General features: G+C 39.7%; 5 protein-coding genes across 10 annotated transcripts; 1 reads left to right on the top strand and 4 right to left on the bottom strand.

The window, feature by feature from the left end:
- Window positions 1–28,890: 28,890 nt before the first annotated feature.
- map7d1a (MAP7 domain containing 1a) lies at window positions 28,891–69,027 on the bottom strand. Of its 6 annotated transcripts, none has more exons than XM_051407136.1 (19): window positions 68,619–69,027; window positions 54,425–54,631; window positions 50,364–50,432; window positions 49,493–49,513; window positions 46,150–46,313; window positions 45,754–45,865; window positions 43,179–43,283; window positions 41,721–41,843; window positions 41,462–41,607; window positions 40,948–41,078; window positions 39,236–39,474; window positions 37,883–38,165; window positions 36,948–37,128; window positions 35,887–35,991; window positions 33,813–33,863; window positions 33,667–33,727; window positions 32,401–32,482; window positions 31,812–32,047; window positions 28,891–29,870 (listed from the first exon to the last, which is right to left on the bottom strand). In XM_051407136.1, exons 1-19 carry the CDS (start codon window positions 68,686–68,688, stop codon window positions 29,860–29,862), a joined length of 2,397 nt encoding a protein of 798 aa, XP_051263096.1. In that variant the 5' UTR covers window positions 68,689–69,027; the 3' UTR covers window positions 28,891–29,859. The 6 variants fall into 6 exon arrangements, with proteins under 6 accessions (XP_051263096.1, XP_051263101.1, XP_051263095.1 ...); XM_051407141.1 differs by having other exon boundaries at window positions 31,812–32,050; window positions 37,883–38,033; XM_051407135.1 differs by having other exon boundaries at window positions 31,812–32,050; window positions 68,619–69,026.
- A 10,686-nt stretch (window positions 69,028–79,713) lies between these two features.
- Window positions 79,714–96,410, bottom strand: si:ch211-1i11.3 (mitogen-activated protein kinase kinase kinase 5). The gene is given in 29 exon segments (XM_051405828.1): window positions 79,714–80,361; window positions 80,558–80,634; window positions 80,732–80,829; window positions 81,952–82,064; window positions 82,315–82,561; window positions 82,808–82,913; window positions 82,998–83,183; window positions 84,147–84,312; window positions 84,618–84,783; window positions 84,989–85,184; window positions 85,927–86,084; window positions 86,239–86,344; window positions 86,466–86,602; window positions 87,403–87,530; window positions 88,485–88,618; window positions 88,993–89,077; window positions 90,244–90,339; window positions 90,964–91,013; window positions 91,303–91,407; window positions 91,678–91,828; window positions 91,975–92,134; window positions 92,808–92,920; window positions 93,131–93,242; window positions 93,245–93,300; window positions 93,482–93,588; window positions 94,080–94,248; window positions 94,426–94,613; window positions 95,673–95,812; window positions 95,916–96,410. Coding segments are annotated over 29 exon segments (3,984 nt in total). The 5' UTR covers window positions 96,253–96,410; the 3' UTR covers window positions 79,714–80,264.
- Window positions 96,411–96,826: 416 nt separating this feature from the next.
- On the bottom strand, window positions 96,827–99,764 carry snip1 (Smad nuclear interacting protein). Its single transcript, XM_051405830.1, has 4 exons — window positions 99,456–99,764; window positions 99,072–99,195; window positions 97,894–98,435; window positions 96,827–97,773 (listed from the first exon to the last, which is right to left on the bottom strand). Exons 1-4 carry the CDS (start codon window positions 99,614–99,616, stop codon window positions 97,515–97,517), a joined length of 1,086 nt encoding a protein of 361 aa, XP_051261790.1. The 5' UTR covers window positions 99,617–99,764; the 3' UTR covers window positions 96,827–97,514.
- A 279-nt stretch (window positions 99,765–100,043) lies between these two features.
- On the top strand, window positions 100,044–102,991 carry dnali1 (dynein, axonemal, light intermediate chain 1). Its single transcript, XM_051405831.1, has 6 exons — window positions 100,044–100,448; window positions 101,224–101,354; window positions 101,436–101,605; window positions 101,848–102,026; window positions 102,273–102,437; window positions 102,541–102,991. Exons 1-6 carry the CDS (start codon window positions 100,368–100,370, stop codon window positions 102,574–102,576), a joined length of 762 nt encoding a protein of 253 aa, XP_051261791.1. The 5' UTR covers window positions 100,044–100,367; the 3' UTR covers window positions 102,577–102,991.
- gnl2 (guanine nucleotide binding protein-like 2 (nucleolar)) lies at window positions 102,681–112,965 on the bottom strand. Its single transcript, XM_051405829.1, has 16 exons — window positions 112,752–112,965; window positions 112,215–112,299; window positions 111,999–112,093; window positions 110,923–111,062; window positions 109,541–109,725; window positions 109,361–109,427; window positions 109,097–109,255; window positions 108,881–108,994; window positions 107,181–107,309; window positions 105,963–106,067; window positions 105,364–105,522; window positions 104,726–104,833; window positions 104,139–104,617; window positions 103,658–103,743; window positions 103,320–103,399; window positions 102,681–103,157 (listed from the first exon to the last, which is right to left on the bottom strand). The coding sequence occupies exons 1-16, from the start codon at window positions 112,813–112,815 to the stop codon at window positions 103,014–103,016; spliced, it is 2,199 nt and encodes a 732-aa protein (XP_051261789.1). The 5' UTR covers window positions 112,816–112,965; the 3' UTR covers window positions 102,681–103,013.
- Between the last annotated feature and the right edge of the window lie 26,958 nt (window positions 112,966–139,923).

Here is a 139,923-nt window from a genome sequence, read left to right as displayed (position 1 = left end):
ACCATCCTATGTTATCTTAATGGTCCCCGACTTTGAAGTGTAAACCCTTTGAACTCATAGGCGGGCACATTCATGTATGCACGTGCATGTGTACAGTGCCCGCCTAACCCCCCTCTCCCCCAAAAGTCCAACACTGTATCCCACTAACAGAATTCACTGGTATGGGTTTCAGTCGAGGGTTTTAGTGGCTCATGATCTGTATCGGAGGCTTTCCCATCCTGCCAAGAATAGGTTTCTTGGAAAAATGCTAAAACTTTGCAAGTTTGGCATGAAAATGTTCAACTTTCCAGATGCTAATCATTGGTACATATTGGTTGAAATGCTGACGAGGTTACTGAGGCATTGCGGCTTTTCCATCTCTTCATTGAAGGCTGCTTTATATAGCAAAGAATGGTAGATATTGGGACAAATTCAAAAATATCTTCTGAATAACTGAATGATAAATAAAAAAGCATGCAGTTTTGTGAGGGACTTTTCCAAGTTTTGGGGTATGCATGAGGACTCTATAACAAATAATCTGTGTTATTCTATCAAGTATGTCTTTAATATTATTCTAGGATCTCTTATCTTATGTTTTTCCTGGCTTGTTTTCAATATCAATATGTTAAACATTCATGAAATCCAGAGGTCATGTGGCTGCTGTGTAAATTTTATTTTCCTTCCCCTTGGAATGAGCAGCTTAAAAGCACTACTGAAACTATTAAAAATTATTGTTATTATGTCGGCAGTACACAGTAGCCAACAAAAGAGTCTACACTCCGCAGACACTCGTCTTTCACAGTCCCAAAACAAAATTGTTAATCATCCTGATAAGACAAGTAAAATATCATGACATGTTTATATGTATGGATCAAACCTAACATGGATAATATAATTTCAAATATATGGCTGTCCTCTATCATTTCTACCTAGACATAGCCTGCTCACCATCTACAAAAGCAACATACTTTGGGATTTCTGGACTTGAAGTGAGGACATCCTCTTGGATTTGGACCTTGGATCTCTTAATAATCACCATAAATCTTAATGTAGAGCAGACAACATTTACAGGGTGATAATTTTCTTAAAAGCTGCAATAAGAGAGACTTCTATGCAGGAATTACAGAAGCTTAATTTGAGACTTAATGGGGCATTACAGTCATCTGTTCAATTTCTGGTCTGCATGCGGGTGGGTGTGTTTATCTAGAGTGTCCAGAGTGTCCTTTTCAAATAAGAAATAATGTTTTTGTCCTCATACTGTCTCTATCTTATGGTTGTAAAAGGAAATGAAGATATATACACTATGTATACTTTTTGAGCTATATGAGACTATGCCCAGCAGCTTAAGTCCACTCAACTACTACTCCTCACATCATTGTGCTCCTCTGCATTTTTAATTACTTTTTTATATGATTTTTAAAAATATATTTATCAAATAGAATACATGAGTTCCTGTAAATTGGTCAACTGATCCAGTAGTACAAACTATCTATTTGAATACTGCACTTTTTTTTAAAAGGTAAGATATTCCTTTATTGAAACCCTGTGGGAGAAATTCAAATTTGACACAGCAGCATAGAGGGAAATGTAGTGCAGAGTGTACACATACACATGCTTAGTCAAAAATATTATAAAGATATAATAGAAAATAAATATAAAGACTATAAATTAAAAAAATATACACTATGTGCAGTATGCAAGTAAGAAATATGGCGTGCAAACATCTAGATGTCGAGGAAATATGTCTCTTCCCTCTCTGTTCAGGGATAATGTGAACTACAGCAGACAGTGTATATTTGCATTGGAAATATTTTCACCCATAAATGGCTACAATATGTTGTGCACATGCCACTAATGTATCCTGGATAAGCCTCTGAAGTGCTCATTTGATTAATTCAGAATATGACTACCAGGAAATTGACACAGTAGAATACACAAGTTGGCCAATGTAGGCAAAGTGAAGATAAGTGGTTACAGATGCAAGGCAGATTAGACAGGAAGTGGTGTGTTTATACTTTTTTAAAGTCTGTCTCCTTGTTAAGATCTCTAAGTGTTAGCCTTGTTACGTCTTCTTCTTATTAGGCTCCAAGAAAACAAAATTTTCTTACATTACAAATTCCATGCAGTGTGCAGTATGGAATGGCACTATATATTTCTGCATCTGTACAAAATATATATATGTATTTATGGTTAATTACTACTGGAAACCAATACCCCAAGACATTTTTTGTAAAACTAGGAAGGGAATAGAAAGTGAAATTTTTGTGACTTTGTAGTCACACTAGCTCTGGGAATGGCAGTCAGTCTGTTAGTCTGTCCATACTTGTACTTCAACTACTATTCGGTGGATTGCCATGCAATTTGGTGCCGACATTCATGGTCCCCAGAGGATGAACCCTAATGACTTGGGTGATCTCAAACGATTTTCATGAGGTTGACATCAGTGACTTTTCAACGACTATTGGAAGGATTTCCATGAAATTTGGCGAAGACACTCATGTACCCCTCAGAATAAAAAGAAATCTCCATGTAGCGCCATCATTTGGTCAAAACTTGAATTTGTCCAATATTTTCTTATGAGCAAATATCTGTAAAACAAATGACATTTCCATTATCCTCATCTGCAGCAAATGCTATGCTAACACACTAAACGAAGATGGTGAACATTGTAAACATACCTGCAAAACATCAGCATTGTCATTGTGAGCATGTTAGCATGGTGACAGTAGCATTTAGCTCAAACCATCTGTGTACAGCGTCACAGAGCAACATGTGTGGATGTAGGCTCTTTAATTTATAATATGTATATGTCACGTAATACACTCAAATTATGATTATTATTTTGGCAGTTTCTTTGTGAGACAGTCCTTTTAAAATTAAGAGTAATACATGTGTGTCTTTTCTCTGTCATGATTTGGCATTTTCCCACCAAAATTACACCTTCAACATACTGTATTGTGCCACAGTTGCCCAATCTTAATGATTTATAATGTCAACAATTTCAAAAAACTATTTCCTGCCAGTTTATAACCTTCACACTGTCTTTGCTGAAAGTCAGTAGTGGGATGGCCTTGCTTTAGCACGTACAGTTTGCCCTGTGGCCCCTTCCCATCCATCTCTCTCGCCTGTTAGCTCTGCATCATATCGCTACTGTCCAGACACCAGTCAAGTTATTTTGGGCAATCCCTCTGACACCCACTTTCTCCCTCTGTGCCGGGATAAAAGAGTTCATACTCCCCCTACTTTATATCCTTCCCACCTGTTGGAGCTGTCCATCTCCTTGCTGACATGCCTGAACTCACAGAGCTTCAACATTACTTCTAATTACTGCACCAAAAAACCCCCAGAGATGATGGATTGTGGAGGATCTTGAGCGACATGTTACTGCTGCCTTTATATACTGTACATAGACTGTACATAAGATTTCTAAGGCTGTTTAGCTGTTTAGCTTGTTATTTCAGTTGAAGTGTTTAAAACAAGTGTTGTCTTAAACATTTTAACTGAAATAACCCTTCCAATATTCATATCCCATTGTACAATCATGGAAGAATTTATTCATGAAAGAATTAATTATAAAATTATTATTAAATCTTTTGAATCTCAGAAGCAGTTTTAGGTGAACAAAGACACATTGCCCGAAACAAACAACTGGTTGTTAGGCCATTCCTTGCCAGTCCTTTTGCATAACATTACTTTGATATAGTCCATCTGGTTGTGGTTACCTCCTGAAAAGAGCCAAACTCTTCTTAATAATGCTGTTGCTGACTGAATCATTGTGTAATTCATCTTTAGTGGCACTGTGGTAGCAATTTCACAAATTAATTATTTAAAAATAAAGCTTTGATTGTTCGAAAGACAAAAACTCTTTTTGTCTTTTACAATAGCCATTTCCAATAACCAAATCCTTTCCACTCCATGCTGATAAAGCATCACTGCTTGTGAAATGCAATGGCTACATTCAGTATGACTCAACATAATGAGTGTGTGTCAAATCCAGTATTTGTTCCCAGTTTAGGGTTAACTCACTTTCTATGATCTACAACCCTGGCACTTCTTCTTTCATCGCCTTGCTATAAAGCTGATATTTAACCTCTGGTCATTTTTACAGCTTTTCCACAGCCCATAGAGATCCAAAGGTCAACTTGAAGAGAAGAGAAATGCCTGCTTTGAATTTGATGATTTGAGGAAATTCTACTTAGCAGTGTTTCTGACAATCAAAAGCCAATTGCATAAGTTGGGTTTTGTGAAAGCAATCAGATCCATTGTTTAAGTAAAAAGGCAATACAACGATGTAAAAAGTAAAAGCATTCAAAACCTTACTTAGAGTTTCTACGCGGAACTTTCAGTAAAGCCTGTTATTTATCAATGCCACTGGTGGCCATCAACTGAACTGCAGTCAGCATCTTACTGATCGTGCTCATGCTTACACTCTGTACGTGTGAGTGAGAATCATCCTGGTAGTCGACCAAAACATGACAAACACAGGCATGAATACTGAATGCTGGAATATAGATTATAATCATATTTAGAATAATGTTATTATGTGGAATGTCCCTATTATTACATATTATTAGCAAAATGTGCTTACAGTAACAAAAGTAAAATTACTGATAAAAAAAATAAATGCATCACATTATTGTATTGTTACTACTGCAACAATTAGTCAACTCATCGATTAGTTGATTGGAGAAAAATAACTGTCCTTTTGATCATCAAATTTTTTGTTAATCATTTTGATAATTAAGTAATTTTTTTATGCAAAAATGGCTTAAAGTTCTGTTTTGAGCCTCTCAAATATGGAGATTTGCTCTGCTTTCCTCTCTTCTGTTTCTTTGAGTTTCTGACAAAACGAGACATTTAAAGACATCACCTTGGACTTACTATGATGGACGTTTTTTACTATTTTCTTACATCTTATCGACCAAATGATTAATGAATTAATCTAGAGAATAATCATCAGACTAATTGATTAGTTGCAGCCATAAATGTATTATACACTCATTGTATGTTTTTTATTGTAAAATCATAATCTAAAATTTAATTAGTAACTATACAGCACTGTCATGGTAATGTAGTGGTGTAAAAAGTCCAATGTTTGCTTCTGAAATGTAGTTTAAATGTAGTGTAGAAGTGCAAAGGAGCATGAAACGGAAATACTCGAGTAATACCTCAAAACGGTACTTAAGTACAGTAGGCCTACTTGAGTAAATGTACTCATACAACAGTTACATTGCACCACCAATAAAGCAGATCTTCCACTGGCAACCTGTTGAATATAATAATGTGATACACAGAAAAATCAGTTCATGGAACATAAGATCGTTTTTCAACACAACAGCTGTAAATCCTTCAGCGCTTGTATCGCTGTCAGATTCAGCTAGTGTTTACGATCATTATATTTTGGGGTTTAATGTCCAGATCGTTTTGGTAAGTCCATTCAGATTCAGCTTTCCCACCCTATAAATGATCATATTTGGCCAGAAAGTGAAAACTCGCTATACTACCACCATCTGCACTGTCCTTTACCGTCACCATACACGTCAGGTTACCTGACACCTCTCCGGCACAAGATGGATGTCTCCCTTGTCCCCTTTGTTGTCAACGCCGCCGGCACAACTGAGTCTGACAAGATGGACACATAAGCAAGACAGCTGTCAGTGCCTCCTGCCCGTGCCTCCAGAGGGTTCCATGACCCCTGCCCAGAACCTATTATCACCTTCTAGGCGTTTCTGTGGGGCTTGAATCACAGCCTTACCCATCAGACCTAGTGTCAGCGATAGGAGAGAAAAGTGGGAACCCAAGATGGAGCTGCTCGCTCAGGGGTTTTAAAAGAAGCTCCGATTAAGAGCAATGTGATTAGTAGACAAATAAAGGAAGCCAAAAAGTCATAAAAATGGTGCACAGCTTTACAAGTTTGCAGTTGTTTGAAACCAAATAGCAGTAAGCGTCTGTCCCTGCATCCCTAACATGTCTAAGATAACGTAAAAGGAAGACAGGACAAAAATGAGGCGTCTTGTAGAGTAACGATTCATAATGGACTTTACGGCGCAAGACACAAGCACAACAGTTTCACTAACTTTTGACCTATTAATCAGGGACAATAACCAATGTTACCAAATAATTTGTGTAAATATATACATGGCTTATACAGATCGATTATAAGATCATTTCTTGAACTTATTATTTTACAATCAGCACTCGGATTTCTTAGTAGTTTAGTTTTGAAATCATGCTAAAACCACATATCTGCTATCATAAAATCCTGTGTTTGGTTTGTTTGCTATTGACACACAAATGAACCACTACAGAGTCCGCTTGGAAGTTTGTGTTGATTTCTGTGTTCACATATGCCCAAACAAACTGCACCAGACGTTGTGTGAAGGCACCCTAGTCTTGCGCTGTAGTTGAAGGGTAAAAAATTGGGCACGCTTCACAATAGGATCCAAGAATCCTCACCTCACCTCTCCGGCTCCCAAAAATATATGATACTATATATGATCATGAATATTCTGTTCATTTCAGGACTGTTGCATTGGATGCGTTACATTGTACACATCTTGTTTTTATCTGTCTACCCCTTTTTAAATATTTGATCCTTGGGGATGTACTTGCAATGGTAGTTACTAAACATGCCTCCTATTAAATACTGTAATTGAAACGATAGAAGTTGCAGTGGAACAGCAATTCTTATAATTGTTTACTTTATTATTGAGCTTTATTGGACAACATAGCAAAAAAACATTTGGAAAGTATGAAATGGCCTTATGTTTAGAAGGAGAATAAAACAGCCTGTGGCCTTTGATAGTGCTGAAATACAGTAACCTTTAATGTTATTAACGTAGATGAAAAAAAGGTCAAGTTGGGAATTAGGCTTCTGTTTTATATTATGAGATTGAGATCAAGCTACTAGATCTGAAATAAACAAGAGAACATGAAAAAATCTGTTTTGGAACAAAGAGGCCAGTGTGTTTCAAAGATACCATTTTGCATTAAAAGCACATGTCAGGCACAGAATCCAAAGGAAAAAAATAACTTTTAAGAAACTCCAGCTACTCTCACTGGAATTTATTTTGCACCTCCAGACTAAAGTATATACTGTATGTAACTTAAGCATCATGAGTGTGCATCATTATGAATTATTAGACGTATGAAATTACCAAATCAACCAGAGATGAGCTGAAGAAAGTTGGGATTTGTTCAACTTTCCTATTGTGAGTCATTCATAGGTTTTTTTTTTCCCCAGCTACCCATCACAGAATATTGAAAACCACATTGTAAAGACTACTTCTGAACATGTTGTTCGTGTCCAAATTTCAGCTCCAGTAACTTATAATAAAGCATAGAGCTCTGTAAATTCTTTGTTTCAAGAGATAGTTGCATTGGTTTCTGGAGCCAAACCTCTTCTGGCTTCGGATCAAATCTTACCAGAACATTCTCTCCTGTGTCTTCACTGTCTCCTCCCTAGTTTCCCACTGCCCAATACAGAATAACAAAAACACCAAAAGACAAATGGACTGCCCACGCTCCTTTTCTCTAGTGATCAGTTTCCCCAGCAGGGCTTCTTCTTTCAACTAAGTTTGGTTCTTAAGCCCCTACTTAGAATCCATGCCAGACCTGGACCTAAATAGCCTACCCATATGATGCAGCACAGCAGTCTCATAAAAGAGGAACTCTCCCTGTGCATGTTGCTCACACACGCAGCCGAGCAGCTGGGTCAGTTGGAGTTACAGCTTAAAGCCGTCTGCGTCAAGTGGGGGATTGTTGGTGGGGGGCTCAAGGTTTCCATGTATGAGGTTTTGATGAATCAGTACCTGGGGGACGTGGAAAATGTTGTGCTTCAAGTATAAGCCAAATACGTGACCGGTATGAACTACCAACCAGTGATAGAGCAAGTGGAGAGACTGTGGTTGCTCAATTTTCCTATCTAATGCAATTAGGTTTATACAGGATTGTAATTCAACTCAGCAGGAAAGGGGGAGCAGGTGGAAAGGCCGCACAAGCAGCCGCTGATGGCTAATAAATGACCAGAAAGTGAACTAAGTTGGGGTCTAAGGTCACACAACACCTCTTGTGGCATCTCCCCAAATACTTTGCGAACTAAGGAACAGGATCCTATTTGTCAATTGCCCTCTGCTGCTTTACAGCTTCTCAGGTTTGATATTCTATAAGCCTACTGAGGGATTGCGCAGTGAGCCTAGCTGTCTGGGATCGAGGTGCTTATTATCCTCTAGGTGTAGGTGACTATGGCAACACGTTGGCAAGTCTGTGAACATTTTGTCACAGAGATAGTATAAAGCAGATGTTGTGGTGTGATTCAGCCCTTGTAGCAGCTGACACATGAAATTTCCTTCCACGCTCTGCTGAGAAAAGGCATTCAGCAGTGCATCACACTTTGCTATATTGTCCAAGTGATCTTAATTAAACACAGATACAAGTGATCAACTTAAAAGAGGAAGTGTCCTCTAATAAGTGTCAAACTGTTTCTGCATGAACCTTATCGTACAGTTACTCACTTTGCCTCTGGCTAGATACAAGGCAAATATCTGTGAATTAAAACCACTTGAGCTATAACTGCACAGTTCTTCAGCTAGCATTTGTTTGTGTGTGTGAAATGCTCATGAGAATCCATGGTGCACAAGGAAAAACACTTTAGCTTCCATCACAGCTTCAATTTCTCAGACCCACAGGAGGCATCCCTAAGGGCAACTATATGCCCAGAGGATGGTCTTTATGATAGAGAGCAGCTGAGGCTGCCACTCTCCACCATGTCATGCAGGGCTTGGCTCAGTCCCTTAGGCAGTTTGTGATCTGCTACATCAATAAAAAACATTACAAGCTCACCTCTCTCCCCAGCTGCAGTCAACAGGGCTGTTTGTGTATGAGGTGAGAGGATGAGGAGCTGACACTTTTTTTTTTACGAAGATGCTAACACAGGTGCTGCGTACCTTCTATCTGCAGTCTTCCATGGATAAAATTAGTGCCTGTGAAAATCCACCCAACCTTTGCTGCCCTATCTTCCTGAGCTGTCACTCAGTATTACAGGCTGTCATCGGTTTCACTTACAGTTAGCGTTCCACTGGACCAGTGGTAACCTGAGAACATAATCAGAAGACAGGCAGCATAGAAAGAGGCTACAGATTCCATCATAAAACGTGCATATGGTGTCCTGACACCTGAGAGGCTGCTCAGTCTTTTCCCTTTACCTAAACGTTCACCCGGTGGTGGTCCGAGAGCTATACAGCATGCTTAATTTACTTCTGCTATAAAAACACATGCAGTAAAATAATGGGCGGCAATGAAAGCTTAAACAAGGGCTTATGTAATCATAGGGTTGAAGTAAAGTTCAAATAAGCATACCCTAAGCTTATTATATCAATTCAAATGGTAGTTTATTTTCACTTAAGGGCATTTCTAGTGCTAGAAATATTGTTTATACAACTGTGAAATATATCGTGTAGTTGACATCATATAAATTATATTTATTTGTTGATCTTTTCCTGATGGTATTTTTGGGGCTGCATTTTTTTTCAAAGGTCATCTCCTTAGCTGTAACTTAATCACAGGAATGAATGCATGGCATATTTTTTATCCTAGAGGTAGAGGCTCGGGGCGTATCGCCAAACCCTTGTGGTCACTTCTGCCAACTGAGTAACATAGTGAGTTGTGAGACCACAGTTCAAGTTCACAGAGCTGAATCACAGCTTACTAAAACTACCGCTCTCTGCGTGTCTAGAAGCAAACGTAACGAACTGCCCACATGGACCTATTACTATGAAATATACATTTTCATTTGAAGAGATACAAAAATATTTGAAGAAAAATAAGAACTGTTTCATTTTGATTTGGAGTTTTCTTCTGCATCTGAAAATACTTAAGTTGATCACATAATTTAAATCAGAAGTACCTTACCCCCTCTGAATATTACACAATACAGTGTTTGAGGATAAAAACTCTCTTGGAGTGAATTAAACTGACTCTTTGTCATCATTAAGTGGAGGCAGATGCCTACTGCAGGGTTTCATAACTTATCAACTCATGAAAAATATGAACAAACAACACAATTAAAGTAAAAACTCTTACAACCAAACAAAAACAATGAATTTCACATAATTAAATAAGTACAGAAAAATTTTGCTGCATTTTACTGTTTCCAAAAAAGGCATTCAGGAAGTGGAGGGCAAAAGAGGAATGCTTTTGGAAGACCACAATGAGTCACTTTTGGCGAAAAGAAAAACACCCAGCCAATACCACTTGTGCAGAGGCAGAAAAATGTCAGTATGGCATAGATTTCTTCCTCTGGCACAGGCTGCACTTCTGTATACATGTTAAAAATCATTTTAACGTGTACACTTAAGGCACTGGATAGTTGGAATATCAACACCAGAGAGACTCTCACACACTGGCTGTTGTCCTGAGCTGCTATTGTTGAACCGTGTGGATCCATTTAGCTTGTGGCAGAAATGGTCATTATACTTGTGGCCAGAACACGATGACTTTTTGAAGGATCTGTCAGACAAAGCATGCTGTTTTTCTCCTCAACTGTCTGGACACAAGATGCCTATCATTGGCCCCGCGGCTGAAGGCGTGGTGAACTGTAGGCCTTTACTGCTGACAAGGACTAAATTTTTCCCACTCAACATGAAATGGGTGGATGAAAGAAGGTCAGACTGAAAGCCAGCTCATTCATGATTTTGTCAGCTTCACTTAAGCTAGGTCTCGCTTCAAGAAGTCTTCAAATTACTCAGCTAACAGTTACTTTGTTATAGACGGGACTGAACAGCTAATCCGTCAACAGCTATCTAGGAGAATGTGTGCTTATAAGAGGTTCAACCAAATTACAAAAAACATATTTTTATATTTACCACTAGTGGCCATTAGGCTTTGATATATCTTCTCTGCCACAACATGCCATGAATTGAATGGAATAAATCCATTGATTTACAGTTGGTGGTGGTAACATTCAAAGAGGCACAGTGCCAACAAACATGAAGACAAAGACAGCTAAATAGCAAACATAGATATAAACAATGCACAATTTAAGAAATTAAGAAGACCTACATATTCAAACTTTCTCACTGTCGTCTTGTCTTTTTGTGATGTATCACCTTATTGTAATAACCAGAGGAATTTTCTTAAATTTGCACAGCATTAGATACTTTTGATGCAACATTATCACAGCAATTATATAACAGCAGTTTCTTTCTAACTTACTTGTGACGCACTTATTTGTGTTGTTTGGATTATCCAGGAAATAGTGTCATACGTACATGGCATGGCGCTTTTGGTTTTCTTAAGACATTCAATTTTAACATTCAACTTTAAGAAAATCACAAATCAGAGGCTCTCTAGAAAGTTTCTCTTTCTGCACAGTGTCACATTAGAACATGCATTGTAGCTCAAACTCATTTAGACTTTTTCCGCTCTCTTTGACAGTCTTTGGTGTTGCTGTTCCATTTACTTTGGCTATGTGAATGTTGCATGTGGCCGCTCAGTAAGGACAGACTGTGACCTGAAGATATAACGGAGGTTTGTTTGAGCAGTGTTGACCTCAGCAGGTTTTTCACAACCAAAATAAAGTGGAATTTGAGCAGCTTAGCCAGCTTTGTGCTACAAAGTCAACTGAGTGCTTCATAGATTTTACATATATCTATTCAAAAGAGGACAAGTTTGATCTGCACACATGCTCCTTTTAAGTCATGTCCTCCTTTTGAATATACACCAACACAGTCATATTCAGGGATTCTCGAGCAAACAGCCTTTGACTGTTTCCTGCTGACCAGCTCTACTGGTGCAGTAAAGCTCCTTTCTTTATGGTGTGTCAACAGTAGCTGTTGTACAAGCGGAAAATGTTACTTGTTCACGTTTCTGCCCAGACATTTGCAGCCAGTTAAGAGATTAAAACCAGTGACCAGCTGGTCACAAGCCCACTTCTCAAGCTCTGAGGCCCTAATGGGATGCTGAGTGATTTGCAAAGATATGTCAGAGCACAACTTGCAACTGCAACCACAAAGACGTTAGTTTCAGCTGACTGAATTTCTTGACTGTGTTACCCTCAGTTCACATTTAACCAACATGTTAGAACTGACAGTCTCTTGTCTCTGTCCCTGTAAAGCTACAAAATGTTACTGGAAGAATTATGTAATTTTTTAGTAAGTGATCTAAAATAGTTACTACAGCTTGATTGAATTGTAATAGTGGGCAAATAATAAAGGCCTGTTAAACAAGGCAAGTGCCTCCATGACAGACAGCGTAGCAACCTTCTATGGAGAGATGGAGACTGACACAAGCAAACAAAAAGTCATGATCTATAAAGAATCCATTTAGTCAGCAAGGAAATCTGGTATGAATAATCTCCTTGGAAGAGGTACTCCGATACAGCTTCTACTTTGTGAAGGATGGCTTTACAAAATAGCTACATAAGAATGTGAAAACTCCTGTGTTGATTATGTATTTAGTATTTTGTCAATTGGCTCGTATTGAAGATGATATTTGGCTATACAGTACTGGGATTTCTCATGTTTCCTAAAGTAACTGTTGCACTCTAACTCAGCCTTAAATGACCTTTTGTTGGCTGCTGCTGACAGAAATCTCTAATAAGCATTAGCTGTGGTTTGTTAAGACACAAGTTAAGCAGTGACTTTAATGAATGTCACATGGCTGAGTGTTTCGGAGGAAGATCTGGCAGGGTGTATCTATGGCTGAAGCGTCTATCAAATAATCTTCAACATGATTTAGGGTTTCTGAGGAGCCTGGACCCATATTCCCGCTAAGGAGCAGTATTTATCAGTTGGACAGCTTCAAAGGCATAGAACAGTATGGTAATTCTGGCTGTGTTGTACATAATTCTAACTAATGGGGCCTTTTGAAGTAAAAGAAAATTTCAGAGAGCCAAAATACAATTGTGGGTGGAGGTTAAACCTTTCCCTTGTTTTAAAAATGCAATGTTACCATCGCTGTTCACAAACATCAGCTGAGGGGAGTTTCTAAGTATCTGGTGTGTTACCAAAATAAAATGACCAGACTCATAATTGTTTTTCAGTGTGTTTAACCCCAGTGGGGATCGCCACAGTGCTAACAGTTAATGAGTGAAGACTGTGGGGAAATCATTATATCTGCAAACGCCACACTTTCTCTCACACTCGCTCTCGCTCTCTCTCACACACACACACACACACACACACACACACACACACACACACACACTCACACTCACACTCACACTCACACACCCACACACCCCACACACCCCACACTCGCACTCACACTTACAACAACTACAGCCAAATGGAACATTTTTTAATAAGTAATTTGAGTGTGAATGTATTTTGGATGGTGTCTTCTGGCCAGTCAAGTCAAGTCAAGTCAGCTTTATTGTCAAATATGCTATATGCACAACATACAGCACAGATGAAATTTCAGTCCTCTCGGACCAACGGTGCAACAGGCAATAAAAATACATTTCTATAAATAGAAAAGACATAAAATAAACAATCAACAATTTAACATGACATAAAATAAACAATCAACAATCAACAAGACATAAAATAAACAATCAACAATTCAACAGACATAAAATCAACAATCAACAAGACATAAAATAAACAATCAACAAGACAAAATAAACAATCAAACATTTAACAGACATAAAATCAACAAGACATAAAATAAACAATCAACAATCAACAAGACAAAATAAACAATCAAACATTTAACAGACATAAAATAAACAACCAACAAGACATAAAATAAACAATCAACAATTTAACAGACATAAAATAAACAATCAACCATCAACAAAACAAAATAAACAATCAAACATTTAACAGACATAAAATCAACAATCAACAAGACATAAAATAAACAATCAACAATCAACAAGACAAAATAAACAATCAAACATTTAACAGACATAAAATAAACAACCAACAAGACATAAAATAAACAATCAACAATCAACAAGACAAAATAAACAATCAACAATTTAACAGACATAAAATCAACAATCAACAAGACATATAATAAACAATCAAACATTTAACAGACATAAAATAAACAATCAACAAGACATAAAATAAACAATCAGTCAATCAATCAGTCTTCTTGTCATTGTCATTATTAAGCTTTCCTGACCTTTGTCACTTTCATCAGCACATATATACACAGTTCATGAATACTATTGGTTGCTGTCTAATAAACACAAGTAAAAGAGATCCATGCTTTTGTTAGGCTGGTCTGGTATCACTTAATACTCTGTGTTAGTTTATCTTGAGGAAACACATAATCAAAAAGGTTGTATTGGTCACTGCAGGAGCTCCTGAAATAACTGAATATCCAAACTTAAAAGATGTTTTCAGGAATATATTTTTAAAAGATGACTGTGTGCTTTAAAAGTGGTCTTTCTGGTCAAAATTCTTTTAACGTTATGAAATGGAAACATTATCCAAACTTTCAAAATGTGTTTAAATCTTTAAATATCTATGTACTACCGCAAATTTGTTGGAGACAAAAACAATGAAGAGCTGAATATGTGAACCCCCCCTCATCTTGTTCACACAGAGAATGGTCATGACAATTAAACATGCCCTTTAATTTAATAAACAGCACTCATGGAAGCTCTTTTTAATTAAGAGCAGGCAGGGAATCTAAGAGATGTACAAAAGAACCCAATATTCAGTTTGGTGATCAGTTCTTTTGCTGGAGTTGCTTCCATCTACTGTGATGTGCCAGACTCCCATCTGGGTTTCATTCCTTCTCACACTGTTATTTAACTGAAAATAATGGTTTCCCATGTGCGTACAGCCTTCGCTGAAAGTAAATACAAAAAAAAAACAATATAAATTTGCGTTGGATGTAGTGTAATTATGAAACAAAACCTATTACTGGGTTGTAATAAATAGACTAATTAACACCTAATTTGGCAGCTAATAATGGAACACTAAATGATCAACATGCAGTCAGGTTGTCTAGTATGTTTCCTTCTGGTTGTTTTGGTTCTCAACGTTTTAGAGTCACAACCCCCCAGACTAATTAGGTCGGTGTTGGTCTTGGCCCCACTCATGTGTAACACAAGCTACCAAACTCACACAGGAAGACCATTGCTTGGCCTACAGACATAACAACTAATTCATGTTTTTTGGTTTATTGAAATAACAGCACCTTCACAGTCAACATGTCTGCTTAAGGCCTAAAAGCACAATAATACATAGAAATACATTCTCATATTACTGAAGTAACTGGGCCTGTTGACATGTATAAAAACAGAGTATATTGTATACTGTGTTTTTGAGTTCTTGTCCCCTGTGTTGAATGTCATTGTCATTGTTGACGACATCGCCAAGAGCTGCTTCCTGTCTTTCGTTCCATGCTGCTTGCCACAGTGTTATTTTATTTTATTCATCACAACCATTTGGCGTCCAATTCAACTTCAGAACTGACACACCATCTCTCCTGTTACAAAACAGCAAAACATCTATAAATAGTAAAATAAAAAATAAAAAATAAAAATAGAAAATTAGGGATGTCCGATTATATCGCCGATATTCACAAAAAAATTTAATATCAGGAATTATCGGTATCGGGTTTTTATAACCGATGTTTGTTCTGTAGGCTTCAGCATTTCCGAGCCTGCATGAACGCAGCATGGGACGTTTACCAGCGCGCTAGATGACGTATAACAACAACAACAACTACACGCTAGACTGGTTGGTTGCTAACCGTGGCTAACAAGCAAACAATTTAAAGCTGAATGATTTTAATATTAACACAAAATAAGTGCAATAGGCTGTTCCTTAACCAAACTAACAATTGGCTTAGAATTTACATTATCACTCCTTCAGGTGCATAATACAATTAAACACATTAACCAGAGAATGTCTAATAAGGGGAGAACTTCCACTCTTGGTACACTTCCGGCTTCTGAACTATTGCAGTTCCCCTCTGGTTCCATATGAGGGCGCTCACAGGATGAGTGCAGAATGAATGGCGGTCTATGGAGCTATACCCCTCAAAATCCACTTTTCTCAGGATATAATTTTTTGTCTAGTAATTTGAATGTTGCATTCGAAAGGGGATGCAAAGAAATTACACATTGCTGGGTGTTAGATTTTTTAGAGTCACTTATTTGCTTTAAAAAGTCTTTTAAAATGTCAATGATGTCATACACATCGTACGGCCAGAGATACTGCTTTACGGCAAGCCGTGAGTCACTTTGTGCTTCCGCGCTCTGCACTTCCTTTTCTCTCGAGGCATCGACAACACAGACATAACGATAGGCAGATACAAGTGCCAGTAACCCTAAAAACAGTTGCTGTGTTAAAAGAAAAAGAACTTGGGCGAAAAAATCCGCCTTAACATTCTGGTCCCGCTTCGGATGCCACGATGCCATCAAGCGGGATCTCTGGTCGTAATCAGTCCTTCACTGACCAATCAGCGTTCATTAGCAGAATGCTAGCGTGTTATGGGCAACAACAACTCGTCCTGTAAGAAATCGAAAGGACATAAGTACTCGTTCATTCAACTTTCGACCTATAACCCATGTTGAACTTGCAAAAACTACAATCAAATCTGAGATTTCTCAGAGACAAATTTAGCCGTCTAGCTCCATCTGCTCCCATTAATTTTGCACTCATGGGCGATCACCCCCAGTGGAACTCTGGTGGAACTGCAACCAAAATTCGGTACAATGGGACTTAATAGAGTGGCCAGGCTCTCCGTAGACGGGCTCTGCATTAAACAAAGCTAGTGCTTAGCTAGCGATTAGCGTTAGCGCTCTTTTCAGTATTAATACAATGAAAGTATGTTGTTCTCTTATTTTGCACAGACAGTGTTTACATTTGGAAAGCCATGTTGCATTTATGTATGCATCCAGTGCGGCATCACAATAAAATTAGGCATAATGTGTTAATTCCACAATAGGAGATATGTTATGTTGTTATCTAACAGTTTTGGTGTAAAAAGCCTGCATATATCGGTATCGGGTGAAATCGGTATCGGAAATTGAGAGTTGGACAATATTGGAATATTGGATATCGGCAGAAAAGCCAATATCGAGCATCCCTAAAAAAAAATTATATAGTAAAGGTTGTACTGTAGTGACACAGAACAAAATGGAGCATCGTACCATTGTATTAATTTAATTGAAACGAGAAATTACAAACAAATCACGGCAAACCCTTATTTTGTACCTTTACCATCAATCACATAATAACTAACCTCAAACTTACTATTTTATTTATTGCACTTGTTGCAAGCAGTGTCTAGCCTGGGAGCGAGCATTGCCTGATGGGCTTATTCAGGGAAAAATATATTTTGTGAACAGACAGCTATTGAACAACTTTTATTGCACTTAAATTCCCAAGTGTTCACATTTTCCTGCTTTTTTAATCCCTCAGCTAATTATGTGCCTTGCATGCTTTTGTGAATTTCTTAACTTTTCCTTAACTTGGAAGAAGACATACAGATGTTCTTTAATAAGCATGTTTGAGCATCTGATTTAATTCTGGTGCTGAAAGCCCTCTTGAGTTATGATATTACACCATTAGCCTATTGTTTGAGCCTTTGTTATTGTGATTATCTAAATATGAGTTTTACGCAACCTTGCATGTCTCAAAAAATACTACAATATGTTGGAGAATAGTAAACACACACAAACAACAAAATTAAGAAAATATCATGAATGCATTTAAATCTTTAAAAATATTAACCGCTCATTACGCACTCAGCTTTTACTGCTACTATTTTGCCAAGACTGTTACGACAGTTTTGGCTCATCATGCTGTTTTGATCAAGTGCTGTTTGGCACTTCTCCTCCTTCATGTCTCTGAATGTAGCAAACACTTTTGGCCTTGTCGATTGTGAACACTTCAGAGGGAACTATACAATACATCTCTTGTTAGGCTGATGACATTTTGTTGTATTTATGTAATTATGGCAAGCCCAATCCTTATAACTGACAAAGTTTTTGGTATCTTTTTTGGCTTCAAAGTTACCAAACCAAAGAATAGTTCTTGCAGTGTGAGCAGCCTGAAGTATATTCTTATAGGGTGGTATGACACCAACAAGTAAAAACAATGCTTCATGTGACACCTGTTGAATTAGAAGTTCAACTGCTGAAATGGTGCTAAAACAGAATACTAGGCTCCTTGCCATGGGGTTTGTCAAGAACTTTATTTAGGTTGTAGCCATTCACTTAACATAGTAAGTCATAATGTGCCTTCTCAAGTATCCGCTGTACACACTGTGTAGTGGACTGACTGCACAGTATGCACTGTTTATAGGCATAATTACATGTTGTATGTGGTTTATCCATTCAACAACTTATCTATGTTTGCTATTTATTGCTAGGATTTGTTGGCCATATATTTGTTTTCAACATGGGAGAAATTAAATAATTTACACTTCATTCTGGCTCTTCAAACACATCATTATTAGCTTGAATACCTTAAAGGCAGTCCAGCTTGTGACTAAGATCACTGAGTATGTGAAGGTTGTGATGAGCCAGCGCACCTGTTTTCTCTCATAATCAGAAAAATTTGCTTGTTAGGCTCCCCCTGTGGTTGTTTTTTTGTTTCTGAACTGTAAATATGAGTTTTAATTTTAACTGACAGTCCTCCAGTTGGAAAGAAATTTAAAAAAACAGGAGTGACCGAAGAATGGTGGAGTAAAGAGGGTCAAAGTGGAACCATACTATGAATTTATTCTTCTGCTCTTACTCTGGTGAGGGAAACATTTCCAGTCCCCTCCACTTCTGAAAAGAAACAACTGTACCAGGAAAAAATTAGGCTTCATTAGCTTCAACCAAAACATATTTTTGTTCCTTGTCTTATACCTTACATGTAATAGCTATACAATGAAACTTGATTGTATTCAACTACAAGACACATAAGGCTCAGCTGCTGTTTTGGAAAGAGGAAAAATGCTTTCTTTTTTGTTTTCAGTTAATTTTTTCTGACATTTCTCTGATGGCAAAAAAAGAGTGATCTCATTTTATACCCATTCAAATTGCTGCCAGGGAAAAACGGTTTGGTTTGAATAGAACCACTGTTCTCCTCTGTTCTGTCTTGCTAGACGTCTCTGCAGGGCTCAGGGGTGCTGGATCCAGAGCTACTTTTGTGGCTTTTGGTTCTGCTCCAAGGTTCAGTTAAGCGGTATTTCCCCCTTTTCCCCTTCTCTGTCTGATCTGTGCTGCAGACACATGCACAGTCTGTGTACACTCACTTTCACACATAATGCAAAGAGCAGCCATGTTGTCACACATGTTCCATCACTCTGTTGACACACACAACATCTTCGAAACACATTTTCTTTTGCACAACAGGGGCATTCACAGTTTCCTCACTGCTTCAGCTGAGAGGAGTGGCTGTTGGGGGGCAGAGTGAGAGAGAGCAAGCTGTCTGTCAGCATTACATCCAAGGCTGTAGGGCTCAGAAAGCTTTTGGCTTTCAGGAATAGCAACGGCAACATATTGCACCTTTGTAAACTCGCAAGGCACTCTGAAATTGTTCCTCTCATAAACAACTTCAAGCTTTAAATGATGAAATCATATCAGGTTCATTGGAAGGGCAAAAACTTAGCCTCCTCTTAAATTGTCTCACCTTTACACCTATTAAATAACCTGATGACGCAAGATGGTTTGTTACAAAGAACCAAATGGAAGGTCGTTGTTGGAAAGAGCAGGCACTTAAAAAAAATACTTGGCGGGTGATTGGATGAACCATCTGCCTATCACCATTTATAACGGGCGAACATCATCCAGTCGATCAATGAATCACATAATGTAGTCAAACTCGTACCAAAGTCAGTTGGGAGAAGAGCGAAAACATCTTTTCCATTGAGAAGAGCCTTTAGTGCCGTTCTTAGTGAACAGTATCTTCTTGCTGTGTCACACTTAGCGCCCACCCCTGTAGCTGCCAGTACTTCCTCAAAGGACTCTGATTGCTTCGGTACTGCTGTTATTTGATCACAAATGCACAAATGCGCAGATTAAATCAAGCAAGAGGGATTCTTGCTTGATTTTGTGATCTCGTGAGTCCAGCATCCTTGCAAGATTATCTATTAAATACCTCTTTTCTTGGACCTCCAAGCAATGCATAAGCACTCTCAACTGTTGTTCAATGTTTCATAGGTACCATTAGCAAAGCATTTGTGCAATAGTTCTGTAGCAAAAGTCATGAAATCTTTTACATTCATTATATTATGTAACAGTGTATGTGGAGTCACATTTGGCCAAGAGCAGCCAAAACATGCAATGACCATCTGTCCTGTGGAACTTACTATTAATCTATCACTAAAAGATGCAGATCACCATGATTCTGGTATTCCTCCAGTTCTGAAACTTATGTATTTCCCTCGGTCCCAATGAAACCCAAGTTGTTGCACAAGTTGGACATCTTCTCTGTGTCCATACAAGCATTATGCATGACCAGTCTTTGGGAAATGTCTTTTTATGATCATTGTGTGCAGCAATACTTGGCTTTGCAGGGACATTGCTATAATAAAGAAGTACCCTGGCACCGGACCTCCAGATCTCAATTCCCATCAAACTGTTCTCATCAAGTTTTTTCATCCTCCCACTGCTCCCACAGCCTACTGAGATTGTCTGTTTTACAGAACGTTGATTTAGTGCCTTTTTCACACCAGATGAAGAACACATGTAGAGGACTTTTGGTTCCTGTGTTCCTCTTTCCATGGCTTTTTAATGGAAAAGGAAAAACAGAGGACAATTCTTTTTTGTGCAAAAGGGTGCAATAATTTCGTCATCTATTTTGAAAAGGGAATAAATAAACAAAACCAAAGTTATTTGGACTGCTTCCTAAGAAACGCAACTGGGTGCCATATAAAATGCTTGCATCATTTTAAAATCCACTTTGATGTGTGATGCCAGGTGAGTGCGCCAGTAATGGATGACTTGGCTCAAAATAAATAATATTCTTCATATCTGCACATTTCTATCTCTCAACCCAAACTAAAAAAAGCTCTAAACTGGCATAACTTATAATCAGCTTCTTGTTGTACTGTAAGTAATTTGGTGTGGTTTTTTAAAGGAGAATCCTGATTCACATGGGAACCCTGTGCTCCTCCTCTCAATCCACTGAAATGTGCCTTATCAACACAAAAAATGTTTGCTCGCCAAACTGAACTCTTCAGTTCTGCTTAACAAACCCAAACACAATGCTTAATGCAACATGTATGTATGTATGTATGCGTGTGTGTGGGGGGGGCAACTACAAGTACCCGTTCCCTGGCTCACTGCAGCCTATCTTGGCTGCACCAATTGTTTTTGGATCTAAGTTATGCAAGTTCGTGAATTAAATCAAGTCCAAAGCAATTTTAAAGTAACCAGGACCAGCTTACTCTGTTCCATGCCAGCCCCACGGCTTTATTGATGCCAACCATCGGCAACTATTTCCTTGTTTGGCAATATCAGTGGGAGGACAAAAACTTCTACAGCACTCTTTTAAACCAAGCAGTCTGGAGCCTCTTGAAGTGATTAGGTAATATGCAACCTGACACTACTTTACTACGCAAAATGGAGCCTGATGGATTAAATGTGGTGCTGCAGGAGAGGAAGAGTTCTTGTAGACTTAAGGTCAGCTGCCACACTGATAAACACCAAAATGAGAATCTGAGAACACAGGATGAGGGGCAGGGGGTTGTTAGAGCCAGTAAGCAAAAAGATGACTGCAGGTCAGAACCCCATAAAACTTATTGTCTCTATGATGTTTCTATGAAAATACAGCCCTCTACTAGCTTACTTTCAAATATAATGTGATGGTGGACACATTTTGTTTCCTTCATGATGGTAGAAACTGACCCTGGGCCCCTAAGAACCATGAGTCTGGTGGGTGTTTGGCAGACATCTGCTGTTTATTTTTAATTAGTGCTGGTCTAAGAGGATGGAGGAGAAAGGTTACAACAGGTTTCAGTGAGAAGGAGCTTTGTCTGAACTCTAACTGGCTATTTGAGGCATTTTTAGGCATTCTAATGGTATTGCTCTAGGGATCACTGTCAGTCTGTGAATCGATTGGTCGGTACAACACTTAAACCCCTAAACTCCCTGCGTCTGCAGCATGTCTGCATCACAGAATATCTAGCCTTTTATTTTCAGTGCCCATGTTATCAGGTTAGAGCAGCCACACTGCAGCAGCAGAGCTTTACTATAGAGTTGAGGTCTGGCCTATTTTTTGTCCAGCAAAAATAGTAGACAGTGAAAAGGATCAGAAGCTCTAAATCCATCCTTTTATTATTTTATTTTATTTTATTTATCATAATGTATCATTGAGCAAACTGAATGTGGAAATATTGGGCTGGCAGCAGCAGATCCGAAGCAGGAACGGTTTCTGTGTGGACACCATAGGCATGCAAGCCGCAGCAGGTCAGCGAGGCAGCCATCACACACTGAAATTTTGTGCAGACATTCACGGTTCCCAGAACACGAATTATACCGACTTTGGTAAGATCCTGACATTTCTGTAGCGCTACCAGGAGGTTCACATTTGTGGTTTAATACTTTAGCCTTTGACCAAATATTTGCAAAACCATTGACATTCTCATCAGCAAGTGTTATCATGCTGACACATTAAACTAACATGGTGAGCACTGCTATAGCACCATGCCTAAATACAGTCTCACATAGCCACAAGCATGGCTGAAGACCTTTATTCTTGTTTTAAAATTCTACACCAGTGGTCTAAGTGAAGAGTACATGCAGCTGGGGTAAAAATACATGGTAGACAACATTACAGCCTATATGTTTCAGGCATATCACTCTGATCAGCACCATGTGGTTATGGTAACCTTATATATTGTTTCCATCTGTCCTTTATGTTCACAATATGTTTAGGCTGGCTATAGTTTTAATATTTCTGTTGTTTCTCAGTTCAAAGTTTTTCTTAGTCCAGGCTTCAAACATTATATATATTCCGGATTTCCTCCTTTTCCCCCATTCCTGAACCCAAAGACGTGCTGTGAGGGGACTTGCGGCATGATGGTGCACAGGGCATAGGGAATGCCTATTGCATCTGTTTTAAATTAAATTTCAACTCTAATCTGATTTGAAATTATTATCGGTTTACATCTAAGATACATAAACATGATCCTGTTTAACAAACCATTTCACTATTTTCTGTTCTTCTGAGAGAAGTCTTTGACAGTTAAAAGACAATGTGGGTCAGTGGCAGACACCTCCAGAAACCATCAGTCATCTTCAGTTATCAGCGCAGAGACAAATTTGCAGAAAAAGGCCCAGCCACGTCACTCCCAGCAGCATCAAACCCCAGACCCAGACAGCTGACATTGCTGGCAAGAAACTGAAAAAAAGGGATGCACACAATGATGCACAAAAAGGGACTTTCCACCCATCGGAGTGAGAACCAGCTGGGCCTGACGTCCCCACTGGGAAATTGGAGAGACAATGTCCAATAAATCAGGACAATGATTGGTTTCTTCGCAGATTGGTGGAATAAAAAGACAGATGGTCATCATTCTCAGAATCTTGCTAGATAACACATATGATTGTGTGATTATCTGGATCAAACTTGTCATCTTGATATGTTACCATTCACTGGCCGCATTTACATTATACACACAGGTATAAATGCTCATTTTTCATATTAGTCTCACAGCAGCACAGCTGGTAACTGTTTCCTGTGTTGCAGTGCAGAGAGCTTAGTTTGAAGCATGATGAGAATGAGAGAATGAGAACAAATAACCTCCTTCAGGGACCTTCATGAATCTTCTTCCCCAGAAGAGTTCATAAAGCTCATCTCAGAGGTGTTAACCTTCAGAGAAAAATAATTAATATTACCTAAAATTGAACCTAGAAGTGTTTAGCTCGGTACTGTATGTACTTACATTTTTGTTTCATGCACTTGTTCGTGTGTGTGTATGTGGGAAGCAATTTTTTTCCCCTTTACAGTTACAATAATCTGTTTTTGCTAAATAAGCAGTACCCGTTACTGAAAACACAACTGTGCAAGCACACTTTTAATCACACTTTTAATCACATTCAGTGCTTCTACAGAAAGCCATCACTATTTTTGTAACCATGTGAGAACAAACTTTGACAACAAACTAAGTAACTAATAGTCACATCCTGTTAACAGGACATCACAGAGAATGAAAAATGCATGGAAATAATTTGGTTATACTGTCTCATTAAGTAGTGTGTTCTTTGTGTATTTATGTGCATATGTATATGTACAGTGTGGCCTGTGTTGTGTGTATGTATGCATTAAGAATACAATTTTGAAAATAATATTTAAAAAATTGTGTTTTCTTTGTTGGAAAAAAGTAAAATCCAGGTGTTAGTTTTTGTTTCCCTCAATATCAGCAACTGTTCACCTGGTGTTTTATGGCAGTTTATGTAAATTTCTTCTAATTTTCAGTCTCTTTTTTTACCCTTTCATTACTTTCACACAATCTATATGGAGCTGGTCTTTCTCGTTGTGTGGTGTGAAACAGAAATGTGTCACTGTTTTTTTTAAAACTTTCCTTCCACTACCTGAATGCTTTCAGTCTGACAGCGTTGACAACTCAGGGCCACTGTCGCTGGGCGGATGGTAGTTTCAGCCCCCCTTTTTCGCTACTCTCTGCCCTCCAGGGTCCCAGTCGGCTGTTCTCATGTGTCATGCAAACACACACTCCGAGTATGTGCACATACACATAAATCCTGCATACAAACAGAATTGTGGGAATGCAAACACAAATCCACACACATTCTCTCTTTGTATGTTTTTCTCTCACACACAAGCACACAGATAGGCATCTGCATACAACCTATTAACCCCCCTGACAATAAATTCATGCAATCTTAAAATGGTAAGCCCTCCCTGCATTTTTTCCTACATGGAAAATAAAGAACAAGATTTTGTGCTTGCTTAACTAAATTGACTAAAATTTGCTATGGCTTGAGTCATTGTTTTCTAACAATATTTTATGTTCTTGTTATGAGGGTTATAATTTTTGTAGAGAAGAAAATGTGAGAAAACAGTCTAAATTCAAAGCTATTTAAAATTTGAGAAAATTCCCCAACATTAAATCAGACGGACAGAAATTCCCAATGGAAAAAAACAAGTCAGTGCGGCTTCATTTGATTACTCCTGTGGTTGAGATGTTCCACAGTGTCACAGCAACCAAGACACAACATATTAGTGGAGTGAAGATATACTTTTGAGAGACACTAGACACTACAGGTGGGTTCTACTTTACTGAGCCAATACTAACACAGACAGACACCAAGGAGGATCCCCTTTCTACTTTACACAGATTTGGCTTCTGTTTCTCCTCACGAGCCCCCGTTTTAGAGTTTTCCTTCCAAATGGAACAAAAAGAGAAGTGAGCGATCCAAAGGCCCTTACTGTAGCTGGCAGCGAGTGTGCAACAGGGATTAATTCTCAGTTATCCCATGAACTGAAAATAACCAAGCCTGCAAGCTGGCAAAATTGAAGCCGCTTGTCCTGTTTGCTGATTGGCGGTGATGCTGTAAAACTGTCAGCTCCGAGATGGAGAGACAACAGATCTTTGAAATTAAAACTGTATCGCTGTCTAAATGTGAAACCTCTGGGGTGTAATTTGTTATCCCGCTTTTTAGCAACTAGTAGCGGCGTGGCTCTAAGGACGGCGATGCCGGTCAGTTGGTCCACCAGTTTGGTCCAGACCAAAATATCCCTGTGACTAGTGTTTGGATAGCCCTGAAGATTTGTACAGACATTCATGGTCCCCAGAGGATGCGGCCCTCTGACGTCAGCACTTTGGTCAACTTTGGTTGTTTTAAAGTGCTTAACAAATAAAGTTGGATTGGATTGGATTGGTTGGTGATCCCGACAGTTCCTCTAGTGGCTCCATTATGTGCCACTAGACATTTTTGGTTTCATCGGAATGACTTTGGTGATCCCCCGATTGATGAATTGTAATAACTCTAGCGCCATCCTCACATCAACATTTCAATTTGTGTCAATGTTTTGACATACCCTTTAGCCACTGTTGTATTTTGTTTTTAGTGCCGATTAGCAAATGTTAGCATGCTAACATTCTTTCCATATCCATTACACAGTTTGATAACAGGAGGTAGGCCATTAGCCGAGAGCAGTACATCAATCTTGTTATTTGATGTGATCGTAAAGTATTGGTACTAGTCCAGATCCAACATTTGTTAGCAACACAGTAATTCAGGCCTTCATGTTGCTATCACCGTACACAAAGGAATCTCAATAACAATCAACTGCCAAACAGATGCACCCTGCAAAGTAAATGCCTTCTTGTCCAATAAATCTGTTCCCACTTTCTCTGAGCATGCTTTAATTCACATCTACCCAAAGCAACCATTGCATGTCCTCAGCTCACAATAATGTGAATGCAGAGTGTACCACTAAGGTCAGACTCTTTAAATACTTGAAGTTTGTTGGAACATCACTCAGAAAGGACCTCATCAAAGAGCGTCCATATCCGACCAGTTTGTGATAATGATCCAGCAGCTGCCTATTTAGACTCAGCTGCCGCCTGTCCCCGGCGACCACCCCGATGGGATGTGAGGCCTTGGGCTCTCTGTGCAACCTCTGAGGGCAGCCCCGTGGTATCAGGGCCCTGTAAGGGTCTGATGGGGGGGGTCACTCTTAAATCTTGCCATCTCCCGTCTGAATAGCTGAGAGGTTGCCCTGCTCTGACGGGATCAAGAGACAGGCTTGCTGTGAGTGCTGGCCATGCTGTGGCCTTTCATTAATGTACTGCCATCTGAGAGCAGCTGTGTGAAGAGAGCCTGTTGCTGAGCAGATAAAGACAGTTCAACGTGAGAGTGGGAGGGGGTGTGAGAATAAACACTGAACAAAGGTTGGGCTTTTGGCTTTGATGGTTGTGATGTATGAATAACTGTAGCAGTGGTGGTCTTATCTGAAGTGGGACTCTGTGTGTGACACACTGCTGACCCCCCTATCTTGTTTAAAATGGAGGCTGAGCAGGCACACTTGCCATTCTGAAACATTTACAACATTCCTCACTGTCCTCAAGTGCAGAGATTTACGTCTCAAACAACAGTCAGCCCGTGTCCAAAAGTAGCCTGGCTGCATACTCTGCACAGAGCAGCTTTAACACAAAGGTCTGACAACATGCCCGTTAACTCCTCACACATGACAGGATGTGGCTCTTTTATTTTTTTTATATGACCCATAACAAGAAGTTATTCATCTTTGCCCAGTGAGGAGAACAAAAATATAGTCATGGATAGTGACACCTCCAGCGCACCGATCAGCACACTTGAAGGCTGAAGAGATAATGTACCCATCAGTCAAAGTGACACTGCCATCCCAGGAGACAGGTTATTCAAGGACTATCCAAATCACAGACACTATCCTTAACAAACAGAAGTGGCTTTTGGATCACCCTTCCCATCCACGAGTTCTACTCTATTTTTTTCAGTCTTCATTTTGTGTGAATTTATTCAGAGACTTGGCACTACTCAGCCTGTAACTGTGCACTGCCTTGCTGACACCTCCCTAAAAATAGTGCCCACTAATCCTCAAGTCCCCACTGAGAAGTACTACACATTACCAGGGACTGACTAGATCGACTGCGCCCAAAGCTACCAGAAGATTGTAAATTTTGAATAAATCTCTGAAGCTTTATTATATAGACATTTAGATTTGCATGTGAGCAATTTCAATGTTGACACACTGCCAAATCAAACTTAAGAGCAGGAATGAATCCAGATCAGTGTTATATGCTCTTGATCACCCCCATGCTGCAGTGCGGCACCCTCTGGTGGGGTTGATGAATACAGCTTTTAACAGCAGACCCGTGGACAACTGCAGTAGCAACATGTTGAACCAGTGAGATCATGTTGTCCAAACGTACACTTAAGAGTTCGGCAGGAGTTTACATCTTTCTCAAGGAAGTTTGGAAAGCCAACTGGCTGTATATGAGGTGATGTCTTTGTAATTGTTCTGGAAAAGATTTCATAGCAGTGACACAGTCAAAAGACTAAGTTTGCCAGCATTTGGCTGACTGAGGAATAATTGGTGGGAATAATAGAATTGTATGAATAAAACTGCTTAGAATGAAAAGTGGCATTTTCCTCATGTTTGTAGCTTGAAAAATACAGTTCTCACTTACTTTTAAATCTCAGTCACAAGCATGCTGGGTCTCCTTAATGATGAATCTTAGCCATTTCCTTCTTTGGGTTTCTGTTTCATTTTGGTGAAAGCATTAATCCACAAGATAGTTTTTCTTTTTTTTTTTAAATAGAGTTCGGATGCATTGCTCAGAGCTTTCCACTGCATGGTGATCAAATCTTATGTATGTAAGCCCACTGGGAGGTAAGAAGGATATCTGTGCATCACAGGTTCAAGTTAACAAACTGTAGTCCATCCCTGCACTGGGCTCCACCACAGTTACATTTCACAAGTGACTACAAGTCATTTAAATCACGTAAGTTCTACATGGTAATCTCTGTGGCCTGTCTTAGCGTTTGATAGAGTGGGACATAAATCGTGTTTGTAATGTACTTCAGCTGCCTAGAAGGCTGAAAACAGAGTGCCAGGCCTCCCACTGGCCACCTGAATATAGCGTGAGGGGGGCAGCAGATAGAGTGGCATGTACCCCCTGCAGGGATTTTGTAAAAGGAGACCCAAACTGAAATGGACAGCTGAGCCAACTCACATGCCTTGTACATCAACTGCAAGGCCCTCTGGTACCGTCTCTGAATCTGTCTTCCTGTGGTTAGTGTGCGCTCCATCTTTCGCGAATTTCAGTGGGAATTGGTATTTCCCCTCCAAAGTCAAAATACTTTTCAGCCTCAGGAGTAAACAAGCGAAAATCAAGCCCAAATGATGATCAGTTTCTGTGCCTGTTTCTCTTTCCATAAATAATCCCAGAATTAATCAAATCTCAAGTCATTCACAACAAATAGATGAAGAGACCACAGACTGGACAGCATGTCTTTAATAAGACTTAAGATACTCCCACTGACCTTGTAACGCACATCAAAATAATAATAGCATTTACACGCACCAGCATTTCAAATACAGATGAGTTCATGGCATCTCAATGCAAATGAGAGAAAACTGAGTCATGCTCACACGTGAAATAAACAGCTTTAACTGTTAAATAGTGGAGGAAATCCCTAGTTTGTAGGGATCTGACCTTAGATGACTTCTATTTTCTTAATTGTCAAGGTTGCACACTCATTACATCCAGTTCTGCATACAATCATAGCTGAGACAGACAGTATGTTTACACACAGTAAGAAGCTGTTGCATGTGAGCTTACATTTCAAATCTCTTTCCAGATTTCTCAGTTTAACTTTACAAAAACTGTTACAGGTAGCTTTATACAGACCAGGATGTATAATACCTGGGGTTCACTTAGAAGGTCTACTCAGAGCAAAGTAGCATAAAATGACTCCCTTTCATACAACGTTAATCTACAGGCCCATCCCTCCTTTGTCTGTCACACAGTTAATTTACATTATTCACAAAAATGTACCCAGTCTTTTATATTTCTCTTTCAGTTAAATAACTAAAGAACAAAGAAAACAAACACTTCAGCTTATTGTAATAATTACTCAGCCGTACGGTAATGTACAAAGGATGATACTGTCGAGTATTAAGGTGCATGGAATCGGTGCCACAAAGATCTTAACAAATGTTAACACTGATGCATCTGTGTTGCACACAGTAACACCTTCCATCCCGTTTTGTCTTTTGCTTTTGTCCTGATGCTTGGTCGTCATCTTCTGTGGCCCATTTCATCTTCAGAGAGAAGCATGTTTGCTATTAGGGGCTTAGAAAAGGTTGTTGATTGGCACAGGTCACCGGGCTCCCCATGCGAGCCTTGGCAGGGCTGGGAAAGGTCTGTGGGCTAAGGCGACGAGCACTTCAACACTGGAACATGTCACAGGACCTCTGTGAGAGGGGCAGGGGAGCAAAAGGGTTAAGGGTTAAGGGTCAGCAGCCATTGAGGATTAATCAACACATGCGAACAGACAAAACAGGGTCACCCTCTTTAATGTGTAATAATAACATGGTCCGTAAACCTCTGACCCGGTGACAATACTTAAGATGTTGAACTTGTTGCAGAACCCATAAAACTTAACTGTGTTGTGTACACAAGGGGGGGGGAGGGGTGTAACGGAAAGGCCTCGACTCAAGTAGAAGACATTTTATAGTAAAATGCAGCCAACAAGTTGGTAATTGATGTTACACTGAACTACTTGACTGACAACGCCACATGAGAGGCGAAGGAGAGCCAGGCTCTCAACGAACTGGAAAGTTCAAATAAACCCTGGAAGTATGCCTCAAAATAAACTGACCTCCTATGATATTACACTGTAACATTCAATCAGTCTCGCATATCAATATTCCCAATTGTAGCTCTCATCATAAAAGGTCCTGCCAAGTCGAACACGTCTCAAGTATCCAGATTTACAAGAGTAAAAATGAGGAAAGAGAGTGTTTACTTTTTACATGACTACTGAGTTAAAGGCAAGAGGAGTGCGAAGATAAAAGAAGTATTCATTAAAATGTGATTTTGGGGAAATACGTCAGAGCGCTAGCAAAGGTAGTCGTCCTCTGTTTGCTTTACGTAGTATTTATGACCTCTGGCTTGTCTTCAGGCTATCGGGTGAAGGGTGGAAGGTGAAAGTAGGGTGCTGCTGACGTTGATGTGGGGAGAGGACGGAGTGTTTAATTGCTTTCGGGGTCCTGTTCCTAAACTCTGGCAGGAAAGTACTTGTGGATAGGGTCTCCTCATCGCCTTGGCCATTCTAGGAATTCCTCACTGGGTGTAGGCCCAAATCCGTGGGGCTGCTGAATAAAAGCTGTCATCGGTATAAAGATACCCCGCTTCTCTTCACCTTACACTATCTCTGCCATATCCCATCTCCACCCCTTTTATGAGTGTAAGCGTGGAGTCTCCATGCCACACCATCCTCTCCTCAGGGGGTACTCACTCCCACCACGTGATACAGGTTCGGGTTTGTGGTCGGTGCCAAGAACAACAGCACTAACTATGGTACTTTGTACTGCAGTCTTTATTGGGTAATGTGAACTTGGCCAAGTGTAAAACTAGATCAGTTTAAATAAGCACACAAGACCGTTGCAAATTAACTACGGCTCTGTCTGCTGCTACTTTTTATTAGAAACAGACGAGAAAACCAAAGCAATTGGAACATTGACGGTCCTGGCTTAACCATATCCTGGTCAAATGGTTGTTTGGCTACTAATATTTAGGATTCTGTCTGTAATTGGGTGTTATCTTTGAGTTTAATCTTTTCTTTTATCTTTGTTTTTGTGAATTTCCCCCTCAGGGGATTAATAAAGCGATGTCTTCCGTTTTCTCAAACCTTAGGCTAAACCCAAGATTTGGCCCTTTCTAAACTATACCAAACTATAAAAAGGATTTCTTTGAGACTGCTAAAAGCCCTTCATTCACAGCTTAGAAACTAATGTTCCTCAAGTACAGTGAAAATGCTGTTGCAAGACTTTTAACTAATAAGAAACAAGGGCATATTATACCTATATCAGGTAAAGGATAGTTCTGCATTGTATTTTCAAGTAAGTAAATCAGTTAATTTGGGTAGTAAGATAAGAAGATTGATACCAAAAGACTGGTTTCTGTCTGCTTCCAGTCTTTATGCTAAGCTAGGTTTATCACCTGATGGCTATAGCTTCATATTCATTGTCCAGATATGAGAGTGGAGTCTCCACATCCTTCCACCAACTCACATCATTAACCTTCTTAATTCTTATCCTTCCTTTCTACTCCTTTATATTTTTGTTGTTAATTGTTGTTCTTACTTTAGGTCTGAGGCTTTGTGTGCTGTAAAGCAGTTTGTAACTCTGTACCTGCAACATGCTGAGGCTTCATAGGGCCTGCCTTTTTCATGAATGAATCCTCACTCTCAAATGTGAGGATCGGCTCGGTGGCCATGCTGGTCTCAGACTTATCCCGTGCTCCATTGGTAGTGTTGCCGTGATTCGTGAGATGGATGATATCACCGAAGTGGGCAGTGTCTCCTTTAGTGGATAGACCATTTTCATGTCTTGGAGGCTGGACCCCATTGACCACTTGGACTGAGGGGCTGCTAGAGAGGGGAGACACATAGCAGAATATGGATATAATTATGACGGGTCAGAGTGACTCATACAATAAATGAGGCATTCCACCACCGTCCAATTACAGGAGTCTTTTAAAATCTACTCCAAGAAACGTGTTCAAATACAAAGAGTAAACATTTCAAGAAACCAGATCATTCTCCCAGTATGTCAGTTGTTTACTGTGGGCCTGAATTGTGTGGCTCCTTGTGTTTTCCGCTGAGGTTTACAACAGCAACATTCAACTCCTGGCTTATTTTTCTGGCACACAAGTTTTACACTGTTCATGGTGGTCTTGCATCAATATAAGCACAAAGGAACTTTCAAATACATTTTTTACCTTTCTTTGACATTGGTCTGTCCATTTTCTGTAATGTTATTGGGCAGGTTGGCCTCAGGCTTTGGCTGATATTCAGTAGATGCTAGAGGAAACAAAGTATAACAGCCATTTATCCAGTCAGTGTAAACCATGGACACCAACATGATCACACACATTCAACATCCGAACATACCCTCCATGATCAACCACAGGGTGAAAAACACCATTAATGATCAAATAATAATTAATTAATAATATAATTTAATAGGTATCGGGATGGAAAGGGATGCTAAATTTTCAAAGGGCAACTTGCCTAGTCCAGATCCCCCTAACTCAGCTCTGCTGAGGACATTGCTGTGGTTGAGACAGATCTCCACACCCCTGACTAGAATGGAGGCACGCCTGCCAGGCCTCCGACCACATCAGTGGCTGGCTAATGTCTTCCTGCACTGGGGAACTTTGCCACAAACAGCATATCTCCAAGACCACATTGATCTCCTTCATCTACTGTACATGACGTGGAAGCTTAGACAAAGAGGGTGTTCAAGTTATATGCTTCTTAAAATAGTTGTGTTACAACAGAATTTTTCCACAATTAGAAGTTGTGGGAAGAGTGGATAAGAGTAAGGCCTTTGCTACATAACGTGTCCTTAAATTATTACTTGTGTCAAAAGTAAATGTCTGATAACTGTTGCAGGCTGAGCCCACTTTTCCTCTCTAACTCCCTCAGTCCCACAGCTTGGACAACAAGCAAGCACACATGGGTCCTGTTGTACAGAGAAGAAGAACTCAAACTGCAGCTGTACAGGATATGAGACAGAGTTATTATCATATAACCCTTTTACACAAAATGCTCCGATGTGAAGCTGACTCATGGAAAATGAGGACAAACTACAACAAATATCTGTGTTTTGTTTTTTCTACCATATGGAAGAGGTATAAGAAGAAGAGGAGAGATCAGCCTAAAGGTGGTATTAAAAGTAAAATGAGTTAATCTACAATAAAATGAGTCAGACACTGACTAAAATGTACTATGTAGCTCATGTGGATTTGCTAATTAAAGATGTAAGAATCCACTTCTAAGTGGATTCCTGAAGCCAGCTGGGCACAAAGCATCCACTTTGTTTTAAGTGGATAACACAGATAACACATTAATGGTAGGTTAGGTAAGACAGTTACCCCGTCAATGATTCCTAGATTAAAGGCTTGTAGTGTTTAATGATTTTCATCCATCACTTGAGAGTGCTTTGTAAGAGGCAGCCTAGTTCAGACTGATGTTCAGCTTACCTTTACTGCTCTCTGCCTCCTTGTCATTGACGTGTGCAAGAGGGGAGGACTTTGTCTCTTTCTGTGAAGAACAGAGATGTTTTCAGTCATTTTTAATTGTAAAGTTAAAGGTTTGGCATGTTGGTTGGGTTAAAACTGAACAGTACCTTGTCGCCTCCATCTGTTTTGCGTGTCCTCTTCATGATCTCCTCCAGACGCTGAGAAAGAAAGAAAGGAATAAGAACAAGGAGAATGCCACATGTTTGTATACTTTCTATGCCAACACAGTGAAGGATCAGAACAGATGTGTTTATATAGTTAAGAAATAAAGGTTTCGCTTTTCATAACAGCAATCAAATGTGGAAGTCATTAATATGACATCTGCAAGAAAATAGCATTATTAAACTTTAGTTTAAAATGGGTTAGGTTTAGTGGGCTAGACTGAGCCCACACACCTTGTTAGACTTAGGTTTTACATTTTGCTGTTCTTTGCTTCTCTTCACCAGTGAAAAAGGATTTCCTGTCTCTTGTATCTAAGGCTGTTATGCTTGAGGTGAATGCAGAGTCGAGCTGAGGCCCTTATGTCTCCAGGTTGAGTGCTGTGTCAATAGTGATGAAGCAGCACTTGTGTATTCAGCTGGAACACCAGCGTAGGATGGTCGAACAGTGAACAGTAGAATAGAGGAAACACAGCAAGTCTGGACTATACAGCACTAATATGCAAACAATTTTGTGAGGCTAATTTGTATGCATAGAAGGCAGAAAAAACAACCTTCATTTTAAGGACACAGCTAGATGGAGACAGCGGGACGATAACTGCAGCTGCCACTCATAAAAAGTGAAGCCCTTTTAAGATCCAAAATTATTCATGGACAGCTCACACACTCATGGCTTTGGCATCTAGTCTGGCTGCAAAACCTCTGCCTCTAGATTAAAGATTCCTGTGTGTCTTATATGTTGCTTTGTTGCTCTTCATTATACTTTCAACCACCTTTGCTTGCTGATCACAAATTCCACTTTGTTGAGGTTTAACAACAGTGGGCCAGTCAGTTTTGGTAGAAGTCAGTCACTAACAGTGTGTTGTGCAGTGTAACTAAAAAGCAAGACTTTGGGGCAGAGGACATGGTGTTCTTGTGGGCTAATTCGAGGAAGGAGCCAGGCTTGGGTTGGCTGAGCCAGACCTGGCACGCCTAAATAAGAGCCTTTGACACATGGAGAGAAGATGAGGAGAGGGAAAGAAAGGCTTAGCTAGCATACAGAGGCATGAGCTTACTGTAGATGTGGGTGGTGTACTTGTGTAGATGGCCATTGTCACAGAACACAAACACACGCATGTATAAAGATCAGCACAAATCCACACACAGATGACTGGCACAGAAAGGTCTCCATTATTAGTGTTTATATATAGCTTCATGCTCACACACAGTCTAAGCCCTATTGAATCATGGCATGCAGACAGCCAATCCAGGATAAGCCAAAAACATCATTCATCTTGGTTTCAGGGACTCAACTTTCAAGCCTGCTTTTGTCATGTCAAACGGCAAACCACAGTGAACATACCCCAGAACATAATACCTCCAGTGAGGGAGGAGAGCTTATTGTAACCTGACTACAAAATTAAATTTGTGTTACTCTGAGATGTATGCAGTTGATAGGACAGCCAGGACTTTTACTCCTTTCAATCAATCACTTTAGAGCTTTTTAAAAGAGCCAGTGTGGAAGATTTAGTGGCATCTAGTGGTGAAGTTTCAGATTGCAACTAACTGAACACCACTGGCGTCTATATTGGATGACCTGGGAATGAGAACAGGCTGTGAATTGTGTCGGAGAAACTACAACGTCTGGTTTATCCATTCAGGGCTACTGTAGAAAAATAGTGGTTCAACATGGTGGCCTGCACAGAATGCGATCTGCAGAAAAGACGGCTTACTCTAAGGTAATAAAAACACGATTTCTACATACAGGTGATTAAACACTAATGAAAACATACCAATCAATATTATATTGTGACATTTCTGCCATTATATCCTCCTAAATGTTACACACTGGACCTTTTAAGGTTGTTTTCTTTCCAAAAACATCTATGTAAAGATTTTCAACTTTCTTTATGGTCTATCAAGAAAGAACTGTAAATGAAATTTCTACTTCAATTATTTAAAAAATTTGCATTTCCATTGTGAAATTGTGACATTAAAACCTGTCTGAAAGAACAATGATGCAAGGACAGATGTGTTGCCCTACCCTTTTCCTCTCCAGCCTTTCCTGCTCCTCCTTCTGGAAGTGTTTCTCCCTCTCCAGACGCTGCTTCTCCGCCTCCTCCCGGGCTTTAGCTTCAGCCTCTTCTTTCTGAAACACACACAGGCGAGAATCCAACCACAATTTTAATGCAGAAGGGGGAAAAAAACTCAGCCAAAATAACATGCCTTTTACGTAACAAGGGTGTGGTTGCTCACTGCAATTATTGTTTACAGCCACAAAAGGGATATTTTCCTGTACCTTTGAGCCAAATAGATCTATTTTCAACATTTACAGCCTCGTGAGGATCACTCAAAGTGAAATACAATACTTTTCCTTTGCATAATTATATTGGATCGTGTTTAACCACATATTCCACTTTTGTGAAAGACCACAAGGGGGTGGCAAAGCGTATGTGCTGGATAACAGACCTTTCCAGAGATAGGACAGTGCCAGTGCTGATCATGTTACAGGTCTACACGACAAACAAATACTCTATTGAACAGCCACATTTCATGTTTCATTGGATCTGTGTTTCTACTAATAAAGCATCCTTCTCCTCTGCTTCTCCCCAGCAACATCGCCAAATACAGGAGGAGTCAATATTGCTCGTAATGGATGTTTGACCAACTGAAAAGTAAAAAGGGCATATTGACTGTAGCTACCGGCCCACCAGTTCGGATTAATATTTGCTTAAGAACAACAACATCCCACTAATGTAGAAAATACTGGACCTGAAAAAAATACTGAAAAAAAGGTCCGTGTGAGGTGAGCAGCTGAGCTGAAACAATAAACAAGTGGCACTGAAAAACAGAAGATAGGACAGAGTGATAAGTTTGTGGTGTGATGGGCAAAGTGCCTGGGAATGATGTGAGGATACAGTGAGTGTGTCTTGACCTTTACTCGAAAGGCAGTTATAACTGTCACCTGGTGTTTGATGGTGTTTGTCCTTTCATCCTTATCTGACTAACCAGACCAGTCCACTGCACCACATTAACGCCCAACCTCACTAACAACTTCCATTTTAGGTGCTTTCTCTGCACGCTGGGTGATAACAGTGAGTATACCTGTTTTTGCAGGCGGAGGTTCTCCTCCTGCTCGGCTTTGGCTCTCTCCTGAGCCTCCTTCTCCTCCTGCAGGCGCTGGGCTTCGTCCCTCCTCCGCTGTTCCTCAGCCATGGCACGAGCCTCTTCCTCCCTGCATCGCCTCTCCTCCGCCTCCCTCGCTATTCGCTCCTCTCTCAGGATCCTAAAATTAGAGTTTGGGCATAAGGCTGAGGATAAGCGTTTTCTACAAAATCTTATGCCAAAAACTGAATGTGGTAAACAATTTAAAATATAAGTGATTCTATTGATAGGACATTTCCTCTTTAGTTTACGCTATCTCTGTTGAGTTTACATTGAAGCACAAGCAACAAGGAACCAAACTATTCAAGGAAATGGAAACAATAACAACTACGATTGCCAACAAGCGATCACAAGCGACTTGATGTGGTTACAATCAGCCAACAAGACTATCAAATGTGTAATGCTTGCACACACGGGCAGTGTTGAATGAGGTCTCATTCATTCATAATGTATGGAGCCTTCCTGTTTAGTTTTACTCATGTCTTTTTCATTTATTTCATTGGAAATAGCTAAATGTCATTTTGTAACATAAAGCTACAGCAGCATATTCTGCACTAACCTACACTAATTCTTTATATCTGATGGTGACAATGCAAATTTTAATACTGGTTCTTGTCGACTATATGACCTTCTGTACAATTATTGAGATGACTGACGGAGAAAGAAAGTAATAGTATAGTTATTAGTTAAAAGACCAAACCCCTAAGTGGGAGCTCCGCTTGGGAATTACTGTCATTCAGCATGGACACAGACATGTTTAAAACTCCTTTTTTCTCTCGCACAGTGAAAAAACATGACAGATCTTTGACTATGCAAGGTCAACACTGTGCTGACCCTCTGTGGTTGTGTTTTGAGGCATATTAAAACCCACTGACTTCTCCTTTTCCTCCTGTTCGCGGCGCTCCTGCTCATCCTTCTCCCTCTGCTCTCGGGCCTGTCGCCGTTTCTCTGCCAGGATGCGAGCCGCTTCTTCTGGGTCGTTGGTGCCTGCCATGGGCTTGGCTGATGGAGAGGGTGCAGGTGATGCTGCAGGGACAGACGGAGCAGAGTGGACTGGCTCAGGTGAGGGGGAGGCTGCAGTGGTTGTGACTAGCGTGCTCGGTGCATTGGTTGAGGAAGCGGCTGAGGATACTGCGATGGCAGGTACCACGGGGGAACCTAAAATAGTGATAACACGTGTCACAGAAGAGACAATAGTGCACAGATCTTGGGCTGTGTAACTTAATAAAAACCTTTTAATGCAATTATTTATGCTTCCCTGCAAGTAACGACTTTTTAAAGTGGTGCCTATTGATCATTATTAACAACATGTTCAACCACAGCTTTTTCTCTTCACATGCACTGGGAAACATTCTGTCCCCAGCAACTGGATATTGTAAACAGCCATAGCTTCAGCCTAAGAACTTGGTAATTACATAATTAAGGCTGATTGGTACAGCCTCTTAGTGCTCTGTGTAAGCAGGCACAGACAATGCAGCTGTGTGTGGCTCACTAAATACATTCCCTTTGTTTTCATGGCTAATTAAATCTGATGGTAATCTCTGCCTATTGCTTCTTGAAAGAAATACAGACTTTCCAGAGGCTCATTTGTTTTTTCCATTAAATCCATTCTCGTGGCAAGTCACAGGAAAAGACAGAGCCAGACAGTGAAGAACTCATGAATCTCTAAAACATTATTGAAAAAAATACAGTATGACTAAGCCGTGGGGGGAAGCTACCCAAAATCCAGATGTGCTATATCGTAGCATTGTACAAATAAGACAGTCGATCACTGGGATGAGAAATTGCATCAAAATGCTGATTATTGTGCAGTATATAGTATAAAAAGAAGAAAGAAAACTCAAGGTCCACTTACTGTCTTGTTCCACAGTCATCACATGACCTAATTATTGAACTCACTTTTTCACACTTAGTTTATGTCAACTGAGCAAACTCAATCTACTGATGAAGCTTGTGAGGTGCAGTTGAAAGCTCTGGCAAAAGCTTGTAATTAGATCTTGAATTAAGATATTTTTTGTCAAACTACTTTTCCCAAGGTTAAGCAGGAACTTGCTCTTATTTGTACTATTTTTATACCTGGAACAGTTCCTGAGTGTAGGGAGTTTTCTGTGATGGAAACGCCCTATGAAACTATGAACAGACAGTCTAGACTAATGCTCGTTGAGCTTTTCAAGCCAGTACAGTCCAGTCAGGAAAAATCACCATTAAAAACTGTTTTTTGTACTCACTCTTTCTCTCCTCAGGGGTAGCGGGCCTGCGAGGTTCCTTCACTCTTTCAAGTGTAACAGGGGAGGAGGTGCGGTGGTCTATCCTGGCAGGGGTCCTGGCTCTTTTGGGCCGACCTTTAGGAGTCGACGGGCTTCCACGTGCGGATGGAGGCTTGGGGGAGGCAGCAGGGCTGGGAGAGGCTGTCCTGCCCTTAGGCGTGGCTGGGGATGATGGCCGTTGTCTTGATAAAGGACTGGGACTGGAACAAAAGAAATACAGGTGTAAAATATGAGACTAATGTGAAACTATGTATATTTACACCAAGTTGGACATATTATTCTTTCAGACCTGGGCTGGAATGTTTAAAATGGCACATGTCCTAAAGAAACCTTACTTTAGCAAACAGGTTCACGGCAGACAAAGCACTCAAACATTGCATCACCCTTAAAGTGCATTATCAGTCAGCATCCCAGCTACACACAGGCAATGCAACACTTGAAGGGAAACATCCATTATGCTGAGGCAGAAGTTTTCTTTCCTCTAGGCCTCTGGCGCTGACAGCTCTGCCAAGCTCTGTTGCCTTTTTGTTGAGTCAAAATAACTTTTTTTCTCCTATTCCATCCCCTCTGTCATGGATGTCATTTATTTCAGTGGCCTGGGGATAAGAGAGGAAGTGACCACTCATCCTGGGATATTTCTCTCAGTGCCTTCACTCAAACAGAGCCTGACATATGCAGTCATTATAATGCAGACGTTAACATGGTCGCTCTGGCTAACCCATCTGCTGACCAGAAACAAACTGTGGGTCAAGGGGATGTAAGGTTAACCTTGTTTCCAATTCTGTTTTAGTGACCATGTCTGTATAAATATCAAAAACACAGCTATGTATTCAGCCTTGGCCTCCATGATTTAAGACTACAAATAACAATTATTTGCATGATTGATCAACCTTCCCATTAGCTTCACAACTGATCATTTTGTACTGTATAGAAAATGCCCATTATAATTTCCATTAATCTACGATTGATAGAAGATGGAGATCTTCAATCGTCTTGTTTCATATAATCAACATTACAAAATAGAGATATTTGCTTAACAAATAGGTAGAAGAGCAGCAAATCATCACACGTGAGAAGCTGGAACTAGAAATAAATATTTAATTGAAGATTTTGAAATGATTAATTGCTTTTCAAAATAGTTTCTGATTAATTTACTGTCAACAGATTTAGTTAACAGATTAATCAACTAAGTCTTTCAGCTCTACTGTGCTTAAATCTAGAGCTTGTACGACACGATAAACTGATGACTGACAATCATTTGCTTTTTATAATTGACTGCAAAATTCTTGTAAAATGGATAGCCTTTGGTTTTGGACTCTGTTTTTTTACATTTGTACACTAAATTTTTAACTGCTTAACTGAAAAAAACATACTTTCTAAATTAATTAATTGGTTATGAAAATAATTGTATGTTGCAGCCATAAAAATATTAATTGTCCATAGGGTGAAAAATAGGGTGAGTGACTAACAGCAGTAGCTGTAATGGCTCATAGGCTTTGTTAAATGTGTAAACATGACAATTTATCATCATAAATAGAGGTCTGGTAGATGAAATTAGTAACCAGGTTGGTGGTAAATATGACACAAGTAAGGAAAAAGGTAACCAAAATGAACCTACAGATTATAAACCGAACTGAATTGGAAGTAAAAATAAATATGCATGTATGTTTTACCTTGGATCAGCTCTGTGTCTCATGCTTGGTAGAGACTGTCTCTTCTTAAGCACCTTTTCCTTAGTGATGGCACTTTTCTCCTTCTCATTCTCCCGTTCCTTGTCTTTCTTTTCTTTCTTGTTTTTGTCCATCTGTATGACATGAGGATGAAAAAACGTTAACATTTTCAGACAAAATTCAACAAAATATAAATTTTTCATGTGCATTTAAAAAATAACTAATAAAAACTGAAAATAAGAAAAGTGCACTGCAGGTCGTTATACAACGAGCAAAACATGGGCTCTTTTCCTGCACTCTATTTGTGAAAGTTTGTCAATAACAGTACAACAGTCAGGTGAATGGTAAACCCACACAATCAGCTGTTAGGAATTTCAGGGCTGTTTAGTTGTGCTCTTTTTGTGGAAAACGGCTTACTTATTATTACATACGTTTCTTGATGTCTAGCCTTGTTGTAACTGTCTGACGACAGTCAGAGAAGACCGTCAAAGGGCAAAAGCTAATTGGGCAGACTTACAGGTGTGGAGCTCCGTCTGTGTTGGCGTTGGGTGATGTCTGGTGTGCTGGATGTCACTCTCCAGCGATCGGAGCAGCGGTGGTGGGGCTGGTGGGCGCACAAGGTAAGGGGACTAGCAGAAGCCGAACGGGGGCAGAGAGGAGATTCTGAGGAGTAAAGAGACATACAATTAAAGCTTGCCAACATTCATACAGAAGCCTTATTTTAATGGCTTTACTATGAGACAGAAACTGTTGTTAATCCATTTCTTTCAACTTACGGCCATCTTTGCCATTGTTGAGTACACTGGCAGCACTGCGGCTCCTAGCGAGGAAAGACAGCGTTGGCGTCATCAGCCGGTCAACTATACTGCTCTCCCATGGACTCAGTGCAAGGTTACGTGCTGCAGGTGGGAAAAACAGATTGAAATTGATAAGAAAACATACATTCATCAACGATATGTCTTAAATGAATGTCCTCAGTTGAACCAGAACTTTGCTGTAAACACCCATGATCAAACCTGAAATATTAACAGGAACTTTAAGGCCCATTTAAAATCAGTCACTGCAGAATTCTCTCCTTTATTACACACATACTAAAATAAAGTCTAAGATTTATGACCCAAAGAAAATAAAACAAGAAATTTATTCAGGTTATGCCTTACACATAGCAATGTGTCTCTACAAGCTATAAAGATCAAATGCACAAAAGCCCAATAACACACCTCAGTGCCACCCAAACAGAGATTTTAAGAGAAAGAAAATGAGCTCAGTAAATGTGTGTAATAACCCTGGGCTGTAGTGGTACCACCCAAGAGGTAGAGAGAGTTATTTGAAATGCTTGTCTAGACAGTGAGTCAGTTATTTATAACCACAGCCTTGAGCATACAGGCAGAAAAGAAGAATAGTGGAGAGTCATCGATATTTATTTGGGTAAGACACCTTCTTCTTTGCTTTAAGGCGCAGGAGGAGGTGAATGTTCACAGACAGGGTGTGTAATTATCTTGGGGAGGAGAGGAGAGCAACAAGAAGGATAGATAGTTACCCATCTATTTTTTCCAGCAGCACAGAGGAACAGTACCTGCTACAGGGAGTTTTCAGAATACATTATCTCCTGAAAAATGCTGACTCACTCACTAACTTCACCTTTTTTTTTTTTTCAAACTCAGACATTTCTCCCTCATTGCAGAGGTACACCGTGTCCTGGTTAGCTTTCTAGGTGCACTCACCCAAAGCACGAAGAAAGGTTGATTCAAAGAAATATTTGTAATTTATAAACCACACCCATCTCCATGCCAATCAAAGCATTCAAGACCATAAAAAAAAAAACATCTCATATCCATTATGTAATGATGAAAATTGGCACAAAAGGATCAGTTTAACTGGGAAAACACATGAAATGGCCACCACACAATGAACCAACCAAAGGACAGTAAAAAAGACAGCAAAACAAAATATGAACACTGTACATAACCCACATTACAATACGAGCATGCAGAGCATGTCAAACAACCCATGACCCAAATTCTGGAGAGTAAAATTAAAAAAAAGAACTCAGTGGTTTTGGAAGATGGAAATGGATCAGCTGTCAACCATCAAGCACAAGAGAAGGACTGAAATCAGAAAGGGGAAGAACTGAAAAAAAGAGGACAATGATGGACGGGTTCGGAGGTGTTGGCGGTGGCAGAGTGATGGACACAAATCAACGGGAAGGAGGGGCATTCCAGATGTTGCCTTACTTCTGCTGGGGGAGTTCCAGAGCGTGGCGGAGGACTTGGACAGTCGCTTGTTTATAACAGAGTCCACGTGTTTGGGAAGGTTGACCGTTGACACAGAGCATCTGCCTAAGAAGCCAAGAGAGCGCCACACAGATGTTCACACAAGTCACATGGTTGAGAGGAAGAATGGGACCTTCTGTGGCGTCATGCGTTACGGTCGAATGATGCCTTTACAAACACACACCCACACGCTGTTAACTAACGGATCTGTAACATGAGCAATTCCCCATTAAAGCAAATTCCTGTGTGCTGAACGTGTATATAATACGTCCACTTCTTTACAGTCTGCTAGCCTGTAAGTGTGTAGGTGGGCATCTGTGTCTCTTAATGTCTCAAAGGCTACACTTTTTAAAGGGTCAGTTCACCCAAATGACAAAACCACTTATTTTCTCACTTAATCACTTGCAGTATTTAGCATTGCAGGTTTATTTGCCCAGGTTTTGGGATATACTATAAAAAATTATACACTATTTTTATAGTACTTTTAACAATTAAAATAATAAAAACAAGATATTTGTCAATGAGATATTTGCCTAAACCTCAATACAATTGAGGTGAATGGAATTTAGGCGTTTATGAAATGTTCATCAGCAACATTTCTTTACATAAACAGCGTTCCCATTACTCTCCAAAAAGTTTCCACTGGCACTAGTTCTTTGCTATAGAGGTTTGTGGATTATCCAAAGTAACTGGGACATCTTTTGTTGCTAATACATTTTTTAAATGTAATTTTTAATGCTTTGATCACGCCAAACTAAATTCCATTCAACTCCATTCAGGTAAGTGAGAAAGTACATTAGCTGAAATGGTGTAACAGCCCTTATAAAAAGGTTCTTCTTAAAAGGCCACATAAAAGTATAAACAAAGGTTTATGCCTACTTCACAAAAATACAATCCCAAAAAAGCATATCAACCACACCAAAGAAGAACCTTTAAAACATCTTTCAAAGCTACCAACACACGCAATGAACAAGAAAAGATGACTCAAAATAATCTTAACAACCAAACAAGTGTTGGAAAGAGGCTGCGGGGAAACATATACTCCATTACAAGGTTGATGACGTGAACTGGCACTTTATAAAGGCCAAAAACTTGAATCCTTAAGACCATTCATGTGCAATACTTGCATCTATCCCAAGTCTATATCCTTTTTAATACACTGCAATCAACACTGTGCTCTTTTCCCAAATGTCATCAGACATGATGCAGAGAACCTAATGGTAACGGAGGTTCAGTATTAAAGCAGACTGTGTCTTTTTAAGCAGTGGATGAGGCAGTATGCACTTTTGACAGAAGCCAAGACGGGTACTTTGGAACATTTCCTAAGTAACATCCCAAACTCTCAGCTATTCCACTGCAGCCTGTTTAGGCTTGTTTACTTCCATCATCTGACAGACGGCAGGCTGGTGAAGGAGGAAGGAAGTGAGAGATTGATTAAAGAGTCAATAATTCCCCTGGCATATGGCAGAGGCGATTACATGACATAAGACAGAACTAGGAACTCTTCAGATTTAGAGCTTCAAGTCACATATGGCACAAAGGGACAGAAGCGTCCATCAAGCTGCATGGTTAAAACATCATTTCTACAGTGTTATGTAGCCTCTGCAGTCATTGCAGACTCTGGATATATCAGCGGTCAGGACATTTATCAATTCAAATTACGCATTATTTGACAACATGCTGGTCAATAAAACCGAGCTTACTGCAACTGCTGCAATAAAGCAGCTGAACACGTTTTCACTTTGTGCGATCAATACAGTCTGGTCACGATTAGAGACTAATGATGCTGAAGTAATGTTTAAAAAGCAAACAGCCAGCTAGGACAGAGCTACAGTAGCTAAAAAAAAATCTGAGAAAATTGTGTTGATGGAGAAGTGTGACGGATGTAGAAAAGACACATCAGATTAAGATATGACAAAGCAAACCTCCGGTGCTGTCCAAATTTTTTGGGCAGCATTCCTGACTGTGCACCTGCCAACGTCTTATTCTATCCCCAGCAGTGAGCATGAAACACTGTACACCTGACTAAGCCATCTATGTTGCAAAAAAAAGAAAATGAAATTGAGATGCTCACTATCTTCTGACATTTTACAGACAAAATGATTCATTGAAAAACGACATTCAATAATGAAAATAATTAAAAATTCTTCCTTTACAAATCTATGACAGCACAATGATGACAACTGATGGACAAGCCTAATGTCCCTTTAACGCAAAAAGAAACCTCTGCAAAGACATTAGTCAGCTGTAATGATCCTCATTGAAAACTGAGCTGCATGACAGCAAACCTTTGTTAAAATAATTTTCCTCTAATGGACATGAGAGGTTAATGGCAGAGAAACTCAAGAACCAGTAATGACAAATAAAAACCTCAACGGACAGAATGTATAGCCAGTAAAAGTGGTTGTATGTTATCCAGCAGGATAACTTAACCCAACTGCCTCATATTAGCGATATGAATCTTTGGTGATTACAAGGGAGTCTTTCAGGTGTTATTTTAGGAGGATGTTTATCCAGATTGGATCAGTACACTCACTTTCTTTCTGGCTGGAGTTCTGACTTAGAGCGCCAGCCCAGGACCACCTTTGCTGGCGGATTTCTGCCCACGTCTTCTTGGTTGACCTGTGGATGGCTGCCTCATAGCGCTCCTGAAAGGATACAGGAATAGATATCAGGCATTTTCAATATCTCACCCATCAAAGGCATGACACATTGCAGAACTGGGTGGCATCCTGAAAAGCCTGGATTCAAGCACCTAGCCCTGCTTAAGTGACCTTGAGCAAAATCCTAGATTCCCTCATCCGCAATTGACCCTGTTCAGCTGCCATTCCAGTGAGGGAAGGCATTGATTTCACCTCTGGGTATTAATGCAAAAGTACAACACTATCAAACAAACAATTAATGGATTATTTGTGTTCTCATCCAAACGTACTTTATTTTTTTCCAGTTTCTGTTTCTGTCTCTCCTCCAGGGTGGCTCGCCGTTTTTCTGCCTTGATTCGCTGTTGCTCGAGCTTCCTGCGGCGCTCCTCCAGCTGCTGCTCCCTCAGCTGCCGTGCCTTCTCCTCCTTCTCCAGCCACTGGGTCTTTTTAGCAGCTAAGATGTGACAGAAATCACAGTCAAGACAGTAAGATTTTACCTAAAGATGACTGGACAAAGGAGCCATCTCTCTCTCAGAATACTGTAGGTATAGTACGCATTCTGTTTGAAAGGTCTGTATCTGTTTTGAGTTATAGGTTGGAGATTTTCAAGAAAAAAAATCAAGGCTCTTCTGAAGTTTACTTTAAATCTAAAGCGGCCTTTGAAAAAAAATCTTTTGCCCTTTGCCTCAATCGTGCTTTGTGTTTGGAGATATACATTCAATTATTGACTTTTCCACAGAATACTGCATAATGCAGAGTTAGACAGATACAGTACTTCTTAAGTGACACTTTTATACCACACTAATCGCATCAAACCTCCACGTCAGCTTCAATAAACCACACACTTTGATATGGAAATCGTCGCCTTGTCCCTGAGCCATTCAAAGAGGGCGTAAAGAAGCCTTTTGCAGCTGCCTCTCTGTGTACACAACTCACCATATTTCTTTAAACTACAAAGTAAAACCTCCATGAAGAATCAGCCTCTGCAAGGAGGCAAGGCTTAGTTCTCTAAAGCACTTGATGCAACAAAAGCAACTGGTTGTGGATTTCAGATTATGGGGATGGATCATTGCAGAGATGCTGGAGGCTAGAGTAGTTAAAATTTATTGGGAGGCACACAGCTCGGCTTTTATCTCAGAAGGGAACAGAAAGCTGAGTTATGCCAAGGCACTGCTTGCCAGCACCTTGCGGCATAGAAAATATCTGCTGCAGTGCAAATCTCATCAGCTTGATGCCCTCGATTTGAAAGAAGCCACATCTTTACCTTCCAGTGATACAAAATTGTAGAGATGGTACTGCAAGTTAAGGGCAGTGGGAACTGCTTCATAATTCACTTGTTCACTCAGTGATGAGAGGGAGGTCGAAGCTTCAACCCCATACAAATGCAATGCTTAAGGCTTGCTGAGATGGATTACAGTTTTCCCACATCCATAACATTTCCTCCCTCCTCACAAAGGAAACCTTTAGGTCACATACTTACTGTAAAAAGACTCCACCCACTCTTTCCGAGCACATTCACAAGTCTGTGACAATGTCTGACAGTTGCTGATTGAATATGTTGTGTTTTGGTGGTTTTCCAGACTAAAGGTGCTGGTTGCAAGAAGGAAAATTAACTGGAAACTAGCTGGTAGCTTGGTACTGTCACCAAACTATGTAGAGAGTTGGTCTAAATGAGTTCAGCTCATGATTTTAAATACGTTTCTCAGACTGCTGTTCATCATCAGTCATTTCTGCATGTATGCAGGGGCTTGTGATAGTAACGTGATGAACAAATGTGAAATTCTTAATATGACATTGCTTTAAATGCATTCCTCAACTGGCTCCTGACAGTGATCAGTGCTGACAAGTAGCATTGGGACCTAGTATAGTAAGATCATTAAATAGTCATAAACAGAGCGTTGCTCTAACCCTGGTACATGAAGTATTTATACCATCAAGCCAAAGACAGACAAGGCAGGGGAGTAGCTTCTGTGCAGCTGCAGCCAATTCCCTGATGCAAGTCTTTCACATAACAAGGAACCAACCAGACACAAGCTAGGATGTGTAAGGATTTTCTAATTGTGCCCCTTTTTACTACCGACTAGTACTAGTAGTACTACTGCTGATGGTTGACAAGATCTCTTTCAAGCTCGTATTGTAAGCACGGGCTTTGGCAGGATCTCATCTTTTATCCAGGTCTGACTGAGAGTATTAGATCAGCCCTATACCATCTGGCATGCCCTGCTGATCGTCCCAATTAGACTGATCCATGGAGTGTGTCAAAGTCATCTTACTGCTGTCGAACACACAGTGGGATTAGACAACATGGCGTTACTGAAAGTACGAGTACGGTAGTTTAAAAAAAAAAATCAGTGACATGATTACGAATTAATTCTATATTTTATTTAGAAACGTCCAAATGTGGTAAATATATTGTGGCCTCAAGTGTTAATATAGATCTGAGAAAACCAAATGAAACTGGGGTCAAGATAACATATTCACACTATTTTATCAATTTCTCTCTAGCTTTAAAAGGTAATAAAGAACATAAACAGGGTATGTCTAGCACTAAGAACCACCCTGACAGTACCCTGTGAGTTTACCATGGCTGAAATGAAAAAAATTCTACGTCGTGAAAATACCATTCTATTCAGCTCTGTAAGTGAACACTAATTTAAATATTTTTGTACTTCATGAAACTTTGAACTGTGTGATTTTGTGTTTGGCAATATAAAGCTGTTTAGATGTAAATTCGCAGCCAAGATAAATCTGGCTGCAAGCGTCTCTAAAACCTCCAATTTCTCCAGTCAGATGGTAATCATAGTAGTTTTGCGGTATGTGGTTCAAACATGTTATCTTTAAATACAAAATCCTCTGTGGTGTGTGTAGTTGGAAACGTGTGGATGGACAAAGTTCAAAGTCAGGGCATGTTACGTCTCCTTATATGTGAAGTGAAAATCTTGACATCAATAATACTTATTTACAGATAGATGATGAATGAGTGTCTATGCCTACATGATTTCAGCAAAAGACACATTAATGATGTTTAGAGAGAGAAAGCTGAAGTTTCTGTGATGACAAAAAAATACAACAAACACGATTTTAAAACAAAGAACACTATGGGGATTAAATGAATGAAACAGCGCTAGGGTTGGGCAATATGACCAAAACTCAATATTGTTGGCAATCCTATATGCACAGTCTTTCACTTGATAATGATGAAACTGATGGTAACGTTTCAGTTATGTTTTTAAGTCTGCTATATATGTTCTAAAAGCATGTTTTTTATATTTTAAATAATAATAATATCTTCATTTATATAGCGCTTATCAAAACAGGCTGAACTACTGAAGAATTAGCACTGGCGCTAAATATTTTAGATGCTACTTTCTTATAAGGTAAGAGGTGAAATCAAGGAGAGATGAGGCCAAAGAATGTGACTCATTATGATTTTTTAGGGGACATACCAACATGAGCTAGGTTGGTCAATGACTCGTAATATCTGCATATTGATATGTTTTCGGTTTATTGCCCAACTCTAGGTAAAACTACTGAACTTCATTAGGTTGAGACATCCAATTTTAACAGAATGATCGAAAAAGGGACATCATCACCACCACCACCACCACCACCACATACACATAGGTGGCTTACCTTGTAACATGCTGAGCTCTTCTGCAGAGGGAAGGGGTGAGAGAGAAGACAGAGGCAACTGTCAATCATGCAAAGCAGTGTACGACCAGCGTATAGCCAAGAGACAATGTGACAGCCATGTGTTAAAAGAAAAAAAAAAAAAAGGAACCGGGCAAAGCAATGCAATTATCAGCTGAAAAAAAGTACAGCCATGTCAACTGTTATGATGGCCAAGTGAAAAGCACTGAAATTTTGCACCAATTGATCAAAGCGCATAAATTCAAGTTGGGTTCAAATGTAGTAGGCTTACATCTTTTGATGACTCAGTGTTGTTGCATGGAGCACATTTCAAACAACGTTAAGTCACGAGAGATATTCATCACACTGCAAAAAGCTGCAACAAGCTGCATGATTGCCAAAATAGTTAACTTTATTAACTACTAAAAGACATTGTACATATTTGTCACTTGTCCAACACTTATTGTCACTGTGAAGAATATCACTATTAAACTCAAATTTTATTAATGTACATTTTAGTGCAGAGGTGAGCTACTGTGCTAATGAGCCAAACCAACAATAAGATAAACAAACAAAATAAATACAATAAGCAAATGTTTTGACACTGCTCCTTTCAGCATGCATGTGGAAAACGAATGCTTACTTGTCTTTGGTAAAATGGTGGCTTGGCTTTTGCTGATTTCAAACACTTTTGTGCAGAAGCTCAAACTACCCTTTTATCCTCCCTGTGCTACATGTGCATGCCATCTGCAGCCTAGAGCCAACCCAGTAGCAACAAAACTTACTCAGTACGACAGCAACCTCTTTCACCCCAACACTAGGGGGAGCTCTCTTCCTATGTATAGACTGATCCTCCCACCCCTTTTCCACTTACCAAGATATTTGGCCTTTTCTTCTCTCCGCTCCTTGGCAAGTTTCTGCCTCTCCTCTGACTTCATGATGTCTGGGTTGAGATTGAAGGGGGGAGGGAGGAGAGAAATATGAAGAGGAAGTGAGAGGTGTTATTCTGTTCTGCTCCATCAGACACAATCACAAACGTTTTTTTAAAAAAAATCATAAATCTCGACAAAAGTTTCCCTGCAGCTCAAAACAAACAATATCCTTTGATCTGCAAAAAGAAATTTGTTCATTTATATTATTTCCATATAAATGAACAACAAAGGTTAAAAAGGTTCTTCCTAAGAATCTAATTAAAGCTGGTTAGTCAAGCTCACCATAGCTGGAATCATTCCTTGAGAGCTATTATGCTGAGACAACATTATAGTCAGTTTTCACAATGTTACATATCCACTATGGTGAAAAGAGAAAAGTGTGTGTCCTATCATTGTTCACTATATCTAAATAGTATTTTATTAGCAAAGCACTTACTACTACCAGAATTACAAAATATTCAAAATTGTGTAAATGTACAATTATTTGTACAGTTGCCTTTCTATCCTCTCTCAACCCTAAACTGACCAGAGGCAGCAATGATGCAGCTGCCCTCTGATAAACATAAATATATGACTAAATGTTTTCTTGTAAAGTCAGAACAGCAGTGGCTTGTAACTTTAAAAATCTCACCACAAGGAAATACATGCCACAAGACAATGACAGGAAACTGGAAATGTCAACATTTCAACACTGATGCTCAACAAATGGCTAAAGCCAATGTGTACTATAATTTCTGGATGAAGAAAAAACACAAAGAACTAATGTTTAAAGGAACATCTTCCCCACATAAAAGCTGCAGCATGTGGCAGCCTCACTAAATCTCCTATGCCATCTGCATGTGGGTGTATGTTTGACTGTGATATGTTATGACTGCAGGGGAACACTTACATGTAGGTCTTCTCTCTGCGACATGTCTGATGTCTGCAAACAGCCCTTTCAAATACCTCAGTGGAACCATTCAGTGAAAAAAAGCCGAAGGGGACAGCAATGCAAACAAACACTGAACGGAGCCATTTCAAGAATTCAAACTGCATGCTCTCGTGATAGCTGGTTGTACTTCCTGAGAAGTCTGAGAGTCTTCCAAAGAATATTTAATTCATCAGGTAGTTGACACGCAGAAAACTAATAACCAGAAATGGCAATAATGATCGATCAATAATAAATATAAGCCCAATTGTCAACTGCAACACAAATATGATTACAGAAAATGTATGCTTTCTCATTACTGATCATTTCATAATACAGAATTGCAGCTGGACAACAGTGTCAGTGCTTCTTTGATAGTGTTTCCCTAAATACAACTTATTTCTGCAGCCCACACAAAAATAATAGTTTGGAATGTGTATTGATCAAAACAGCTACCATGTGAAATCATATATATACACACACCCATCAGCCATAACATTGAGACAACCTGGGCACCCTGGTGGTCAGAATGTTATGCTGCCCCATACACAACAAACTGTTCTGACACCATCAGAACCAGCATTGACTTTTTTTCGCAATTTGAGCTCGTCTGTTTGTACGGAACACACCGGCCAGCCTTCGCTCTCTATATGTACCAATGAGCCTTGGCTCTGGTTCACTGCTATTCCTTCCCTGGAGCACTTTTGATAGGTGCTGACCACTGCAGACCGGGAACACCCCACAAGAGCTGCAGTTTTGGAGATGCTCTGACCCAGTCGTCTAGCCATCACAATTTGGCCCATGTCAATGTAGCTTCTCACGCTGCCCATTTTTCCTGCTTCTAACACATCAACTTTGAGCACAAAATGTTCACTTGCTGCCTAATATATTGCACCCACTAACAGGTGCAATGATAACCAGATTATCAGTGTTATTCACTTCACCTGTCGGTGGTCACAATGTTATGGGTGATTGGTGTATATGTATACACACATTTGAAGTGTACAACTACCACAAATAACAGACACAAGCTACAGTCTTGATCTTTCTTGAGTCTTCACACTACATCATCCCCTTCAATCTTCACAGACCAGATGTTCAACATCAAACACAAAGGAACTCATCCTTCAGCAATGTGTAATGGGGGGAGGCGTGAATCATAAGCACGAAAACAATCTGCCATACAGCCTCCCCTAAGAACAACTCCTGACCCACTTTGATATTTATAGGACTATGGAAAGCCCATGTGCACGGCCTTGGTCAGTGTGATGTGCTGCTGTTTGCAACTCACCACCATGTTAATCATAACGTCACATGCACAAAGCTTCCGAGACAAAAACAGAATGGCCTAGATTAAATGCTGCTAGGTGCTGTGTTTGGGCTCCACACTGTGAACACACACACACACACACACACACACACACACACACACACACACACACACACACACTCTGGCATCTTCTCAAAATGTCACCTCTGTGCAATTTTTTTCGCCTCCAAATTGGGATAGAACAGGAGCAGGGCAGGGTATACTGCATAGACACACATAAGAAACAATAAAGAAAATTTTTACAAAAAGGTTTTCCTCCAACTCAACATACTCAAAAATAACCGTTGAACAACCCTCGACACCACTTACATTAGGAGGTTCTCTTGGACAGAATAAAATCAGGAAAATGTTTGAGATGTGACTAAATATATCTGAGCAGGCCATTACCAGAAGCGTAGGCTCCCAACTGAACTACAAGCCTCACCATTTCTTTTTACTAATTAAGGATCCACAGAGTGCTTTTCATCTTCATTATACCCCTCTGGGTGGTGCAAAACCTCACAAGTAATGAGCTTTACAAAACTGGTGGAAAAGGAACGTGAAGAACAAAAGGGAAGTGTGGTTCATTTTTTGAATCAGGAGACTAAGGACTTAACTGCATATTTCTCTAAAATAGACCAGACTTTGGCAAATAAACATAGACCAGAAAGTCTTAATATAACTGATTAAAGCCATAACAAGGTATTGAAACAGGAAGCATTGTTACAGTTTTGGGAGCAGTTTGGGGCTTTTGGGGGGGGGGGTGTTTATCCCCATCACCTCACGCTAAGGGAATAAAGACCATGACCACAGTGAATGGATTAATGGATAAAGAATAAAGGGGAGAAAGAAAAGAGGCTTACAGTCCAAAAACCCTCAAACATGTTCCTTAGAGTTTGCATGTACTGTTGGCCAGTGAGTTCAAGTGGTGGCATTGTGGAAATAGCTATGGTGCCAGGAGGTCAAACTAAATGCCTTCTTGGCATCAGAGAAATAGGATTCCTATTCAGGTTCCATTTGCCCTCCTTTCATTAGGCACCAGTGCATGGCAGTGATCAGCATTAGCTATCCACTTACCAGGAAAGCCCATTTGTCCATATTGTAGCGGGATATTTTCTTTACTAATTCAATTCTGCTTAAAATCTTTGAGCCCAAAGCTGAGATGTTCTCACATAGCAGCTTCTGTTCCATGCTTGTTCCACACTTAAAGATAAACTGCAGCAGCCCTATTGGATTTAGCTTTGTGTTTGAAAGCATGTGGTCATTATTACTCAGATACTGAAGCATCACCTTGCCTCAAGAGAGCAGACCCAACTCCCGCAGATTGCAGATGTAATTCTGTCAGGCAAGATTCAGCCTTGATTATAAAGTTTTACCTTTAAAAAAAAGGTCCAGTGTGTAACATTTAGGTGGATCTACTGGAAGAAATTGTATACAATATTCATAGATGTTTTTCATAGTGTATAAATCCCCTGAAAATATTAATTGTTGTGTTTTTGTTTGTATCTCCAGAGGGAGCAGGTCCTTATTAATGGAGTCCGCCATGTTCACCACCATGTTTCTACAGTAGCGCAGAATGCAAACAACACTGGCTCTAGATAGGACCTTTCATGAGTTTCCTCAGCCACCGTAGTTTCTCCTGTATGCTTGGAACGAGTTGGGTGTGTGATACACCACTAGATGCCACTAAATCCTACACACTGGACCTTTATACTATATATAAAGGTCTATATACTATATACATGTAATAAAAGTACTTTACAAGAGAAATTTCTGTCTTCCTTTACCTTCCTTCCTTTTCGACCTGGGGACAGGTGATGCAGGTGACCCAGGTGATCGAGGAAGGGTGTCAGATTTTGTGGGGGTAGTCAATCTCCGGTCGGTCTCTTTCTTAGCTGGAGACTCCATTCTTTCTGTAATGTCCGTCTTCGGGGGGCTGCTCTCCCCCTCCGGGTCAGGCCTTGTTGGGTTTGTGTTCGGATCTGAGTGGAGTGCTGGTCGAAGAGAAAGACACAAAATAAATACAAGTAAATGACAAGGTAAAAGGTAAGACAAGCACAGGGATAGAACTAAACCAGTTGGTTTTCATTCCTCCCACTGCTGGGCCTATGAAGTAGTTTACTGTGGATGACGTAAACTTCCTCAAGAGCTGCAAGTATCGAGTGTAAGGGGTGGAGTCCTGGCTATAAGGAGAAGTTTGTTTTCTTGGAGAAATTGTTTAATTTGATAACTCAAATACCAGCACTGTAACAACACAATGAAACAGAAAACCCCCAAAGAAACAATCTAAATGACCTCAGAAGCACAAGATAATAGGTCTTGCCCCCTTCTAACTCTATGCTTAATACCATCTCTACTCTGCGCAACTGATTTATCGACAGACCGGCCTAAGCAAATGGCCTGACTCCCTGGCAGAACAAAACACAGTAATTGCTTTTTGGCATCCTGATGATTCTATTGAGGTGAAATTAATTGCTTAGGAAAACAGAATCCAAGGGATCATTTTCCCAGAAGTAGTCAAACTCCTTTTTGATGAAAACTACTCGACAGGAGCCAGTTAAGGCTTACGAGTCATTTCTACTTTGGGATTTTAAAGTTTTTTGATAAAAGAATAGCTGGGCTGGTTTGTTGGGACAGCAGCTTCACTCACAGCTCTATGACTCACATTTGGCAGACTGCTACTTGAATCTCCAACTCAAACATTAGTTTGCCCCGGCTTTGACGGCCAAACAAAGACCCTCATGGGAGGGACACTTGGCTTTGTCCACTCAGCACTGTACCCCTGCGTTCCCTGTGGAACCATGTTGGAGCACAGTTTCTTCTGCATAGTCTCTGAAGGTAAACACTGGGGCAACATGCTGTAAATTATTCAGACTTTGGCTAAAAACAACACAGACAGTAGGGGGCTGTCACACTGAGACTGTGAATGCCCTGAAGATTTACTCTACAAATGCTGCGCTATTCAACAGTTTGCATATAAGAGCACCAATGAGCCGCGAGACCAATGCTGTGAAACTTCAAAAGAGAATTGATTATAGCTTTCTATACAGTGTGCTGTATAGTGTGCTTTTTAAGCCATACAAATCTACTCGTAAACAAGACATATAACATTTTTTTTTTCAAACACACTGCTTCCCTCTAAGTAAAACTCTGATTATTATTAAACCTAAGAGGCACAAAGCTGGACAAAGGTCTGTATGAATAGCTGTAGGCCAAATAAAGAGGCTGACTTCTCACTACTGCAGCTACAGATGTTAAGTAGCATTTAGTGAGATATCAGGCCTTGTGGCAAAGATTGTTTGAGCTCAGCTAGGCTCACATAAAGGCTATGTCATTGGTCTGGGAAATGCAGGCAGTTACTAATGATGACCCTGAGTAAGACGAAGCCTGATAGCCTGAGACAACAGCAGTATGAGTCTACGAAAGAGTTCAGCTGGGAGACAAGACATTGTGTTTCCCCTCTCGAAGCATGCCACTATTAAATAAGCATTCCTCGGGCAGTGATGTGCTCTGACAGAGAGGGGCCATTGTTGTGGTCTCTTCACAGCAACGGGACAGCAGCCAAAACACTGCCATGGCAGTGAGAGGAGAAAGGAAGGAGGAAGGAGGGGGAATGGTAGTGAGATAAACTGAAAGTAGAAGATGAACACTAAACAAAATGCAGTTTTGTGGGGAGAAAAGGCTGAGCATGAGCCAGTAATGTATTCAGGGATGAAATGAGAATGAAAATTGTTTACAACAGGCAAAAAGTAATAACATTTTTTAACAACACAGCACCCGGGGCTTGTGACCAACTTCATTTAAACCCGACTAAAATCCAGTAAAACCGCCTGCCCTTGACTTTTACTCCACCATTCGTCTACATTACTGCATAGAGAAGCATCCTTACACCGAAGACTTCATGTGATCAACAATTATTAACCAAATGCCTACAAAATTTTTTGCAAACAAATGATGCAACACACAACCCCAGGTGTTCCATTCTGACTGCTCAGATGATGAATCATACAACCCTTGTCTCTGCATTTAATCTTACACCATTTTCTTACAAATCCCTATGGGCATATATGACAACTAGGCTACCAGAGGTGATAGGAGCAAGTGCAGCCCTGACAGACGGGTATTAGATTACCTCATATCCTGTGAAAGTTCCCCATACACCTGAGAACTGGAGCCACAAAGAATTGGCTGACTGACAGGACTGTGGGCGACTGGACCGAAAATCACACGGATCTATACTGTCAATGATGAGGAGAATGAGAATGTAACACACTCTGGTATGTTGGTGGCACTGACAATGAATACCAATGAAACCTGAAACTCTCTGGAGGAAAATGGGATGGGAGCTGAGGGAGAGGATTGCTGCTGTGTAGCAAGGGACTGAAACAAGGGCTGATTGATGCAGTTCTCTGACTGTCTGGGCTACCAGACAACTGGGAGAACAGAGTGTACGATAGATGACTGAAAGTTAATGGGAAAAAGACATTGTAAAAAAAAATAAAATAAGTTTGAACTATGGCTGCATTTAACAACTATTTTTATACTGGTCAATCTGCTGATTTTTAATTTTTTTTAAATCAGCTGATTAACTGTTTATATAAACTGTAAAACAATGTAAAGTTTAAAATATCCTTCTTAAGTTTCCAGGGTGACTTGATGAGTGTTTTATCTAACCTATGGTCCAACACCTAAAGAAATATATTATGATAAAAAAAAATTGGGAAAAGCAGCAAATCATTCCCTTCTAGATGCTGCAGTGTGTGAATATTTAGCAATTTTGCTTGATAAATGACTAAATGTTAATTCTCAAAATGGTTGTCAAAGTTTTTAGACCAGTAGTAACACTACGGGGGAGTGTTTTTACAAATGGGTCCCCATCACTGACCGAGAGTTGGACAACAGTAAAGTGTAAGTAGCATTACAATGGAAAAAGAAGACTGCAGGTTAGCAAATGTGGGTGTAAACAATGCACAATTTATTTATTTTTATATTTAAAAAAGGGCTGGTGAAGGAGATGCAATACATTTGTCAAGCCTCAAAGATACAAATGATGCATTTTGGTGAGGAGCACTTCAATGTTAATGAATGAAGTCTGAAGATTAATGACTGATTCAGGGACTATTGCCTGTCCTTGGCTGGCAAAGTGATGGGTATGAGTGTATTTAAAAACCGGTTTACACAGTGACCCCTTACAGCAAACAAGATTGGGACATATTCATGCGGGGCTTTGAGGAGAATGCTTAAGTAATATTTGCACAGATGTACTGAATGCAATGACAAAATCTCTGTTCAGCAATCCATGAACTCTGTGTTCTGGGTTTCCTTGTCACTGACAAAAAAAATTAAAATGATATGACTTTAGCCAAGCTAATCAAATTATACAGTGTTTACATAACCAAGTGTTCTCACGCAGCATTTTTATTTGCAAAATCCTTGCATCGCCTAATTCTATCACAACCCATACAATACAGGGGGTCTATCAGTGGAGCACTAGTATCACCTGAGTAACTGCCTCCTTACAATATTTACATTTCAGCTTCCCACAGGAACTGCACCCAGGAGACAACACCAGCCAAAAGCCATTAGACCACCCCCATGGGACATCACTTACATTATTCATATTCATAAATCAATGCACACCAACTTCCTCTGAGATGCATCGTCCTCCATCAAGCCCTGAACACGGAAAAACACTTTGGTGGAGCTTATTATTGGATGGTAGGGAAGAAAAATACACAGGACAAACATTTGGTCAGCATTTCACAAGCTTGATAACATCTCAGATATGTTGAAGGTTTTGGTGTGCACCACCAATCCTCCTGGTCCTGAAAAGCTAGGTTATAACAATATTCGTATAAACAATGGGGTCCAGCATTTTTATTTTACATTAAAGATTTCTGCATGTGTGTTCTGTTTGTGCTCTTCACACTGGTCTGTAGTTGGCAGGGATCCACGTTCCAATCATAACATTACAAAATAATCACCATAATCCTATGATAGCTGTTGGGTATGCTTATGATGCCAGCGATATGCCACTGTCAGATCCACTGAAACCATACCTACATAGAAAATAAAATTACTTTATAGCTTATTTAATCACAAATATAAAAGTTTTAAAGAAATACTTTGGAACCACATTTTTTAAAAAAACATGATAATCCAAAAGCCTGTTTGAGAACACTGTTGGGCACTATTATTGCCACTACACTATTAGCATACCATTTCCTTTATTATCATAATATTTTACTAATCTGGTGAATAGTAAGTAAATCAATCTTTGGAGAATTTAAAAGCACTGATGTCATGGTATGGTGGCTTTGTTTTACCCTCCCACTGAGTATGAAATGGATATTCAACAGCTATGAGACCCTACAAAGTGGGTCAGAGGAGGTTCAAGAATCTGCGGCATGCTGTGCGTGTTCATTGGTTGAACATCACACCGTCACCTTGCACCACAGCTCAGTTGGCCCCCTCAGGTCTCCCTATGGGGGCCTCTCTAGCTGCAGGTGTCAAACAAAGCCTGAGGCACTCAGCTGAACACATTTACATGCAAAAGGGATACAATGGAATAAGATATCTGTAAAAGTCAGCAGAAATAGTAAAGGAACCCCTGCAGAAGTGGGTGTATACATGCATGCATGAGCACAGTGTGGGAGCAGAATGGCAGGTTGGGAATCAGCAGGTAATTAGCACAGACTCAGTGCCTTTTCCCAGTTAGAGGCATGTTAGGTTGGACAAAATACAGTATATGTGCAATTCAAATGTTGGTTTGGAAATATGTAGCAAAGGCGCTGAAAAGCTCACTGTACATTCAGTCCCAAAGTGGAATCACAAAGGAATTTAGTACTTTACAGTTTGGCCGATGACATGAGTAAGGACTCAAGTTAAAACTGGGACAACTGGTAATACTGCCACACGAAATGTGATTTAGCAGAAATCCAATTTCACAGCATATTATTTTATTAGAGCAGGTTATAAATACCCACACTGCAAAGCCTGCTTCTTCATGTAGTGCTTCCCTGGTGCCACTTATATAGACTGTGTCACCTCTAAAACTGCAGGGCACAAGAGGTGAGAGAGGATAGGGCTTTGAAACCTTAAATGGAAGCTCTTTTATCTCCACATAGTAACTGTCACAGTTAGTATACAGGTTATAAGATCTGACTGGCCACTGTACTAAGGACAGGGTTCAGACAATATACCACAGTGCTACTTTTCTACCTGTTTATCAACCTCACAGGGGACTTATGAATCAGGGTAAGAAAAGCTTGTGTTCAAATAAGCAGCAAAACACATGACTCACTGTATGACAGAATCAGCAAACTATGACAGCACATTCTTATGACAGCGTTTGCTTATTAACAGCTTAGGGAGAGATACTTTGGGGAGAAGAACTGTAACATAACTGTCTGATACAATAAAAAGCAGACATTCCCAGTGTGAAACAAATACAACGAAGCAATGGTAAGCTTTAATATTTATAATTAATACAACTTACAACAGCTGCTCATTCCCAATGCGACATCCAGAGCACTGACAATGTCTTGCCAAGATATTGTGCAGAGTAAAAATATAGGGCAAGACATGGAATATTTATGAAGCCAAGAGCTTCACTAAGCACAGCCTTCTCTGTCTCCTGCTAAACAGATAAGAGGAGAAGTGGCCGCACTGTCAGACCACCAACAGGAATAACTGAAGGCTTATAATACAACAATACAGATTAGTTGCAAAATATATGCCTATAATATGCCCAATACCCAGAAAATACCTAGTAAACAGTGTGGAAATGCAGCACATTCTCCTGAAAAATGGAAATGAGGCAAACAAGAGATGAGGAAACAGCATTGAGACCCAGAGTGTGAAATCAAAAGACTGGAAAGGGAAAAGGGCGGCAACACAAAAAAAAGAAAAGAGGAACTCAGGAAACACAGAGAATGGATCTGCATCTCATTTGGGATGGGCCAGGGGACTAATGAACTACCTCATCGCTTACCCCCCTAACCCGTCGCCCCTTCACCCTGTTGTGTCCCTCCTGCACCGAATAGGGTGATGTAAGAGGGCAAGGGGGCCCAGACACACAGGAAGCGCAGTGTAAACAACAAGCACCGACTCCATGCCAAACCAGGCCCTGCGTGTGTGTGTGTGTGTTTAGAGGCCAAAGTTTTCATTAGATGTGCTTACAACTGAGGACTACAATTTTAAATGGGAACTGAGATACACATCATTAGATTCTGCGCACAAACTGCACTTGAATACCACCAGGATACCTTTAACTAGGGCTGCAACAATGATAAATTTAGCTTTCGATTTTTCTATGATTATGTTTAAAATGAAAAAAAGTGTACAAAATGTTAAAAAAAATAGTAAAAGAATTCTCCTAACAATTTCGCAGAACACCAGGTGAGACCGAAACTATTACTAAATAGCTTCAATGATTAAACTAATTTTATTTAGAATGACTAATGGATTATTCAGCTAATCGTTTCAGTTCTACACTGACACAGAAAAGAACAGGTCGAACACATCAGATGCAGACTGATGAACCCACCCATCAGGTTACAGCTGATGTCTGACTAATAACGACAAAAGTGGTTCTGCATACCAATCAGGAAGGCAGCACTCCCTCACGTCAATCGGTCGGTGAATACTAATGTCTCTGTCAGTGACTGCAACAGCTTTCATCCCATCACCTGGTCCAAGCAGAGGACAATGCCCGGTATTTAGCTGCTGCTCTCTCCTGCACCGGCGTATGCGGCAAAGCCACCGCACGGATGAAAGGCTCTGCTTATCCTAACTAGCAGCAGCTCCCTGGGGACCCTGCATCTGCCACTAACATGCTCCAACATAAACGGATAAGTAACCTAGACCATCTGACGAGTGGGGGGGGGGACCGCCAAACTTACATCAGAGGACGAGGAGGGATTTCTGGGCCGCACAAGCTGCCATTCATAACTAGAAGTTGTATGTCGGCATACCAGCCAGTCGCTCCTGGCAACCTGCTCCCCGTCCTTTTTGGGGGGTTGGTAAGTGACAGCGTGATCTAATTCCCACTGGTCTCAAGGACGGGGTTTTCTGGTTCCCTGACACAGTTGAGGACCACTTTTAGTCAGAATCAGATGCAAACTGTTTGGAAACATTTTGAAAGTGTTTAATGATGACTGGAAAAACAATTCTTCACATAGCCTTCAAGTGCAACATAGTCAAGATTTATAACCAGTACTCCTTATAACTAGCTACATGGTTTAGTGAGAAGGAAATGTAGCTATAGAATAATGTGAAGCTTACACTGAAATATTCATATTAGTTTAGAAATACATACAATGGGCTTCAATGGCCTGTGGTTAGCCAGGTAAGTGCTCACAAAGATTGAACACTGGCCATTAATGCCACTGCAAAGATATCAGGTATCAGTAACCCCCGCTATGGATTTCCCATCCCATCTAATTTCCCTTTTTGTACAGAACTGAACATTATGTTTGAACTTCTATAAACAATGACATGAGATTCAGAAATGAGATTGAAGCGATCCCTCTCTGCTCTTGAAGCATCACGAGGATCAATCAGTAGATAAAAGGTAATATAACTAGCGACCTTGCACATCGGCATTGTTGACATTTTGGAGGAGCTGTGACTGTGTGTGTCCTTGTCTGAGGTAGCTCACAGAGCCATTGTTTGTCATTTTCCCCCCAATACGGTTATTTTCATAAACATTACCTAAAGCAAAAATCAGGCCCGGGTAGTAATTTTGCGCCTGTTCAACACACAATTACACCCAACAGTTATCATTAAATGGATTTTTGTCTCCCCACACAAAAACACAGAACTTTTATGGTGGCAACAGGAACCAATCATGGGATTCATAATCACAGGTAAGTAACTACAGCGAGGCCAAATATTCTCTCCCACTCCGCTGGTGACAAGGTTCAAATCCATCAACAAAAACATGAAACTGCAATGATATTATTATTTCCTAGAAAGCAGACACAAAAAAAACCCAAAACCAATATAAAAATGGGTCAAACAATGGTGCCAGATGAGACATGTTACACCTGCCAAGGAATGTGTAGGGAGATTAACATGTGTTTATAGTATAAGAAGCATGCCCTTTAGCTGAAGAGGGACTGGTCTAATATTAGCGGACAGGTCTGGTGACTGGAACTTTCAGACGACCAGAGAGCAAAGAGCAACTCGTCTGGGATATTTTCAGACTTGGTGGAGTTGGAAGGAACAAGCGACACAGTCCAAATCGAGACTTCCCCTCCCCTTGTCCTTCCTCTAGTGTCCCAGGGAGAAGGGTAGTACAGCTGACTGATAATAAATTTAGGCAACAACACTGCAGCATCGGCCTTCTTGCTGCATGTCATAGTCCAGACTAAAAGACGTGGGCTTTAAAAAGTGATAGGGTTAGTAGTAAGAACGGCATGTTTCTTTGGTATTCAGTCGCTTTCTTACTACCCAGCTGCTGCAGCTGTGCAGCATCTAGGACCAAACTTAAGCCTAGATTCTATCTTTTTAATTTTTGTCTTGTTGTCTCAAACTGTATTTTTGTTTTTTAATGCCTTATGTAAAGCACATTCAGTTACCTTTGGGCATTGCTATGTAAACTTGTCTTGCCTTTCTTTGGTCCAGTAATTTGAACGTCATTTGCATCACTGTAATGTTTCTGGTTTCATTATGCTCTGGTGCAGTCAGTGTATTGGTTATTTGCTTGCTGAGAGTTAGACAAGAAGCCAGTTATCTTAGCTTGGCATAAAGACTGTGAAAGAAGTCTTAACAGTTCTGACTAAAGGTTTTGCACCATGTAATTCTCCTGTACACTGTAAAACACACTTCTTTACACACCAACTCATCACTGAATAATTCTGAGTACTACCTGCTTTTAGTCCTTTAGCTTAAAGTAATCTTAGGTGGTCCTTGACAAGTCATAGCTCTCTGAATGATCAACTGTATTCCATATCAAAGGGTCTTGTTATAAGGAAAAGACCAAAGGGGCTAAAGAGGAGAGGACAGGTTATACATCATAAAAGCCATTCTTCAAAAGCATTCTCTAAAAGCCAGACACTTCTAGTATCTTTGGCCCATTTTAAAGGCTAATCTACCAAAACTGTAGCCCCCAGTCATTTTAAGTGCGACAAATAACACACGTAATGGAGCTATGGAAAGTGAGTGAATTGCTCTAATTATCACAATGTATAATGAACAAGGCATAGAAACATTAGCTTGTATCAATTGTCATATATCCGCATTTGAGAGACAAAACTGAACAGATTATTTATAGGGTTAGACTACACAAGCATTTTTTGTCTTATCTGAGCTATTTTGTGGTTTCTGTTGGTTAGACGTGGTTCAAGGGTAGGTAAATTCAACTCTAATCCTATCTAATCCTACCTTAATCCATGTTTTCAGAGTAAACACAGTTTTCTTCTAATACATTTAAAATGGGAGGCCAAAATGATAGGACCTCACACATATTTTTCAGAAGCTCAATGTCTGTCATTCATGTTCCCAAAAACAAACATGAACTGTGCCTGCATGGACGTATTGACCGCTTTCAGTAGCAATTTCCTGGTAGAATACTGCAGAGGCTGACAGGCTACACACTTTGAATGCTGGGTAATGAGAGGGCTTTCAACATTATTTGCCTTTCCAGAGTGCTGGGTTAGAGATCTACATCTATTCCCTTATGAGAGGTGAGTGTCAGTTTGTTATATATATATATATATATATAGTTCTTAATATATGTTGTTTGTATAATATATATATATATATATATATATATATATATATATATATATATATATATGTATGTATGTATTTCCCCCTGGGATTATTAAAGTATTTCTGATACTGATTCTGTATGGGCGGTGTGAATTACACCATCTGGGTCCCACAGAGTGGACCAGCACTGACGTGATTCCTCCTCTATGTGGGGAGTTTAAATCTGGAGAAGGGAGTTCAATCAGTTTTTCACCTTCTTCACATTACTGCATGTCTCGCCTTCCTCTGGCCTGTCTGCCTTTACTTTATAGCTTTGGTCCCCTCTCTTTCTGGACTTCTCATTTATTTGAACTGGACTATATGGCACTAACCAGAAGGTAGGATCTTGCCTTAAGGAAAGCTTCACATCCTGATTCTTGTACACAGACACAAACATATACCTACAAAAGCTTGCAAATGTGCAGATGATCCAACTAGAGCTCATCCAGCACAGGGGGAATATGAGCATTATGCATATTGAGTGCACAACTTGATACATATTGGATTTGAGATAAAACAGTGACAGTGAGTATGAGTGCCAACTTCCATATTAAAACTGAAGGTATTTACATCCATTCTGCGTGGACAGTACAGGAATTGCAGCCCCATCACTGTGAGCTTTTCAAAATGCAGGGGCTATGTCCAGGAAAAAAGGATATGACTACAGTGCTGTTCAAACCAATATGATGTGAACACCCTCAAACACCCTTAAAGCTGTAACTTAGCTCTTGAACCCCAGTCAGGATATCATTTTAAATCCAATGTGCTGGAGTACTGAGGAGCCAAACTGACTGGAAATGTGTCGCTGTCTAAAAACTGCACTGCAGTATCAAAAGCAGACCTCAACACCACAGTCCTGGCAAGACTTCAGTCGGTTCTTTGGGACTCAGATGTTTCTGTTCTTTTCCCTTCACTCTCCAAACTTCACTGAGATAGACAAGGGCTGAGTCCCTTCTATAAAAAAGTGCTGAATGTGGGCTTTGAACATATCTGAACATGTGGGAACTGGGAAGCCCCCATTCTCCTGCACCAATAACATCTAATTCATCTATACACCAAAAGAAAAGTTAGATCTTGTGAAAGAGTGTGGTACAGTATTACATTTCTCAGTTTGCCACTTTAATCCCTTTAGGCATGCCAAAGCCATTTGATTGACAAAGTAATCTGTGATTGCAGCAACATTCACTAAATGAAATGGATTATGCAGGATGGAGCCCACATACAGGTTGGTCCCCTTTGTGTACTCCACCCCCTTCTATAAATTAGATTTAAAAAATGAATAAAACATTATAAATGTAATATTATGCTATTATTTTAGGCCTCTGATACAGAAATTGACTTGACAGGACACAGTTCAAGAGAATACTGGCATGAACAAGCCTGTTACTTGACCTATGCAGTAATATTCCCATCTACATAGAGTTACAGAAGCCAGTATCATTATTGCACTCCCAAAAATACAGTAAGAAGTAAATTACTCTTTCCATATTCACAAATATTAAATCATTACTCTTGATACATGACTGAGCATCTGGATGATACATTTCAAGACATTTCACATGTGGCTAACCTGTCAGAGTCAAATATATCTCCTGCAGAACATGAAAATCGAATTATGAACACACACTTCACCACTGCATTGCTCACAAATAACCCTGTGCAAAAACGATGTCTGTTCTCATTATCAGGCTCCATTATTAGGCAGTGAATCTAGAAGGCCCCATGGGATCTTGCCCACTGCCAATTTACAAAGACACTAAAGCAGCAATCTCTCCCTTAAAAATGGCACGCAGTCGCACGTATTCCCCTGATTACATAACAACTCCTGCGGCTGAAGATGTGTAGCTGACTGATCCTGTTCACTATAGAACAGCCTTGACAGCCAAAGCTGGTGGATTTTCCCATATTACATGATAGACAATGACTACACTATGATCTGTCTCCCTGTCTGAGGCTCTTTATTGTCAATTTGGCTGAGGTGAAGCAGCTTGTCTTTTTTGCTTAAAATAACATTTGCATAATGGCTCATTAACTATTCAAAGCGCCGCCTCAGTATCTTATACACTCACTGTTTACCTACAGTAAAAATTCTAGAGATAGCAGCAGTCACACTCATCTGAAATGTCAGTGAATATGCCATAAAGGCTAATCTTAAAAGGAAAATTAAAGTTTCTTTTCAGCTCAGCTGGTCCCAGCTTAGCTGTTCAGGTACGGAGATTAAAGAGGACAACCAAACAGAGCCGACTGTCAAAGAGTGGCAGAGTTGGGAGCGCGGGGAGAAGAAAGCCTGCATAAAGAAAAGGGGGATTAGAAGATCTTCTCCAAAAGTCCTGACAGCACATTTTCACAATGCTGGGCCAGGCTTTCAACAGCTCTAGTCCAAGGGCTAGTTTTCAAGCAGGACAGATCAAGCTTTCTTTAGCGCCTGCATTTCAACAAAAGGAGACTTTTCCAATTGTCCTACTGCTTCCAGGTGTTGTTTAAATATCTTGCTCAAGAATGTTTTACATGGGCAACACACATTCTTGGGAGCTGATATGGCAAGAAAACATGTCTTAATCAGAGATTTTGACGAACACACTCTCCCCTTCATAAGAGAGTATCATGTCCCGGTATCATCATGGTAAAAACCTCAAAAGCGACATTTTGAGATTAAGTTATATTCAGAACTATTGGATACGGCTCTGAAAAACACATGATCACAGAGTAACATCAAGCTTAAGACAAATGTTGCACACAGAGGTCGAGTTGTGCACAAGGAGTTTTGTTGCTCTGAGGACCATTTGACCACTGATGACTTACTAGAGACAGCTGGAAAAACAACTTTTGATCATTCACATTAAGAATGGGAAGCATAACAGTCTGGCTGACATATACTATATGAAACAAGAGCCCTGATGTCAGTGCGTCTGCCATGAGTCACGACACATATGATCACAGCCCCTACCAGCTTTATATACATTATGTTATTCAGAACATGGCAATTTAAAGACACTCCAGTCTACTGGTCAAGCTTCCCACGATCAGGGTGGAGCACACCTCTCCCCTTGCTTGATGCAGAGCCAAAACAAGCTGACCTCCCTCCAAGAAGCCCCCTGTCAGCAGGAAGGAAGTTTTTTTGTTGTCAGAAGGAGGAGGTCACATTGTGTGTCCCCTTCTATTTCCAGAAACTGGCAACATATGTCAATACACAATGCTCTGGCATGGAGATTCAATCGTTAGGCAAATGCTGGGTGTCTTGCAAGACCAACTTCACACTGGCAGGTTTCCAATGCAGGTATTTCATCTAGTCTCAAAGTGTTATGACCCAGTGAGCAGACATTGGCCTTGAACTGCATGATCATGGGATCCCATAAGTTGTAATTGCACAAATAAAGCAGTAAGTGAGCCGGATCTGGCCGAAGTGTGAGGTGGATTCTTTATCCTGCACTTTGGCCCTGGGCTGAGCTTTTCATGAACATGTTCTTGATTTCAGGAGTTTATTGATGCATCTCTGCACCAGGAAAACATGAGCACGACTGCACCTGTGCACACAACAACCACTGACTCTAGTTCGAAAACATCCTCTGGTAGAGCAGCAGCAAAGAGGAGACAGGAGGGGATGCCAGACCGCCAATGACTACATCATGTTAGTAGTGAGCTAAACATAACATACGGAGGGGGATGGGGCGGTACTAGTCAGATTACCTCATCTAGCGCAAATTGTGTTATCATAACCCCTGTGGGCTGAGCTCTATGCGAAAGAAATGGCAACATATTTTGAAGACACAGCTATCAGCAGTCAGCTGATGATGATGATGATGATGATGATGCCGGTGTTTGGTTTTCATCATCAAGGTCTGCAAATAGGTAAATCATCTTTTTATTGTTACTCAGATCAAATCTGGGTTAGGGTTTAGGTGTTAAGCTTGTGGACAACAACAAGGTTGCGTTAGCCTTATGATTTGAGGACTGTCTGTATCCGCACCTCCTAATGGATTATTCATAATTCATCAAACAAATGCATTCCCAAGCAAGCTCTCTATGGCTTTACCTTAATTTCAACACTGTTTCTCAACCCCTAAAGGTGCCATGCAACTATAAAGTTAACACCAGCGAGACAGCGTTTTAAATGATTTTGTTACAACGTGACAAAGGACATGAATGACAAAGCATTCCTGTAGTTTTTCTTTAAAGACAGACTCAGCTCTAAGGTAGACTGAAGAACCGCTAATAAGGACTTACATGTTGCTCCTGGCAGAGTGTTTTCCTCCATGTCGGCGGTAGTACCCTCGCTTTCTGTTCTTTTGTTCATTCAAACATGCGAGTTTCGGGTCTTCGGCAATCCTCTCATTCCTCAGGCAGAATGGGGGACGGGGGGGTGAAACTTGGTCTAGTCACTCCAGTTGCACCCGATGTCCTGAACGAACCGGGCAGAAAACACTCCCGAGAGCGTCCAGGTAGACCAGAGATAGAACCAAAAATAAAACCCAGCCTGTACCAGCCTGTTGACTGGGGCACCGGTGGCTGCGGCTGCTCCTGTGGGAGAAGTTAAAGAGAAAAAGGTGTCTGAGGGAATTTGGGGAGAGAGAAAGCAGGGGAGGAGGAGTGAGAGAAGTTTCTCACTCTCCGACACACTACAGCTGATGCTGTGCTCGTGCTAATCGTCCCTCGCTGGCCTCCAGATCGGGCGGTACCATTACCAAGAGGGGGGTGGTGCGGCTGCTACCTATAGTTTTGTTCGTTAAATACAAGCTAGATTTTACACGATGGAAGAGAGATGCAGTAGCTGCTAGTGTTACAATATACCTGGATTATAATCATAAAACAAACGTTAGTGATAAAAACGCATTTCTTTATGAGAAGAATATAATTGGTCCCTTCCGTACTGATTGGTTCTTTCACCCACAAAACTACAACGCTCACACAGCCAGGTCACAGTTCACATTCAATATAGACCTTTTCATTGGAGAACCTTTGACCAGCATGCTTGCTATGTTTTCTGGGCTGTTTTTATCATTGCCAATAGTTGCTTAAATCCGGTATGAAGTAAAGATTGATCTGTCTCTCAATATGACAAATTATTATATTCACACCTGAGATCGCTGTAACTTTTCTGGGTGCAGGCAACAAAATACACCAGCATACTAGGATTTCACATATTTTTATTGGATAAATAAAAGACATTCATTTACTCTGAATAATACTCCACGTGGGTAAATCAGCATAACAAGGAAAATCTTTAGAGGCCCTTTACTGAGAATCCTTCTGAATCATTTAAAATTAACCTGATGTTTCCCTGCTTCTACGACATCTGGGAAATTACAAGTGGATGCACTGTGTCAAGAAAAGAAGATGAAGACTCTACTACATGCTTGCTTGCATTTTAAAGGTGTATGTCAACATGCCTTCAAGGTAACGGCAGCCTTGTCAGTGTCTACACCTAAGACACAATATGTACTGTTAATAATTTGTCGGGGTAGATAGGTTGTACATGCATGTCATTTCAGTGTCAAGAGAACACTAGACTTTCCTGTCAGCCTGGTTTTTGTTTTGGATGATGGATGTTTGATTTGTTAAACAAGTTGCTCCACCCAAGACAGAGCTACTGCCACATATTTAGATTTTTTTTTAAGTCAGAGAAAACACAACCCAGTTTAAAACATAAAACGTATTAAATCTTCGCTATGTAACACTTTTAAGTTCTGCAGAGTGTCTTCCCGTCTGCCACCTGTGGATCTCTCACAGCATCTGCCAAGGTGGGGGCTGGGCCAGGGGCTGATCGGCACGCTTGAGAGGGGACACCCCGTCAAAAGGACCCCAGTGGGGCTCTTTTGTGCAGCTGTTGAGTCGTGTTCACCAAAACCCCCAAGAGCCACCTGTCACTGCAACTGGAAAGTGGGGGATGTTGATTAAGGTGGGGGTTGGGTGCTGTAGAGCGTGTGGTTGATAGGTTTTTCAGACATAAAGCAGAAAGAGTGAGGGTTTAATGTGCGTGTCTCAAAGTCTACTTGTACTTGTTATCACATTCTTAATTGTCCTTGATGAATTCATAACATGATTCAAAGAAATGGTTTTGTCAAAGATCCCAGTATCCCTGAAGTCATTACAGTCTGTTGATTCAAGAACTATCTGTAATTAAATCACAGATAAGTATGGTATTTCATTTACTAAAAAAAATAGGAGCAATTAAGAGTTAAGTTTCCCCTCCTTTCAAGTCAAGGAAAGATTAAAGGAGAGCAGTAAAATGTCTTTGAGTGCTAATGAAAGATCAATGGCTTCATACCTCAACCAAAAGTCAAGATTAAGAGAAAATAGAAGCTTTGGTAACAGTAGAAGCTGATTTACTCTTCAGAAAAACCCCAAACAATGGAGCTGGATCTAAGAAGGTTAAAATACAGAGAGCAGTGATGTATTTCTCTCATGAACTGAACATCATTATCTCTTCTTTATGCTGATCTCTGTTATATTGTGCAAATATGAAACAAATGCTGAAATAATTTAATCTGGAGATTAAAATGTTTTCCTGCTTCCTTTTGCACTCAAAATATAATGGGAAAGTAAAGAAAATGCTCAGAAATTGTAAACATTAACTCTACCTTTCAAGTGCTCTGCAGATGGATGTTTTTAGATCTTTTGTGCTACCTCTTTAGCCAATGTATTGAAACCCTCAAATCCTTTCATCCTTTCAGTCTCATCTCTATACCCTGATCTTGAGCCAACACATGCACATGCTTGCACTGCAACACCTGTGCACACACAAAACTGTTTTCCGAAGAAAAAAAGAAGGTATTTTGAATCAACAGCATACGTCAAACTGATGTTGGTGAGCTTGTTGTCTATTTTTGCAGGGACATGTCATTCTGGTGTGTTGGTGTCAAGCTTTGTTGAGAAATTGGAGTATGACTATAAACAGATACAATGACCTGCAAAATTGGATGAGGGACAAATCAATACATTAGCAAGTTGAAAACAAGCACATTTGTTGACTGACATTAAAAGCAACATTACTTTTAAAATAAAACATGTCAACATGGTTTATTATTTTATTTCTGAGCAGTAATATAAAAATGGATTGGATTTAACATCATTGACAGTGGATATGACAAATCCCAAACTGGGTGCATTTTTTAATGTAACTATACTTTATATCTTACCGAAGAACACGGTGACAGTGTTACAAATACACCATTACTATTCAGCCTTGCACACTAAACAGTAGACCAGGTGTTTGAGCCAACAGTCTGATAGGAAAATGAAAGGACTCAGGATAAAAGCATACCTCAAACTCAGGAGGCGTGTGTCCATTTATCACACATCACTGTACCATGCTGTGCTAATGAGCCATTCAAAGTGAGGTGGATGCAGATAGGAGAAAATTGAACAGTTGGTCTCCATTAGCAGCACTTTAGATGTGCTGAAATGTTGCATGTCTTCGTAAAGTTCTGCAGACTGAAACAGTGACTGATGGAGATAATGTGAACATAACTACACTCTGGTGCCCTTATCTGTCTTTCTACTTACACCCCTCTCTCCTTTTATTGTTTTGAGTTCATGCCAAGTTCTGTGTGCAACCTGTGAACCTGTGTCGTCTCCATTTGTGAACCACTTGTGTGACCTCACTGCACACAGGAAGTGGAGGACCCCCTCCTTCCCTATCCATCCCTCAGTGTTCAAGAAAGGACTTGATTTTGGAGCTGCAGCTGCACTCCTCACTTAACACACAGAGACCCCCATACACACACACATCTCATTAAACTGCCACTGATCGCCGTAAGCAGCTCATGCCTTGAAAAAAGGCAGTTAACAGAGAGCAGTGGGAAAAAGAGAGTAAACTAAAATCATTACTACTGAGAGGATGTGATTGCATCTGTAAATACACATCCCGAAAACCAGGGAAACCAACTGGAGAGATGGGAAAGCAGAGGGAAAAAAGCTCAAAAGAAAAGGAAGAAGGACTTGGGATCCAGTAACAGTAACCTCTACAGGACAACTGATACCCCAGAAGAAAAAAGAGCTACTGATGGGGGTTATCTGTGTAAAGATAGCATTTTAAACCCTGATGTGTCCCTTTCTTTGCACCTCTTTGTGTACTGTGCTGTTTGAGCAGGAACCAAGTACAGGAAGGAGGTACAGTCCATACTATGAACTAAACAAAAACCTGTGTGAGGCCCAGGTGTTCAGGAGAGGAAAGAGCACCACATCCTGCTCAAGAGGAACTAATGTTACTTGACTTAAATACCACGTCCAGTCAGTCGATGTCCTTCAACGCAGAGCATCATACCATCTTAACACAAAGTATAGCTGAGGCTAATGGGAATGTCATTAGTTTAACAGATATTTGGTCATAAACCAAAGTACTGGACCAATTATTATTTTGACCTGAAGAAATACATATTAAAGGGGTCACCAAGGTTATTACAATTCATCCTGAGGGTGAAATGAATGGCTGTACCAAATGTTATGGCAACCCATCCAATAGTTGTTGAGACATCCATCCACAAATGTTAACCTCATTGTGGCACAACAGGAAGGTCAGTAGGCGACATCCACAAGGACCATGCGAAAGGACTGCTGGGAAAAAATGTCAGTCCGTCTAGTAATTGTATTTTGTATTGTGTGTTACTTAGTAGACCGCCACTGGCTGTGACCAGATGTGGCTGGCAATGATGCAAGACTGCACCATTGCAGTTAATTAGCAAACCTAGATCTCACCAACAATTAGGTTGATTGAGACAGGCTGTAGCTTTGGTTGTTATGATTATGGCAATGACACATTTGTTTATAATGGGTGTAACACTAACTATATGTTAATGTTGCGTGCAGTGAATTGGTTGTGTTGAGTATTGTATTGAAGCACTAGAAAACAAATATCAAATCTTGTGTAGCTTAACAATGATATCTTGGCTAATGTTGGAGTAGTCGCAGGACAGCTACAGATATTTCCATAGCATCATAGATTCAATCACAAATGCAGCCATAGCCTGACCTAGCAAAACAGTTGAAGAACCTACCAAAATTATTTTTGCATCATCACTTTTGCAAAAGATGAAGCTCCTATATTTCCTATTCCAAGGAACATGGTCACCACCAGCACCGCCAGTCAGTCTAGAGGTCAGCCACTGTGAATGGTAAGGGTAACCCTCGGCCTGGTAATGAAACAACAATAGCAGGAATGTTCAGAATGTCCCTTGAGAACATAGACCCAGCCTATGTTATAGACTACTGAATACACTATCTCTGCCTTTAGCAAATGGTAGGTAGCATGTAAGCAGCAGGGGTGGGGTAGCATAAGGGAAGGGTGGATATGAAGCTAATTAACGATGATGGATTTACTGCTGAAATATGTTAGTTTGCACTTCTAGCTGAGACATTTAGCTAAGACAGTTTTGCACATAACCTGTCCTCAGTAGAGTGTGGGTTACTTGCACAATTGCTGGTTCAGTTCGCTGTCAGGTCTCAGAAAGCAACACTATTTTGGTCACCACTGTCTTGTTTTAGAAGGGTTAAAGGTCACCTGCACCTGCAGGGGGGCTGTAGATTCAAATAATTTACGACCATGTTGTCTTTTGTTTCCTATAGTGTGATTTAATCAGACACTACATCACATGTCACACTGGAAAAATGTGTGTGTATGCACAGACGGGTAGGTAGGGAGAGATAGAGTGTGGGAGAGTTCCCTGTTTCTTTGTGTTTCTCTCTAGGGTGCTGGGAAAAAGAGCACTGTTTAGTCTGAATCATCTGAATTTAGTCTGCCTCTCATTGTGGGCTGAGATTTTGATTTGAGTTGGGAGGTCCTGATGTATTCAAACTTTGACATCCAAATAATTGTAATTTGCATGTTTTACAGTAGATTAAGTAATGGATGTTGAGGCTACAGTGCTTTAAAGCTGAACTAGGCTAAATTTCAGTGCGAAAAAGCAGCTGATGGCTCAGCTAGCTACATATCAGCAAAGTCCTGGGCTTGAATCTGACTTTGGGTCTCTCATCCCACTTCTGTGGTGGGTGGGATCAAACGAATATGGTAAAAATTGAAGCAGCACAGGTTAAGATACCCAGATGTTTAATCCCTATTATGGAGGAAGCTCCACATTCTCTGTAATGCAACCATGATAACCATGGTGACATCATTAAAGCTATTTTTCAAACTTTGAAGAGCTCCCACCAGAGACAAGGAGGAGACATTATACAACTGTTTCCATAGGCTAAATAGCACTGCCAGTGACACGTAGATGTTGGAGTTCCCCTTTGAAAAAAACATCAGTCTCATCATTTAAATAACCAAAATTAAGTTGTGACATCAGGCACAGTGTGTACACTTTTAAAAAATTGAAAACAGCCAACTAGATAGCAACAAGACCTTGGAACCATTTTCTGTGTCCAAGGTCAACCAATAAATAACATAACCAGCCTTTGTTCGTGGATTTGTCAAGTCTATTTTCAAGTTAAATTGCTTTAAACTGTTCTCCATATGGCACACAATACAGGCGGTAGTTAACAACCCCACCACTCCTCATAAACCCCTCTCGCACTGATCTTCCTTAAACAGTTTTTCCTGGCCTCTCCAACAACAGGTGGCATTACCAGGGGCTCATTTCGCCTTCTTCTATGGGGAATGTGATTCCACAGCAGTATGTCTCAAACAGCAGAGAGCCTGGCAGACCATGACGTAATGTACTAAAACGTGCTATCAGTTAGAAGCAGGGCCAAAACACGTGGAGTTGGCTCCTCTCTCCGCTCACCCCCGGGGCCCCTCTCTATTCTCCTTTTCCTCGTCTCTCTCTCCCTCACCCCCAGCCCTTCCACCTCCCTTCTGCTCCACCGCACTCTCTGTTTATGAGTGCATGAATCGCTCCATTTCACTATACCCAACTCCCAGCCCACTACCAATCCCACAACTGCTTCAATAATAGAAGTCTCCTCCCCATACTTTCATTTCCATGACAACCCACAATGAGGAGAGAGAGAGAGAGAGAGAGAGAGAGAGAGAGAGAGAGAGAGAGAGAGAGAGAGAGAGAGAAAAGTAGCAGAGGCAGGAAAAAAACGTGAATGAGAGGGTCGGAGTGCCTTCCCTTGACCCCTGGTTCCATTTCTAAGGAGGGAAACCTTCACTACAACAGCCTGAGTTTCAGTGAGGTTAAACTGGCCAATCAAGAGCACCAGCACTGCTCTGTCATCATGGAAGGTGCCTCTTGGGCAAGCAAGTTAACCTAATTTTGTATAGGTCTTTTCAAAAAGAAGTTCTAGGAGGAATGGAAAAAAATATATACATTAAAAGAGGCAGAAAAGACAACACCAAAGTACCAACCGAAGTATTGAACTGATGATGGTGCTAAATGGAAGATAAGAGAGCGAAAAAAAAACAGATCAAAGTAATCACAATTCACCCTGAAACTCTGTACTAAAGAAATCCACCCAATACTTGAGGCATTTCACTCATCAGCCTGGTGATGGAACAGTAAAAGTCAAGAATCACCAACAAAATTGCAGTATATTGTCTTGATCCATGAACATCTGTCAAATGTTGTAGCTACAAACAAAAGGACAAAGACAATCCACAGATTATAATCAAGAATAAAACAAAGAAAAAAGTGTGAGGTTTTAAATGCTTTTTGTGCATTACATTTTGATTTATTTGTTTTATAACATTTTAGAACAGAGAAAGTTTCATTTCCGAAACATTACAAATTTCATACTTTATTTCATATGCATGCAAGAAAGCGGCCACTTTCAAAACATTAAAGCAAATTCATTTTGTGTCACCTTTGGAACCGTCTCATTAATACTAAAAGGTCATAAGGTCACTCCTCTGTCATAGAAATCATTGATTTAGTGTCATATGAATGGGTGGCCTTCAGCATGACACAAACACAACAGAGATAAACAAAGGGTGAAAGGTCTTGAGGTCAAGCCCCAGCGAAGCTTTGTCGCACACACATTTGCTCTTACACATGCGTGTGCGCACACATGAGATTAGTAGTTTTAATTCAGGTCCCTGGATTACAGCCAGGATTAATTCTATATGCCTCAGAACTGGTGAGGGAATATTTCTGTCCAGCTGTAGCCATCATAGCTGTCCATCAGCTGCATCAGTGTTGTGTCTGTCCTGCTCTAATACTAGCTGCTACTTACAGGCTATTCTTTTTTCCTTTTTCCAAAATGAGCCAGAGTGGAACAGAAGAGATAACATGACACTATTGGCTTCCAGTTAATTGCTTGTAAGATTTCTACTTCCTATTCCTGAGGGTCATAAAGATAAGATAAGATAAATTCCTAACAAGCGCTCCTGAGGGAGACAAATACCACAGCAGCAAATAACAGTTGCATCCTGTGTATGTGGAAACATTTGCTATATCAAATCTGTGAATGACAATCACAGTATGTTAACAAATACTGACAAGTCTTAAGTTTCTGTCAGGTAACCCAAGACTAATTGATACTATTTATACACAAGTCCGAATTCCAACACAGTGAAGTATCATCAACACTCATGGGAGTGACAGCAACGCAAAGAATGTGCTCATAATCTGCTGTCATGTGATCATGCTACACACTGTAAACAAAACTGTATGGTGGGGAGAGAAGTGTGCCACTTTAGCAAGAAAATAATGAGGGGAATGGCCCTGACCTGATCTGTGTGTGCATGTAGTATACGTATGTGAGCACCTGCAGGCATGTAAGCATGTTTCTTTATACAGAGCTCACAGCAGCCAGCTTGTTAGCGAGCTCTGTTGTTAATGATATGTTATAAAACAAATGATGAACTGGTAATTAACAAGCTCTTGAGGTGGTGGTGCACTCAAGGCCAGAGACACGATTTAATCTTCAGAGCAGAAGCAAAAGTCTGATTCATGCTGCTGCACTGCTGCATTTTTAATCAAGGCCTGCAAGAAATGGTTCAAATGTAGCTTTCCACATGCTTGTCCAGGACAGTGGGGTGACCTGTCCTATAGGAGCTGGCGAGGAAGAGGGTGAGCTCGGTAATCCCCTAGGTTCTGGGCCTCTCAGTGTGGCGTCCTCAATCCCCCCCAGACCCTGCCAAGATCCCCCTGACAGCAGTCCTCATTATTTGCCTATCAGTGGCTTAGCCCCAGACAGAACAGAGATGGAGGGATTTACTGTAGACTTGAGAAGGAAGAATAGAGAAACACTGAAGCGAATACAAACACGATTTCCTTAAATTCCCCCGGTTCCTCTGACATATGAGTGAAACTAGAGAATGTGAATAGACATTAAAAATCTATCATGATGATGACAAAAGTATAAATTTGAGCTTGAGGACATTGTGTGAACAATGAGAAACAACCTTGACTGTGCACTCTCTCCGCTGTAAATATATTAAATTTCCTACATGAGCCACTGACACTGCACCATTATGTCTGATCAAAGTTAACAGTTTGCATCCTATTAGCCGGACAATCCTAATGCTATTGTGTTATAAAGCTTATTAGAAGAAGGGAGAGGGTTGCACTCACATTACATTCAATTATCTGTAATAGGAAATGAGTTTGAGGTGACAGCTGCTGCCTGCGTAGTAGCTCTAAGACACTGTGACTCAGTTAACGTAGCATGTTAGTATGTCAAACAGATGAAACATGACAACAGCCACTCACAGTTTGTATTGAAGAAATCTTGTAGTTTTATCTATACATATTTCAAGAAAATACGTCTTCTTTATTTCCAGATGAAGTTATAATTTTGAAAGATTACACGCTAAAAGCACATCAATGAGCTCCAATAGGGAGACATGTTAATACAGGTTTTCATTTCAGCTGAACAGTACTATAGTTGATCTAACTTAGCAGTTTTAAGGAGGATGTAACATTATGTGTGGTAGGTTTAACAGAGGATGTAGCTCTCAGTTAGACATGGGTAGACAGCATAGCTTTATGTATATTATTTGGGGGGTTCCTCTAGTTCAAGATGAATATTAGCACACTGTTCTATGTAAGTTCTGCGAATCATCATCATAGAAACCCCACAGTAGAGCACTGTTTATATTGTCATGTATCCAGAGAATATGTCTGTGCATTTATCACAAAATTAATTTATTACACAAATAACAGGAAAGCGGGCGATTGGAGTGAGGAGATTTTATCAACTAAATTCAATTTGGCTTCATCCTGAGTATTAATTTCTTTTCTGACACCATCCAAGGACATAGGAAGAAGATGCCTGACTTGATTTATTGTCCGTCCACCTTCTGATTTGTTCAGCATTCTGAATTATTGCAGAGGTAAATCAAAGATTGTGATCTTTGTGCTGAGAGGCTTAATCAGTATTTTGGCCAATGGGGATGAAGAGCTTTGTTTGGACCTTGATGCTGAATGAATAAATGATATAATAAATCTGTAAAGACAGGAAAGGCAAAGGGCAGTTTTAGTAGTTGCTGCTGTAGATGGGCTGCAGCCGATTCTAATTACTCGCTTGACAGCATCTGGGTGAGGGACAATGAACATATATAAACATATTTTAAATTATGGTTGGGTTTTTCCAATATTTCAGGTACTTGTTTTGTCTCATTTGATTAGGAATTGATTGCACTCAAATAGGCACGTCAGCTCACACAAGGTCAAGCAAAAGGAACATAAACACATCCTTTAAAACGACTGTTACAGCCAGCGGTTCAAAACTAAATTATGATTAAGACATTACTCATATCTTTAGTGAGTGCCGTGGCTATTAGAGGCCTAGCCCAATCTCACAATGAAGTCATATCCCAATTGACAGAGCATGAGAGCTGACATGCATATGGCATTTAACAAGCCACTGTTGAGCTTATCAAAATAACGAACATCCTCTGATCTCACACAAGACCACTGAGATTACTAGGCAATAATGACACACTGGCTAAAAAAAACCAATCAGATATATACGGAAAAAATCTTTTAATACATGTATGTGAAATGTTTTTGCCTAGTGCTTTATCCCTCAACGTTCTGATCCTAGCCTTTCCCAGCCCCCATTTTACCATTCCTGATATTACTCAAGCCTTATAAAGTCTGAACCCTAAACCCATGTTTTAACTCTATTAAGTACCTTGAAGAAATGAGGAAAAGACAGTCTAAAACTCAAACAGTAGAGCTACACAGAAGCATGGCTACACGATAAAACACACACACACACACACACACACACACACACACACACACACACACACACACACACACACACACAGTCACAGTCACTGTTTCTAAGGAGATGTCAACATTGTGAAAACAGATGAGGGAACACGTGTGGAATTTTAGGACTGTTCATCACTTCATCACTTCTTCCAGCCTACGTCACTCCCAGTTTCAAACAAATGGCTGCATGCAGATAACAAGCCAGTACAGAGAGATTTAAGGTTTCCTGTTTATTACCTGAATGAGTTTTAACAGGATATACAGTACACATAATCCATGTTTTCCCCCACGAATTCAGGTACATTCATCTTAAATACAGTATGCCCTTAATAACTTAGGTCCTGCTAAGTTTTCTGTAAAAGACAGTAAAACAGCATCATCAGAAGGCACCATTAAAAAACCATTAAATGTGTTTTGTGTAGACAAATCAATACTCCACTATGCAGTTTTTTATGAAGGCATAAATATTGTCTCCCTTAGCAAAATCCTGAGAAATATAAAATGCTGGCAAGATCTAACTTTTAAGATTTTTTGCATTGTTTCTCACATGCACAAAAACTGGAAGAAGTGGTCAGTATCTGTAAAAAAGAAAACAAACCAAAAAAAAGAAATACATTCACAGTTCAACAAGGTAACCAGAATCTATCCTGCTTTACAGTAGTTTCCTGCAAAGTCAGTTATGTTCACTTCTGCCTCACTTGCTCCAGATGACACAGGGCCAGCCCGTCAATAAATCTGTCCTTTTGATGTACAACATCAGCAGCCATTAAAGAAGAGTGTCCTCACTGTCCTCATTGTGTGTGCTGAGCTGGGTCTTCCTGCGAGCTGTGATAGCTGCCCAGATTCGACACAACATGCCCCCTCTGAAACAGCAAATGTGGACAGATTTAAATTCAGTGTTACAAACGGGCTATCTCAAACACCACCAGGGTTTGTTTGATGAAACTCAAACTAACAAGGTAGACTGCATCTTTTCTACACCACAGTCTCTTAGGGCAATCCTTTCTTGCGTTTCTGTATGGGTAGATAGTGTGAGGGCGATGTGTGGAGACAGCTTACCTTATTCCACAGTACATCAAGTCATCCCTGGAGGCAATGTAGAGGAGACAGTCCAAGGTGAATTCATGAGAGAGCAACTAGAAAACAGGATCACACAGGTGTGGATTAACAGTGGGTAGATGAGTAACACCAACCAGCCTCAGGTAAAAAAAAAAAAGCTTCACTTGAATTTACCTTATCGATTGTGTCTTGATCCACAGGGACAGACTTTAGCCAGCGCACCAAAGCCTTCACTTCGGGATTAGAGCTTTTCTGTGAAGCCAACCCATCATCTATAATGTGCAGAGATAACAACCATTCAGGCCTGATGCATTACAGACATACTGCATCTCACGGTGTTGATGTTACACACAACATAAACACTTATCGTGTTTCCGCAGGCATACTGTATAATCATTATGCAAACAGACAAGTCGAGTTTGAGCACATTAGCTGATGATCCAATGGTCTACGCCTCCGACACAAACCAGTCAGGCAGAAATCCAGAGCCCGAAGCTGAGGTGTGGTAGGGATTGACTGGTACAAGTTTTAAGAAACAGTAATGAGAATCACTGAGTCTATTGATAATCCAAAGAGGGCTTGGTCCCTTGATGCAATGCTGGTCATGCTGCAGCTTGTGCAGCTAATCATTAGCGGCAGGCTGAGAGCTTACTAACTTTTAGATACTCATGTTATTGGAAAACAACTTCAGATACATGAAAAAGTAATATAATTTAACAATTTGTAATTAATATAAAGTATTTTTATTTGATATGTTTCCTTTACTTAATATTATAAGCAGGGGGAACCACAACAAACACTTACTTTACCTGGATTTAGAGGTTTGATGATGACGCCTGACCCAGATCAAAAAGAATATACAATGTTTGTTTTAACCTACTAGGAGTACTGGATGGGCAGGTTTCCACAGACCAAAGTCAAAACTACTAGAAGAAAGACTATTTGATCCATGAGTGGATATATTCCAAAATAACAATATTTCTAGTCCAAAATTCGTTATTTGTATTTCCGGGGACATGTTTTTTTGCTGAACTACAGTGGCTGGATACATCCAGATACATCCCGACAATAGATGCAAACAGACTGATCAGCCCTCATATTAACTTTGGCTACCTACGACTGTATTTTTGCAAAGAAAGAAAACTGTGTATTTTACCTCCCCTCCTTGATCCATAACTCTCCCAACAACCATATGAAATGTGAGTATTGTATTAACTTTTCATTTAACAATTTATCTAAAACTACAGTATCTGAACTGTTCTGATTCGGCATAAATGGTACTCCAGAAAACCTACCAAGACAATTCTTACTATGAAAACTCACCTGGCACTAATACCAAAGTTCTCGTGCTATCTACATGGATGTAACAAACTGTGTAGTTAAAACAAAATTACCTTCAGTGACTGCTGCTTTCCTCAGTGCATCTATCTGTTGCTGTTTTCTCTGGACAGAGTTCCTCAGTAGCTCCTGGTACTCTTTCTCCTTCTCATTCAGCTGACACAGCAGTCTGAAACACAAACAGCCATGCTAACTCAGCAGAAAGCAGTGCAACTGAAAATTCATATTAATCACTGTGTCCTGCCCAGTGTTAGTGGTCTTTGTATTTTTTCACAGCAAAAAAAACATTTCATTTCAATTCCAAATGTCATTTTATGTAGCCTTAAAAACTAAACAACAATAATGACAATGATGCAAACTGCTGCTCTTCCCAAAATCTCTAAAAAACTTAAATACAACACGGCGAATATGAAAGCTACCCTCTGGTCTCTAGTCGTAGGTCCTTCAGTTTCTCACTGAGGGTACAGTTTATGTTGAGCACGAGGTCTGCAGGGTAGCTGAGGCTGGCTGTAGGCAAGATCTCATTTACTGGTGTTTTTTCTTGCTCGTCTGCTTGCACCACCAGCTGGTCAGGGGTGGGAATTACAGAAGAGTCTGGGTCACCACATTGTTCCTCAGGAGTGCTGTCCTCAATCTCAAATGAGGACTGCAGTTGGAGTTTCAGCTCTGAGAGGCAAAGAGGGGAGTGGTTGGATGGTAGATGGATGGGTGGATAGACAGTGAATAAATAAACAATAGGAATCTCTAAAAAGTAAACAAACAAGCAAATAAACAAAAGAACGTACAAACAAGATACAAAAGGAGAAAAATATAAATGTTACCACATTTTCCCTTTAATATCCACTGGTCTCTGCAAGGATTTAACCCTAACCTTTAACTTCTGAACCTATACAGCATAGGATGAAGCTCTACCTGGTAGGAGCACAGTAATGGCTTCCTGGACTGCCTGTCTCAGCAGATTGTCCAGAGCAAACATCCAGTGAGGTTTCACTTGCTGCTGCCTCAACACCTTCTTCACCTACATACGGAGCAGGTAGGTTAACACAATTATGAGAAGAGTGATGTTCGACCCAGAAATTTCACAACGGCTTAAGTAACTTACTGCATCTTGGAAGCTGAACAGCACCACCTGCAGGCTGTTCAGTGATACTGCGGCAGTGAGCAGTGTGGTTCGAAGGTCCAGCAGGCTACTTGTCAGCTGCTTCCTGTCCGGGGAACGGATGTTGTCTCGCAAGCAGCCAATGAGTTGGGTGATGTGGTCTGCAGTTATTGATGATCCCTCGCCATGCTTTTAATATAACAAAAACATTGAAAAAAAATAAGATACTGTACTTCTATGGTTCTCATTGTGCTGGAAATACATAAGGACTTATTTATCTCACAATAGGGCTCTTTACTTGGATAGTACCAGTCTTTTTTTAGTTTATTGTATTATGGATGGACCAATTCAGAATTTTTAGCTGTGATACTAATAACAATAATTGCAGTAATATTAATTTTCTAATCATCTCAGTTCCTCTACTCTCTGATCAAAACATGTTGTGCAGATATGATATTTAAATTCCTACAATAAAACACAGCTATTATCTCTTAAATTTTCATAAAATCCTACATCATAAAAATGTTTGACCTACAATTAACTGAGTAAAACTGTCAAAGCCTATAAATTTGTTTGCAAGTTTTGGGGAGAAATGCTTTTGTGCACAGACATAACAGTTTATAAGTGTAAAAAAAAGGTAGTTTAAAATAAGATAGCAACAATGCCATTAGTCTCAAAATTATAAACTTGCCAGCCAACACTGGTATTAAAGTTGCACTCACAGCAGACAGAAATGTCATGCGGCTGTTGGATCACATGGAGGTTCATAATTTTGGCTTTTGGCAATGCCAACAGTGCAACAACAAGCCTAATTGTCATTTACACATGATGTCTTTGCCTATTAGGAAAAACTTTGTTGATATTGAAAGACAGCTAAATAAAATAACTGGCCAATAACTGGTGATTCAACACTTTTCCTGCTATTTGTATTCTGAAGCTGTCTTGTGATCTTTATTTATTTAATTGTTTTAACTTGAATTTAAAAGCCTAACCAGGGACAGGGGCCTCAGTTTAGCTTTAGTTAGATGCCGTATATACAATACATCCCTCTTAAATATACAAACAAATAAATAAAATTTCATGTACAAAGCCACACACTTAATAGATTTCACAATGTTTTGACCTGTGTTGTTGTTACTTTTCTTCACCCACCTGAGGCACAGACTCCTGTATATTAAAGACGACAAGACTGATGTAGTCAGTGAGGACTCGGTGCAGTGTGGCTCTCCTTTCACTGTCCTTTCTCAACATAAAAAGACCAATATTTTCCTCTGTTGAGGCTGGACTGCACATTTCTGATGGAGAGTCCTCTGGTATTCTGGACAGTAGAGGGCAATGGGGAGATCAATCGCACCAGATCAACAGATAAAAATGAAAAAACAAGTCATATATGTACTGAAATGAAAAAGCAAAAAAAAAAAAACGTTGTTATCTGTAGACTGTGGCATTTGAAGGTGGCATTTTACCCTCCATTTTATACCTACACAGGATGTAGCTGCACCAGATTATTGGACTGAAACCTCAATGTGGTTTGCCACTGACGTAAGATCCTGTAGACCCATGGCTGATGCAGAGATTATAAGGATTTCCTCTTGTGTTGAGCAATAATCTATTATGACTTACGGCAGGAAGCTGGTGCTTGGTGGGCTCTCTGAGATTTCATCTGCTCTGAGGGTGGACTGAGGCCTCCTGAGGTCCAGGGAACAGGACAGGTCGATTGAACCTGAGAACGAATCAGTGTCCTCCACAAGGATGGAGATAGGTACAGACAGGCTGCGTTGATAGTCAGCTGCAAAAGCCAGAAACATTGTGGTTAGATGTCTGACTGTTCAAAATCTCTGACATTTACAAGGTTTTACAACAACACAGGTATCATGACAGGTGCAATAACAACATAAGATTTTGTGGTGGGAAAAGGAAGCAATTTAGATAAACTGATAACATATATGAGAAAGAAGAGCAGTGTGTGGATATGATGAGTACTGATGCTTCACCAGAAGAGTCTTTAGATTCTATTTCCTGTGGAGCTTTGGTCCTCTTCCTAGGGGACGACCGGAGGAAGGTGTCCATCAGCAGCTCTGCGGCCGTGGCTCTGTCATCTGGGTTCGGCGTGAAGCAGTTCATGATGAAGCCCTTTGCCGCGTCTGACATGCACTCTGGAACCTTGGGGTGGATCTTAAACATGCCCACCTTTACAGGATTGGGGCAATAAAATTGTCAATTGTTTTTGTTAATAAACATTTTTTGCTAATATTTGTTCAACAAGAATCTACAGTGGCTCTGTGACGCTGTACTGATGCCATGTTCTTTAAATGGTAATTACACATTTCTGACTTGTAAATAGTGGTCACATCAACGTCCAGTTCATAATTATGACTGGGAAACTCTGATATATCAAAGTTAGTCCAATAACACTGAAGTGCCTACAAAAACAAATATGTATCAAATATCACATTAGCCAAAGACCGTCATTTAATTTATAACAGATTTTATGAATATGGCGTTATATTGTCAATGAACAGCATTTTTATTCTCATACAACCAACTCGGTGCTGATAGGGATGTCATTAGTTTTGCAGGCATTTGGTAAAAAAAGAAAAAAGAAAAAGGAAAAAGTTTGTTAAAATAAGATTTTGACCACATGATGGCCCTAGATGAGAAGTTAATGGAGAGTCAAGAGTCAATACAATTCAACCTCAGGGCAACATTTTTGAGACATTTCACTCAAAACCACAAATAACAACCTAAAAGTCATTTTTCCTCAAGAGGCTTAAGCCCCACTAATGTCCATTACCCTTACAAAAAATATTAAAGTTTGCCAAATTTATAACTATCCTTTTATGAAAACGCCACTATATTCATGTATTTATCAAAGGTGCATGTATGCATGTCCTGCATGTATATACATAAAATACAGCATTCCCTTATTTACCTTGAACATGGCTGCCTGAGGACTTCCCAGCTCATGGAAGGGTGTTTTGCCTGTTGCCATCTCTATAATAGTGCACCCTAGGGACCAGATATCGGCCGGCTTCCCATAACCCCGAGGCCCTTGGTCTATAATCTCTGGGGCCATGTACTGGAGAGTTCCTATGGAAAAATTATCATATAAGTGATTAAAATGCAAGCACTGATCCCTACAAACATAAAAATACAGCTTATCCTTATAATGTAGTAAAATCTGTAAATGGGAATCACTGAATCAAAGTATGTGAAACAAGATGGAGTCTACACAGCCTCTTACCAGTGAATGTCTCAGTGCAGGGGTTGATCCCTGCTAATCGTTTGGAGGTTCCAAAGTCTGAGATCTTCAGCACTCCACTATATGTGTTGATCAATACATTGTCACCCTGCAGCAAAGACAAATTACCCACACTGAGATGTTTCGCAAACACAACCATCTTATACCATAAAGCTAAGATGAAATGATTCTAGAAAGGGAAATAATAGGTCCCAGGGTGCTCTGCTCACCTTAATATCTCTGTGGACTATCTGATTGTCATGAAGGTATTTGAGCCCCTCCAGGATCTGTTTGGTGTAGAAGATGATGGTGGCTTCGTTGTCCTTCAGAGGACCCCATTTGGAGCGTAGGAGAGATGACAAACTTCCTACAAGCGGGAATGTAAAATTATATAAGCTGATTTGTATTTTTCAGAACAGATCCTGTTGTGAAAATGTTATTTCTGACATATCCATGAAGGCAGAAATGTGAATAAAACATCATTTCACAACGGCAAATACAATTTCCTGTTTTTTATTTCTCAACAGTTGCTCAGCTACATCTGTTAATATCAAATCCAGCTTTGTACTGGAATTGTTCACATATTTTCAGATGTTTATCTGTCAATCTCATCATTGTCTAAAGAGATTTTTCTCTAATGAGCAGGATGTCTTTGGAACCACCCACTTTCTTAAAACTGGCTTCCAGTAGGTATTACACAATCCCACTTACAAATTTAAACACAAGGCAGACGCTGACTTCCTTGATGCTTAGTAAAGGCATTATCCTGTAACAAAGCCACACAGTAACTAGGGAAATGCAGACTTGAAAGCAGGGGCGGGACTTCCTTATGTTGGCCCTTCTGAAAAACCAACTCATGACTTCTTTGCCAGTCCCTCCTGCACCCTCCCTCTGTTTTTATTCCACTGGAAGTTTCAAAAAACATTATTTAATCTGATGATCTATTATTAATATCAATGTTAATAATATTAATGTAGTTTGTAGATTACATGGAAAACAGAGTGCAACACTGATGTATTAGTCCAGGTATCTGTGTGAAATAAAAGTGAAAAGGCATCAGTAACTGTATAAGCAGCAAACATTATCAGAGTTGATCTGTACTGGACATTTATCCTAAACTTATCATTAAAGCTATGTATCGGAAGTTTTATATTTAAGGATTCATACCTCCAGGAACTTCTTCCATGAAGATCTTGATGAAACCATCCTGACTGACAGAGCCCAGGTACTGGACAATATTTCTGTGTTTTAGCCTCTTGTGCAGAGCTATCTCCTCATGGAGGGGCTGGGAGTACCTGGGAGGGGAAAATGTGACTGTGAAGTTTTGGTCAACAGTACAACATCTCATATGATTGTTCAATATCTTAAAACATGCAGGATGGACACACACACAAACACACACACACACACACACACACACACACACACACACACACACACACACACACACACACACACACACACACACACACACACACAAAATATACACACAGAAGTTACAGGACTGTGAATGTCATACCCAGTGTTTCCATACCTCAGAATTCCAGATAAACTAGTTTATAATTAGTCAGTCTGGGAGATGCATGACTAAATTCTCTTTGTCAGCTGTGAATGATGAGCAACATTTCCTCTCTGATACATGCAGTATGTGTTTATCAGAACAGTAGGTTGAAAGGTTTGCATTTCACATGAATAAATTAAATGGTCCAGAGAAGTAACAACTTTAAAAGCGCTTGAAAACGCTTTATACGTTATGTCACATGACAACACCAAACGTTTTTTCCTCTCTCTCTGTCAATTCTATTTTGTTTCTTTACATCTGGATCGTCACTGCACACCGACTAATCAATCACATTCTTTCTCAGTTTGAGTCTTTTTTTGTTGCTGATAAGTGAATCCAGCTTGATAATAACAAAATAAGAAGAGTGATAGATAGAGAAGAAAAATACTCTGAGTGATTTAAATATCATATTTCCTTTGACGGAATCGTCAAATTAAGCCTAAACTTTTTTGTGCAGAGTATAGAGTGACAAACAAAGACTGAAAAGTATAAACATTCATCCATCTCCCCCAAGAGTCCTAAAGAGCATCGGGGATTCAGAGCATGCCAGTGAGTATCATCACTGCCAAATCCTTTCCCGTTATGGGTGTTATGGAAAAAACCTTCTTGTGAGAAACAGTGCAGCTCTGTGTCTCCCACTGAAGGATGACTGAATGTGAAAAACAGTGTGAGTGTTGGTTTCTCATACGTGCTGTCCTTCTCAGGGATTTCCTTGATGGCGATGCGTACTTGGTTGCTCAAGTCCCTCCCAGCGTACACCACACCGTACGTCCCTTTGCCCAGAACCACCTTGTCTCTATTCTCATTGGTCTCATAGATATACTAGAGAAAAAAAAGAAGTGAGCATGAGTGAGAATGCAGTGAGTGAAAGTTGGAGCATCAGAGGAATAGTGAGGAATTTCACAAGCAACCACAAGTAGGATAGGAGATAAATGTAAAGAGTGAGAGAACAGATGTTTCATTCAGGGACTTCTGACATTAAAAAGTATTCCAGTATTCTGAGAATAAATACACAAACAAATGTGAGTTTATGTGAAATACTGTGGAATTAACACAATGTTAAAGGAATGCTTTTGTTTTCTGTTCCTCAGAATTTGACTTCCAGCCAGTTAACAGTTGTTTTCTACTTGTTGAGGCAAGTGAGACCAAATACAGAGCCCACTCTGCCTCAGAGAGAATGGAGGACTGTGACTGACCTCTAGTATTCCCTCAGTTAGATGGTTCAGGTCCTGAGCAGAGTCTTCAGCCTGCTGAAGTAGAGAGTTTACCAGCTCGCAGAATCTAGTGAAAGAAGAGCAATGTTTTTATGAGTGAATCCCCATTTGATTATATAGGGCACACAAAGACCTTTACGCACAATTGTGAGCCATTGTGAGTCATTGAAAATACAACGAAAATACACACTGCATGTCTGTATGCACACAATGAGGTTTCTCATATCAATAACTGCATAGTTTACTTTGCACAGAACAACAACTGTTTTATCTTGTTAGCAACATATTTTTTTGTCTTTTTCTCCATTTTCTTCCTTTATTTTTCTTTGGTCTCATATTTGGCTTATGATATTCTCTGATACAGTACTTTTATGTCATATTTTTGTCACATTTACATTAAGTAAACAGTGAAATAAGGCAGTACAAAAGAGGTTTGCTACAACACAACATGAATGTATACAAGGCAAGATTTAGAATTCTATTTAGAAAAGAAAAGTTGGCTTTATTGGGAGGAAAATGCACTCAACAACATGTTTGTTGGACCTCAATGGCACACAAAATGTGTACGATCAAGGTCACAACTTTTGTTTGTTTACAAGAAACCCTCAATCACAAAAAATATTTCCAACTAAATTTAACTTTCTTCAAATAATATGTAGCTATGCACATAGTTTCAGTTTTACATTGATGTTTTTGGTGGTAAGTTCCAAGGAAAACGGTCTACAGTCCACTAGGAACCAGGACATTGTATCACGAAAAATAATAAGTTAATTCACTTCCGTTGTACTGAAGTGGCATCTCACAATACTTAACCTATCAGCAGTGGTATACCAAAAGAGGTTAGAAGTTTTGATTTGGGTCAAGTCTTTAAGAGTGAACAAATCTGTCCAAAGGGGATTTCCTAAAGATCAATAAACGCAATATGACTCATAGACTGTAATTACATCATACTCATTTATCCAGGCCACCCACTAGTCTGCAAAGCTAGTCTGTCTATTTGTCTGTCGACCTGTGATTATCTCCCCACACCCTGTAATGATGTCTGTTCATCTTTATCTAGCCAGTCAGTTGGTCAGTGAGCAAATCATTCACACTGCCACACACACACACACACACACACACACACACACACACACACACACACACACACACACACACACACACACACACACACACACACACACACACACACAGACACACAGGGCCCCGCTGTATCTTTGCCAACGTACTCACCCTTTACAGTGCAGCTCAGAGGGGAAGCAGAGCTGGAAGTCATCTGAGTTATAGTGGACATACAGGAAGCAGCTCCGCTCATCAATCTTTGAAGCACTTAAGAAGGAAAAAAGCAAATAAATATTTCAACTCTTCAAATAGTCATCATCACTCATTTATTTGTTTAGAAAGGCAGTATCAAATAGCTGTAAGCAAATGGTTTCCACTAAACACAAAGGATGTTGATTAAAATGGACTGTATCTATCAACCCCTTTTCTGCTGCAGGGAACCAATAGTGTGTGTTTGCATTGCAAAGGATATCAGGGAAAAGTGATTAACTCAGTAAGTGTTGATGAAGAGCAAGGCCCTGCACCAAGGAAAAAAATAGTTTCTTATCTTTCCACAAACATAGTACAATCTGATAATGTTATGTGTTTGTGACCCAGCAGCTGACTGTTTTAGGTATTTGCTGTAAATTGCCCATGTGGCAAATCAGGCAGACAAAACGAGGCTAAAGTACACAGCAACCCAGATCGGTAGCCAGAGAGGAGTCAACAAAAAGCTTAACAAACGAAAAAAGAAGCAAAGCCTGAAACCAGAACAAGAATCTCACTGACAGCCAAGGTTTCCCAGACAACCTGTATGTTTTGGGTCCTCAGGCTTTACTTACAGGCCTGACCACACCCAGAACTGAGAGCAGATATTTGAGTGGTGTTAGCACATGCTGTACTCCACTTTACCTCACTCCCCGAATTGCAGAGGCTGGGAAAGTCCACTGGTGTAAGCCTTTCTGTGGAATCAAGGATGAAGTTTAAAACACGGAATTAAGAAAGTATGTTACACATGACATAGCAGCTCTTGTTTGTATATATGTGTGCCTGCAAGAGAAAGAAAGTAAAAAGCCCTGAGCTATGCAGTAAGTCAAAGAGCACACCCTGATTAAACATTCACTGGACCATAAATCAGCATGAGAAAAGTTCTTCCTGTTATGTAATTTAATCTGCATCCTGTATGTACGGCAGACACACGTATTCTGATAAGAAGGTGGCCCAGGGTTGGGGGGCAGACTGTCTACATACCTTTAAGGACGTGACGTGTTTCAACTGGACAGTGCGACTTTCGTCCTCCTCGCTCACACACACAATAGCTGGTTGCAGGAGTTTACTGGGCTCCAGAACGAGCACCTGAGAAACAACAATTCAAAATTAAAATCCTATTAGCAATATTTTATAACAGCCCATAGCTTTCATTTATTTATAATAGGAGGTCAAAACTGTTTTGCTTTCTCCATTCCTGACCAAATCCCACCATACTGTAACAGTCTTACAGTAGTGTGTATTAACCTTAAGGTTAAAATGGACAATGGTGGGTCCCAGTTTATAAATACTTTAATATTATTATTTATTTTATTTTTATTGTTACGGTTACTGTTAAGGATATCAGTGTTGTCTTACTGGGCAGCGGTCTGTAGAGACAGTGGGTTTACAGGCCTGCAGAAGCAGCTCCATCCAGAAATCCACTGTGTCGCGTTTAGGAGATTTCACCTCGGGTGGTTTGGCAAATTGACGGTACAGGATGAACGTCTCCATAATGGATGCCACAAACCTGAAAAAAATACACTAAAGTCATTATTCCACTTAATGAATCTGAGTATAAGACAGAAATCCCTCTAAATGCTTTCTAACAAGCAAATGAAACTGAAATGCCCTTCAAACTGAATCTTAATGATGATTTACTCCCTATAGCCTCACCAGATAGGGGCCTTGAACCTGTAGAGCTTCTCAGAGGCCTCAATGACTTTCCTGTATTCGTTAGCAAGGATGTTTGCTCCGAGGAAGAAGCCGACATCCCAGTAGTCCTTCATCTTCTCCAAACTGCCCTTTCTACCCAGCAGAGAGCTTAGAGTCACACCTTAACGCCAACATAATAGCACAGAGCATAACAATTCATTAACAAATTAATATGAAAACACTTCAACATTTCCTGACTAATAGACTAATATGTGCATCAACATATGATGGCCCTGTGGACAGATATGAACTCAATTACTTCCAGGGTGCTGAGCCAGAGCAGGAACCATGTGGCAATACAAAGCTATTATGTGCATATATACTATGTGCATTGGGGATGTAACCCTACATTTATTCTAATAGATAAATCAGTTATAAAGACAATTATGTGCGTATATTGGTCCAAAGAACATAATGTGTAATCTGAAATGCAAGTGCTGTGTTTAGAAATACATGTACTAGTTTGCACTTAAAGACGAGCAACATGAAATTACTGTAAAATGACTCATTTCCTAATAAGAAGAGTTTATGGTAAATTATGTTAGAAAAATAAAAATGGTTTTCTGGATAATGCATTTCATCTTAAAACATTCTAAACCTCCAGTATTGAAAAATGGAAAATAAAATTCTAATTAAATAATTTCAAAAACAACCAGAATGATGGTGGGCTTACAAATGTAATTGTTGGTTGCATCGTGGCAAAGCCTGCCTGGTTTTTACCTCTACAACATAAAGTGTAATGCATAAGTATTCTTACACATTATGATCTAAAAGAATCTGAAAGCATTAAGCACCAATTTTGCGCAGCTCAATGGAAGTTTCAAATTCATGGCCAGCTGCCATCAGGAGGACCACATTGTTGATGCCAGAGTGAAGAGTTGGCTCTGTCTCAAAAGCTTTCCCATACCTGACAAATAAAAAATTATATATTATTAATTAATTGAGGATTATACTGGAACACTGACAGATAGGGGGAAAATGTAACATCACAAAACCAACAACATAAACTGCAACCATTTACGAGTGGCAACGATCAAAAAATAAGATAATTATCAAGTAGGCTCTGCATGACAAACTGTAGTATTAAGTACAAAACACCACAACACATTGGTTGTACCAATAGCAGGCCTGGTCTCTGCTGCGCTGATCAGTGAACCCAGAGCACATGAACATGTCTTTGTAGATCCGACCACACAGGCAGAAGACATCTGACGCCACCTTGCCCCCGACTCCACGATAGGCAGAATTAACTCCAAAGCCTTAGCGCGATCTCCAGGGTGATTCCTCCTGATACGGAAAAATTTAATAATATCAGCGGATTTTATCAAAGCCCTTTATATCTTGTATACTCTACATACAGGGCAAATAAAGGATGCAGGCTGAGAATGGCACAAAACAAAGGGCTGAACCCATAGAACAGATTGCAATAGTTTAATTATGATTACTACAATAGGAGTAATCTGGGTACCTGTTTAGAGCAAATATATAATGAAACTTGATATTCTGATGCTTTGCTACCAGACACATGGGCAGGTTGTTCAGAGTCTCCACCAGTTTGATTATGGAATCGTAGTCCTGAGAAAAGAAGGTGCAGAATTACAATGTATTATTTGCCATTCTCTCATCTGATACTGACATTTAATACTTTATTATTGCAACATTTATTACTTATAATCATTCAAACCTTAATGGTTGTTTTTCTCATATCTACATCTACACAGAATCCTGATCCAAGGTTCTGGTTCATCATGACTCAGTACTGTACTCCTAGGTCCCCAAATTTGTCTTCTTAATGACGTTAACAGTAATGCTCTCATAATAAAACACAGGCTTTTTCACGTTTCACTATATTAAGTGATAACAAACCCTTAAAAATGTTCCCCTTCTTAAAAAGTGAAGACTTGCTTTTTTCTATAAACTGAAAAGGCTCTGCAACCAATCATTTTCTTCATCTGAAATATAATTGAACGATTAATAAGTAAAGAAAATAAACACTGGTTGTAGCCCTAGACCTTTTACACACTCCATGTCTAGGCATTTACTCACATGCATACATAAACACACACCTGAATGTCCCTGTAGGACAACAGCAGGTTCATGACTATATCAGGAGTGAGCAGCTCTACACTGTCCAGGCGTTTCTGGATGCGGCTCAACTCCTCGCTCAGGTCTTGGCCACTGAACCGTTCCCGTGCCATACGAATCTCATGCCTGATTGACTCCCGGAAGTACTCGCTGTTAGCAGAAAGAGCAGAGGAGTCATAACATCCCACACTTTCATTATCTTCAATGTATCAGCCAAATAAAGCCAAACATGGGGAAAGCTGTGAGTTACAGTATAACCAAATACATGTGTAATCTGAGGTGATAATGTTTTTGGTGAAGCACACTGCACTGCAGTTTATTGCTGACCTGGACTGAACATGCACGTTGTTAAGTAGGTGCACCAGTCTGTCCACCAGCAGGGTCAGCAGGGGCTCCAGCTGGAAACAAGGCTGCATCAACTCTTTCATACCAGTCATCATTGTAGCATCACAGGCAAACACTTTGCCCTGAGGTGACACCACGTAAGGGATGAAGGTGTAACTTCCACACTGCTCCTGAGGGAAGACGATGCATGCATTATATAGGGGTGAATTCACACGGGGAGATCTTGCAGAGGAGTGATTTTGTTTCATTTCATCTCCATCATTTACTTCATCTTATCACATTTATAATAGACATAATACCCTCTTCATTAAATTTATCATATGGAACCTCATGAATGATGTAATTTTGTTTATGATTCCCAATTATGAAGATTTGCAGCTTGTCTTTGTTTTACATAACTGTAAATTGACTTTAGAGTTTGAACTGTTCTGAACTGTTACAGACCAAACCATCAATCGATTAATCAAGAAAATAATCAGCAGAATAATCAGTAATGAAAATATGAATTAGTTGCAGCCATGGCTTATTCACATGCCAGGAAGCCCTTGGAAAAAACAATTATCATGGGCCCCTGTTGGCTGCATTTTATCTCACCTACACTGAGTACAGTGCACACAGAGCAACACACACATCCCGATACTATTTTGCATAGAGCCACAGAGAACAACCACGCTGCTAGCAGAACTTGGTCCAAGGTTTGCTGTGAAATAATGAATGTCTCAAAACTAAATTATGGCCCCTCTTCAAAATAGGGCCCTCAGATTAGTTAATAGTGCAGGACTCACCTCGAGGTCCTTTTTATATCAGTTCAAATTTGACCTAAGTGGTGCATATTCTTTACACAGTGTACCAGGCTTTTCAAGCCCTAAGGCAGTTTGTAATACATGACTGCAGCTCTAGTTCACCATCTCATTTACCCTATAATAATAAACAGGGGTTGTGTTGCTTTTAAAGGCGCAGTAAGTGATTAAGGAGAAAGATAGCTGATTGTGGAGTCTCATTCCCAGGTTGTCAAATGCCCTCATTTTGGGTTGTTTCCACGTCTTTGTGGAGTTCTCTCTCCTGATTGGATAAAGTGGGAACTTTCTCTTTCTCTTATTCTCTGTTTACTGCAAAAGGGTTGGGGGGCTGGGACACCCATGTTTACTGACCAAACACTCCATATGACTGATGGCTGTCAGAGTGCAGAGCTATTTTAACGCAAAATGTCGCTCTCAGCAGTAAGTTACCTTGACAGCCTGCAGATCACTGTCTGGCTTGTAACAGTATAGGATAATGTTATTGATCATGCCGAAACTTTCTCTCACTCCGAGGTGATAGAAAAGGGAAGGCTGGCAGAAAGAGTCACTCATCTCAACCACCGCTACATCTGTAGGAGAAATATAAAAAGGGCGGGTCAGTTTGCGTAATTTGCGTAATACTGGGCGTATGTGTCATCCAAGATACCCAACAGTCAGCATGCCTGCACTTGCCTGCATTGTAGAAACTATCCAGTATGTCGGTGGTGCCCATAGATATCCTCTCAAATGGAATGGTTTTGAAAACGGCGTGTGCGTCCGCGCATGCTTCCTTGAGACATTTCAGTGATAAGTTCTCCTCAGTCTGCGGCACCGACGCGTCCTCGTTGACAATGTATGCCACGGACACCGCTCTGGTCCGACTGCGTGGGGAAACGATCTGTTTACCCGAGCCGCTGGCGCTTAGCTCTATCGCCAGCGGGTCCTGCCACAAACTTCCAGCTGACACCCACACTGGATCTTTCCTCCTCAGTTCGTGCAGGCTCATTCGCCTGCGCTCCGTCGTATACATGTTCTGCTTTATTCTGCAGCTCCGAAGTTTAATGCATGTCCTTCGTCGGGACAGTCTCCATTGAAAAAAAAAAACGTAAGAGGACGGTTGCTTGTTCTTGTAATTCCCCAGGTGCGTCGTCACCGCCTCCGCTCATACCACATATCCACTACATTCCCGGTACTCCTCTCCCCTCGACCCGCCCTCCTCTCCTCCCCTCTCCTCCCCTCCTGCTCCGCCCGCTGACATTTTGAGACTGAAACTGGACGCCACACACACAGCCTCGGCTCTCGCATGACATCTGCCGTGAAAAACTATTATTCAGCTAGATTACATATTAGAAGAGTGATGTGGTGATTGTTGAAAATCGAATGGGGTTGCTGTTTGTGTGCCACCTTGTAAAGCGACTTCATTCCTTCTCCTTCTTGCATAGAATTAATAAACAAATGAACACAAAGATACAAAAAGTAGGTAAACAGAAATTAAGATAAAAATAGGCAACTTTCAATGCATATAATTTGTATTTTTTTTAATCATAAAAAAAAATGCACAAAGCCCTGACGAGGCATTTACATTAAAGACTCTTGAGACAATCCAAATTTTCACTGTCTTTATTTACAGTACATAAATGGAAATTTGCTATGAATGCTGTGGGATTCAGAGCAGACAAAAATAAAAGGGGAAGTCTTTAAATACACACAGCGTTGGTGCAAGGAAACTCACAACAGCACCAACTATTTTCCCTGCACTACAAAGCAAAAAAGGCAATATCATTACAAGTCGTATGTCTGTAACGTTTTACTCTGACAATAAGCGATGCTTATTAAACATAACTCTAGAGTTCACATTCCACGTATCATGTACATTGACACATATAGTCTGGACATAGACAAGACATCAGTCTTCAGCTAAACTTTGTACTCTGTGCTGTGATCCAAAAATATATAATGAACTATTGTACTTCGGCAAGATATCTTTATCTGGCACCAAGCACTTTGTATGGTGAGCACTGTCGGATGTGAGATCAGTCATGCATCACACGGACATTACACAATCAACCTGAGAATAGGAAGTCTTCTGTGAGACAGTTGTGGCAGGTTTAAGCAATAGTTCGGTAATTACAGAATATACAAACCAGCCTTGTTCCATTATTTTAAATGAAGTCCCACATTTACCAGTTCAATTAATTGTTCCATTCCCTGTAGAAACAACTATTTGATTAACACTAATGATGATGTTATCTAACCTGAATGAACTTGGGCAACACAGTCTATGGGAACGATTTACTCATCGAGGCCCTCGTCGTCCTCTTCCTCTTCCTGCTTGGCGTCCACCTCGGCTGTGTCTGAGAACTCGTGCAGGAGGACGTACTCGCGGCTGCTGAAGCCAAACTTGATAACGTCTTTTTCTTTGAGCTCGTAATAGCGCTGGGGATCTATGCGCTGGTTGTTCAGGTAGGTGCCGTTGCCAGAACCCAGGTCAATGATGTATGGCCTTACCCTGCGGCCAGGCGTGCCGTCTGCACGTGTAAACGCCACCAGTCTGTAGAGATGAAGACAGAAAGGTAGACATGTATTAATCATCCAAGTGTAATGCAACATGGAGTTAACGTTGACTAAATTATACAGATTGAGTAAAACACTGTAGCTGTTTTATTCTTACCTATACTGGAATACTGCATGTTGCTTGGAGCAGGATGGGTGGTCAATGGGGATATCAGCGATTTTTCTCTGACGCCCCAACAAATAGGCACTCTGTCTGTGAATGTACATGACTGGAAGAGGTTCATCATTCTTGAAAGGGTACAGTCGCCATCTGCGCTTGGGAATGCGAGCCTCGGGTGGCTCGTTGTACTTGATCACCACCCCCCGGAACGTGTTTGTATCTTCTGTCAGTGCCCCCGACAATTCAAAGTTGGGCTTCTCTTTGTCGGCAGGAGGTTCATTTGTGTCGTCACTCCCTCCTTCAGACCGACCGAAATCCTCTTCCTGGTTTTCTTCACGCCGCTGACGGTTTTCCCTACGCCGCTCATCATGCCGCTGTCTCTCGGCTTGTTGGGGGGCAAACGCGCCTCTTTCTCTCGGTCTGTCTCCGCCACGGTCTCTCTCCCGTGGTCTGTCTGATTCCCACCTGCTCCGCCTCTCCTCTGGCTGGTCATTTCTTCTCCTCCGCTCATCACCACTAGCCCGATGCTCCTCTCGCTCCTGTGTGATATTCGGTAAGACGGCAGTTAAAAAAAAAAAGATTATTAGTCCAGAGCAAATTGGCCATTACAGAGGTTATATTGTTACATTCACATTACATTAGATGCCAATAGCCACTGTAATACCAAATGGGTCTATGCCAGTGGGAAGTGATGTGTGTCAGTGGAACATGTGTGATATACACTATGAGGACCTTATACAAGTCCAGCAAGTGTACAAATAGTAAAAAAAAAGGGCACATGCCTGAAAGAATCAGTGGGAAGTCTGTCTGTCGCTGCATCTCAAAACATATCTTGCAGTTTTATTTCCAGCATGTCTTATCAATTTTTTATTATAATTGTTTGGATCCTATTGTTGGGTATTTTATTCATGAATCTTTGAAAAATATTTGAAAAAAAAAAATGTGTATTGCCTCATTGAGATCCTGAAATGTTTTATTCCAGGTTTAACCATGTGAAGCCCTTTATGATTATTATTATTATTATTATTATTATTATATGCCATAACACATGGAGAAACGACATGTCAGTAAAACAGTGAATCGCCATGTCGCCACTTTTCGGTCTTGGCGCATCTGTTGATTCTTATAAAGCTGCATTTGAATGTCGTTAATAATTTAGCCTAGAGCTTAATCACCCGCTTTATTTTGACATCTGCACCACGATGTGGACTTCTTCTGTTCCTGGGCGATCTGCTGCCTCGTCTGGCGGGAGAGGTCTCTCGTCTACCTGGCGAGCGGTCCCTAGTCCTGGCGGGTGACCTAGCAGTGGCACGAACAACACAAAGCGGGCTCTTACATTACTTTAAAAATACCCCCAAAAACATACAATCTATCTACTGAAAACCAAAACACTGGCTGTGGCTGCGTTTCTTAAACACTAGCAGCCAAAACAACATCTCTAGCTAATAAGTAGCCAACGCTTATGTTATGTCTGTCAAGGTAAAACAAATTAAAAAAAAGAAAAGGAAAAACACGTAAAAAAAATGATATGACGAATAATGAGTATATATCGATCATACCTGCTCGCTCTTCTCCTCTGTGGACTCGAGTTGCCGCTGGATCTCGACCTCGAGCGGCGGGATGTCTGTGGCCTAACCGGGCTCAGTGTCTCCTGCTTTATCTTCACTTTGGACTCCCGCTCCGGAGACTCCCTCCTCCGGTGTCGCTTCTCTTTGGTCATTTTAAAAATACACAAACGAATTCAACCGTCGTTGTGACTAGAGATACATCGTCTTCCCCCGCGATTTAAGTGTACAAAAACAAAAACAAAGGCAAACTCAAAAATTTCGCAATCACAAAGTTCGGCTGTTATGCGCGCTTCCGCTTCCGGTGGTACGCCGAGAATTTATGTCGGCATGGTCGCTGCCCACTTTTTTTTACATTGGTTCCGCCATTACCTCAGCCATAGGTTTGGTTAGGTTTAGGCATCTGTTTAATATACTGTCAATAGTTTAGGCACGATGAGTGAAACTGGTTAGGGTAAGAGTGCTAAGGTAGCCAATCAGAAGCAGAGTGGGACGGGTCATGACTTCACCACCCTGGAAAAAAAAAATGCTTATTTTGAATTAAGATTGAATAGGAACATGTTTCGCTTTTTAAAAAAAAATTTAAAAAAACCAACAGATCTTTCCCTTAAAAACCCATCAACAGTACATCTTGTGTAGTCTCTGTTTTGCTGATTAAAATAATAATTATGATAATAATAATAATAATAATAATAGTGAACCAACATTTGTGAAACGAACGGCTGATTCCAACCGGGCTAAAGTAAAATGGAACGCCGCGACGCTGTTGCCATGACGACGCAAACAGTGAGCCCGGACTTTAAACCAACATTTCGGTAACTGAAGCCCACACCGAGAAAGTTCTGGTGTTGGTGCATAGCTTCATTATTTTCATATATTAAAAAAAAGAAAACCCAAACAACGACAATGATTCCACCAGCCGACTCTCTTCTGAAATACGACAATCCCATTTTGGTCACCAAAAGCACAGACAGAAAATCACCAAAGGTGAGTTAACGTAGCAACGACTTCAGTTAACGTTAGTCGGTTAAACTAACGTCGGGAGGAGGACTGGAGTGATGTCTGGTGGGGAGGAGAAATACAGAAAATCAATATCAAAGGAAATAGAATATAATATTTACTACCTGGTGTGTGCCTATGGAAAGAAACAACAGCGTGGCACTTACCTCTGAAGTCACATGTCCTCCTAAACGTGTTATTGATAATTGGTGGACAAGTAACTTTAATTCTTGGGCTCACTTGTCTAACGTTAAATAACAAGTGCCAGAAAAAGCTTAATGTTAAGCTGAGCCATTGGTGTTTATTAAAGGAAATATATTAACTTACAAAACCTTTAAAATGTGGTGTTTTACAGCAAACTTAATCATATTTATATTATTTATTTTATTGTATGATGATACAGGTGTTGAATGTAAAAGGAACAATACTTACAGAAAGACATTGGCAGCTATAAAATAGGGGAAAAATTTAAGCTGCCTTATCTGCAGATGGTGCAAGCATTGACATTGCAGCAGCTACTTTATTTGCCTCTGTGTGGCAACATCAACATGACAACATATAACATGCCGCAGCTTGGTTGTGGAACAGGTCTGCCAATGTAAGTTATTAAGTGAGTTACCAGACAGCTCCATAAGGTGGGGAAATTATACATGACATATATAGGAAAATGTACTAGCCCTTTTAAAAATATAATTTAATTAGGATAGTTAACATTAAGTAAAGACAGTATATAATGTGTCACAGAAAATACTTTTCACTACAGGGACGCCCTTTGAGAGTGAGCCCTCAGCAGCCTGCTAACTCTACCCCTGTTCCACCACCTCCTAAACAAAAAGCCTCTGAGGCCACCAAGCAGGAAAATGAGGAGATTCTTAACACCATGCTTCCACCCAGGTATAGCTCTTCTCATCTACAATATATTAGTCAATAAAGCTCAAACCTCACCGACATTTATCTCAATTTTTGCTACTGCAGGGAATGGAAGGAGGGAAACCAACTGTGGGTGCAACAAGTGTCAAGTGCACCTTGTACAAGAACTGATGTTATTCACCTGGAGGAGCTGCTGGACACAAAGATACAGCAAAGGCAGGCCAGAGAAACCGGAATCTGTCCCGTCCGCAGGGAGCTCTATTCCCAGTGCTTTGGTAAGGAGGCTGGTGCTCAGAGGCCACTGTGGTTACAATAATAGACGAACACACCAACTTATACACAGAAGATACATAGAGAGAGCTAAAGAACATGTAGTTTTGTGATCAAAATGGCTGAATTTGAATCTTTTATCAGGCTTTCTTCTGTTGAAACAATGTTCCTATATTCCAATGAAGGCACATTTTCACACACACCATAAATTCAACTGTCTGATCTCCCAATTTTTTTTTTCTTTAAGATGAGCTGATCAGACAGGTGACCATCAACTGTGCTGAGAGGGGTCTGCTGCTGTTGCGGGTCAGAAATGAGATTCAGATGACTATTGCTGCCTACCAGACACTGTACGAAAGCAGCGTGGCTTTCGGTATGAGGAAAGCACTGCAGGCTGAACAGGGCAAGGCTGACACAGAGAAAAAAGTAAGGACATTTATGACTTCAGTCTAATCTGAAATTTTAACAATTGGCAATTAATAGATAGAGATTTAGTTTGCCACTCACCCAAAGCCATCAGAGTACAGTTAGGCTGTTTTTCAGCTAGGTATCCAGCAGAGAGCACCATTTCTCTTCAAGTGTTATTGTAAAATAAGGATGGCGGTAGTGCTCTTTATATAATTGATCCTGCATCTGGAACAAATTTACAAGTCTGTCTTATTACATGCCTAGATATCTGATCAAGAAAACGAGATACAAGACCTGAAGAAACAACTGAACGAACAGAAAGCGAAATGCGATGCAATTGAAAAGCGAGAAAATGAAAAGCGACAGGTGGAAGAAAAGAAGCATGCTGAAGAGATACAGTTCCTAAAGAGAACCAACCAGCAGCTCAAGGTGATGTTTCATAATTACATACCAAAAAAAATTAATTTTAATTTAGCACCAATAATAACTGCGTTGCTTGTCTTAACTTTTTACTATTTGTCTTCCTATTCAGAACCAACTGGAAGGGATCATTACACCAAAGAAGTAACTTCGACAAACAAGAACCAAGTGGCCATTTCCCAGTACAGAATGTTACTAAATCTATCTTTGTGTTTCTAAATGATATCAATTCATGTAAACTTTGCAAGAACGTATTTAGCAAATATTTTATTTATTTTTTCTATCAGCAAGGCATGACAAGTACAGTTGAAACAATGACCGTACATTTCTCTTGAACATCAAGAGAACATTACACCTGTATGTAAAAGATGAATGAAATGTCATTCAAAAACAGCTCTGGGTTGAAGAGGAAAAGAAAGTTAAAAAAGGCAAAATACAAACAGTCACGGTCAAGATAAGGCATAAAGTGGCCACTCAATAAAGACCATTTAACAGTTGTTAGCATTCCACCTTTATCAACTCTGTGTCCTTTTTGGCTAATTTAAATAAAGTTTTATTACATATGTTGTGTTTTACGACTCCAGTCTAGTGCTTTGATCTTTTTGCCTTTTGGCCTTCTGTGGTTGATGCTGGGGCCTTTCTGTTCTTATTCTTGTTTTTCACATTGTGTGTTTCATAATAGCGTACACCAACTCTCTTTGCCTTCTTAGCACGGTCCATCGCTCTTCTCTGTAGAGACGGATAAAGAGGAACAGAGAAAAAAGAAAATTATAATCTTCTGTAAAAAATGTTTTTCCATCTCCTGTTACCTCAGTAAGAGGAACAGGCATTTATCTAACATGTCTACTCAGAGAGATCTGTTTGACGTCAGGGAGAACAAACACTGCATACCTGTTTAGACGTCAGTTTGTGCGTCTGAGCAGACTCCTCGTCCTCCTCGGCCTTCCTCTTGTTACTCCTCTGGTTTGCAGCTGAACTCAGAGATAAACAAATGTAATGTCAGTTCCTGGCTGGATCTCAGTGTCAGCCTGACCTACCTAATAAGTATGGCTACAGGTAAATACTGTACAAATCTATATTTATGTATTTTGTGTCAAACCTGAGGTCATACCAGTAAGATACACCTGTGTGCTTTTCATGTTGTTCTTAATGACTGTAAGATTTTTTTCCCAAAATAATTTCTACATTCAACCCCATACAAAGTCATGACAAGCTTGTTGACTGACTACCTTTATTTTGTGCTTGCTTAGTTGCTGCTGCCACTTGTTTAGTCTTGATGTCTGTGAACGCTTTGTCAGAAAGTGCCTTAGGTATCCTGTCCAAAGAAAAAAGAAAGTAAATCATTACCCAGCAAAGCAAACAGTTTACTTCTGTCGGGATCTGCTGAAATGAACAGTAATTATATAGTGCTTAGAGTAACTATACAACTGTTATTTGACCTTTTCCTTCTTTATGTGGGCTGAAATTCAACAAGAGGAGATGCAGATTAAAGAACACAATGACATGCAAAAGTTATGGAAACAGGCCACTGATCAGTCAAACTGATGACTGCTAGTCCTCAGGGGCTTAAAGGCTGGTTAGCACGGACCACGTGGCATGCATGGCATCTCTGCCCAAAAACTTCATGTTGCTTTGCTGGATAAAAGAAGTTAGGGAAGTACACAAAACAAAGAAAATATGCGAGTGAGGTTTGGGTGAGAGAAAACGGACCGGATTGCAGAGAAGCGTTTGGATTTGGCCCGGTCGAGGAACTGCTTGTACTTGGAGATCTTCTCATCCAACGCACGAATCACCTCGCGTGAACTCTTGTTGCCGTTTGCCTTGCCAGTCTGAGCGGTGGTGGGCTCAGCGTCCTCAGTCTCTCCTTCGGCCGGTTCAACATCGGCCCTGTCTTCCTCTCCACCTTCTTCTTCTTCTTCCTCCTCCTCACCGTCTCCCTCGCCCTCAGAGCCGGAGAGGTCAGACATGTCAAGGTCAGGCATCTCCACAGGATCTAAGTCTTCCTCTGTGAACTCAGGTGCCACATTGATCTTGCCGAAGTTCTGTCGCACATTAGCCAGAATCTTCTGGACTTGCTCTTTCTGTCTCTGCTGCCGTTCCTCTGAGATAGCATCCGGATTGTCTGGCTGTTCCTCCTGCACATTCTCAACAGCTTCGGAGGGTCCTTCAACTGCCAATGGTCCCATGTCCTAGAAAAGTGACAGAAACAAAACACAGGTTGACACACAGGCCACAGGTTTGTTTAGGAAAGAGTAGGAAAAAAAAAAACACTGGTAGAAAATTCAGTAAACTCTTACCTCTTGATCTCCCTCAGGTCCAGGGGGTTTCACAAAAAAGGGGATACGTCCTCTCTGCCAATCATTCAACACCATTTTGGAGACCGTGGACAGATCTGGCTCACCACCCTGTACAATACCACAAACACATTCAGGCTTCAGATATAATTTAAAGTCATCAAGAGTACAGCACATAATATATGTGAAAGAACATATTGTATAGACTCATACATAAATAATCCCTCTCAATCATCACTTATGACCTACTAGAAGTGTTTGGCAGTGTCTATTAGACTCTCCCTGTATTTTCTTATTATTTTCCTGTGTTCAGGACAATTCTTGGGCAGCACGTGGGATGTGAGCGTCAAACACTGTCTGTCACTGATGTATAAAGAGCTGCAGGTCTCTGTGTCTGACTGAGACCGTGTGCTTTGGCGCAGTCATACAAAATATGGCAATGTGGCTTTTTCCTGCATTTACAAACAGCATCTGACAAATTCTACTCAATATGCCGTAAGTTTTGTTTGATGACAATATTCTCTGCTTATTAAAACCTTTATGACAGATTTGTATGAAATAAATAAATAGAAAAAAAACTTGTGGCAAAGCAGTTTTAACAGACGGTCAAACTTGGAATCTGAATGTAGGAACATTCAGACCTTTAGAAGTTTCCCAGTGCGAAATGCCAGTTTCTCAAGAAAGTCTTCAGCAGAGTTCCAAGTGGGGATGCGGTAGGTCTTCTGAATGTATTCTGGCTTGGCCCGCTCCAGTACTGCCCCAATGTGCTCTTCTGGGTTCCTGATCTTCTCCACTTGAACCTTTGCGAGGAAGGGGAAGAAAAAGGCGTGCAATTTAAGATACGAACCTGCAACCTTTCAGTTACGGGGACTACATGTTAAACCTAGGAACTGGAAAAAGGATTCGGAGGATTACAATCATAGCTGATCAAGGCATTTTTTAAACGGCGGGGTATTAGCAAAAGGAATCCAATTCCAATTCTATGTTTATTGCACTCCAGATCCTCAAGCTGTCAAAAATGCCACATTAACAGTTGGTGGATTATCCTGAGTAACTGGGATGTTGTTTCTGGAAAGATATAATGCTGTTTCAGATGCTACCGTTTTTCAGTGTGATGAGAAGCAAGAAATGACATTTCATTCACCTCCACTGTACTGACATATTGTACTGGGGTGGACATATGCGAGGCAGATAAGACGAAACATTGGTACACAAAAGTGAAGATTAAAGACGGACTTACCACTCCTTTCAAGACGATATCAGATTCACTGTCTTCTGAAGGGTAGACAACACCAGGACAGTCAATGAGGAAGATGCGCCTCATCAAAGTGATGTACTGCCACACCTAAAAAAGGAAGGAGATCAATGCTGTCTGTATGGTCAAATCATTTCAGTTTCACATGAGCTTATTAAAATTTATATCATCTTGTTTGTACTTAATGATACAAATTTTGGCAGAGCAGAGCAAAGACTGTTTTGAGTCTGGCCAAGAACTGTGGTAACGGCTTCCTTTCTTTTCATGCGAGAAACAACTATTCCCTTCCATGACTGGTTCATCAGACAGAGGGATTGTAATGTAACTTTTCACGCAAACATAAACTCCCCTTCCAGTCCAACAAAGGAGGAATGAGGGTCACAGCAGTGCTGTGGATCATGAACTTGTTTGGATGTCATCAAACAGTGTTGAGTATGTGATGAGAATCAAAGACAAGGTGAAAGATAAAGCAGTGCTGGCGGAAGGCCCATCAGATTCATTTGATAGGTGTGCAAAAAAAAAATATCTCCCCTCTGTTGTGGTCCAAGTTCACAGCTTTGGCAAGCACGGAAAAGGAAAGATATTTTCCCTTTCTTTCCCCTTGACCTTGCTTTGGACAATGGGGTTTTCAGACCCTTGTTCGTTTCCAAACAGGATAAACAGGCCCAGAGAGAGGAAATTAAAGATAAAAATGGTTGTTGCTCTTTCTCTTGGCCTAGTCTCAACTTAGATTTTCAGTTATATAGTTAAGAACATGGAGCAGACTACTTCTGTTGTTGCAGCTATCAACAATTACCAAGTTAAGAAGAACATGTATGGTTTTACCTCACATCACCTCCCCATTGAACCAAACCTCACTATACAATTTTCAAAAATGCTATTTGCGTCTTTGTTCCTATTTTTCACGTTTTATTTGCAGTGTTTCTTTACTACCTGTCAGATCTTATTTGTATTTAGTGTAAATGTAAACCACAATCTGTAGAAACATGGTGGTTCAACATGGAGGACTCCTGTTCAGGTGATTATACACTAATGAAAACATAGTTATGGATATTATATTCCATTAAATTTGACAGACCTTTAAATAAAACATTTACAGGACTGCCCACTGCAGTGATCATAAGACAGACATTGCATGGCTCACTTTGCTCTGTTGCATATCACAGGTTTAAATTTAGTTTGCATGGTTGAGATGAACCTTACCTTTGTTTCCCCAGCAAGAGGTGCCACATTGCAGACCTTCTTAGACCGCAGTGTGTTGATGACTGAGCTTTTTCCCACATTTGGATAGCCAATGAAACCCACACTTATTTGTTTCTTGTCTGTGTGGAGCTGCGGGAGACAAAAAATAAAGTGTTTTGTTTCCTAAACAACAGTCTCAGGCACTCCTCAGTTCATGGAGGTAATTTTAGATGGGGCTTTGGGGCCATTAGCAATAAAAAGCTAACTTGTTACCAGTCCAGAATTTCAGTTTAGTATGTTCAAAACACATAGCAAAGGATATGTTTAGAAGGATTTTTTATGTAAACAAGACAATCACTTACAATCTCAAACCTTTTAAAATGGGAGGTATAACCATATTTTATTTTTGTCCCAGGAGGTAAACTCTAAAGGCTGTTTTGGAACAGGTTTTTTCACCTTGTTATCTCCAGACTTTTTGGTGAATGTGGTCCAACAGAGAAAAACATTTACAAGGAAAAAAAACAGAATTTTTTTTCTGTGTCTTTCTCATAAAAGCCCTTTTAAATCACAATATTAAATCTAACAAGAACATTCCATTTCAATATCAAACCCTTTTCACAACCCTGTCTTTCAGATCTTTTAAGTCTCATGCTTTCACAAACACACATCTATTCCACAGCCACTACGTAACTTTGTATGTTTAGGTCTGGGTGGGTGATACAGAAAAAAACAGTTCATCACAGTAAAAGGTAATGGTTATACGAAGTTAGAGTAGAGTATATAGAGTATATGTAATTTTGGAAATTTGATTAAGGAACTCTTTTAAAATAAAATGTTTGAGAATGTCTTTGACTAATCTGTTGAATTAAATATGTGACAAATCAAGGTACTTCATCATCACACTGATGCATGTATCCTGACTATAATGTTATAAGGCAGTCCTGCTTGAACTGATATAAACTGACTTGTTCAAGTCCAAATGTAATATTCAAATTAATTTTCAACATTCATGACTATAACCATAACCTGTGTTGTGCAACAATAAACAAGAACTCAGTTCTCACACAGGTTAAAATAAACTAGTTCACATAGTTCATGTTCATTTCTTGCTTTACAACGTTTGTACAATTTGACTTGGGTGGAGGAACTTTGTGGCTGTTGGTTCGTGGTCTTACTCTTTGTTAATGATTTCTTGTGATCATCATTCACTTAATGAGCCAGTTTTCCACCGTTTTGTTTTCCTCTCTCAGCGGTGCGTCAATGTAATAGCTCAATTTCCATGGGACCTACTGCGGGTCCTGGAGACTCACTACATCAAAAACCTATCAACATCACTGCACTATAGGGCTTACTTCTGGAATGGGCAAAATAATGAGGACTAAAGAGAATTAAACCCCAAGAACACACACACACACCCTAAATTATAGCTAGTACTTTTGGTTTTCATACATAAATCTATAAATCTTTTACATGAGTAAATAGTACACTCATAAATGCAAGGGCTTGCAATTTGACAAGCCAAAGCCTTAAATTAAAAAGCAAAGAAATAGATATGTTCCACAGAAGATGATGATGAAGATAATAAGCTAAGGGACATAAAGGCAAAAAGCTGTGGTATCTGTGATTGTTATTGGATCAGTCAATGGTTTAGTCTAATGACAAATAATATTTAGAACAATATAACCATGTTTTGATAGTTTGAATTTGAAGCATGTGCTTACCTTGCCAAACTGCCTAAGCAGCTGGATGAGGGAGCCCTTACCAAACGAGTTAGTGAGGCTGGCATGGAAAGCCAGAGTGGGGTACTCTTGGGACAAAACGGCTACCCACCGTTTCTGGTTCATATTTTAGTGGAGACAAAGAGTCAGTCATACAGTAAGAAACATTACTTCAAGCCAAATGGGGAACCAAAGATGAACATTTTGTAAATTTCTTACCGTAACCCAGGTGGGGATGAGGTCACACTTGTTTAAGACAAAGATCAGATGTTTCCAGGGTTTCTCCTTCTTCATATATCCCTCTATGCTCTTGGAGCGTGTTCCCATAGGATCACGAGCATCCAGCACTTGGATGATGACATCAGATGAGTCAATTACCTATTGCAATAAAACAGTCAACAATGCGGAATGAGCCCGTAATATTTCAGTGTACCAACTCTACATCAATATAAAAGGCACACTACTGAGGGGAGGAAATGATACCTTGTAAAGTTCTCCCCAGATCCTCTTGGACTGACCCTTTTTGAAGATTTCCTCACGGACTTCCTCCCTGTTGTAAAATGAGAACAAATGTTTTTCTGTGTTTAAATATGAAAATTCAGCAGCCACAGTAGCCAGTAGAGCCAGTGGAATTCATTGATTATAATCTTCAAATAGTCTTACCGAACCCCAGTGTCCTCGACCACCAGGTCTTTGTCCTTGTCTGCATCATAGCTCTGGGAAGAGGCCTCAGCCTGTTCTATGAGGTCCTTCACATCCCCCACCATGAGACTGGGCTTCTTTCTCTGAGCCTTGGGCCCAAACGTGGTCTCAAAACCCTCTGTGTCTAGAATGTGCACCTTGGAGTTCTGCGGGTGTAGAAACAGAAGGCAAAAAATTTGACTTACAACTCTAACTGTTTTTTTTTAAAAAAAAATCAACAGTAATTGTCAGTGTGGATCTGTTATGACCGGAAGGATTGGTCGTCATTAAAAAAAAAAAAATTAGGCCACATCTTACAGTTGGACTGCAGAAGTGATAACACACAGTACAGCAGTGTTGTATTGACATATATGGTCAACAGAAGGAAAGGTTTTTGTCGGTGTTACAACAGTTCTTCCAGAGGTTTGAGACAGAATCACAGAACACATTCATACAGTAAACAGAAGACTCAAATATGTAACAACTGAGCCAACAAAACAGGCAAGCATGTGCCAGGAATGATTAAGTGTTCCTGTGATCTTAAATCACAAGCCATACCTCTATTGCAACACTGCCACAAAGGGTGTGGGGGGGGCGACGACAAACAGTTTACAGGGTTTGGCAGAAACAATGCTGTTTAAAGCTTCAGGTTGCTAAGATCTTTTCCAGGGCTCCCTAATTATTTGAAAAAGCATTTACCCTACAGAACCTCAAACTCTGGTTGAATTTATCGGAATTTTTGGAATAAAATTATTCCACTGGTCAATCAAAGGTCCTACATCAAAACAAAATGATATTTTTTTTTTCGGTCAGGAATTAGCTATAACCCTGTTAGTAATTGAGTCTTCCCTAACATTAACTATTTAGGTGCTTTAAACTCTGAAAGGCGAGAGACTACAGCGTATATATAAAATTAAAAAGACTGAAACGGACCCAATAATAGGTTGGAAGAGAACTAGAAGAACTGGATGTTATTTTGAATCGTGTTGGTTATGGGGTGGAAAAGTTAAAGCCTGGCAAAGTGAAACTCTCCCATGCCAATCACAGTGCCAGTACATTCAGGGTCACAGTGGGGCATAGTGAAAATTGAATGAGGATTAAAGTGAGGCCTCATGTTCATCTCACCTCATAAAACAGAGGAAAACAGAGGTATGACTCTCATCTGCATTGCATGATATAAACCAGTTAAAATGTCAATAGCTTTATATGCCCAGTATACTCATAAGATTTATTAAAGGTGTAAATTCTCATAAACAATGCATACCCCCGATGGAGAGCCCTCCTACTATCGGACAAAATATAGAAAAATAAAAATCACTTTCTTCATTATACAGTAAACAAAGGTTTATACCCTTTATACTCACATGTGCTTTGACTCTATCATGCAAGAGAGACATGGGGAGTTTGCTTTGTCTCATCACTACACGATATGGATCCTTCTGTACTGCTCCCATCTCTTCTTGGAACTTCTGGAGGGACGACTGCTTGATCACACGGGTATTTGCTGAAACACAGAATGTGCAAATGCAACATGTGACCTGTTAAGTTTAGATTTCCCATTTTCTATCACATTTATAACCCCGTATTAGTTTCCCAATTTGCCCTCACACTCTCTCGCTATTGTTGTTCTCAATTTTCACACAAAATGAAGAAAACTACTGAGTTGTGCTGAACGGATATCCCTGACAACAAGTTATCTGAGAAGTAACGCGAGTACACATTTTTGGATTTGACACCACAGATGTAAAAATGATGTATAAAGTTCAGGATCTTTTCTGACATTGTAAATTAACAACATTACATCACTGCATTTGAATTAATGAAAACTAATTACATGGTACTGCTCATTTGTTTCAACTTTTTTTTTTTTTTTTTTAAAGTGACAGGCCTTTATCCATCATCAGATCGTTCCGCTCGCACTGGTTGTTCTGAATGCTTCTTACGATCGAACCTGACTAATCTACAGAATTCTTGTTAATTATGTGGTGATACAGCCAAAATCACCTGACTGTGGTAGTTTGTCAGTGATGCATTTAACTCAAAGCGCCTGAAATAGGTTGCAATATTTTCAACATGAACGTTTTAATAAAGGTGGCACAGAATGTTAAAAACCCATACACCTTCAAGTTGTTCATGTGGGAGAAATCCATGTGTTCAGCGTTGTCTTGCCTATTACTAAACGTGAACACATTAATCTATAATGATGAATGAATGATAAAGATGATGAAGAAGCAAGTATTTTACAAATTATCTGTACTTCCCCAAACAGTATTACATTCTCAAAGTTGTTGTTCCTGATCTTGAAAGTAAAATAACCTCCTAAGGGCCACATTTAGTAATATAGTTTCCCTCTACAAAGACAGACACTATACTGACAGCTTCCACAGCAGGCACTGATATATCATACACAACATATACAAAGGTAAGGAAGTTCACTCACCAAACCATTTGATGTTCGGTTCAACTCTGGCTACGGTTCCTGGAGCCACAGTGGACTGGTACTGTAAAGGTTTTATGACTTTTCCACGGTTATTACTGTGAACAGAAGATCAGCGTCAGTGTAAACATAGCACAGCTGTTACATTTCACTGCCACTTGGAAAATCTGCCAATCAGCCAGATCACAAGAATAACAAGAAGTCTTTTTCATCAATTACCATCTTTGCTTTTGTCTGTACATATTCAGACGCTTGATAGTGGATCGGTCCCTCATGTTGTTCCCACCGGCACCTTTGGCTCGATCTGTGAAATATGGTTACTTAAATGATTTATCTGGTCAACAACACACAGCTTGTATCAGGATATAATGACTTTTCAAGAGCAGCATCAACAGACATCTTATAACAGTGTAAGACTACTATAATAGACAAAGCTGTTTGCAGACTTTAAGAACAATTAGTAGAAACACTTCCACCAGACATCAGTATTCCCATCACAGTGGAAAGTGCCACATTTAAAAGGCCTATCTCTACCAATGCTGCGTGTGTTTAACAGTAGCTGAAGTTATGGTTAACTTAAAACAAGAGCTTCATAGTTCATCTTGACACAGTGCACTCTCAGTGTTGGTGACTAGTTTAATTTAACAAAAGGACAAATAACCCAGAAACGTCTTTTTCAGAGAATAATATCACACGGCTAGCAACGATTAGCATTAGCTGTAAACAAACAGTGTGGCTAATGGGGAGTTAGCTCACCAGGGTTGCTGCTGGACGACGAGGGGTTTATCGACATTTTCCCCTTGAACTGAGGCTTCACCATTTTGACTGCTTAGTCGGCAAAAGCCTTCCCAGGACAGAATAACCAGAGAGCACACGAATGTGTCTGAAAGCTGATGTATAGTTGCTGTTTCTCCCTTCAGCTCCAAACCGTACACCGTACACGTGTTGATACGGTGAAACCGGAAGAACGTCATCGAAGGAACGACAGCGAGAAGAACCAATCAGAGAGCTCCTGTGAGAAGCACTGGCACTGTTGGTTTGACGTTATGTTGAGATGGGATAGATGTTGAGTTGCGGGGAATATGTGGGCTCTTGTGTAAGATTAACAGTTGTTAATGTGAAATGACAGCGTTTAAAATGTGGAAAGGTCATTTTAGGATTCATTCTGAAATTAACTGTATGTGTTACAAATAGATTTACAAGTAGTTTCATTTATAAAAAATATATAACAAGTCAATCAACTGTCAAAATGATATTCAGACAAGTTGGGACAAAAAAAATAATTCAATAGAATCTAAAGCTCAATTTACTCTTTATGAAAATGCTGAATTGCTATTCTCTCTTTATCCCAGAAGAGGGTGCAACACAGTTTCTGCTGCGGTATTTGCCATATACCAACATTCCCTGTTGAATATCTATGGTCTGCAATGCTGACTTAAGCCCTTCATTACCTGAGTGGCTGCTGTCTGCAATTTGAAAGAGAATAATGAGGTTCAAAGCACAAGGCTTGACAGTGTTTTGCATTATAAATGAGGCCTGGTGGTTGAATGAATGTATTTAGGCTACATTAAAGAAATTGTGGCAGAGATTTTAAAAATACTGAGGTCTAGTTCATCAAAAAGTCTCCAGAATATTTTAATTGTTAGGTTATTTTCATAGTTTATTGTCCAGATAGCTGTTCAATTATATGTTTTCTGTAAACATGAAGGTCTAAATGTCGAAGCACTCTCACACTTCAAGGAATACAATTCTAGTGGGGAGATACTGAATCTTTTATTTTTAATTTTCCTAAAACTACCAAGGACGTGACCACAGTGGGTGGCTACGGCCCTGCTTATGAAAAGCAAAAATAGTCAAATCAAAGATACAAATATACATTTCAACAGGAACAGTTGTTCTAATGTAGAGATTGGTTTTAAATGAATTCTGAAAGATTCATCCTGGCTAGAAGATGAGTTGCAAGACGGGAAAAAACTCTAGAAGAACAATATGATTTTCATTAATGCATAACTGATGCAAGCCTTCAGAAGGCCTATTTGACACCAGCATGTATGAAAGGCCAAGTTTGTCTGTTTGCGATGATGTTGCCTTCACAGTGTTACGGTATGTTACACAAGTGTGGCTTATTGCCAAGGTAGGCAAGTTCGTAGAGACTCAGGTTTGGAGAGACGCCATCCAGTATTCAGTTTATACAGCAGGGAGACCAAGGAATGTTCTCTGTTCATTTTCATACAGATGAAATTGGAACTGACTGCATCAGCAATCCACAGCAATAAATGATTTTTTAAATCAGAAAGTAGATTTTCTTTCCTCTTTACGCTGAAATCCAAGCACAAGAAAATCCAAGCAGAAGACACAAAAAAAGCTCAATCTAAACATCTGTATTAAAATCTACATTTACAATATAAAAGTCTAACAACACATATTTACAGGAGAGAAACAAACATTATAAAGTCCCTTTTATTTCAAGCCATTTTCATTTAAACCCAAACAGTTACAGTTGTAGTTGCGAGATTGTGGTCGCTCCCAATTTCTTATAAACTTTAAATGTGACGATTTTGAATCTTATGCCTAAACACAATCTTCTCGTTTGGCAAGCCAATCACAGCACTTATAGAATCCTTTGCTGTCCCTTGAAAGGCAATGTGTTAAAATGTGCTGCCATGTCTGCATTAGGTAGTTGCCTCTTTTTTGCACCAGATGCACCCTATTGAACTTCTTTAGCGCTCAATAAATTATCATCCCTGCATGCAGTGCCTTTAAATCAATCAGACTGTAATGAAAGCCTGTTTGAAACCCTTATTCTCAGCAATGGTTGAATCACTTTGTAGCAAAATAATGAAATGAAGATGATTTTTTTTTCCTTGCCCATAGGAAATTTTGTTTCCCCTCATAAAAAAGCCACCACCAGTTAACCTCTTCAATTATAAGAAACACTAAACATAGTTTACAGTATGTAGTCTCAGTCATTCTGTCATCAGAATGAATGTAGGGTATATTTTGTCTGTCCTCATGTCTGTATTCAGCGGTTATGCATTTTACAGCTGCTGAACCAACAGGTTGGCTGCACTTCATGTGACCTTGATTTGCATGAAAGCGTGTAGTTAGGCAAGAGGAAAACTAATTGATTGGACAAGCATTAATCAGTATTGCATGCAGGAATGGAACAGGACAAGGAAGGTCCATCTATCTACCATCTATGACAGAGTGACCACAATTTATGATTGATGGCCTCAGCCGAAAAACACAAGGATTATATGCAATTTTAAACCAATAAAACTCATGGCAGCATACGTGTGCTGCTTATACAAAAAGAAAAACAAACTAATATCCTTGCCAGGAAGTAGATAATAGAATTATTTTAACGACATTATATCACCTGCTTGAGCAATATTACTTGCGTACCACACAGGTTTACTTATTAGGCATCAGCAGTCAGCTACTCTGTTTTTTCTCATACAAGCATAAAAATACACAAATAGCATCTCTAAATGAAACCACAATATTAAATACCAGATGTAGAGTGCAGGTTTATATTACGGCACACAATTCTGTGATACACTCGATTTTATAGACCCATATAACAGGAAAAAGTCAGAAAACAGAAGAGCTCCATGTTTTTTTGGCCTCCCATCATTGTGCTGGAGTGAGAACACTTGACAAATGATGTGAAAATTTCCCCCATTGCCTCTACTCTTTGGTCTTCTAGCCGCAAAGCATGGCAGGTAGAGCTTGTTTATTTCTGCCTAACCATATGGAGTGCCAACCACTGACGTCACAGCATCCATCTTTCAGGCAGACATTCATTCAGCTAATCAGTCTCTACAGTTTGTGACTGACAGCTCAGGAGTTGTAGGGAGAGGAGCTTCAGCAGTCAGCACCAGAGCACCTGTGTTTAATAAGGTTATGACAGAACCTTGCACAGATTGATACTTCAGTCCCAGCATGTGTCTTACAGATTTGATGTATTCAGCTAAAGAGGTTAATTCCAAAATGAAATAACTGATGAGATGTCTGCTGTTCAAAAAACTGACACATTCTTTCAAAATGATTAACTGTATGAAAAACATCAAAAGGAGAGGGGATGTTTTAACTTTAAAAAGGGAATAGACCTACAATAACACCTGCTTTAACAGAGTGTTATTAAAAAGTACTTTAGATTTATTGAATGATTTTTCTCACAACACACGTTTTTCCGAGAAATGTTTGTTGTTTAAATCCTGTTCAGTTGATATAAAACAATTCTTGTCAAAGGTTCAATGATAATCAGAAGAAAAGAAAATACAAAACACAATAAACTCTATTTAAAAAGGAATTTCTTTAATGGAAAACTGTGAAAATCTAACAAGCTTACAACAATAACAAAGTTACAGCGTGTTGTAAAAAGCATCTGAAAAGTACACAGTTTCATCATAAACAATATGATTCAGCTATTACTTTCTCACTGTTGCTGGGAAAGGTTATAATACATTGTGGCAGGAATTACAAACATTTGCTTTAAAAACATTTGTACCCCCACGTCCCTCGGTCACTTGGTGAGAAATACCAGATGCAAAGGATTTCAGTGGGTAAAGGTACTCCACTACTTAATTCGGAATCCACAATACACAGTGAGATGGAAATAAGTAAAATGTGGTTCGTGTGACGGATGCTGCTCCACAAGTCAGTGGCAGTGCATTGAAGCTCCCCATAACTGTTCATGTGAATGTGTGCATTTGTGGATAATATTTCAGCCTGGCTCACTTGCAGAGTCTCTGCTTTGATTCAAAATTGAAACACCAGCTAGATGACTGATCACAGCCTCGAACCGGCCTGACTAAACAAAAAGAGAAAAATTGACGAAGGCATGAAGGTCGCTCCTCCTTATAGCCCCGTTGTTGAGATTGTTGCAATTGAAAGCCAACATTTCTGCTGAGAGTGCTTCATGGCTTATCTAGAGGGCTACTGATGTGCTGAAGGCTGATGGTTAACGCTGTGTCATTAGCCATTTCATCAAGTTTTTCTTTATCTGAAAAGGAGTCACTGACGCACAGAGGTTGTGATAATGCAGAATATCATCATGAGTTCCGAAAACAAAACAAAAACATAACAATTCTTATTTTGAAGTGATTATACAATGAAGACATACCTTTTTCTGCCAATAGATCCTCCTAAACATTAAACATTTGACCTTTAAGCAAGTATATGGTTTACCATGTTCACCATCTTAGTTTTGCATGATAGCATAACATTTGCTAATTAGCACACAAAGTAGCCTACAGCAACGACTGATTGAATTGTCATTAGTTTGGCAAGTATTTAGTCATAAGCCAAAGTACTGGACAAACTGGAAGTTGGCGCTATATATAAGATTAATGGATCATCAAAGGGATTACAATTAATCCTGAGGGGGATATGAATGTCTGTACCAAATGTTATGGTCATCCATCTAATAGTCAATACATCTCGCTAAAAGCCAAAAATGACAACCAACTGATAAGGAAAAGCCAGGGAATCGCCAACGTCAGGATTCATCATCTGGAGACCCTGAATGGAAAATGTCATAGAAATACATATTCATCCTGGACCTAACAGGATGAAAGACTATTAAAGACTAAAGATAAAGCCATGACAAGCAGTATCTAATGAATATAAACCATATAATATAATTACTAGTAGAATTTCCCTGATATTAATTGCGCAACTCTCTAAATTTAGGTTCTGAAGACATTTGGAAATATTAAGGTCTTCATTATAAACCACTTGTGTCCATGAGTGCACTTTCTCTCATCTGAAAGCACTGAAGAGAGCAAAGTAGTCCAGCCAAGAGCTCCTGTCTTCAGATAACACCCACACCTCATTTATAGAGATACCATTGCCAGTTTCAAGAGGGGATTAGACAGATTGGAAATTACACAGAGGCAAAAGAGGGAATAATGAGAAGTGAGAAGCATGAATCATGAAACAAATAAAAAAACAATCGTGGAAAACCCCAGCTGGAGATGAAGTGATTGAATATGTTGTTTTTCAAGAGAATATGTTTCACTAATGCGTAATATCTTCTGTGTTTATTTTTACCAAATCTAAATCTTCCACTTATTTAGTTCACGGCTTGTCGTGGCCACAGGTTTCACACCACATAAATCATAGCCTAATCTGTTGGCAAGGACCTTTGGGAGGCGTGCTCAGAGCGCTCTAATGAATGGTGTTTATGAGTGCTAATCTGTGGCATGTAAACCACCATTTTTGGTTGAGATAAGCCACAATAAGGGTAAAATTGATTGTTGAATGTGGTTAGAGCGGGCTGTACACTTAATGAAATTGGCTCACAGGTCACTTTCCACTTGTATAATCAGTAACCTAAGCCAAAATATTTACTATTTTCTAATGTCTCTGAGAACCTCAACATAAAAATAAGTTAGAATGCATTTGGAGTAATTTCTACTCCAAATGCATTCTAACTTATTTTCATGTTGAGGTTCTCACTTTTCTTCACACACATATAATTACTTCATTATTCATAACTGAATTGCAACTCTGAGCCACTTCTGAAAAAAAAAAATGCCTTGGGAAAGCCACTGCCAGGCCTACAGGTGAAGGTAATAACTGAATGTGGTTCATGTAAATATGTGGTTTTACAAGAAATCGTTTAGATACCTGAAACATTTTTTTTCACTTTTGGTTAGTACTTTGCCTGATAAGATGGATATCTGTTGAGAAACATGTGGGAACTATTACAGGGAAATAGGCCTAAAAGGTCTTAATAACCACTATTTGAAGAGATTTTAATGGAACAACGTTAAGGGCCACTCTAACGGTAAACCACTGTGCATGACTGACCTAACAGAGACAGACTTGTGTCTTACAGTTTCCATGGCAACAGAGCATCAACGAAGAGTTCTCCCACACTCATAAAGACAGCGGTAAGAAAAGTTGAAGCCTGTCTTTCTTCCTGGTGCCGAAAACAATCATATCTTTTCTTGTGTGGCCTAGATTGTCAAATTAAATGCAAGGAAAAGCAAGGATGCAAGTTGTCCCATGGTGTCCCACAGAACAATAAAATAATGAGCATGTGATAAGAAAAATATGTGAGTCCAGAGTTTCTCAGGAACTTAATACTAATCTGAAGTGAAATGCAAGAATACTCTCCCACCCGCAATCTTGATGTACCAAACCTGTTGGGTTGCTTCTTGAGCACTTGCTCAAAGAAGCTGGCAGCAGGTCTGTCTCTAGTTCATCCAAGACAAACACACTCCTCTTGCTCCAAAGTCCAAAGATGAGCTGCCATGAGTTCAGGCCCCTCTGTACCGTGTCTGTGCATCTGGTCCGCAGCACCCGCTTCACCATGCCAATGCAGGGTGTTCGTGCAAAACATGGTTTGGACCTCTACTACACTTTGAGTGTCAGTAACTGGACTGTGGTTCAGGCCATGATGCAAACTTGAAGGGTCAGCTAAAAATAAGAGTTGCATGGCAAGATTTAGGGGGGCTGTGCGCCCTGGTGCTTCTTGCCAACAATTTTCTCCACTTGAATCGAAATAGTGTTCACCGGAGGTGGGCACCAACACCCCTCTCTCCTCTCTGCTTGTTTTTCTGTGTCTCATCAAGGCAGCTTGTCTCTAACATTTATCTGCTGCCCTTTCAATTAGATAAGGACAACAGAGAAGCCTAGTTGGACAGTGGTCTGTGTCACCGCAAGGCTATGGTTGCCACTGCTGAGGTCATGCTATGAAAAGGAAATGGAGCACTACTGTTTCCCCTGAGCACTCTGAAACACAAGTGATTACACTGACTGATCTGTCCAAGGGACCCTGGTTGATGAGGATCAAAGGCAGCCTGAAGACCACCTGGAACTTCTCTTGGCAGTAGACTTGGCCTGCAGAGGGATGAGAGGCTGTGGGAAAAGGCACAGAAGGAAGGTACCTCTCATTCCCATCTTGATCTTCGTGAGAACACAGGCTCTTTTAGTGAGGAACCTCATTTGCTTCCAATGGGATTTTTTCTAAGCATTCAGTGTCACATTCAAATATAATATATCCTTGGCACAATCTGGTACAGTCTAAGTAGACTAGGGCCGTGGGTGGGTTGGCATAATCAAGCAACTGGTTCTTTGGCCTTAGCATCCTGGTAGGTCTTCCTGGACCTCCAAGAAAGATGGATAAATTTGTTAGGACCTGGTACAGAAAGGGTACAAGAAAGTCACTTTGCACCCACATATCAATGTAAAATTTGTAATATTATAAATTATATTTCAGGCTTTATACTCATATGTATCTATTTTTTGTATTTTCTACATTAGGCAATGATAATTTTAGTACATAGTCATTACAAAAATAACAACAGTGTTACAAATTTATATGAAGTTTAATTGCATTTCATAAAGAATAATTGCATTTCAATATCTCTGCACTCAACAGTAAAAGCAATTTCACTAAGTGCATTAAATGCTGTGAAAGAGAAGAAATATGGAAAAATACTGCAAATCACAGAGGGACGTAACAAGAGTAAGTAAAATGTTGGACCATTTAGCTCTTAAATTCCTATCTATGGGCCAGTAGTGTGGTTTGGCGGATACATTAGCCCTCTTTCTACCCCATGACAAACACACCCAAATGTGTACTCAGTGCAAGAGAAAAGACAGGATACATTTGGTGCTGAATCTCAGGGTGGGACGGTGTAAATGGCCGAGTTAAACACTTCACATACAAGTTGGACAAAAAGAGAGAAAGAATAGGATACAAAAAGAGTGGTCTAAAAATATGTCTACACACAAATTGATATTCCATGCATATAGGCAATATTTTGTACATATGGCAGTGGTATACATAGTCATACATGGCCATGACAAATCCATTTAGTCTGCTTTATGAATGCCATACCAAACTGTTAGAAAACATATTGATTCCATCTTATTGTGGTTGGATGCTTTCTTGGTCTGTTGCTATGCATGCAGGACAATTGTGCTCAGCATTTTTTGAGCAAAAACAATAAAATAGTAGCGACAAGTTCATTAATCTTTGGTACACACTTGTGTCCAGTAAAAGTCAGTCTACACAAACTCTCTATAAAAGTGAGATTGCTCAGATCTAATGGTTTTGTTTGTTTCTGTTTCCATTGTGTTTATCCATGGCACTGTGGTAGATCGCAAACTAGGTTTGAGGTACCAAACGCGGGTGGAAGTAAATGCTTAATATCATCATGAGTTACCAATGGAAACAGATATGGGATGTTTGTTTCCACCAACTCAGGTTTTTAATGATCCATGTCCCACGTTATTCTAGATGTGATTGTTTCCCAACCATGTGTCCTTGGCATAAAATACAGTGTCACTATGGTTCAAATGTTACCTTTAAAGGAGAGAGCAGCTTAGTTGAGTCAAGACAAGAAAAAAACAGCAAGGCTTTATTGGCGCCCTTTCACATAGCTCTAAGACATGTTTACCAAATTGCTGTCATGGTCCTGCTAATGATGCTGTTGTTCTGGCTTCAAAGGTGATCCTAAAAAACAAGATCATCCACTCAACCTGCATCATGTTGGTGAAAGGTGCTTCTTTTCTTCTGAGACTGAAAAGTCTAAAAGATACAAAGGCCCTGAGGGTTGTAAATATGCAGTATGTTCAGTGCATACAGTGAAGTTGGTCCAAAGAAAAAGACGAATGAGTTTGCCTTACGGTACTATGAACAATTCACAGCATTGCGTGTTGGGTAAGATAATGCTGACAAGGCTTTCTTAGTAGAGAGGAGGTCGATATACTGTTCCCTGAATCCACCAGGAATGAATGCAGTCAAAAGAATCATTGTTTTAAATTAAATTTACACTTTGCCACAATGGAATGTGTATGTACGAGTGCTAAGTGGCACTGCAGTTTATTTTTCAATCCAGTCTTCAGAGGCCACAACTCCTCTGTTCTTCAAAAAATAAGTTAGGAATTACATGCAATCTAAAACATCATAAACAAATTCTTGGCATGCTTGGCTGGAGCTTAGAGTATTGTCCACAAATATGCAAAACAATGATTTATACAGCAGAGGCCTCCGTACCTGAGGCCAGAGAGAACTTTTTGGCACCCAGACAGATTAGCAAGACAGTCTTTTAGAGAAGGTCCATCAGGGAAGATTAATTCTTGCTTTACATATGGCGAGAAAACTTAACTTGAATTTTAATGGACTGCTTTGGTCACCATGTTGAACTCTTATAATAGTGGGCTAAAACTATTCTGAAAATGATAAGCAGTTAGACTGCCGGCCCCCTGCCATGAGCTATATGAGATCTGAAATATTGGCTTCGACAGGGGAGTTAGGATAAAGAGCCAACCTGCGTCTGTCTCCAGGAGGAACTAAACCTGAGTCTGAAGGAATGTTCCAGACCATAGAGAGTTTCTGTGGTGCAGATCAGAACCCAGACGCACAGACTATTGTGAAGGGATTATTAGTTCCCATGTAGTCCTTATGCTCTCTAACCCCCCTTTTCCTTCTCCACACTCGTCTTTGTGCCTGACTCTACTCCCTGGGTCCACTGAGCTGAGAAAATTAGGTTCTGCTCTTTAAAGATTCATGTCCATTAACTACATGACTCAGCAATTGTAGTGTTGGTTTGATGTGTCGGTAGGATGTGAAAAAAAAACCCTGTTTCCATGACGCTGGCCTTGCAGATCCACGTTGGTGCCATATTTCTCAAGAACACTTTTGACCTCAGCTCTTTTACTGCCTTGCCCTTCCTCTCAAATGGTTTCAGTGTGACCTGACCTCGATAGAAAAGAACAATTTGCCATTGGCTGCAGTTGTGCTGAGGCATCCACAGCCAACCACAACACTCTCTCCATGGTGGGCCTGAGGACCTGTAAATAAGACAAGTTCCCCCAAATCTCCAGTTTTTTGATGAATTGACTGAAGCAATCTAATGGTGTTTTCTAACTGGGCAGGCAAAAACGGCAGATTTGGCATCACCCCGGCTGTCTCGCTGTGCAGGGTCCCATAAATTTTGCGCTGAGTTTTGGTGTTACTGAGGTCGATCTGCCTTTCCCCTCACTCTGTCTGTCTGGAGGATGAGGAGAGATGAAGACACTCAGCTCGCTCCTGTGTTGTTTTGCACTGGGGTAATGTTGCATTGAACTGCTCCCAAATCCTGGGCCTAGTAGCCTATTTATGGGCTCTTTCATGCCTCACCTACTTTGAAAAACATTCCATCATTTGTGCACCATTAAGTTTGGTGTAGATGGATGTGAGATTCCTTAGATCACTCTTTCCAGTCTCCCAATCTTGGATGCAATTTTGACACATTTGTGACTGCATTTCTTCTTTGTGGTCATACAGTATGTTAGCAGGCAAACATAAGATCAACAAAAACGTTGGTGAAGACGTTTATTGACAGTATCTGGTCAATATAGCTGTCCATGTACTTTATTTACAGTACATGTTGGGGGAATACAAGGACAAAGATGGTGGCATTTTTAGGAGTGAGGGAGGATAGTTAAAAGGCCTGTCAGTCACATAAATATCCCATACTCTACCCATTATAGTACATCATCCTTTCCAAGTATCTGTCTTTATTCTTAAAGCTTTATAAAGAGGCTTTAAAATTCCCTACATGTATGGGTGGAAATACAATTCTTTATGCATTCACTTAAATGTGTCTTGTCTTGTGAAAGACTACAACAATATTTTAACAAATTTGTACCAACTAATTCTTGATGTGTAAGAATAAACACTGAAGCCCCAAATTTAGCCAATACATACATCAGGGGTTCTCTGGGAAACAGATTATTCTGCCCAAAATGTAACATCTTTTAACATAGGGAAATAATAAAACTCAAAGACAAACACTATGATGTTAACATTGCACAGTTGATTACTGGTTAAATGGTGTGTTTAAGCACAAACTTTGGGGTTTTAGAATTATGATTACAGTGCCTAAGGGAATTTAAATGACCATATAAGTCCATTTGTACAAATCACAAATACTTAACACTAATAAGCCAAAAGATTTTTTTTTAGCATTATTTGATTTATTTCCTACCTTCCAGGCAGGCTCTGGTTTTAGTTCAGTCTAATCAGTGCAATGTGAAAATCAACTTCGATGTATTGGTAATAAATCATATTGGTTATTTTATTTTTTGTACAAATGTTGTTATTGTTGCACAGTGATGCATTTGCAAAAAGGCTGTTTTGACAAAAACTGAATCTGTCGGGAGGGGGAAGAATTACTTATATCAGTTGATTTTCATAATGAACTAAAATAAACCTAAACTAGTGGTTTGAAGGTGGGTAATCAGCATCCAAATATTTGGTAAGGTTTGAAAAGTATATACAGTAAATGCAATTGGTATGGAATAAAAGAAAACCAAAAGAAATCTTGAGGTACCTTGAAGTATTTATCAAAGTTTGAAAGTTAATCATATTTCTCTTATGTAGCAGAACTCACAGAATGGATATTAGGTGTAACCTATACAAGAAGAAACTGGTTGTGATTATCAATCAAACAAAAACAATAAATTTTTTTGAGAGTGATGACATTTCCCTGTGTTTGTGCCTATGTGGGTGCAAGCTCTTTGACAAGATTTTGGAGTTGATCATCCCACCATCCATTTGTTCCAGGACCTTTTGAAACAAAATGTTTTTGAGTCCTGCAGTGAATAAGCCTGGAGGTTTTCTGTGATTGATCAAGATATGGCATGTCTGCATTCGTCGTGACAGTGATTGGCCCAGCGGTAGAGTTTGTGGTCAGTCATTGCTGCAGGGATCATTTTCCCTCTTCCATTTTCTGGATTTCTTTTAAAACAAGTTTATCTGTGATTCCCACTTGAAAAAATTGGACAAGACTCACATACCCTTGCCTTTGTATGTGTGTGTTTGTGTGTCCTTTTGTGTGTTTAAAGGACCAGTGTGTATGATTTAGCGGCATTTAGCGGTGAAGTTACGATCCATCAGTAGATCAAAATAGCTCTTTCTAAGGTAACAACACAATGATTCTTATTTTCAGATGATTATACACAAATGAAAATGACCTATGAATATCATATTCCATTTCTACCAATAGATCCTCCTAAATGTTACACACTGGACCTTAATATAGCTTTCTGACCTGAAATGAAGAGAAAAAGAAAGGGGTAAAGCTGTATATGAGTGCAGAAAAGAATGAGTTTGAGAGGGAGAGAGGGAGTGTGTGCATGTGTGTGTGTGTGTGTGTGTGTGTGTGTGTATAAGGCACAGTGTCTTTGCCCCTGCTTCCTCACTCACCTCCCACTTGAACCACATCTGGAAGGGATCAGCTGGAAGGGCTGGAGACCGTGAAAAATTAAGAAGCACTTAAAACACAGCAAAATATTTAAATTGAGCGAGCAGATAGGATGTGTGAACTACACCTCCTTGCACTGCAGGAATGTTGGAACTGGAGAATCTGTGGAACATGCATCCCTCGTTTCCTTGCTTTCTATTCCCTGTACTCCTTTATGGTCATGGTTTTATTATTATGTGCCAAATATTGTCCAAGATGGGGTTTTTTTGTGTGCAAATGTCTTAATTAAAACCTCCTCTCTTTTTCTGTCAAGTGTCAAGTTTTTGTCTAAATCCTATCCAATAAAATTTAAACGCAGACTTTGGGAACCAATGCCTCCCATAATTTAAAATCTTTAGGGTCATGTGTCTTAAGATAATTAGATCAACTAATGGCAGCAACATATAAACACAGTGGCATTTTTTGCCCATTTCACAAGAGAGACTTTTTATAACATTAGATCACTTTTGGTGTATGTTTGATGCTTAGAGAATGAGAATCTTTTTCTATTTATTGATTTTTGTATTATATAATGGAGTCATAAGATTGAAATGATACATATAGCAAACTGAGCAACATCAAAATCACACACCTATTGTATTTTAGTGTTCCTATTTGGAGGCAAAGAGGCAGAAAAAGAGAACATTCCACCTCATTCCTTAATTCCTGAACCAAGCACAGCCGTTTCAAATGATTTTTTCCCACACTGGAAAATTTACGATCAAAAGGTGTTCATACCCAACTATTCCATAAGGAAACTCTACCTTAACAGCTGTCCAAAATTCAGGAGACTTTAGTGACCAGAGTAATAAGTCGCCACACATGACGCTGACCCACACTGACCACCCAATGGATAACATCAGTCCACATGTATGCTAAAGGAAGCACAGGGTCAAAGGTCTGCATTTGTGACATGTAAGAATGCTTTTTTTAGTCTATCAAACACACATTACAGGATATTAAATGTTGTCTTTAGCAACAAAATAGTGGTTCCATTTGAGACAGCTGGGATGAATTTTGGAGAATACAGGATCAGTGTCCTATTTGTTGTTGTTCTTTTGTGTGCAAGTCTGGGATTTCAGATGTCCCAGTCTCTTTGTGTTCCTTTTTATTCACTTTCTGCATTGATTGTATCTGTTCCGCCATATCTGCAAAACAAAATGTGCTTTTCGTATTTGATCAAAATTGCTGCATTCTTTGACCACCACATTTATTATATACAGCACAGTTCAATCTGTGAATAATATGTTAATACCACTTACTGAGATTGTCCTGCAATGTTGCATGTAGTCATGTCCAGCTTTCTGAGGGTCTGCAATGGCTTGAATTCCCATCAAATAACTATTCAAGTTTGAGTGTCCCGGTCATGAGTCCCATCATTTCTGTAGAAGAAGACAAAAAATAAGAGCTGACAATAAGATATTTGTCTAAAGAAGAAAGCATCGTTCTGTAATGCATACAACAGAAGTTGTGCAAGTGAATTTGAAACCACAGCAATGGCATCCTTCCTGAATGCTTCTCCCAAACTTTGATCTCATACACACAAGATTTGATTTAGAGGAATTTCCAGTCTGTGCCATATCTTTGGATACACAAACTGATCTTTTGGTTCCTCAACAAATCTTCATTGGCACCCTCTATTTCTTTTCCTAAGTAATTAGTTATTTGATCCTCCATAGGGTCTACTGCAGCACTGGAGCTCAATTATTGGGCTGTGAGCAATTTGTAGACAGTTTAACTGACTCTCAAGCCCTTTGGGGGAAACTGAATTTTGTCAGAGATTTTCCTCTTTTCTTTGACTTCTCTCTACTTACAAACTCACATATAAATCAAATCAAAGTCATTCTTTGAGGGTCAATTAGGAGTTGTTAGGACAAATGTGGCATGTTTATTAAAGGGCCATTGGGGGTGCATGTGTGATCAGTTCTCGTTTCTGAGCAGCAGGGGGTCATATGGTTTTGAATCATGGTGTTTACTGCACTGTGACATACTAAATCGCTAGCACATTCAGATTTCTAACACGCAGCTCCTCTTATGTTTTACTTGTATAGATTGGAAACAAGTCCCATTAATGACTTCTGCTACCAAAGGTCTTTTGAGTGGAAGACACGTGCATGTTCAAAGAGTGTCAGAGAGTCTGCAGAATAGGGATGATTTATTTTTTCTCAAAACATGCATACATGTATGTACTTACACTTTACCATTTACAGTTGGTCATAGTTGCTTTTTAAATAAAATAAATCAGGCTACCCTTAGAGTGGCACACCTTATTGAGACTGTATTCTTATATATGTGTGTAATAAAAATGACAATACAAAAAAAGTATGACCTTATCCAATCATCAGTCAAGCTCTAAATCTGCACTAACTCTTCCCTGAATGTAAAGAAAAGCTGTAGATGTCAAGTGCCTTGTCTGATGGCATTGGCTCTCAAAACTTTATACCACAGACATAGAATTTACACTGAAAACAAAAATGTCCGTTTGTTCTCTGTTCAGCAGAGAGGAGGCACGAGTCAACAGCTCAGACGAGGCAGAACCATGTCAAATAAAAGACAGACAAGAACTTCTCCTTCCATTTCCCGAGGAGACACCACCACCTTTCTTTCTTTAAGTTCTGTTCTTGTTTAACGGCTGGCAAAAAATCCTGTGAACTGGCTATTACAAGCATGTTTTCTGTAACAGTGTCACTGGAGATCTTAAGAAATGTCTTTCACTATTATGAACAATACAAACAGTTTTTATAGCTTTAGGTAAAAGTAAAAAAAAAAATAATATACACAATTATTACTAATAGGCTAGCAATCTACTCCATTACTCTGCAGGTTACAAGTACCACAAAAGCAAAGTCTGTGCTGTGACTCCTGACACACTAAGGTGTATTTATTGAACTAAGACTAAAAGGGTTGTTTCAGATGGTTCAGATTCATCAGCCAGATTGGACATCTGTTCCTGGCCCGACCAAGAAAGGGGACTTACAAAATTGTGTTTATTTTGGAATGTGTTTTCAATGGCCTTTCCAATCCTAACAAGTTGTCAAATATATGCAACAGGCAGGTAAATTGCATAGTGCTGCTTTCAGAGCTTTTCAAAGACATGATCTGTATTCAAAGCAGAGAATAAGAAACAGGTTTTCACTTGGACTGCAAACCGAGACAAAAGACATATTATCGCAAATTAGAGGTCCTAAAAATGCATAGGTTCACCACAGAAAGAAAACATTGGATTGGGAACTGTTTTCCATTCTGAAACTGAGTGACAGGGCACTTACTGTATTATGTTAATAGTCAAAAATAAAACAATATAATTTCATGGTGAATAAAAAGTGCTGTGCTGCTTTAACAGGAATTTGTACTATTTAGTATAACTATGTGATTTTGAAAAACATTTTTAAAGTTCTGCTTAACAAAGCAGAATTGCTGCTGAACTACTGAAATAACATCATGTCTTAACCTCATTCAAAAAATCTGTTTGAACAAGGAACTCAGCGTGTTATCAGTGATGATCAGCAGTCACAGAAAACAAATTGTTAGACAGGAAGAAGTCAAATTACCCCACAACAGAGAAGCGATTTCAACCAAATTTAGGTTCACGTCCCATATCTGGGAAATGAATTAATGTGAATCACAGCTCCCGTCAACAAAATGCAGAACGCTTTGCTTCATGAGCAGGGCTGTTTCCACATCACGATTATTCTCCCTTATCACAACATTATCAACAAAGCGTGAATATGGGAAGTGTTTCCTATGATTAACAGCTGAATTTAGAAATGAAGAAATACTATACTGTTTCCTTCTGCACAAAAAATATTTCTGCCAAAGACCTGTTTCAAGGGAACTAGAGACTTGACAGAGCTGTTGCATTTCTTCGTGTAAATGCTTCCTTAAAGATTTGTACAAAAAAAATACAGATGACAAAACAGCCAGATGAAAGCTTATTAAGTTGTTTTTGTTTGTGACTTACTGTGAGCTGAGATGTGCTCGTTGGCTGTGCAGTTTTCACTCGCCCGTAGCAGGAAACAACAGCGGCTCACCTGGTCACACACAATCTTGTATTACAGCTAAACAGCTAAACAGTACACTGAGATATGTTACTGAATTTATTTTAGATGAGCAATAGGCAACGCACATTGCCTATGGCACACACACACAACAGAAACTTGGTTCGTATTTGATCAGCACTGCCTAGTTTGACCATTTGATCTGAGTTTTCGTGTTTCGTTAAACTCGTTAGGAAAATGTTTACTGAGCTAGTAAATCAAGCGAGAAGCTGGGTCATTTCTCCATTAGACTGTGTGGTGTCGTTTCTTTATTGCAGCCAGTGGAGATCCCCCTGCCGGCCTTTACTTCTTCACTTTACAGACCCGGAAGCTCTGTCCATTATATATACTGTCAATGGGAGGCACATGAGGAAACATCATGGGGTCCCCAAAGTCAGAAGATTATATCATTCATACAGAATCTGTACAGAATATAGTGTCAATCCATCTTGTAGATGTGGAGATACTTCACTAGAAATTAAATCTTTGCCCTTCTGGTGGAGCTAGATGAAAAGTCAGGTGATCATCAAAGTCATATCCTCAGGGGATCACAAATGTCTATACAAAATTTCATGGCAATGGACTATAGTTGTAGACCAACTGACTTACATTGCCATAGAGCAGGGGTCAGCAACGAGTGCCACCACTGACTAGCAATAAGTGTGCAAGAGAGTTTTTTGGAAGTGCCTTCTCATCCGCATCCCAAATGACCTCTTCCGCAGCCACTGGCAGTTTTGCTCCAGGTCTAATGAAACTGCATGGCTGTGTATAGGATTTCAACTCAGGTGGCAGGTTTTTACACACTACATACTTGAAAGGCAAGTGGTATATAAAGTGGTATATAATGGGTTGCAATCTACAGCTTCACTGCTAGGTGAACTACACATTGGTCCACTCCTGGAAAGCCTGATTTTTAAATTTCATGACTTTTCTAGGATTTCTGTGACTGTGGGAACCATGTAAAGATAGCAGCTCACATATCAATTTTCTGAGAGTTGTTTAATGCCAGATGACGATGGAACTCATTGTGCTCTGGCAAAAACGACCCACTCACTAATCATCTCATGTCAGCTTCAATAAACAACTTAAAAGATGACATTACCCATTTTTTTTAATGTTATGGTTATCTCTGTGAGTCATATTGTGCTGTTTTTTAATGTGTAGCATTTGAGATTACATTAGGCAGACTTTGCTACAGTTCCTCCTCCCTGAGTCCCAAAAAAATCTGGAAATTTACAAATAAAATTATCTTAAAATTAGCTATTAATATCCAGACACTGTTGTAAATTGTGAAAGTCAGAACTGGCAAGATCATCCCAATAACTGGTGCCGAAAAAAGAACTGAAGACATACTTCGGGGTGAAAAATATTTCTTATTCAAAGATACTATAACTATATGCTTCCACTCCACTGGGGAACACCAACAGTGTCCCTGCCAAAGCTTAAATGAGCTCAAGGCCGCTGACACAAGTGGTTTTCTATCATGATGCTGCTCCCTCTCCAGTTCTGTGTGGTATTAAAACAAAATGTGGGAGTGTCCCCAGTATGTCTACTAACAGGGTCATTCTTGAAATGGAGGGCATATGAGGATACAACCAAGTGAATGGTAGCTACATAATTCCAGTGAGTAAGTCAGTAGCAGCTGTCCCAGTGCCTGTATGCTTTGTTCTGAATAAGAGCATTTCAGGGCACCCTGCATGTTCTCTCAGCAGGTGCTATTGGATGTATTTGATCACAACAAAGATATTGACAACATGTGACAAGTTGAAGCTTTTAAAAAGCTGCACATGTATTTCTTCCATCTGCATGCTCTCCTATAAAAGAGTTATTGAGCGTCAACAGTTTTTACAATTTGATGATGGGTGGAAATGTGCAAGACATGCACCACAGCTGACTTCGAACAGAGGCATGCTGCTATGATTTATCTTTAGGGTAATAAACTGCAGTAATAGCTGTGAAATAGCACAACACATTTTCATTTGCAATCAAAGTGTCGTGAGCATGTCCAGACCGTGATTAGTTAACACCTTGCAAATTAAAAAGATAAAAATGTCTGTGTGCTTTTTGCTGCAGCTGGTACATCAGACATGTCTGGTATCATCTTAAAAATAAATATAATTAAATGCTTGATTTGTCTTGAATCATTCCTTCAAAGTTGTTAACTGAATTAACTGTTAAAAGTATTGATTTTACATGAGTTTCTTTCAAACTGCCTTAGCTTCAGCCTGAGCTTTAGCCTTCTGTTGCCCGCACAGTGAGTGGGGGTATTACCACATTTCAGCCATGATGTCTGTCCTCAATGTTCCCTAAATCACAGTTCAGCCCTAATGAGAACAGCTTTCCAGACATGGCTCATAGAATCATGGTGAGCATCAGACCTGTGGCTTCTGGTTGTCGTTCAAGCTAACAGAGGGGTGGAGGTTACATAACTGATGGCAATTTTGTAAAGTCACGCAAGGCAATCTAAAATCTTTGTGCTGACATCATCAGGCCATGCCATTGGGGATTTCAAATAAAACCATTTTACTCCAGTCTTCGGTTGTTTTCTTGTCTGTTGCTAGTCAAGCAGTATTATGAGGCTGCAGCTCTACACAAATCTTACAGCTGCTCGTGTCTTTTAGCTGACTAACTCTATAAGCCAATTATCATGATCTAAACACTGAAACCAAGATTATTCATTTGGATGTTTCTCATTTAAATATCAGAACTACAGGCCAAATGTGTTGGTTGGTGAGTGGCATAACATTGATATAGCACAGCTTGACCTAATAAGGAGCTTACAACATTGTTCATCTTCACATCACATCTGTGACATGTTTTTTATGGACTTTTTGTTTATGGGAGTTGTAGTTGAGACTTGTGTGAAAATCTGAAAGTAAATAAATACGAAAACCTTTCAAATGTTTTCTCATTGTATGATAAAAATCCAAAATATTATGCATATATATTATGTTATTTGCACCCTTACATCAAATGGAAATATTCTAGTTGTTTATTTTATGCACACTGTCTCATAATTAAGGAGTACAAGTTGATAGTTTGAAAAACATGGGAGTCTTGACTAGAATTGAAAATTAATTTTATTTGTTTTAACCAGAGCTTGTCTGCACAACATGTGTCTATACTGATAGATCCATCAGTTGGCCCAGTAGCATTGAAGAGGTTAACCAATACCGTACAATTTAAATAGCCCATTTATTTTACCCTTTACACTGCAGGGCCTAGATTTATGTGAAGGGTTAGAGGGTCCTACCCCAGGAAAATATGAGAATTTGACACTTTTCATGCATGTTAATAACCACAAAACCTAACAGCAAATAAACTTGGGGCGGAATTGTCTTTAAAAAGGCAGACACAAAATTAAGGTGCCAATCAACAATGTTATGTATTGGGGAAGACAAGTACAAGTCCCAGCAGAGATCCGTAGCTTTATCTACATGCTGAAATATATGTTGGTCTGACTGGAGCTTATAAGGAACACCATCTGTGTATATGCTAGATAACCTTACAATGCTTAGCTTTGCCAGCAAACACTACCAGGGTTTCTGGGGCAGGTTCAGTGCAGTCATTTCAAGGTAGACGTGTTTGAAGTGGATTTCGCCAGTGAAATTAACCAAACTATGACATTTGGGAATAATTTAAAACGCAGCTAATGGCGTGCTCTGAAGAGAACAGGGGCACTTCAGGGGTCAATCAGATTGGGGTCAGTGCCTCTTTGGCCCTGTCCTTGGATATGCCCATGTATAATGCTTGTCTTGTAATTTTTAGTTGAACTGTTCATGCATATTTTCTATTTTTACTCCTATTCTTATTTTTATTTAATGTACTTATTATTTTATTTTTTACTTCTCTATTTATATGTAGCCTACTTATTTCTGTCCTGGTGCTGCTGAATTGCCCCATCTGGAGATCAATGAAGCATTATCTTATTTTATCGTATCCTAAATAATCCAGACTTACTTCAATGGGAAATGGCTTGGTTTGGGACAATTTTTAAGATCATGGCATTGAAAATTGAATTTTAGACAGAAATAATACAACTATAAGATTTAAGTAAAAGAATTCTGACTAAAAGGAGTTTAGTTTAGACACTTGAAGGGGCCCCTTTCAGTTTTAAGTGTTAATGAACTCATTAGCCTCTGGATGAGAAAAACACACTTTATAGAGACATTTGGGGAAGGTTGAAATAACGCCAGGCTCCTTTACACCATGGAGGACGTTACTTGTGATTAACACCCTGGACAGTTCCAGAACATCTGTGGGAGGCGAATCACGGTCGAGTGAAACATAAACAATATCGGTCAGAGAGAAGAAGCATGACTGGAGCTGTGTAATCCATGCACCATGCAGGGAAAGGGGATAGGAGAGAACAGCAGAGAGACTGAAGGAGCAGAAGCAGAAAAAGAGGAGTAAAAATTGAGTAGAGGTCTTGCAAAAACTGAGATATATGGCCTTACTAATGTGCTGCTCCTGAGTGGCTCTTAAATTGTTTCAGTTTATAGTGCACTACTTAACAAAATACAGGTTGTATGAGACATAATGATTATTTACATGTTATTAAATGAAACAATCATGCTGATGTCTTCTTGGATAGCATCTGGATTCTTATTTGACAGAAAGAACTGTAAATTAATATATTTTGTCATTACAAATCCTTCTCAGCTGCAGGTCTCATATTCACTGGAGCCATCTCTCCGATAAGACTTTATCCTTGTGTGCGCAATCAGCCAATTAATTTATTTTTGTCTGGGAAAAATAGTAGGAATATTTAACAAATTATTTTCATGATACATGGTTTGTGGTACATCAAGAAACAATAGTTTTGGCATGACCCATATCCAACAATTCTCACTGGAGCCAACAGTTTGTCTGGCATTATTTGAAACATTTTCTATGAAAACCAGGTCTTATTCAGTGAGTTATGAAAGTGATTATTGATACAAATTATATTGTTATTGCGATTATTATGAATTGAGATAAAATGACAGCCCATGAAACTGCATTTGTTCTTTACATAATATATTATTTTGTTGGAATTGTGTGTGTTCATAAACCCACTTGTTATATTCTTCTTTAGAGTCTGGTATGGTTTTAATTTTATTTTATGATGCTGCATCTTATTGCTATTTTCGGTGAAACAATTAAATTCCTCCATGGGTGTCATTAGGCATTAACTGTAATCTTAGTTCCAAATTACATTACATAGTGGAAATTTTGTTTCCAATAGTTAAAACCTATGTAAATAATTTTCAGTGCATCACACTGCCAAAATTTGACAGAGTAGGCTAAATCTTTTCACAGACATGAGCATTAGTTAGTTTTTTTAATGATCATTTACAGCATACATTTCTCCAAATCCAAAAACATCAAATGAATGATCCATTACAGACAATTTTCACCCTTGAATGTCTTTTATTTATTTTCATATTGAGCAGTAGCACATTTTTAACCGAACAGATAAGGGGAAACGAATGTCCAAATTGAAACAACATCCATCTAAAACTTATTGGATGAAATCTGTCTTTCTTTTGACAGATCTAACAGATGTTTGCATTCCCAGTTTGATCCATCCATCACAACTAAACATGGAAGGAGATTTCACCAGAATTTGTTGACATTGCACAGATATTAAAACCCCATCCAATATGGCTATTACAGGCTCAAGTTTTGTCTTACATATTTCTTTTATGGTTAAGTAGGATTGGACTGTAAAACTTGTTGTTGGCATCTGTTTTAAAGCAGTTTTTTGTCACTTGTAGGCCACAGATCGATATATGCAAACTTGAGAGCATACATTTACTTTTCAGTAGTCAGAGGAATAACGAGAAAGTATAAAATAAAATAAACATATTCATTAAAGAGTTCCTCAGAGGATTGTCTCAAGCTGGTTCCTTGTGGGTATTAAAAATGAAAGAAGATTTAGTGATATGAGACTGTCTGGAATCTCGGCAACACCCAGCAGCCAACTTGTCTGATCACATGTTTCTTTTTATGATCAATGGAGTAAATGTTAACTGGCGATTAGCTGTGCCTTCATCAATTTTGCATAAAATCCCTGAGAGTTATTGTTTTATGTTCCACTGGCTAATGTAGATCATCTTCTTGTGCACCTGCCAGAGCCCAACAGCAGGTTTATGGCATTGACCTCCATGACCATGCTCACCTCAAAAAACCTTTGCCTTTGCCTTGGACGTGTCAGTCAAATAAAGGTGCTAGCTCATACTACCTCACTCTGTACTTCTCCGTTATAAATGCAAGTAGATGAATAGTTAATTGCTTTGAGAAAAGGCTTTTGTCAACGCAGATATGACATTCCTTTGGGTTCCTTCCCTAAAGCTGCATTAGGCCTATTTATATGTTTATTATTTTTGGCCACTTTGGAGCAGCAGAACAAGCTGTAAACGCAGCATATTATTAGGCATATTATCACCTTATAAAGCTTACAACTTATGGCGAATGTGTTAGCAAACAGTTGCCAAAACATACATGCAACAGACATAGCAACGAAGGCATTAATGCCATCATGTGTCTGTACACTTGACAAAATTTTACTTTCTGGTTTTTAACTTTTTGTTGACTTTGACTCTCTCCTGTTTGGTGTTGGGGGCAGGTAATGTACAGTGGGTTTATAAGAGCATGTGGGTTGTAAAACCAAAACATTAGCTGAAATATGCTATAAAGCTCCATAGAGCTGAGCAAAATTGCAGAGTCAGAATATAACTTTGGATTTGTCAGCACGAGCAGCCCCTTTACCGATTTTCATTTTTCCTTTGATTGATAAAAAAACACAGATTAGTGCAGTTTTAAAGTTATTATCCTCAATATTTCAGTCCTTATTGATTTGGCGACAGTGTGGTTAGACATGTCCCACACAGTTCAGTACACAGGGACACTTGTATAGGCCCTAGGGGATGCACACCTAACTTTACATGCCCTGAAAATCTTGTTTTCGTTCACCTCCAAACTTCTTATTCTGCTTCAATGATATAGCAGTGTCTTTAGGGTGTAGTCAGTAAACCATGACATCATCGTTGGGTGTGTTTATGAGTGCAAAAGAGTACACTTCTGACCACACCCAACCACATCCATCAGTGATGCTATGTCGTCAGAGGTAAAACAGACTTGAAACCCTCTTTAAGTGGCTAGTCTGTCAGTAAGGCCACATAAGAAGAGGGTGTAATGTATCTGTTTACAGTGCACCCACACAAACTGTGGGCTGAGAGGAGGGACAGGATTAATTGGATCACATTGTTTTAAAAAGGAAGAATTTCATGGATTAAAGCATTAAATAAAGCTTTTGAATTTCCATGTACAGTATATGAACAAGGACTCTCCACTTTTATGAAATTTTACCTACAATGTCTAAGTTTCACATCTGGATTCTTTAAACATCTGCTGCAGTCAAGCTATTGCAAAGGCCTCTTTCTCTCTCTGGCTCAGTGATGTTATGGCTCAAATCTTCATGACATGAGACTGTCTTTCACCTGGTCTGAGCTAACATTGGCTAATACCATGAAAATAAAACTTATCTTTACTGTAATTCAAATCATACGGACCCAGATCAAATTGCAGATGAGTATTCAGAATCCTTTGTAGTGAGTAAATTAAATTTGTTTAGTTTGGGACTTTTCTCCCAGTTGAAATCTTAGAGCATAGAGCTCACCTGGTTCAAATTGTCTGAGAATAACACAAACTGTTTATGTGTCATCCAAGAAGGCATTCCAAAGGGGCATTTAAAATAAATGAATATGATTTCTCTTCTAAAATAAGGGGATATTTCTTCCCAGACTTATTTTTTCCTAAATAAAAAAGCATCTACTGAATTGTGCATACTAACTTTGAGTCTACCCACTGTGTTTAAATAGTGACAAACTATTGCAGAAACTGCACTCGTCCTTTCAGAACGGCATCCTATGAATTTGACATTTCTTCCCTGAGGTAACAATAAATATGGAATTTGTTGTAAAGATGGAATTTGTTGTAGATTTTATCACCTGAAGATTGATTAAGGTATAGTATTTAGACTATCTTGCGAAGAACAAGGAGTGATTGACTTTGCACATCTTTTCAAAGTAACCACATGCCTTGCGTGTATGAAAATAAGGTGATATTCCGGTTGTTCATTTGAGGACCAATATGGCAAACACATGTTGGCAGCAGCTTACTCTCTGGGCACGTTGTTTTAAATGTGATCAATCTTTATTTTCAAGTAGTGGGAAGAGTTTCAAAGAAAGTGCTTCCCATAACATTTGAGCTACACATACATCTTCTCTTCACTTGACAGTGTGGCTTTTATTTAAGTGCTCTCAAATCATACTGTTGATGTTGAATAAATTGGTGTGATAAATTGCTGTGCACATGATGTTTAGGACTTTTCAGATGGCAATGAAAAAAAATGGAAGAGTTCATTTATTTAGTAAACTTGGTTTTGATGGGTTTTTAGCACAGTTACAGTAAAGACTGAGGTTCAACTAGAGTATTATTGTTGAAACCAAAGCCTTAACCATCCACAAAATCCTACATTTTACAAACACATTATTTACACATTTTTTAAATATGACTGGGGCAGTCATCAGTTTAAAGATACAGTAAGTAAACATTTTGTCTCCAAACAAATGATGCAGTAAACCCATTGAGTCAGTATCAAATGTTAAACAACATTTATACCTGACATTAGCACTACTCCATAACCATTCACACCAATTCTGAAAATTTGAGAAGGGGCACTGAGAGCTTTTTTCTGTTGATACTTTCTTCTGTTCTCTCTTTCATATATCAGTGAGCCATACATTCTGAAAAATATGCCTCCATCTTTACCTGGAATACTTGTTTCATATGTGCTGTATGTGAATACTGAGTAAACGCTTTCTCTCTACACTGGCTTCCATGGATTCTCTGCAGGTGCTGGGTAACTCTATAGATATGACATTTTGACCACAAATGGTCTTCCTCAGGTAACAATGACGGTGTGAACACACTGATTTTCATGCCATGATAACTGAATATATTGTCCTCCTCATCTATATGTTATCAGTTATCCACTTTGCAGATGACGTGTGCTGTTTCATCACTGTTCATATGTATATAAAGGTGTGTTAACACCCTTATCGCCAGTCATGACCCAAGTACACATATCATTCTCTAGGTACATTTTCAGTTGAACCTAACATCCCTTAAGAAGTCCTGTTAGACCTCTCCAGTTGTGTTCATAGATCTAGGGTTACAAAATGGAACCATCCATCTATCAACACCATGGCAGAAATGGTTTTTGTTCTCCCAGGGTGGATTATTGTGTCTGCACTTCGCCAGGACAGAGTAGACAAGAAGACTGGTCATACAGTAAACAACAAGCAACAGTTCAGGATATCTTTCTTTGTTTACTTATAAGGTTACAATGGGGCTGCATAGCAGTAATTATCCCTCTTATTTTGAAATTCCATGATCAAAGTTTTCTGTCTTCTGCTGTTTGTCAAGCACAGGAAATTCTGAACCCAGTGATCATTTTAGTCCTTCTGACAGTCCAATAAAGTGGTCATACTTGCCTGGAGACATAGACAGAGAGGCAGATTACAGCTCCAAACACTTTTTTTCCTATTTTGTCAATCTGTGCTTTTGTTCTGAATCCTATTATTGTTTTCTCAGGCTCTTTACAGCCCCTTCAGTGATACAATGGATCTACCGGGTTAATCAAATTAGTCAGTTATGACTTTAAGCTCTTATTCTGTGGATTGTGGATTTGTGGATTTGTGGATTTTTGGGATTTTGTGGTTGTATTGAAAATAATAAACAGCTGAAACACAAATATTAGAATCAGTCTTATCCACAGCAGCAACAAACATCTGCTCAGTCACTAACTTACCGCTAATTCAATCAGTGAGATATATCTCAACACCACATCATTTCATAATGTGTATAAAATATAAAGATCTTTGATCTTGGTTGTTGTGCAGCAGTGTTACTGTAAACTACCACCAAGTCAGATATTCACCATTGCCAAAAAACAGTGTGACTGTTTGGTGATCTAAATTTTGATTTTCTTTTTTGAAAATGATGTGGAACACTAAAGCTTCATGGTGAAAGGCTGGTTGCCTTGACCTGGCCTTCCTCTTCCATCTACAACAAACAACGATTAAAAAAATCTGCCAAAATTGTGGCTATTTTGGTTATAGAAAACACTACTGCAGTGTGAGATTTTGATTAAGGATGGCAGTTGGTGACAATGTGTACTGGTTCTATTAATGCACCACATTTTATTTAAGCTGCCAAGAGGGTTAAATGGTTATGAAAGTCTGGGCTTTGATAATGAATAGTGCATTTGAAAGTACACACAGTACTTTCCTCAAATTTTAGAGTTTCCCACCAATCAGATTTTTCCTAGTTTTCTCTGTCCTGACTTATTTTATGATGCTTGTAATCACCAATACCTTGTTGAAAACGTTTCTTCCAGTTTCTTATCTTATTTTAAAGCATCTGATGACAGTCCACAGTGTCCACTGTAAAATGCTGAGCTACAGTTTGTGTGTACTCTGGACATAATAGCCTGGGGTCATGAGGATTTCTGCACAGACGACTGGGGAGATAATTGACTTTGGAGCAAGTCTCAGCTGTGGTTTTGTCAGGCATTAGAAGGGAACTGAATGT

Source organism: Dicentrarchus labrax, unplaced genomic scaffold (assembly GCF_905237075.1).
Source record: "Dicentrarchus labrax unplaced genomic scaffold, dlabrax2021, whole genome shotgun sequence".
NCBI classification, from domain to species: Eukaryota; Metazoa; Chordata; class Actinopteri; family Moronidae; genus Dicentrarchus; species Dicentrarchus labrax.
Note: the sequence above shows the minus strand (reverse complement) of the source record. Positions and strands in the feature narration are given on the sequence as shown.

Coding starts and splice junctions, on each gene's coding strand:
- map7d1a (XM_051407135.1), bottom strand. CDS start 68,688: ATGAACAAAAGAACAGAAAGCGAGGGTACTACCGCCGACATGGAGGAA. Junction 43,284..45,753: donor GAACTCCAGCCAGAAAGAAA/GTGAGTGTACTG, acceptor TTGGCTTCTTAG/GCAGATGCTCTGTGTCAACG. Junction 39,475..40,947: donor AGACACAGAGCTGATCCAAG/GTAAAACATACA, acceptor CTTTTGTTCCAG/TCCCAGTCCTTTATCAAGAC.
- snip1 (XM_051405830.1), bottom strand. CDS start 99,616: ATGACCAAAGAGAAGCGACACCGGAGGAGGGAGTCTCCGGAGCGGGAG. Junction 99,196..99,455: donor CAGAGGAGAAGAGCGAGCAG/GTATGATCGATA, acceptor TGCCACTGCTAG/GTCACCCGCCAGGACTAGGG. Junction 98,436..99,071: donor CAGATGTCAAAATAAAGCGG/GTGATTAAGCTC, acceptor AATATCACACAG/GAGCGAGAGGAGCATCGGGC.
- dnali1 (XM_051405831.1), top strand. CDS start 100,368: ATGATTCCACCAGCCGACTCTCTTCTGAAATACGACAATCCCATTTTG. Junction 100,449..101,223: donor CAGACAGAAAATCACCAAAG/GTGAGTTAACGT, acceptor TTTTCACTACAG/GGACGCCCTTTGAGAGTGAG. Junction 101,606..101,847: donor GCTCTATTCCCAGTGCTTTG/GTAAGGAGGCTG, acceptor TTTTTCTTTAAG/ATGAGCTGATCAGACAGGTG.
- gnl2 (XM_051405829.1), bottom strand. CDS start 112,815: ATGGTGAAGCCTCAGTTCAAGGGGAAAATGTCGATAAACCCCTCGTCG. Junction 105,523..105,962: donor ATATCGTCTTGAAAGGAGTG/GTAAGTCCGTCT, acceptor TTCCTCGCAAAG/GTTCAAGTGGAGAAGATCAG. Junction 103,400..103,657: donor TAAGCAAGCACAAAATAAAG/GTAGTCAGTCAA, acceptor CTCTGAGTTCAG/CTGCAAACCAGAGGAGTAAC.